Genomic DNA, 108,360 nt, shown 5'->3' with positions numbered 1-108,360 from the left:
AGCTCGCCCAGTTCTTTTGTTAACAGGCAGAGATGTATAAAGTACTGGAGTAGAGGAGTGGAGTAGAAGTACAAGTACTATATAAAAAAATTGACTTGAGTAAAAGTTGAAGTGTTCTTTCAACACCATACTCAAGTGGAAGTACAGAAGTACTCAATTTTTTTGGTACTTAATTATTGCAAGTAGAAGTATTTCAAAAATTGCTACTCAAGTACCAAAAGTACAAGTACAAGTAAAAGTACAAGTACTGTGTATATTAAAGAAAGGCAGTCAAAAGTTTGATTATCATTGTTTATATTATTTCAAACATTTGAAAGGCACAATGTATTTGGCTGAAGCTGGAGTACAATGATAAAAGGCCATACAAGTGTTTACAAAAAAACAAACACAAATAAAACATCTCAAAAGGCCAGAGGGGCAGTCCACAGAGCAGCTAAAAGACAAACCTGGACAAGGTGTTCCTGAAACGTCATCCATCTCGATATCGGACAGTAAGCTGACGCGTTTTGTCCTCAATACTTGCAAGCAACAGCGCAAAAGGCGGAGACGAAGCCTGCGTTTTTTTTTTTTAGGCTTGATCGCTCAAATCGCCCAGTGATGAGCCAGCTTCATAAACCGTGACAGCGCCATCTACCGCTCTGGCATTAATACTATGACTTGGGGATGATTAATAATGTTTTCATAATAGTAACGAGTAACGATTCAGCACGTGAAAAATGTATCGGAGTAAAAGTATTAAATTAATCAAAAATATATAGTGGAGTAAAAGTGAAAGTAGGTGAAAAAATATGTACTCCAATAAAGTACAGATACTGCATTTTAGTACTTAAGTACAGTACTTAAGTAGTTCTACTTCGTTACTATACATCTCTGTTAACAGGACACAGACACACCCATGTAATCAACATATACAATGGACTGATTCCAGTGGAATGAGGGGCAAGCAGAGTCCAACTTACTTGCAGAGACAACTGTGGGCACAAGATCTCTTCAATTTAATGGATGTCGCTAATAGGCAATGAGAGAAGATTGTGGGACAGAACACTGTTTGAGATGGAAGGAGAGATATTGCTTTCAATTTGTTTTTAACTGATGCCTATTTTTAGACACTGCACCTTTGCTTGCCCAGTGAATGCTACTGGCTAAAATATATAGGTGCAGTGCACAGACACAGATTAGCCCTACCAACTAATTAGGGCTAATAATAAAATGCTAGAGTTTCACACACACAAAAAAATAATCACACAGTAGGCCATATTGAATCAAATAATTCCAGTAAAATTATTCGAAAGGCAGCAACATCTGCAGCTGAGTTGTGAAGTTCAGTGACTTGAATTAGCTGAAGTGTAGCCGAGTAGGCAGCTAACAGAGGTGGCCATGCTCCCAAGCTTAAGAACTGGCTGAGTCATTAAAAAAAAAATACGATCTGGGTGGCATTATCTACAGAGACCAAGACTGCTTTTGATGTTAGCTGTTAGCTGTTTAATGTTACTTTTAAGAAAGTAATGTGGATTGACCTGCTTTTAGAGCTAGCCTCAAGTGGCCATTAGGCAAACTGCAGCTTTTGGGATTTCTGCACTGACTTCACCTTTCAGCATCAGACACAAGCAAGGTATTTCTCTCGGAAGTTAGTGCAGACCCAAAATAAAGCTAAAAGAATCAGCAACTACAGTGAAGAGCTTTTGAAACTGTGATTCAGAGCAAACCTCAGACAGCCTTCCTGATAAAATTACAATTTACAAGTATCTCTTGAATCAATGATCTGAGTCTGAGTTAAGTAGGTTAATGACAACAATGCACCTCCTTAGTTCACCATTTCTCGAGTGCACAGGAATGCACTTACAGGAAACAAGCCAGTCAGAAAAGCTACACAACTGAAGTGTGATTCACAGTAAGATTGGACACAACAATGAGAAGGTTTGGAGACATTGCTACAATCTCCCCCTAAGTCTTCATATTTCTCTTGATACTTCAATCTTTGGGGTTTTATTTTCCCTCTCATATGCATTAGTCTTCCATCTCTTTAGCATTACAACATTAGACTGAAAAATCTGGCCAGATCAACCCAACAATCTTTCCCTCATCTATTCATGTATCCGGTGTACTTGTTTGGTGTTTTACAGTGACCCCAATCTTTTTCCACAGAGGCACTCAAAGCGCTTCTCTCGTTCACAATGAATGATCTTTGAGCAACCCAATATAGATTTTACCTAATATTACCCAAATGTAAATCTTTTCCAAGCTTTTAAGCCAGCACAAAACTGTCTTCTTTCCAACAAGAAAAACAGTAAATAATAATTCAGTGCCATATCTGTACGAGGCAGATAACTATCTGGCGAATAACTCTTGTTTTTGTGCTTTGTTACATTAAACCTTAACAGTAGAAGACCGTAGAATAACTACAGCCCCGGAGGGAAGAGGAAGAGAAGCTGTGCAAATTCGGTATTAAATCCGGAGAAACACAGACTTCACTGATTCCCCGAAGTTAAATAAACAAACACAAAAAGCCATTTGTGTTCCTGTACACATGCACAGACCTACTGACACACTCCGAGGCAATCCCGGGGAAGGGATTGGGCGAGAGACACGCACACAAACACACTGATAGAGAGAGCAGGTCTTTCCCACCCTATCAACAGCTGCTGTACTAACAGCATATTTCTGTCGGAGTTGGGTATGAAAGGAGGGTGGGAATGATGACCGGCCACTCAGACTCTTAGACCACCTCATATAGAATCAACAGTTGACAGTTCCACTTTTATCACACAAAGTCTTTATTTCCATTAACCATCTTGGGTCTTTTAATGGATTCTAAGCTCCTAATTGGACAGGGGTTCTCGACAACGGACCCGATTGCCCATGCACCCTGGAATATCACCTCCATAAGCCCGCACCAGCTCATGGAGCTATCGCCGATGGCTACATCTGTAAGTACCATACTACAACTCTTGATTTCTCTTTTTTGTGTGTGCTTAAATAACAACCCCTCGACTGAACTTGAGAGCCGCTGCGCGCTGCATCGGTGCGTAAAGGAGGCAAAATCTGAACCAGCGCATCCAGAGAGCAACTTGTCACAACTGGGAAAAATAGGCGAAGCGACTTTTAGATTTTTCATCATCCGTCAGATCATTCATAAAAATTGAGAAATGTGGCTTAAGGCAGGTGAGAGTGCGCGAGGTGTTAACGCTCTGTGAATGAATGAACCACATCCTCCCATGCGTACGTATGTGCGCTCCGTTCATTCAGCGCGGGACCTGAATGAAGGCAGGAGCGCAGCGCAAAACCCGTCATCACTGGTGGCTCTTTGGCGTGTGCTGCTGTGGTTGTAAAGAGATGCTGTGGGTGTAGTTATGTGTAACGTCTGTGATTTAAGTGTGCAGTTTGTGCAGAGTGAAATTTAGCCTTCTTCTTATGTAGTTTTCTTATGTTAGTCCTTATATATTAGTTTGTAGGGACACCATCTCCTCTGTAATAACAGCTCTTTAATATTCCAGCCCTTTAACAGCCTCAGATAAGCACAGTTTCTCTCAGTGTGTCACAGTCAGTTCAGCTCGTTATTGTACATCAAAAGGAAATTCTGCACAAGAAAGGCACAAGAAAACAAACTGTCAACTGATTTTAATTGTTCCTTGCAATTATTTTAAAGCAAAATTAAAATCGTGTAAGCCTCACAAGTGTTTTACACCTAGAAAGTTTTTGTTACCTAGTTTGGAGGGTGTATCAGATTCCATCCCTCTTTGTTTCCTCTCTGCTTGAGAGTGGGATTAGTTTAGCCACTGCCTTCAAGAAATCCTTTTAAACAGATGTGTAGCACTGTGATCATCTCTGTTTATATGGTATGCAGAGCACACAATACCCTTTAACTTTGCCACACATACGTCTATTTGGACCTTGAATAAGAATTGGGTTTCTAAGAGAAGATTCAAAGATATACTGAGAAACATATGGGTGAAGCGATACAGTAGATGTAGTTCAACAAGTGGGAATGGTACAGTTTGGATTCTGACTTTGAAGCTCAGACTTGCAGGCTTTAACCACTGTATTCTTGTGGTCTGATGTTCATGGGAGAGCTGGAAAAAGCTGATAACAGAGCTGTGCCTGGGGGTAGCTTCTGGAGAAACAGATGGGATCTTCTACTCAGGAAAAAAAAAATGTGGTTTTCATTTTGATGTTCCTCTTTAGGGCTTTCTTTTCTTCTTGCCACTGTTTGTTGCTTTTTCTTTCTTTTTTAAATTTTATTAATTATCTATCTAATCTGCAATCTCTGCACAGACATGAGTCGGTTTAAAATGCTGAGTGCTGATATGACATGTGCATGTGGCTTTGTGTCTTTAAAAGGAGACTGATAGAGTGCGCATCAGTGGGTGGCCTTTTGTAATTGTGCTCTGATGGCTAGTAAACACAAGAGTTTGCCTCTGAAGATGCAGACAACCTTTTCTCTGACAACATCCTGATAGGCTGATTAAGGACAGGCTCTCAAGGTGTGGCAGATTCAGTGAGCAGATCATCAGTTGTGCAGTTACTGCAACATTCATCAATGCTGTTAAGCCTCTCAACAACTGAAGAAAAAAAAAAGGCAATTACTACTTAAAGGAGACAGAATAGGCTACTGCATAGCAATTACTAATGGGTGGGCTCCATTAGCATGTAGTAGATATGAGAGTGACAGAATATAGTTAGGTCAACTAAGCTCTAAAATAAATCAAGAATATGCTTTAATTGTGAAAATCATATCATCCAATAATTAACTTTGTTAGATTATATTTTATTAATTCCTGACAAGCAGATTTCATCTTTTACCACAACATGAATATGTTGTTTTACTGAAAAAAGAAACCTTTAATGGATTACATCAATAATCATTCTGTGAACTGTTAAATGAAAACATCCGCACTGTCTGCTTAAAGATCACATTATATACAAAATAATCTCTGTGATCCTTAAGAGAAGTTCCCCATTTTCTGCTAAGTGCACGAGTTTACAGCTCTCTGACATCTGAGTGGCTACAGAATTGTTTCTAATGAAAAAAATGCACTGATTCAAATGAATAACTGTAATTATTATATTAACACTTTTACAAGATGTTCATTTTGCATGTAATTCCCTGCAGTATGTTTATCACATATCTCAACATCCAGAAATTCATCAGTGCCCAAATCACTGTACAAATTTAAATTAAACACTGACAAATTTTCAAATAATTAGGGCAGCATATATAAGTAATCCATATGATACAAAATCTCTGGTTTCAGGGCTCAGTTTGTCCTAGTCTTGGCTCCGTGTCAAAGAGAGGGGATATCCTTAATATGGTCAGCTCAGCCACACAGCTCTGTGAGCACAGAAGCCCCGCCCAGCAGCTGTTCAAATCTTTTGTTTGCAAGGAACAACCAATCAGAAAAAACTGACTTAAAGAGAGAGTGGTCTTAAAGGGAGATGAGCTAAAATGGCTTGATTCAGACAGGGATGAACTAAGGGGCTGCACCAAGGCTGTGACTATGGTATCATTATTATTATTATAGAATTGGACATGAGCATAATAGATCACATTTAGAGATAGATTTGTGTGCATTTCATTCAGATTCAGCTACTTCTACCATGATTGTGTTCTCTTGGGTTCCTTCTCTTCACGCTGTCTCTCACAATCTCATCTATCCTTTATCTTAATTTTATGCCTCACTCCATTTATTTTTCTTTGTCTGTGTTATCTCTCTGTCGATTAAGCGGCCTCTAGACCACTACATTTGTATTAGCTGCTTTCCACTGATGAGGAAAAACTCAGTGATGCTGGCAAATCTGGCTTTAGTGTGTGTTAACAGTCCTGGCATATAAAGAGTATAAAGAAATTATTTTAATCTTTAACTCATGCAACAAAAAAAAAAACAACAACAAAAAAAAAAAACACAGAGGTAACTTCCATGCTATGCAGCTCACTGTGCCTTCCTTTTTCCTCACCATGTGATCAGCAGTAATCTGGTCCTAAGCTGCTCAAACTGGGGTAGCAGTGACATCAGAGGGAAAGAAAGGAGTGATTGAGAGATTTTAGAGGAACACTTAAGGTGGGAAATTGTGGCGCTTGGGAATCATCAGTGACTGTGGAAGAAAAGCAGATCCAGCAGGGAAAGTGTCAGGGATGTGAGAGGAGGAGAACTGAACTGTGATCTACCACATCCCTCATGACAGCATCAGACTGGATCTGTGTTTACATTCCACACACACCTCATCTGCATAAGAGCCTGTCTTTTTTCACCAATACATCCCCACAGCTTTTTCAATCATTAGCTCACATAACCCCGCCATCGTTTTTCACTCTACTGTTCCTCCATTTAAAAATAAGAGCTTGTGGTTCTGCAAAAAAGAAAAAAAAAAAAAAAACTAGGACTGCTGAAACAGATGTCAACCAAACAGGAAAAAAAAAAAACTGCACACTTAAATGTGGCATCCAGGATTAATGAAAAAGATATGCGTGCTCCAGTAGATCGGTGGGGCAGCTGAGGAAGGTTTAGTTCAGCAGAGGTAGTTCTGGGCTGTGTGTGCATCTGTTTGAGAGACACACAAAAGGGGAGTCTGTAAGGATGTCTGATATGAATTCTGAAGTGGAGCTGTGTCCTCTCAGGTGAAACAGTTTCTTGGAAAAAAAAAATATATATATGGTACTGTCAAATGGAAACTTCTCATTAACACACAGCACCTTCTTTTAAGGTAAAAAGAAAAAAAAATAGAATAACCTTGGTTTATTTCACTTCAGTTTAAATGGCAAGTGCAGTGGTAGAATATAACGAAGTACATCTTTTGTAGTACCTTTCTTTGAATTGTTTCTTTTCATTCCATTTTATTTCTTAAAACTCAGTGTAATGTATTTCAATACAGCTTCACTTAAAGTGCTTCTTACACACGACTACACAAATTTTGCGCCTCTGTAGAGCACTAAAGTTTAGCAAGTCTAAAAAGCCTGACAGCAAGCTGCATCCAAAAAACTTTATGGGTGCACTGACACACATGTGCCTGCTAGTTAGTACAAATGCAATGCTGTCAGCCAGTGCTGACCAAATCATGACCCACTCAGGCACTAACTTAATCATGGATTTGGCTTACAAATATAATACTTTATGTGCAGTACTGTGCAAAAGTTTTTAGTCACCTTTCATTTCTTCATATCTTCCTTCCAAGGAGGCAGAATTTCTTGTAGTTTTTTAGAATGGTCTTGCACAACAGTTCTCCAGACTTTCTGAGTTTCTTGGTTTACTTCCTTCCTTCCTGCTTTACTTTGCTAGTTAGTTATATTTTGTGATTTTTGTGGATACTTTATTTTATATCTTGTGTAAAGGTGTGTGTTTTGTTTATTCCACCTGCCTCCTGAGTCTGCATTTGGGTCCTTAACCTGCAAATTGTGATGGTTCAACAGGCATAAAATTGTATTTTTGCACCAAGAAGATGATTCCCAAAGGGCTATTAACAGAAGACTTGGCATATCTCAGCATGGTGTGCAGTGTTCTTAAAAAATTTGAGGCAACTGGACAAGCAGACAAAAGGACAAAAGAAGGAGAGGCAGGCCTAAAAAAAAAACAAACCTGTCTACAGCAGATGAAGTCATGCCCTTAAGTAACAAGAGAAAATCCAGCAAAGACCTGACACGCGACCTGATTGATGCATCTGACCCTTCCGTTGATCCAGCTACTGTTTGCTGAAGCTTCATCAGAAAAAAAAAGGGTGACTGTCAGCAATCCATTCTTAAAAGCTGGAAACAGGGAGAAAAGGCTGAGGTATGCCAAATTACACAAGAACTGGACTGAAAATCAGTGGCAACGGCTCTGATGGAGTGATGAATCCAGATATCAAATCTTTGGTTCAAATTGTTGTAAAACTTACAGTCTGTAAGGAGGAGGTAACGCGAGAGGTGCAACAACGAGTGTCTGCAACCATCGGTAAAACACGGCGATCCTAGCAAAATATAAAGAAATGTGCGGTGACTCAGGACCTTTTCACAGTACTGTACAAATCATGCTTAAAATTGTTTCATTGTTAAACTGTCTTAAAGACATAAACTAATTGTAGCAATACTGGCCATAGCATTTTTATTATTATTACTTCTATTAGTTATAATGAATAAAGGGATGAATATATAATCAGCCTCTGCTCCATGGTTTGACCTTTCTCCTGATTGTCTACTGTACTCTTTCTGCTGGGTCAATGTGACATTTCAATACCAGCAAATGACTAATTCTGTGACCTACCGTACCAGAGGCCTTGAAGAGTTTCTATGCAGATATTATTTTTCACATTATTGCTTTATCTTATGCTGTCACATGCATATATTGCATTTGAATGAGCAAATGGAACAGTAACCATGTCTCCCACTACACTACATTACAGTGGAATATTAAGTTTCCTCCCCATTAAACATTTAATGATTCTTGAATAATCCTAATTACTAGTATAATGATTTAGTTTCCTTTTCTTTTTCAATTATTCTTCACTTCTCTGTGAAATTATCTGTATTCTCTAAGGACATTTAAATCAGCATAGATGGTGAACACTTAAATGACTTAAATTGTGCTTCTAATAACACAGATTAATTGCTTCCTGTTGTCTTATTACAGGGTTCCATGGTCAGAGACTACCCATTTCCAACTGTAGATGTCCCAGACCATGCTCACTACACTATTGGTGTAGTCATCCTTGCTGTAGGCATCACAGGCTTGCTGGGAAACTTCCTGGTCATATATGCTTTTTGCAGGTATTTTGTTTTTGTTTTTTTTTTAACTTGTGTGACTGGTTGAAATAAATGTCCTGCAGTCATTTTTTTTGTATATAGTTCTGGTAATAGTATATGTTATGACTGGTTTATTCATAGTTCAGCATTTCAACAGCTGTGTGTTTGTGTTTATATGCAGGAGCCGAAGCCTGCGGACACCATCCAACATTTTCATTATTAATCTGGCAGTCACAGATTTCCTCATGTGTCTCACGCAGACACCCATCTTCTTCATTACCAGCATGCACAAACATTGGATCTTTGGAAAGAAAGGTAAAAATGCTGTGCACGTACAAAGTGTAACATTTTAACTCAATTATATAACATTTTGCACTTACAAACTTTGAATACTATAAACAATCTTTTATTTGTGCAGGCACGCACACTTTGAATTCCACCTGTAAGCTTACCCTTTTCAGTGTGACATACAGTTTAATACATATTCACACACACACACACACAAACACACGCATGCGCACACACGTCACCCTCTATGATCGCTTTTCTGTCACAGTGAAAAACGTTGTGCCACAGGCTTATGCTGCAGTATTCAGATATGTATGATAATAGCATGGTTTACATGAATGCATTCAGAGGGAGGTATCATTCATCAGCAGACAACCTATTGGGAAGAGAGACAGAGAGGTTGTTAAAGAGGTGGCACACTCCACTGATCAAACACTGATAGTTGAAGCTCTGTGTTTTCCTTCAGGAGGTGTCCTGACCTTGACAAAGACAGCCAATGACTGTCAGAGCTGGAGATCAAGTCTCAGCGGTGGTTACTGCAGGAGGGTGTTTGCTTCCACTTTTATTATATATATATCGTGAACCAGACAAGCCTTGCATTTTATCTGTGATGATCCTTTGGAAAATCCCAATGTACTAATTAATGATGGAGCTTTTCACTAACAGTGTTGCTCCTGGGGCTCAAAGAGTGGCAGTTTTAGAAGGTAAGTTGAAAGAGCTGTCTGTTGCAGCAACATTGATTGCCCCCAAAGAATAAATTTTAGCAACCCTCTGGTTTCATCTACAGCGCCAGTAGCAATTATATACGCTGAAATGGTGGCCATCTATCCATTAATTTTCTTAACTGCTTGTCTAATTCAGGGTAGCAATGTGGCTGTGATGTTATAGGATGAGGGGCAGTCATCTGCTGCGAGTGGCTGGGGGGTGAGGGGAGGGAGACAGCAAAAGACATGCTGTGGAAGTGAGCCAGAGATTATTAATAATAACTAATGATTAAATGCAGAGTGAAGTATAAACAGAGCGAAAAGATGTGAATGAAAAAGAAATACTCAGTGCATCATGGGAACTCCTCAACAGCCCTGAACCCTCCCTTAGCAGCATAACTAAGGGAGGGTTCAGGGTCACCTAATCCAGCCCTAACTATAAGCTTGATCATAAAGGAAGGTTTTAAGCCTAATCTTAAATATAGAGACAGTGTCTGTCTCCTGAATCCAAACTGGGAGCTGGTTCCACAGAAGAGGGGCCTGAAAGCTGAAGGCTCTGCCTTTTGAGGACATTTTAACCAGCTATTTTTGTGCAACTGAAGCTTATGCTATATTAATGTAATAATAAAACAATATTAATACATGAGAATACAAACTTTATTTCAATCTAAATTCTAATTCAAATGAATGCACTCAGCTTGAACACTGTTATGTAGAACATGAGCAGAGAAAAAGAGAGAGAATCTTTAAAAAGCTCTATCTATATGGTGGTGGGGGGTCCTAAGATTGGTTGTAGTGGATCAGCATGGGGTAAAGAATCACAACTCACAATAATTTCTATTATGAGCTCCAGTAGATTTTCTTTGTATCAGGCTGTGATACTACTGCTCTGTGTGAATTTACACAACTGAATTCAATAAGATGTAACCCAGTATTTCACAAGCTATCTTAGCTGATTTCCACCCCTACACTGACATTATACTGTTTATACTGTCTTTATACTGACCGTATGCAACTGGTATAAAGGTTGAATTCAGTGAATGAATCTCAACATCATCAACTTAAATTCAAACTCATCTCTGCTACTCTTGATCTAACCTGTAACTCTGACCATGAACACCACAGCTGCTCTGCACCAGTCCAAAACAGAGCTTTACTGTAAATTCACCACAGTACAGCAAACTAACCTGTTTATCCTGCACTAAACTGCAGTATTATGAATAACACAAAGTTAGTGTACCTCAGTTTGTTTTGCAGGACATTTCACAATATGAAAAAAAACATCAACTTCACATCATGTCCAGATCCAAGATCTGATTTTAAAATGTAAGCTTTAATTTTCCAGTTTATCAGATGTCCCTGAGCAGTCCTTACCTTTAAATCCAACTTCTCTTCTTCCTCTCCTGTCCTCCATCTTCCATCTTTCTCCATCTCTGAGTGAACTTCTCTCTCTTTCTTTTCTCTCTCTGGAAATACAACAGCTGTTCTTTTAGCTAGCAGATACACTGTGTGACCAGCTGCAGACACTTTGTGTGTTTGCTGCTAATTGTTGAGCATTTAGAAATGTTGCGTATACCTGCAATAGTTACTTCCTTTATTTTCGCTCCTCTCCAGTAGAGCTAGCTAGAAGATGAAGTACCGCAACCACAACTCACTCAGTCCCGCCAACTGTAATCCCTGAGCACAGCGCTATAAATGATACAAAAATTATCTGGGGATGGATACGCCAGTATGATTGTCCCTTAATGTGTTATTGTTCCTCCATTTCGGCTCAGATCAGTTTGATGTTTGAAGGAGCCAGTCGAATGCGGTGAAAACTACAGTCATGAAAAAAAGAAAGTTTTCACGGAACTCAAAACTAAGTGCTTCCTTACGGCTTCCATGGGGATTGTGAGGGTTAATTAATTTGATTAACTAATCAACAGGAAGTGTGACTAACTCTATAAAACCAGGAGTTTTGGTAATTTGCAGGTCTTGAGCATTCAGGCGTGTGTCAACATAATGCGACAATCTTCTCAGTAGTGGATGTGCCAATCAAAGTCCAGACTTCAACCTACTGAAATGTTGTGGAAGACCCTTAAGAGAGCTGTGCATTAATGAATGCCTGTAAACCTTAATAAACTGAAGCATTGTAAAGAAGAGTGGACCAAAATTTCTCCACAGCAATGTGAGAGACTGATAAAGTCAAACCGTTACTTCAGATTATTGCTTTTAAAGATGGTTCTGTAAGCTACTGAATCATGTGGTGTACTTAGTTTTTCACACGACTGCATAGAGCCCTGTGAAAATAGTCTTTTTCACATGACTGGACCTACTGAGCCTGGTTGAAAGCAGAGGAGACCACCTACTTGTGCCAGTCAATCGATTGATAACATTCAAACTGGGTGGTGTTTTTTAACACACTTACCCACAGCTGGGGCTGTACAGTGCCTGTAGTTTAGGGCTGTGTAGCATATTACCCGAAGGTTACAAAATGCTTCTCAAAGAACAAACCCATTTTGTACAGCTATCAAGGTTTTTCTATTTCTTTTTATCCATCGAATAGCTTTGACTAGTCTGCAGCGTAGTCATGTAGGTCATCAGGAAATTCATAAAGGACTCCATTTTTTAAACTTTTGCTCAAACTGTGGCCATGATCTAAGAGTCATACTTTCAGTCACTTTTGCCCTACAAATATAAAAATATTTGCAACAAGAATAATTGCAGTGCAATGTTCACTGTTTGACTGACTGTTGGTGTTCATGTGAGCGTAAACGGGCGTGCCTCTCTGTGTAAGCCCTGTGATTGACTGATGACCCGTCCAGGGTCGTATCCTTGGCTATCACCCAGTGTCAGCTGGGATTGGCTGCCGCACCCCTGCAACATTATTTGGATAAGAGGTAAAGAAAAATGGATGAGTGTGCCAAGACACCTTAATTAAATGAGCTCCAGCCACATTTCGAACACTGGAAAACTGTTTTAAAAACATGGATCATGATCATCAACATTTGCAGCAGTTTCATAGATTTATTTGACCAGTGTTGTTCTCACAAATCTGATGTTTTCACATGCTCGACTTTTTCTTCTTTGGTGTGGAAGTGGTAGATCAACCTTACTTTATGTGCCTTATGCACATCATGATTTGTAAGTATTTTAGATTTAAAGGACTGTTTTTATTGCATGTTTTCACATTTTACATAAAAACAACCTCATTATTTTTTTCCACTTCTGGGATGTTTAACGCTTATAAAGCATTTGGACTTCACTATGTTCTGAGCGCTATTGCCACAGCAAATGCCAGAGGACTTTAAAATATTGTTCTTCTTCAGAAAACATCTGCTGTTTATTGAGAGCTTGTCTGGAATTTATTAGCTTCGGTAACTTTGCAATGACTTTTGAACACACAAACGCAGACACACACACAGACACACACACAGACACACACAAAGCCAGCACAGCACAGAGTTCGTCTTGTGCTTGGATGCAGTTACTCGGTGCTGGCAATTACATGATGTGTGACAAGTCAGTGGTAATTACACAACCAGACCCTGGAGGAATAACAGCTGACAAAGCGATAACTGAATGTTTGACTTTTGTTATGCATGTGTATCTGCATGAATATATATATATATATATATATATATGAACAAGTGCATCTTTCAGATTTCCTTATATATTATAGATACATTAAAAATAATGGAAACATGCCAACAATGTGGCTGGCTCTAAAAGAACACATACAAGCATGCTGGCACATTATGACTGCATGTTCTTAATTATATAAACACTAATACTGTATCCTGTTTGTAGATTTCACTCTTCCTACATTCTCTAATTTCTAATCCATCACAGACACTCCAAATGATGTTAATTTTTCCAACATTTCATATCTCATTTATATCACTGCGCTTTGAAACGTAGCATGAAATTGAGTGCCAAACAAATCATTAAAATTTTTGGCCTTTTTTTAGCCAGTTAATTGGAAAAGGTTAAAAATATGCCAAGGAAGTTCATGTTAATGCTGCATGTAGCAATAAACTGGTTTGTGAAGCTCCCTTACTGCCTACAGCTGCCTGCTTGTTGGTCATTGTGGTCAAAATTTCCTTGTGGCTGGGTTGATAACACAATTTAAACTGATGACTTATAAAAACATTCACATGGAATAGAATAATTGTTAGGATTCTCTCTCTAATATTGTAGGGTTTTCACTTTACAATACAAAGAACTGAGGCAACGTCTGTATACATGACATGGGATTGAACACTTTACATGTTAGCTCTTTTAGCTTTATTAACCATTGTATGAGCCTGAAAACATATTTTTTAATGCTGTATAGTTGGCCATTTTAACAAGGGAGCCAATAGGAATTGAGCTTTTTTTTAGATCCAACATCAAGTGGTCATCAGAGGAACTGCAGTTTTTGGCACTTGACGTCAACAAATGTATGCCTACAGTCCAACTGAATGGACTATGAAGCATCAATCTGACATGCCATGCCAAATCAGGAGTTGCCTTTATAAAAGTGAACTACATTGCTCAATAAAATTAAAGGAACACTTTTAAAGCACATCAAATCTCAATGTGAAAAAAAAAACAAACATGCTGGATAACTATGCTGATATGGACTGGGTAATGTGTTAGGAATGAAATTAAAATTATCAACCTACAGGAGGCTGAAGTCAAAAACACGCTGAAAATCAAACTGAAAAATGATGCAGCAGTCATGTCCGGTTTGCTGAAATTTCACTGCAGCAACCAAAAATGATACTGATAATGAGCTCCTGGACGGTTTGAGGTTCAACTTGGCAGCATCGCATGACATAAAACATGATGTCCCAGAGGTGTTCTGTTGGATTTAGGCCAAGTGGGCATGGGGCCCAGTCAATGATATCGATTCCTTCATCCTCCAGGAACTGCCTGCGTACTCTTGCCAAGTATCGTTATGCACCAGGAGGAACCCAGGACCCACTGCAACAGCGTAGGGCGGGGCTATTCAAATCCAGGCCTTGAGGGCCGGTGTCCTTCAGGTTTTAGATGTGTCCCTGATCCAACACACCTGAATCAGATGGCTGAATTACCTCCTCAGTATGTAGTCAAGTTCTCCAGAGTCCTGCTAATGACTTCTATATTTGACTCGGGTGTGTTGAAGCAGAGACACATCTAAAACCTGCAGGACACCGGCCCTCGAGGCCTGGATTTGAATAGCCCTGGCGTAGGATCAGAATCTTTATTGTCATTGTACACAGAAGTTGCACAACGAAATTTAAAATGCATTCCTTTTAGGTGCCTCAGACAATAAATAATAAAATAATAAAAATATGAGTGATAAAAATGATTACTAAAATACAGTGCACAATAGTAAATTAAGACGAATCTAGCCCCAATACACACACCAACGCACGCACACAGTCAGCACTACCACCCCAGGGTCTGACAGTGGATCCAAGGATCTCATTCCAATACCTAATGGCAGTCAGGGTGCTGTTGCCTAGCATGTAGAGGTATGTGCGTCCCTCCATGCCTCCCCAGACCATCACTGACCCACCACCAACCAGTGGCGGCTCCAGAAATATTTTTCTGTAGGTGCTGAGGAGGGGCAAAGCATTTCACTGAGGGTGCTATGAAGGATCATTTGTTATTTCAGTTCTCAACACACACAGACAAAAGCTATTTTCTTGGGGGTGCTACAGGGATGCTATGACCTTTCCAGGGGAAGCTATAGCACCCCCTAGCGCCCCCCGTGGCGCCGCCCCTGCCACCAACCCAGTCGTGCTTAACGATGTTACATGCAGCATAATGTTCTTCATGGCTTTTCCAGACCCTTTCATGTCTGTCACATGTGCTCAGGGTGAACCTGCTGTCATCTATGAAAAGCACAGGATGCCAGCCTGGGACCTGCCGAATATAGTATTCTATAACAAATGCCAATCAGGCTCCATGGTGCTGGGGAGTGAACACAAGACCCACTAGAGGATGTCAGGCCCTCAGGCCACCCTCATGAAGTCAGTTTCTGATTGTTTGGTCAGAGACATTTACAGCAGTGGCTTACTGGAGGTCATTTTGTAGGGTTCAGGCAGTGTTCATCTTGTTCCTCCTTTCACAGAGGAGCAGATACCAGTCCTGCTGATGGGTTAAGGACCTTCTATGGCCCTGTCGAGCTCTCCTACAGTAACTACTTGTCTCCTGGAGTCTCTTCCATTCTCTTGAGACTGTGCTGGGAGACACAGCAAATGACAATGACACATGTCAACGTGCCATCCTGGAGGAATTGGACTACCCGATCAACCTCTGTAGGGTCCAGGTATCGCCTCATGCTACGAGTAGGGACACTGACTGTAGCCAAATGCAAAACTGGTGAAAAAACAGTCAGAAAAGATGAGGGGAAAAATGTCAGTGGCCTCCACCTGTAAAACCATTCCTGTATTGAGGGTTTTCTCATTGTTGTTGATTTTCCTGGTAAAATAAAAATTAAATAAAATAAATTTAAAAAAATTGTTGCTCCTCTAGTACACCTCTTGTTAATTTCATTAACACCAAAGCAGCTGAAACTGATTAACAGTCCCCTCTGCTACTTAACTGACCAGATTAACATCCTAGAAGTTTATCTAACTTGATGCTATACTCTGATTAAAAGAGTTCCTTTAATTTTTTGAGCAGTATATTTCTAACACAGTAGAGTTACACTGTTAACAACTTTTGTTGCAGTGCTGCAGGGGTTTACTGCAAGTATTTGCATTTATTCAGCCAGCTGAGGTCAGTATCAGTATGAACATTTATTCGCTCTCGTCCTAATTTCATCTCCTTCCCAGGTTGTGAGCTGTATGCCTTCTGTGGAGCGCTGTTTGGTATCTGCAGTATGATGACACTGATGGTGATTGCAGTGGACCGGTACGTGGTGATCACCAGGCCTCTGGCTTCCCTGGGAGTGATGTCTCGTAAGAAAGCATTTACCACCGTGGCTGCTGCCTGGGTCTACTCGATGGGCTGGAGTCTGCCGCCCTTCTTTGGCTGGAGTGAGTACAACTGTATTCAGTGACCAGGAAGCTGAGTCTTTAATTATCAGTGCGACTCCTGAGAAGCACATAGTTTGTTGATCTCTGCCTAGGTACTTATCTCTGATTATTTTAATGTATAAGCATTTCAATTCCCTGGTGGAAAGGGTACGATTGTGTCAGAAAGATCTTCCTTTGTCTTTTTTTCAATGTGAAAAGAACATTTAATGTAACACTTTATTATCGTCCAACAATGTTTATTGAGGCTTTGGAGTCTTATGCTTGTTTTATTTTATTGTGTTTGCATAGGTATTTGCCTATGCAGAGCAGACCCAAAGGGGTAAATGTGCTTGCGTGCAGTCTGGCGAGAACCTGACAGCTCAACGTGGATGATGCTATGCATAGGCTGGTTGAAACATGGGCTGTAACAGGGAAGAGAGTGACAGCGGAGTTCACTACCAACGGGAGAAGAGTGAAAAAAAAAAAATCTCAAAAAATACAGCATGAGAAACAAAGATGATGGCACTCTTTTTCACTCCAGCTCTTTGCTGGCTCGGCCCAACAACAGCACAAGCAAGATGTTGTTTGTCACACTCCCCCCTCCCGGTGGGAGTAAACAGAACCACTGCAGAGCCATGTTTCAACCATTTCTCTCATTCTAGCTTTTGGCTTTTTTCTTTACTGTGTTTGATTTAGAGTTGGCATTTTTGTCGCAACTCGGGACGAACAAGTCCGCATTATTAAAATCTTAGGCACTCAAGCTTAAGCCTGTCCAGAAAGTATGGGAGGACTGATTAAAACAACAAAATACAGCCAGAAATTGTGATTAACAGAGATGTAGGCTGAGAAAGAGACAAACAAATGAATGAAATAGGATAATTTAGACACTCTCATAAGCTGTCAAAGATTTAGATTTAAATCTCCACTATGATTTCTTACTAAACCTGACCGTGACCAAGCCAGAGCTGCAAATGAAAGTAAAATCTACTGAGTCTCTAACATGACTGAAAATAAAGGTGATTTCGGGCCATGTGCAAAAATCAGTGGAAGCACAGGGGAGTGGTCTTTGATCTGAATGCACAGTAATTAATGTTTTTGTCCAGTGTCACCACCAGGAAGTGGGTCCATCACAGCAAGGCTCTTAACTGACTTTCCATTGTTATGTAATGCATTTTTAAGAGGCTGTGGTCTTTGGGTGTGACAACAGCAAACAACCCTGGTCAGAATTTCAAAATATATTTCAAAATATATCTCAGTGAAACTTAAAAAAAAATCTCAGTAGACTCCAGTAAAAATATAAACAAGTAATGGAGTCACATTTTGTACATGTATTCCTTACCTATACTTTGTTGCCATTATTTTCAAAATGTGCAGATTCTTTTTATTTTCTTTCAGGTTTAACTGTTTCGTAGGCTGTAGGGTTGCTAATACACTGCTCAGTTCTTCAACCAGTTTAGCAGTTACAGGGTTGATTTCCATTTATACATCTTCCATAAAAGAGTGTTTTCATATCATTTCTGTGTCCACTGAACAGACAGATTAAATCACTGTGTTAAAAGATTGGCCACATCATAAATTTATTCATAGACTGTACTGTTAGCCCCCTATTGAAGTAGTAGGTACAAACATTTTCAAACTGTAGAAATATGAAGTTAAAGGCTTTTTAGGAGTAAAGAGGCAGGAGAAAAATGTCTGACTTAATGGTGTGAAAAATGACCAATCGAGTTTATGTCCTCCCACAGGTGCCTACGTCCCAGAGGGTCTGATGACGTCTTGTTCCTGGGACTACATGACGTTCACCCCTTCCGTCCGCTCCTACACCATGCTGCTCTTTATCTTTGTCTTCTTCATCCCTCTCTTTGTCATCATCTTCTGCTACTGCTGCATCTTCAGAGCCATCCGACACACAACGCGGTTGGTACTGTTCACGCACACGCACACTGTCTGTGGTTAGTTTTTCTCCCACAGTCTTCCACAGTCCTTTGACAAATTGCCACAGCTGTGCGAATGTCAACAAGCCAGCCGTAAAAATGAATTACAGAAAAATTGTTCGTCTGTTACTGACATTACAGTAAAAATTACAAATTATATTATAGACAAAGGCTTTCAACAACCCCTTTTCACCAGTGGCGGGTGTGTCTGTGCGTCACAGAGCGATAACAAAGATCAACTGCGAGGGGACCAGAGACTCTGCAAAGAGGTTCCATAAAATGAAGAGCGAATGGAGGATGGCCAAAATTGCACTCATCGTCATCCTGCTGTTTGTCATCTCCTGGGCCCCTTACTCCTGCGCAGCCCTCACTGCATTTGCTGGGTAAGTGTGTGCGTGTGTTACAGTCTGCTGAAGAGACATCCTTTTTACAGTCTCATGATGTCGAAAACTGTCCATGAGGACTACAAATCAACAAAGCTCTACATTTTTAGGGTGTTTGATTCATAATTAAAAAGTGTTGAGCTTAGGTTTGAAGATGTTATTAAAACTGCTTCAGCCAAAAGCTATTTATCCATCTCTCCATTATAAGCTGGCTATAGGGTTGTAGTCTTAACAAGGCTATCAATATTCCTATAGGGAATACAGTCTTTGATTAAATGCATATAAAGCCCTGTTTTGTGGCTTCAGTATCTTTAATGTTGTAAGCACCACAGTTAAGTATTGTTTCCACATTCATTCTAATAATGCGCAGAGATAAAACTCAGGCAATTAAAACCAAAGCTGTCTGCATAATAAGAAGCCACTAAAGATACGTTTAAAAAATGCACGGGAGTTTTGGGGTGAAATAAACATTTTTGTGTTTCAAATGATAGAAAAATGATTTAATGGCGTATTAATATATCATCTTGTTGGGTAGATCAATTGTAAGTGATTATTTATTGGTTAGCACTGCCGTCTCACAGGAAAGAGGTTCGGTTTAAACCTGCTGGGGCCTTTCTCTTCTGTGGAGCATGCATTTTCTTCAGGACCTTGAGCTTCATGATGCAGCTGAAAGATTCATGCATGTCAGGTTAACTGGGGATTTGGCTACAAGCGTGGATGTGAGTGTGAATGACTGTCTGTTCCTCTGCACTGGACTGGGCGGCCTGTATAAGAAGTATCCCCATCATCCGCCCAGTACCAGCTGAAGTAGCCTCCAGCCCACCATGACCCTGGCTGGATGAGTAGTTAAAAAAAATCAGCAGGTGAAATGAAGGATGAATCCAACACTGAATGCAAGTGCAGTGTCCCACTCCTGTGTCTCTACACTAATCTTACACAAGAACATACACACCCACTTGTCGAATGCCCTTGTCACACAAATGTGTTTCATTTCCTTCTCTCATTTTTCCTCCTGCCATCATCTGTGTCTTATCTCTCTCTCTCTCTCTCTCTCTCTCTCCCTCTCTCTCCCCTTCTCAGGTACGCAGACTTGTTAACGCCCTATATGAACTCTGTTCCTGCTGTGATTGCCAAAGCATCTGCTATCCACAACCCCATCATATATGCCATAACACATCCTAAATACAGGTAGAGTGTTCACTCAGCTGTTAAGCTGTAGTAACAGTTGCTTAATGGCGTTCTTTCCCAAGTCAAAGGCTTTCACACAGCTTCAGTATATTCACAAAGCTACACCACAGTAAGCATGTAATGAATGAAAGAATACACTTGATGTTTCAAAAATGAATGATAAAGTGGTTTAACTGAGAACTACAATGGTGAGAGCAAAGAAGGGAAAAAGAATGATTTTGAAGTTTCATGTTGTTCCTCTGGGCTCGGACATGTTCAGGAACAAATTTAGCTGCTTCCATGACAATGTTAGTTATGCTGTCCAAGTACATATTTCATTTTATTTGGTTTGAGACTGTGTCAAATTTCTCTACTTATGTGCGCAGTTGATGTTGGTTTGCCAGGTTTGCCACTGTCACCCATAAAAATGTCTGGGATGTGGTTACTCAGCCTGTGCTCAGTTCTATCTGATCAGCATTAATTAGTACAGGAGATTATTTTTGGAGTTTGGAGAGAAGAAGTTGCTCAGTATTCAGTACTTCTCTTTTCCTGATGCTGATTAGGCTGTGCTGAAGTTAGCTGTTGAGACCCACAGCATCCATAGGTCTCAATTTATTATTTCACTGAGTGGCTTCATCCACTGATGGCACCGCCATAGAATAATTAAAATGTATTGTATCATTCACAATAAGGCTTTCTTATTCTTTAATTATATTACAAGTGGGGTGTGAGATGTCCACGGTCTGAAACACTGGATCAGCCACCAAACATTTTATGGTCCGTGAATTCAAATCTTTGGGGAACCCAGCGTATATGTTTTTGAAGTTCAAAGAATTTTTAATAATACAAAAACGAATACAGTACTCGATACCATGAACATGCCTGTGCACTACTGAGTACTATAAACAAGCTCACTTTGAGCATTTTTACCCTGTTCACCTGCAGTGTTTCTCTTCAAAGTATTCACCATGCACATTCCCTGATAACTTTGTTATTCTTATCAAATAATTGGTTTAAAATTATTGCTAACATGGGCGTTTATTTTGCAGCTGGTGAGATTTTAAAAATGTTACATAGTGCTCAGTGGTTTGCAAATTTACTGGAAAATTTGAACTGGAGTCAATAAAGTTTTGGCTCAATCTACTGTATAGTTTATTATAATTTATTTTATTACAGTTTATTATTTTATTCTGTTTTAGTCTAGTGGTTTACACTATTTGGCAAGCAAAAGGCTGCTGGTTCAATTCCAGCCAGGCACACAAATCCCTTTTGTGGTTTTGTCAGGAAGGGCATCGTGGGTAAAAACTCTGCCAAATCAAACACGTGGAGCTTCCCGCTGTGATGACACCTTGTGAATAAGGAAGCAGCTGAAAGTGACTTATTTTATTTTATTTTGTGTTGTGATGTGATGTGAATCAGCAAAGCAACTACAAAATGAAATGTTGTAAATACAGCAGTAAAGCAATAATAAATAATAGTGCTTCCCACCAGTGTCTTATACTGTGGGGCAGTTATACCACAACCCCTTAAATGCACAATATTAATCAAACTTTAAGAAGCCAAGCCATGTGGGAATCTTTTCTTTTTTCTCATCTTGGTTAGTTTGTGCATCCTAATTAAAAGCTGGCAATGGTCTAATTCAGCTCAGGCATGTAGGGACGTCATGTAGCTCCACACTTTACAATCATGTGATTTAAAAAAAAAAATGGAATTATGGATTGGAAAATTTCTCTGTTTCTCAGGTCAGCAATCAGCAGGTACATTCCTTACCTCGGGGTACTTCTGTGCATTACCGGCAGAGATCGTTTCAGCAGCAGCAGCTTCCAGTCCACCCGTCGATCAACCCTTACCAGCCAGTCAGAATGCAAAGGCCCCAACAGGACTCAAAATTCCTCCCAGTCTGAGAGTGAATCAGTGAGTGTGCCTCATATTTAATGTATTTTATTTCATTCTTTGAAAGCTTTGAAATATTGCTGATTTCAGTCCTTTCCCATCTCAGGCCCAGTTCTCAGACACGGAGGAAGACTACCCTTCTCGAACTCCTGCTAGCCGTCACTTGTCCAGTGATGTCAAACAGGTGCGTCACGCCAGCCAGAGGTCAAAGGTGAGAGGCTATAACACAGAGTACGAGAGAACTGCTCCTCACAGCCCCGCTGATTCGGCCATATGTCACCTTTCACCAGTCACTGTGAGTACAGAAGTCTGACTTGTGTAAACGTACTGCTGCTTAGATATTGCAAACAAGGTGCAAGCAACAAGTTTCATGATTCCACCTGACTTGGTTTAAATGTGCTTTAGCGCCCCTTCCTGATCATCTCCTTGTGCACCTCAACAGTACTCAGCGCTCATTCAGTGGAAGTCTCTTTCTGATCACCTGCACCTGCACAGTGTCTGACTGGACATACCCATTACTAGTTCATACAGACTCTTACACTTTTTTGTCGTTTTTACCATCAAAGCTGATCTAAATCCTCCTAAATCTGAGCTGCGAGGCCATGCTGTTTTGGAGCTCTGTTAAAGTCAAGGCATCATTGATATGATCAATATTTAATGACACATAACTTAATAAGGTCATGTTGGTTGGAGCCCACTTAAAATCCAGGCTCTTCACTGTTGTGACCAGGGACTGTGTAATTTAATGACTTTGTGTTGCTGTGGTGCCCGTAAATGACACTGATTGTGCTGTGTGTGTTTGACTTTGTGTTTCACTATAACGCACATATTCTGGTTATTAATATGAAAAGATCATTTGATTTTTTTTTTTAATTCAGGTCACAGACAGAATTTCATAAAGAACAAGTACTACATGGCACATGAACTAGTGTTACTTTTAAATGAGTCTGTAGCTGACATTTTCAAACCATCCCAGCTTGAAACCTTTATGTCTGGAACTTTAATGTGAACATAGCTACTTTAAAGTCACCTTGCATATAAAATCTGCCATCATAAATTGAGTAAAATGAGGAAAAGAGTGGCAGTGAATGCTGGGGATAGAGAACAGGGGAAGGCGCACAATAGGTGACCTTGGGCCGGATTCAAACTCGGGTCTCTGCATTAGCCTCACAGCACATGGGTCGCCCACTCAAGACAGCTAAACTGGCACTCCATTAAACGTTACTTTTAATTGCAAAACTCTGTAAATGAACAGCTGTAAAAGTTCACAGTCCATGCAAACTTCCAATTGATAGCCTGTTTAATGGACTGTAAAATCCCACAGTTTAGGGAAAGAAGTGTTAAGTCTAATGAAACTCAAAGTTTAGTCCAAAAGTTTCCTTGAGTTTAACCTCTGTTGATGTGTTTACACTTTTTAAAGGCCAGGAGTCACCTGTGTTTTAATCCAATTTGTGTCATAAATTATCAGGGAGGTGGTGTACAAAATAGAAAAGAGTGCTTTACTCAGGTCACAGCTCCGTCATTTACCTTTGTACCAGCATGGTTTGAAAGAGTGGGACATCTCTGTCATCTTCTTCTTCCTCTTCTTCTTTTAGCTGCTCCCATTAGTGGTTACCACAGAGGATCATCTGCTTCCATCTCGCCCTATCACTGGCAACCCTCTGCACATCTTTTCTTAGGTCTTTCTCTTTTCCTCCTGCCTGGCAGCTCCATCTTTAACATCCTTTGTCCAGTATATTTACTATCCTTCCTCTGCACATGTCCACGACCCTCACAAAACCATTCAGACATCCTTTGATAGGCAGCTCTAAACCCACAGTTTATGAGTTGTTTGTGCCCTCAAATACTAAATGCCTGAGCCTCCCCATCAGACAATCAGAGTTGTGTAGGCCTTTCTCATCCATCTCTCTCTCTCTCTGTTATTAGTAGAGAACAGTGTGCAATAGCAGTTCCTCACTTTAGCTGGCAGTGACCCACACTAAGAATGACAAACGCTGCTGTCAGCAAGTGAAATCAGCTGCTGAGTATCTCAATAATAAACCTGACGTGGGTTCTCTCTAGTTAAAAAAGCTGACCTGTAACATCAGTTTTCATTCATATCACGTCTATAATTCAAACTTTATCAGCCTAGACATTTTAATCAGGACCTTCAGGTGCCAGCCGCGCATTTAATCTATGTTCGTGTACAAAGATATCACACAGAAAATGCTCATGATGTTTGATTTATGTGCCCAGTAAACCTTGTGACAAGCAAATAATCTTGCTTTATGTTCTTCATCACTGAGAAACCAAGGACACAAAGAAGTTACCAGGTGTGCAGGAGTTTTTGGTTCTGCAGGGCAGAGCTAAGTCGAGGTTGAATCAGATTTCAGTCATTGTCAGCTTCTGACAGTTTAAAGGTGAAACATTGCAGTCACATGCACATGACCTCATTTAACTGACAGCTGCCGCCATTATGTGGCAACTGGCATCACTGTACAATCTCATCATCTTACAAATCTGACGTCTGTTTTATTATATCACTTAATAACCCCCCCCCCCCCCCCCCACACACACACACACACACACATGCAAAAATACAAAACAGTAACAAATGATTAGGTATTTAGAAATTAATGGCTTGTTGCTAATATCTGATGCTCACTGGCTGGTGTTAACAAGAAACAGAAGAAATCTCTCAATATCTGACATGCAGCAGCTAATTAATTAATAATTTGTTAATTAACAGATTGTTCTGATTCATTCCTCAGTATCAACTCACATTCTTGTGTATTGTTACGTGTCACCCAGACATATTTTATTTGTTTCACATAAAAAACATAGAAAAGCATCGTGTTGTCAGGCCAGCGGAAAGTGGCAGGTCTTTTTATGTGGAGCATGCTGTTTATGGAGCATTTCCATCTCGCTCTAATCGTCAGTTCACAGGGGGAAAAAAATACAAGTAACCCGCATGTATGCATGATGCAAACACACACGTACAGGCAAACCGTCATGCAGGTCAGGTTCACTGAGGACTCTGTTACAGAGGGTACAAACACTAATCCGTTAATCTGGGACTTTCAGACTTAATCCACAATTTGCATGACGTCCATCCATGTTTAAAAGTGCTGCACTTGTCGGCGTGAAATGCAGCCCCTGACCTCCTCCCTCTGTCTCCATCTTTACTCAGCAGATGATATACATGTTTACATTACATATACACTCAGACCATGAAAGCTAATAAAGGCTAATGCAGCAGTCCCCAGTCATGACTGTTAATGTGCAACTTATGAGAGAGTTTAGGAAGGCTGGCATTTTAACTCTATGATAGTTTTTGTAGATGTAGTTTGTGGTGTTGTTGAAGTGCACTGAATTAAACACAAAGGTTCTTGTGTTATTGATTATTGATAAGCATACTGGCAACAGAGCAGCTGATTTTTCAAAGGAAGATTGAACTATACTATGGGAAACACAGTGTGTGTGAGAGGAAAAGCACTGTAGAGTAATCAAGTAAGTATCATACTAAAAGTGTGTCTGTTTAGCAATTTCAGTAAGACTGGAAAAGAGCTGCTATGTTAATAAAGTTTAGCCTATTTGAGGCCAGGCAAGAAAGCTATGACAGCTATTTAAGTGAACAGACTAATCAATATTACAACTCTATCATTAAGACACAGGAGAATCTGGATCCTCCTACTATCCGTGCACAGAAGTCCAAGGAATCTTCCAGGAATAGTGACGCTATTTTCCGGTGTATTGATTGGTCAGTAGACAGTGATTTCACACCTGTTGATCTCTAGTCAGGAACCTTACCATGGTGATATAACCCAGTAAGAAGTGATCCACAATAGAGAAAACCCACAATTAACCCTGAAGTTACCTGGTAATATAGGCCTCTGCTGTCCTTGCAAACTGTCATTTTTTAACCAGCCATATGAAAAGTAGGAATAAGAAGAAGAAGAAGAAGAAGAAGAAGAAACAGCCTTTATTGTCCCACAGAGGGGAAATTTGGGTGTAACAGCAGCCGCAGTTATTATAAATATAAATAAAGATATAATAATTCACACTATTAAGAAAAGAATATATATAAAATCAACAAACAATATTAACCTTAATACTACTAATAATAATAACACTATATACAATGTACATGAATACCTGAAAATTTAGTTTTACTGGAGCCTCATGAGCTTGAAAAAGGTCACCGGATGTCTTTAAGTTTTTGAAGACATTTCCCCTCTCATCCAGGAGCCTTCTTCAGTTCTGAAGCCTCTGGGCCTCAGTTTAGTTTTGAAGCCTCTTCTGAAGAAGCCTCTTGGATGAAAGGTGAAATGTCTTCAAAAACTTAACTCCAGTTGCCTTTTTTCAAGCTCTCAAGGCTACCATGACCTGCAGACTCAGAGCCTACACAGACATACTTTTACAGGAATATTTTCCTTAGTTTTTGTTCAGTCGGGCTTCAATTTAGCACATTTTTATGCCTTTTTTTTTTTTTTTTTATCTTTTCAATGTATTGAATTAGATTTATGTGTTTTAAGGTCAAAAACTGTCTTTCTGAGAGGTCTTAAATTTATAACATATAACTAAAACATGTTCCAAAGTTTTATAAAATGGATATTACTGTATTTGGCTAGTGTTGGGATTTTTTTGTTTTATTTTTATTTTGGAGGAGTTGCTTATTGTGTTTTGCATTCAGAAGCAGAAGAAGAAGCAGAAATGGTTTTTGACTTGCAAAATATTTCTGAAAAACTCTGAAATATGAGATGATGGGAATTAAAGCAGTGGGACCTCGTGTAAAAAAGCTCCAACATTACATTGACAAGAAACTATGGCATCAATAGCAAGATGGGCTCCATTCACATATGAAATTCATCAAGTTTGTCACTGACAGGGGGGTATATGTATTGTGAGAAGACTAACTGGACACTGGTGAGATAAATTCAACACAAGTGAACACAATCAGGGAATCAGAGGCAGGATGACAGACACAGGAAGTAGGGCAAGAGCAGATTAAATAAAACAGGAAGTGAAAACAAGGGACAACAAGGAAACTAACACTGAGCAAACAGAGGGAGATAGGGTAGAAACGCAAGGAAAGTGATCTCAGTACATAAAACTTACACCTAATACATGACACATATACATGTGGCAGAGTGTCATTGTTACAAATACTCTAATTATTATTAAATTATTATTTAGCAGAGTATGTATTATTTTTTAATAGTTTAGCTCTCAGAACAGGTCTTAAAAGCTCTTAAATTTTAAAAAGTGTTTTCTAGGAATTGTATATGAAACACATACATTTAATGGGGGGGGCTCTAATGTTTTTTCTATTTCTTTACTAGAGGGGTCTGTATTCAGTAGCAGTTACCTAAAGGGCCCAAACAGCACAACAGATGTTGTGAGTAAAACTAACACTAAATGGCTGTGTTTATGTGCACACTCTTCAGGCTCTGACAGAACCTGAAGGCATCTCCATGTCGGACATCAGTCTACAGCCAGCCAGCCATCTGCCAGCTTCTGTAAGAATCCACTGAACATCCACCCGTTTGCTTTATGCCACACACAGTCTACGGGTTTTTACTCCTACTAATAGAAAGTGTCTGTGTAGAAAAAGCCAGGTAAAGATTTGAAGGAGTTCAAGACCAATAATGCTCTACAGCATGAAGTGTGCATCTCTTAGGGCAGTGGATTGCTGCCAACATAGCAAAAAAAAAAAACAGCAAATCTTTGAGTTATTTGTAAAACATTTTCTAGATTATAGTAGAAAAAAATGTTTTTCTTCTTACAAATACTTACTCTGCTACTTTAACAAGATCCATTTCTTGTCAAATCACAGTAACTTTGCATGTTACCACATCAAGGAAAAGATCCAGTCAGGATGTTTCTACTGTATTATGGCTTTGGGCTGCTTACATACTTTTTCTGTGCTTGAAAATAATTATTGTGTGTGTATTTAGTGTCAGATTAGATCAGCGGCTGGCAATAGGAAAACGATCCAGTCAACACATCAGCTGCTTTCATGAGATTAAGTCTGTATGTTTTTATAAGCAGGAGTGTTTATGATCAGAAACTGCATAACAGTGGTGCATGTTCCCCCTGCGCCTTAATATGTTTTCTCTTTTCTCACATAGTCCAACATACATGTATGTTATTTAAGGATTATTGGCTACAGGTGTGGATGTGAATATTAATGAGAGTGTGAGTGAGGGTGAACGTGAATTAACTGCCTGTGTTGGGCCTTTCATGGTCTGGTGATCTGTCAGGCTGTCGTCTGTCGGCTGGTGTTCAGCAGTTCACTACAATGTGCAAAGGTAGTACATTTGATTATCAGCACCAGGCTGCTACTGCTAGCCTCTTTATTCCTATGGAAGAAGTAAAAGTGCACAGAGTCCTTTTTCATATGACTGTATAATGTGGGGGGTGGTTGGATTTGTTGCAATAATGAAACAGATAGCAGATGTATGTTTATGTTCAAATCAAGTTAGTTTAGTATAACCTTATTTCACCTAAACAATCTGCAAGTCTATAAACATAAACAGATAAAAGAATGAAATTCCCGGCATTACAGCGATGAAATCACTGATCCCTCATGTTTATGTGCATCTTAACGCATTTCAGTGAGTTTTCAGTGTTCACTGCTATCGAATGAGAAACCACTTATTGCTTTAAGAGTTGACTTAATTAAACCTGGTCTCTTAACTAGTAACTTTAACCATTTGAATTTGGACGACACCGCGCACAACATTTGGATAGCTTTAACACTGAAACAACCATCTAGACACTATATGATTTATTGCAGTAGATCATTTGCTGCTGTAACTAAATGCTTCACAGTGATCATAAACTTGCCACAACAAAGGTCATTAAGGGTCCTTAAAGTGAAAATCTCAGCTGCTATTAAGAGGTATCACATCACCTCAGATTTCAGCTTCAGGGCTGCCTCCTCACATTAAGAAGGTTCTGGGTAATTTCTTGGTTGGCTGGGGCTTTTCTGCACTCTGATTGGTTAATTGGTGATTCTAAATTAGCCATGTAGGTAAAGTGCACAGACCACAGTGCTTTGTGGGCAAATGTGCTTTGTACCCTAAAGACCTTTAAGTGGTCAGTAAGACTAAATGTCAGTCCATTTCCATTAACCACGCTCATGGCTCATGTTGTTACATTAAACAACAAACGTGCTATTCCAAGAATTCTGGGCAATTCAGGGATCTTTGATTCAAGTTCTGAAGAAATGCAATATTTTATATCAACTCTATACCTGTGTTTTAGTTAACAATGTATCTCATGTATTTCATGGTATTTACAGCATAGCTAAAGAAAAGTAAATAGCATATTTTGACACAGAAATTGTGAATTCCTGTTATGTTAAACTTGTGGTCATCTGATCACCAAAACAACTCTAATGGTCCATCCACTGATCACTTACCTAGCTCATGACTCATGATGAAGCTGGAGATGAGGTTGGACAAGAGGAGGGGTGTACCCTGAACACCAAGCCAGTCCATCACAGAGACACTGACAGTTTAGCTAATATGCCTGTACCACAGGTTTTTTTTTCCCCTAAATCTTACTTTTGGTGCCCATTCCAGACCAGCCAGTAAAAGTTATAGTAAAAAGCAGCTGAAAACAAAAGAAGTCACAGATTCAAGAGAGTGACTTGTTCCTCGAAAATCCTCCTTACTCTGTTTTAAAAGAGAGCCACCTCCAGGTATCTAACAGTGCCATGGCTGGCATGTCAAGGCACTGAAAGTGTGCCTCATGTGCATTTTGTGTGTAGCAATGTTGGTTTAGCTTGTTTAACAACCAGCAAATTCTAAGCCATCATTGATGATTTTGTGTGTGTGTGTGTGTGTGTGTGTGTGTGTGTGTGTGTGTGTGTGTGTGTGTGTGTGTGTGTGGTGTGTGTGTGTGTGTGTGTGTGTGTGTAAATGAAACACTTTTGATATGTGTTAGAGTCTTGGTTGATTGGCAAAACCTAGAAGAGCAATTTTCATAAACAAAAAAAATCATGTATATCAATCATATATTCTGCTAGCGCAGGTTTTCATATAGCCTGGGTTTTCTCCAGCATTTTTCCAAATTTACTGACTCTTTAACAAGGTTTCACTGTTTAACAAAAACAGCAACAAAACATTGCTACTACTATGATGAATATAAATATGCCAATAGAGTGTATAAAAGATGGATGGTCACCAGGGGGCGATACCCATGGTTGCACAAAAGTCTATGTGCAAAGTGACCTCTGTCCTGACCTCAGTAAACACAGAGCTCAGTTGCTCTTTTCTGATCATGCTGAATAAAAAATTAAGTCAACTTTATACCAATTTTGCAATAAGCACAGCACATACGCCTGTGGATCCGATGCCTGATCTACATTTTGAAACTAGAACAAATCAAAAATAAAATAAAATAAAATAGAGAGCTATAAGAATATGAGATAGTTACTTTCAGCTGTTCCCACAGTGGCTGGCTCCACATGTTTTGCTTTGGTAGATTTTTAAATCAGACGCCTTTTCTGATGCAACCCCAAAGTAGTTTGTGTCTTCTTCTGGGGTCTAACCAGGGATCTTTTGATTATGTGTAAATTACTACACCACAGAACCACTAGAAACAATGTGGGATGCATATATGAAAATAAATATCAGGTATCAGGGTATAAATATATAACACCAAACAATATATTAAAGCCTTTATACAATTAATACTGTTTATGTATAAAAATGAGGTGTACAAGGCGTACTTAGCTAAATACCAATCAGGCATAGCATCATGACCACTGATGGGTGACGTGAATAACACTGATTATCTCTTCATCATGTCACCTGTTAGTGAGTGAGATATACTAGGGGGCAAGTGAAGGGCCAAATTGCAAAAAAGGTTAATGCTGGTTCTGATAGAAAGGTGTCATAATACACAGAGCATCGCAGTTTGTTGTGTATGGGGCTGCATAGCTGCAGACCAGCCAGGGTGCCCATGCTGACCCCTGTCCAACTGTGCAAGCGCCAACAATGGGCACATGAGCATCAGAACTGGACCATGGAGCAATGAAAGAAGGGGGCCTGATCTGATGAATCATGTTTTCTTTTACATCTTGTGGCTGGCCGGGTACATGTGCATCATTTACCTGGGGAGCACCTGGGACCAGCATGCATTATGAGAAGAAGGCAAGTCAGTGGAGGCAGTATGATGCTTTGGGCAACCTCAGGTTCTGCCATATATGCCCATTAATCAATGATTTGTGATTGACAGGTCATCAGCCAATGAGTGTGTGGTTTCACAATCAGATACACCCCTCCCTTGTCAACTCAATTTTATTTATATAGTGCCAAATCACAACAACACACCCAGTTTCAAAACACCGAGGTGCTGACAGCGAAAATGTGAATGAAGTCTCAAGCCTTCCAAACAGGACTTCACAAGCTAATGAGTGCTGTCACAATGGCTATATCCATCCATGTTTACTGTATGTCCTGGTACCATACAGCTATAACTGCTTTGAAGCTCTGTTGTGTGCCTGGTTCAGCTGTTGATTGGCACAGCATTACAAAATTTTCCCATAGATTTCTATTCATGATTTAATATGTGCTTCTTATACAGAAGCAAAATTAGATTTAAATATACTCAGCTACAGTACTTTTCCCCTCCAATCCAGAACTATTGATTTCGAGATGCTGACCAAGTTAAACCATCAAACTTCATTAAGGGCTCTGTGGGAAAGCCATTCATCAATCTAGTCAATCAATTCCTTTGATCAGCTGTGTTGCTCTAGAAGGTTAAGTGGAAGAGAACTGTATTGATGTAAATCACACTAACAGTTTATAAGACTTAATTCACTGCCTTCTTAAGTAGCACCTCTGTGTAGCTTTCCTCTGTACAGATTTCCAAATGATGAGTTACAATACCTGAACACTCCTTTCTCTCTGTCTCTGTCTGCACAGCCAGATATGAAGGAGTCAGGGCCACGGACTGTATGCAAGACCACATCATCGGTCATCGTCACCTCCATATCCAGCCCGTCGATACTGCATAGTCCCCCAGGTTACCATGGCAACTTCAAACTGACCAAAAGCCACAGCCCAGTTGCCAAGGAAACCCTTGACATAGCCATACTGGAGACAACAGCTTCACCATAAACAGCAGGACAGAAGTGCAAGAGTGTGAAACTGTGTGTACGTGTGCTTCACTATTTCTCCCCTAATAGGAACTTTTTGTACTAGCATGCTGTTTGCGAGTTGTGGGGACCATAGCGTTGTTTTCATGCATGCGGTGTATAAGTATGTGAGAGCGAATGCCCAGTATTTATGCATGTGTTTGCACTCATATGGGTTTTGCCGTTTCTGACATATCATGGTGGCTGGAGATCGTTTACCTCAGAGCTGTAAGCAACAAATTAGCCTTAAAAACAACATGTGAAAGGTATGGAAGCTTGTTTCCACCGCTAAAAAAATAAAAACAATTTTGCTATCCATAACTCAAAATTTTGACTTATTAAATCAAAGTTTCAAAAGTTTTCTCAAAATTTTGAGAAAATAACTCAAAGTTCTGAGTTATTAATTTGAAATCTCAAGGTGTGGATGTCAATTTTGATTTTGATTTTTTTAGTGGCGGAAACAAGCTTCCATAGAACGGTGGTGCCGCACTTAGAGCATAACTGGTTTTTGGTTCACCTTCTGGTCATACTAGTCATCTCATCTCATCTCCAGTCTGGTCATCTCATACTTGAGATTTAAAAAATTTGATGTATTTTCTGATTATTTTCTATTTCAAAGCAAAAGATAAGTATTCTTTATCTATAGAAGTTGACTGGTTGCTGGTTCAATACTGTTACAACTGGAAGCATTAAAAAATGTTGCGATTTTATTTTTGCATAGTGTTTATGTTAATACATTCCCACTCAGAAGTGTCACAATCATACTTCTGAATTAAGAACTTATTATTGGAAATGAAAAGCATGTTTTCAAGCCAATCTTCTCTTACACTAAAATAGAATTCGATCTCTTGTTTTTCTTTGTACAGTGGTTGCAGATCTAAAGAATGTACTACAAAATAATGTTGTCAAAGATGGATCAGGCATTTTTTTAATATTCAAGCTGAAACAAATGACTGCTGATTATGTGTAAGAACTTGCCACACTACTGATCTCACTAAAATCAGCATGTTTTAGATTTAAACCATGTTGTAGTGTTCAGCTCCTGCTCCATCTGCACCTACACAGTGTCTGTTGAAAAGGTTTGTGTGTTGAAACCTGCTGAAACATCAAAATGATATTTTAAAAAAAAAATCTAGTTTGTAAAAATGCAAATGCAGTGTCCTCCAAAATTAGGAATCAGCCTATGAAAACGATGAAAAATGTTGTGACTCTGTGCAATCAGCGCAAAAACCTCACCGACACCCACCACTACCCCCCTTCAAGATCCTCCTATTGAGCACCCATGGACTGCTTTCAGCTCTGCTGCTATTTAGTTTTCAACTGCATGAATGTCTTAAAGACATAAAGACCTGGATGACCTCTAATTTTCTGCTTCTAAATTCAGATAAAACTGAAGTTCTGACAGGGACTAGAAAGAGAGAGCATATTTCTCCCATATTGGCTTCTCTTCGTTGGCTCCCTGTTAAATCCAGAATAGAATTTAAAATTCTTCTCCTCCCATAGAAGGTCTTGAATAATCAGGCTTCATCCTTTCTTAAAGACCTCACTGTAACACAATCACCCCATAAGAGCACTTCACTCTGTAAGTAAGCACTGTAGGCTTACTTGTGGTTCCTAAGATATTTTAAAGTAGAATTGGAGGCAGAGCCTTCAGGTTTCAGGCACCTCTTCTGTGCAACCAGCTCCCACTTTGGATTCAGGAGACAGACACCCTCTCTGTGTTTAAGATTAAGCTTTAAACCTTTCCTTTTTGATAAAGCTTATAGTTAGTGCTGGATCAGGTGACCCTGAACCCTCCTTTAGTTTCACTGCAGTGAGATTTAAAAAGCACTATATAAATATAATTGAGTCACCTTGAATGCTGAAGGCTACTTGACATGATAGCTGGGTTAGTTTTACACAAAACTTGGTATTTGTTCTCTGCAAAAGTGTTCAAAACTTGATTTCCAGGGAGAAAAATATGGCAGGAGCACTGGACGCAATCTGTTTGTGCACAAGGACATGGCCTTGGAAGGATTCAATTAGAAACAAATTAATTATAAGAACAAATTAAAATGCACCTGCAGGAATTGTACCACTGAGTCCTCGTTTGCCTGCCTTTTAATGTTAAAATAAAACAAACAAACAAAGCTTTAATATGAGATGTTTCTGGGCAATCAGGCGCACATATATACATGTAACAGGACAGAAGAGAAGTGTCACTTTCTCATTGATTTTTCCATTCATGGTGACGTCAAGTACTACAGATCACACTCAGCAGGACACAAACAGCAGGTCACCCAGCAACACAGTATGAGTGTATGTGTTTGCGTGTCTTCAATGAAGAACTGGATGCCCAAGTGTATTTTGCATTCCTTCAGATGCCATATTTTTACATAACATCTTAATGTACGGGTGACAGTTTACTATTTTTTTTCTTATAAATGTTTGGTTCAGGATTGTTAAAAAAAATGCAACACTGTTTCTCCACATCTGCATGTGTGCGCAGTTCCTTTTGAGAGTCCCTGATTGCTGCGTCATTGACTATGATTGTAAAAACCTTTTTCTTCATGCCTCAGCATGAAATCTGACTCTTGATGTCATTTCCATCACGATTTATTGCAGATTCTAAGCATAGATTAAAAAAAGCTTTATACATTCTTGTTATTGTTCATTTGTCTTGTAGTATCTGTTATGAATGTATAAAAAATGCATATTTAAAATATTATGACATGACAAATGTAAATATTATAAATATGTTAAATTTAAAATGTATCTGTTTTGATGAAGTGAAAGTAACTGTTTTCTTTGTACAAAATGTTTTGTGTTCTTTTTATTTATTTTTCTAAATAAAAATATTGTGAAATTCTGAAATGCTGGTTTTGTGATCAAACTAAGACATTTATTTATTATTAATTTAAACCTTATGCACTTAAAAGATTCCCATAACCAATTGGTGACATGATATTTTCAGTTTGTTTAATTGGAAAAGCTCAGATAGTTTTATCCTGTTTTAAAATCTTGCTTGCTGTTAATTATCAGCTTCAGTATCAAATCTTCTCATTTGGTCTTAACAGTTTTTAGGATATACAAGCTGTTCCACAAGCATTGATACATCCAAGTACAGTACCATAATGACTGTGGTTATGCAGCTCTTAAGCATAATCATTATGGTTACAGTTAAGATCTGTATTAATGCATCTGTCCATCAGTGTCTGGTTGACTAGTATTTTAACCCACCATTAGGCCAACCTCAGTGATAGAAGGGATCCACCTGGTGCAGCAGCCAGAAAATCCTGATAAGAGGGTTGGATCAGCACAGGTCATACAAGTCCAACATGTCCGAGAGAGGACAGTCCTACATAAGGTTTGTCCCTGCAGAACTATGGCAGGTATGAATGGGTATTGCTTTTGCATAAGGTAAGTGTTGTGTATGATATTGGATCCCATAAACACTTTTCAAGCAGACAACTGGAAGTTTCACACAGCAACCATCATTTATTGGTTTTTTGCTACAGGCGGTTCTCTACCCAAAGCGCCCTCCCGTGGCGACCCGTTATTTTCTTCCAACTACAACTTAACAATACCACCAACCTCCACCACACAGGAGCACCGTCACTACAACATTAACTCAAAACCCTCTTTACTCTATGGGTTCAATGCTTCTGTGTCTGGAACACCACAGTAAGGTCATAAGTTTTCTTCATGTCCGTCAGTGTCAGACTGACGACTTCAAATTCAAGTTTGTTATTTTTCAGTTTAATCCAATTCAGCTTTATTAATCTCATTAGGGGCAACTTGTCTGAAAGACACAGTGGTGAACATAGCAAGCTACATGTGAAATGAACATGTAAATCTTTAACACACACATATATATATATATATATATATATATATATATTATATATATATATATATATATATATATATATATATATATATATATATATATATATATATATATATATATATATGTATATGTGTATAAATAAAGTTTGAATGTGAATAGAATTAAAATTTTATCTACAATCAAAAATATAACTGCAGCTTCAAGAAAGTAGAACATTTTGCTTTTAATGAAAATAAAAAACTGTTACAGCAGTTGAAATTATTGATAACACATGGTATTAAACACTTCCTGTATCTGTCATCGATACAGGAACAGGTATTTGTGATAGACAGCTGCTCCGCTGCCTCTCCTGTGAGTGTTGCAGAGGGTGATCAGGATCATCCATGATGGATAACAGTTTGCTCCGTGACTTCCTCTCCACCACAGACTCAAAAGTGTCCAGTTTGCAGACAATTACAGAGCCAACCTTTCTAATCAGTTTATTCAGTCTGTTTGTATCACCAGCTGCGATGCTGCTCCCCCAGCAGACCACAGCAAATATGCTGCATTGGCCACAACCCAGATACTTGTACTCTCCACTACATAAACGACCTGTCCCAGGATAGACAGAGCTTGTGTAGCCGTCCTCTTCCTTCTGAAGCTGATCACCATCTCTCTGATGTTATTCACAGTCAGAAGCAAATTATTCTTCCCAGAATACACCACAAAATAATCTACCAGTGCTCTGTACTACTCCATGAACCACTGCAGATTTGTCAGTGTTTCTGTTGATGGCAGAGAGTACTGAAAGTCTGAGGTGAACAGAAATGGAGACAGCACGGTCCCCTCTGCAGCTCCTGTACTGCACATCACTGAATCAGACAGAGCACTCTCTCTCTCTCTCTTTCTGTCTCTCTCTCTCTTTCTCTCTCTCTCTCTCTTTCACACACACACACACACACACACACACACACACACACACACACACACACACACACACACACACACACACACACACACATTTTTACCTTCATTTAAAAATTGAATTTTGTTCAAGAATTGCTTTATTTTGTGTTGCATATCTCGGGTGGCTCTTGATGGCCCCATTCAAAGTGCGTGTGTGTCTGTGTTATTGTATATAAGTGTTAAGGGAAAGAACAGAACGAAGCAGCTTCACTGACATCTCTTCTATGTAATCATGCTTGTTATTCATGCATCACACCATTACAGGAAAGTAATTTCCGCCAAGTGCTCGCGCTCATGTGAGTGCGCGTTCTCATTCAGGTTTGTTGCTGAAGCATCCATTGGATTCATCACGCTGTAGACAAGCCCTAATTATACAGTGAAAAGGCGTAAATAAATTTACATCTCATGCACATCATGGCAATAACAATAAACACACGCGCACACAAACCAATCCCATTCACCCCATTACAAATACAAGAACATTCTCTAGTGATATGAAGGTAACAGTGCACAGTGAAGAACACGTCATCTCTTGGTGTTAAGCAGTCTGCATGCAATATGAATAAAAGCACATTCATCCAGTGTCTCTAACGATGCCCACTGAGGATATGAACATCAATATTTTTCCAGAGTGAGTACTCAGATGTTGATGCTGTTGCTGAAAAGATGTGGCTTCCTCTTTCAGGAGACTTTTTTATCTGTGTTTTATTAATTCCCTTCTCCCTTATGGTGTTTTTATTGTTAATACTATTGTGTCTCAGTTTGATGATCTCACTGCTGGTATAAAGAAAACAGGCTGCAAAGGTGTGATAAGGTTATTAGTGTTCAAGTAAGCCCAGCATCAGGACATTTACAGGAAAAAAAGGCATTTATTGATTTTCAAAGCATTCTTAACAGTTTAAAGTTTGAGATAATTATTGACATTAGAAGTCATCGCTGTCCAGCTAATGCAAAGATACATACAAGCATTATAAACAAATCACTGATGAGTTGGTGAAGACATTAAAAGATACTGATAGAATGAGAACTTTAAATCCCACTTCTAGTATTTATGTTAAGCTTTTCATCTCCTGAGCCTGACGTTAGAGTGACGTGATTCAAGCAGGAAATCATAATATGATTTATTCACGTGCTGTCCAAATTTGTTCCAACAGAGTTCCAACCTCGAGTCTCATCAGCGTGGATCCATAAGCACTGATAAGCAGATTGGCCGCACTGACTCGTGTTCTCGTTTTCACACCTCGTGCACATGAAATCAGGTGTTTAATATCACACCACCGCACAAAGCTGTCAGCATGAAAGTGTGCACCTCAGAACTGATTCACAAAAACATTGAGATGTGGTATACAAATGACAAGGGCAGTCTGTCACGACCTATTAAACAATGCGTAAGTCTGCTGTTTGTGTTTGGTTGTGAATTGAATTGCTCCATATCACACACAAACACACACAGACAGAGTGCTGGCAGTTTAATCAGCCGGGCGAATGTGCTGCTAGAAAATTAGCCGTCGGCAATTTGTTGTTTCCTCTCTCAAACAAAATGAAAGAGTGTGAGACTGAAAGGCGAATGACATTAGCCCACAGACTCTGATTACAGACAATAGCGTGCAAGTGGAATGCACTCATAGCACTGAGAGAGAGAGAGAGAGAGTGAAAGAGAGGCAGAGAGAGAGAATGTGTTGCAGTAAGAGGGGTCTATATTGGCGATATGAATCGGCAGTGAAGCATTCTGGGGCTTCGTGTTACTGGCCTTATACGGGCCAGGGCCCCTGTGTCTCTGGCTCTCTCAGCTATTCTTAGGCTGTCTGTCCCTCACCCTCAGAAACCCTACAGGCAAGAAACTCTTCTCCAACTTAATACTAATTTAAACATTAATTTTTGCAACTTTGAACTTGAGTGTTGTTGATGGTTTTTGATTCCGTGGTAAGAAGTTAGACTTTACTGTTTTCTGCAGTGGCTCAACCTGGCTCTACACTCTGTCTCTCTCTCTCTCTGTGTGTATCTGTGTGCACAAATGCATGCGTGTGTGCGTGTGTGTGTGTGTGTGTGTGTGTCCGTTTGTGTATCTCAGTGGTTCCACAGCACCTGACCCACCCACCCCAGGGTGTTTGTCCTGAGAGCTGGGAGCAGACGGTTGTGAAGCCAGGGCCAACGGAGGTGAGAGCAACCACCGAGGCACCGACCGGGACAAAAGGATAGCAGGGCTAGGACGGAGAACAAGGGCACGCTAAACAGCAAACAGGAGGGGAAACCACGCAGCCAGCAGGAGTTGCTTGCAGGAGGAGCATTGACATTTAGCCGAAGATGAGTACATACACAGTGACTCTGAATGGCCCCGCTCCATGGGGCTTCAGACTACAGGGAGGAAAAGACTTCAACATGCCCCTCACCATTTCCAGGGTAAGGACAGAGTGACCCTCACAGATTGTTGTGCAACATAAAGCGAAAGTTATAAGAAGTGTCATACTAACAAGACAGCCTGTAATCAACTGTGAAATGGGCACCATAATGAAAGCAAAACTTCTTCAAAGTAGTCAAACTGTGTGCACTGATTGGCTGGCTTGGGGCATAAAAACAAAATACACAATGCACAATACAATAAACAAAGAATTACTAAATGCACTTGAATAAAACATCTTTAAGCTTTCCCTGCATGAATAGCTTGGTAATCATTTTGTTTACTGGTTGTTAAAAAAAAAAAAAAACATTAATAAGTGCATCAGCATTTATTAATTATACGTTTAAGAGCTGTTTAAATGACCGTGGAAGCAGCAGGTTTATTATAATCCTCTTGCTTCTGAAAACTTTTATTATGTAGCCCAGATTTGATTTTTCTCCTGCTCTTACAATATTAGACCTCTAGCTTGTGTTTGTGTACGTGCATACTGTATATGTGTGTGAGCAGGTGTGGTTTGTGTATGTGTGAGCAGCAGCAAGGCTTTGGTTATGTAATATTGCTGTAAGTGGTGATGGTAGGCAGGCTTCGATGTAACCTCCACAGAGACTTCTAGAATAGACCAGCAGTGGAAAGTCAGGAATAGTTTTACTGGAGTCGAACCGCTGCTGCCCGGCTTAACTTTGCACACTTCAGCTAAGATTCATGAATTAAATTTCAATTTAAGATAAAAGGAGGGAGACCAGAGTTCAGCAGAGAAACAGGGTCCTCCTTTCTCCCTCTCTCATTCTTTGGCAGGCAGCACTGAGGGTGTATTTACAGCATTCCCTTTAAATAGCACCGAAGGAGAGGTGGATGGCTGGTTGGGAAGGGGACAGGAAAGAGTGGAGCATTGCGAGGACGCTAACGGCAGCTTGTGTTACCTTTAGTAAGCTTTCTCATAGTCAGTTTCAGTTTCCTCGTTTGGAGCTGCTCCTGCGGAGAAACAGATGGGCTGAGGGTTGATTCAGGAAATAACAGAGAAAGTAGCAATGAGGTCCATGCTTGCCTGAGTGCTACCGCTGCTCCCCTCCCACATCCAGCTCTTCATTCCTCAGTCCTGATTGATGCTCAGCTGGCAATCAGGCTCTGTTATATTGATCCAGACATCTGTTATTTCATTGTCTTCTGATCCCGGTCTTAGGCAGCCAGGGGAAGCTTTGATCTGTGTCCACAGTAACATTGTATCATTGGATTTGTTCATCCTGTGATTGTGATGGGTCCCGACAGGTTAACATAAAACACTGTAGCTTGTCATGTCAGCTCGGGGTGACATTACAGTTTGACGTAACACTGCAGAGGTTTGGATTTCTGACTTTTGCCAAGAACTAATAAAAGGAAAGAGGAATGAAGACAGTGGATTCCTTACATCTTGTTAGCCGAGCCAAAGCACCGGCCATTAAATGTGCTATTTATTTATTTTTTATCTACTGTTATTATTTATGTGCACTGATTTTAAAAGATTATTATTATGCTAGCCATAGCTGAAATTGTTTTAAAAACCTGACGTTCTCAATGTGCCACCCACAGCACTTCAGTTTATTTGCACGCTCTCTTGAGACTCAGATATTTCTAAAGGAATGAAAACATCTCTCTGCTCTCAAGTTAGTGCATGTGGAACTAACTTGAGACAGAAGCAACATCATCTCTAATATGAGTCTAACTAACTGATTTAATGCACTCTGGTGTGCAGTGTAAAACATGCAAGAAACATGTTTTCACATAAATTATTCATCATTCATTTTGAAGACTCTTATTTTGAAGGATTAGTGTGTTGAATGTAAGGAAAACATACTTGATAAATTGTCTGGGTAGTGTTGTGAGGCAGTAGAAGTATTCCTTAACATTGCAAACACACACACACACCCACACACACACACACACACACACACACACACACACACACACACACACACACACACACACAAAGATTGAAATTGAAGCACTAAAGCAAGAACGCAGGGGTTAAAAAAAAAAGCAGACATAAAAGGAGAAAGAAAAAAAGATGTGACAACAGTCTGAAAAGACACAGAACACAACAATGATAATGTGACAAAATCTTGGTAAATATTAGATTTGTAGTGAGTTTATAGTGGCTATAATTAATGTAAACAGAAAAAGAGAAGTTTTGCATGAATGTCAGTAGCAGGTGTGTGTGTGTGTGTGTGTGTGTGTGTGTGTGTGTGTGTGTGTGTGTGTGTGTGTGTGTGTGTGTGTGTGTGTGTGTGTGTGTGTGTGTTTGAGGGATGGAGTTGGGGCTCAGAGGGGTCACTCACAGTGAAGCCGCTGGCATCAAGAGCATCGCTTATTTTTAACTCTGTAACGAGTTGCCTGTAAGCCTAGACCCAATACTGTATATCCCAGACCGCTGAGCTCACTTAAACCTCCTCTCTGTGTAGTTTAACAGCTAAAATGAGGCTTTGTTGCAGAGCTAGAAGGAAGAATTCTGAGGTGAAGGTCATACATGAAGGGTAACTGAAAAAGGACAAAGAAATGTAAGGTTTCTTACACGTCAAGAAAAAATACTCATTGTCAGGAATAACAAAAATCTGTGGAATCTGGCTGCTTTTATGCCAGTGTTTTTCACTACAGTGTTTTTCACTACTCATTAGAGTCTCTTAGACTCTGGATAAAATTTGGTTATGCGCTGTCAGTTAACATAACTCATCATCAGAGCTGAAGGATTTGTTTAGTTTGCTTCATCAGCTACGACACACACAGCATAAATAACTGAGCGAAGTGAGTAACCACAGTGGAAGTAACATGTCAGCTGGACTGTTTAGTACAAACATTAGCAGGCAAACGAACAAACTGTTTGAATCTGATGGGTTTTTTAAATTTTCTTACCTACATATATTTGTACTACATGTAACTACACATGTTTCTTAGTTTGCTGAGGAATGTGTATCGGTAGCCCTAGTGTGACCTGCTCTGTTGACCCTTTCCTTAGATAACTCCGGGCAGCAAGGCAGCGGGAGGCAGCCTGGCCCAGGGTGACATCATCTCAGCTATTGATGGGGTCAGTACCGAGGGAATGACACACCTGGAGGCCCAGAACAAGATCAAGTCTGCCACCACCAGACTCAGCCTCTCAATGCAGAAGTAAAGAACCACCACACTCACACCTTAACGCCCACCCCCACAAACCTAAGTAGATGACGCAGAAGGAACTTTTGAGGTACTTGAGTTGGATTTGCCTTATCAGTGTGGGCATTTAAGGAGGAAGGCAAACTGATGACAGTGATACTTCAGAAAATCAAGTTTCCAGCTCACACTTGGGTAAACTAGCTGTGATGCCACCAAATCCTGCTTGTGTGTCCACACATTTAATGCAATTCAAGGTGCCTCAAGGTGCCTACATAAGTTCCATTTAGACTGAAGGTGAGCACAGAAAATGTTTCCCACTTGTAGTTACTGATATGAAAAACTGCCTGATTGTGCAGCTGAAACCTCCAAAAAAGAGAGAATAAGGGAAAGACATTTGAATGGAGAGAGATTTTTGACCCTGAGCAGAATAAATGTTTTTGCTGTATAATCTGCAGATCAAGACGTCCGGCTCCAGTTCCCACGGCAACTCCAAGGATGGACTCACCCATGCCAATCATCCCTCACCAGAAGGTATAAGCACAGCTACTCTGTCATTAAAAAATAGACATAAATAACAACACAAAACACACACAAACGTACTGCATATCATGGATGTTGTCTGTTAAGTTCTGTATGTTGGTCTTTTTTATATGTGTTTTGTATCCTTGTCTTATACATGTTTGTAAGAATGTAATTAACCATTTTACAATGGTGCCATCAGGCAGTGACCTGCTGCCCTCTAGTGTAAAATACTCACAGTGCAACTGCAGGAAGCACTACAGGGAGGTCAGAGGTCAGCAAAAAAAAAAAAAAAACATCAGGAAAACAAGCTGCTGACTTTAGTTTAATATAAAAGATTCATTTTCTATCTCTACATATCCATCTATCTTGACATTCTCCCATTTTTAAGGCATTACAAGAGGAACATTTTGCAGGAGAAGTTCAAAAGAAGGATCAAGAGTCTTGTGGAATCCTCCCGGACAAAAAACCCTGCAAAAGAAATCTCTTCCCAGATGCAAGATCTCCACCAGGCCAACAGGGGCAATACAATTCCCCAATAGGCCTTTACTCCCCCGAAACTCTCAGAGAAATGATTGATATGCAGGGCAAAATAGGCGAGGGATCATCAGCAGCCCGAAGAGTTTCATCGCTGGGGTAGGTTAGCACACTTTAACCACCAGTGAAGTGACACTGAGAGAAGATTTAATTAATTTGAGGGGAGTGAGCCAAAGCAACCTCACCCACTGAGTCACTCAAGGAATGAAGTCACACCTCCCTCCCTCATTTAACCAAAGATTAACAGAAAATGTACTCAGAACTTTCCATTGCTATCCCAGTGTGCATAACCTCACACACGTGGCACTATTTTGGGAGTGAGCATACAAATGTACCTGGCCTGCATCCAGGTAACAGAACAGGAGGACTGCAGGATCATTTGAGGATATTTGGAGCCTCTTTACTAAAGGTCAAGAGGCCTCAACAGCACATTCAAATGTCTCAGAACCAAAACTGACTTTTCAAGTTGACAGTGAGTAGAGTTATTATTTTAAATAAAAAAAAACAAAAAGCCGAGATGATGCTGTCATAAGTAACATCATCACTAAAGAAGTCTTTTTTTGCTGCTTCAGCCCCCCAATCTCAGTGTTTTTTAGCTTTTATCTTCTATCATCCCTCTTACCGCACACATGGGAATGCAAAGCCCAGAACAAAGGTTTAATTCCTGCTTGAAGCAGAGACTTGCTTGTAGTGCTGTTTTGTGTGTGTCTGTGATGCGGAGGTAAAGCACTGTATATAGCAAAAGCAAACTTTCCATGCAGGTGCTGAGGTGGTGAGGTTCTCCCAGCTGATTGTGTTTTCATCTTTAATTATTTAGTTTCATATAAAAAAAACAAAACAATGTCATTTATTTTGATTAATAGAAAACAATTATAAGGAGAAATTGCCCGAAATGTTTATTACCGGAAAATTAAAGTCAGTGGGTTTTTTTTGTCTTGTCAACAGCATTGCTCAACTGCATTTGACTAATTATTTTTGCTGTATTGTGCTGCTATCACTGAATTGAAGTGTAACAGTGGCCGTTGTTTGCAGCATTGTACTCTGCTTTCTAAATTTAGCAGTTTTGAGAATATAAATCTAGCGACTCAGTATAATAAAGCTGAGGGTTGGTATTGCTCTAATTAAGGAGTTTTAAGTATTGCATATATCAGGGACTATTTTCACCACCACAGATTTTGTGATCTATACAGAATTTCTGTCAGAAAGACCACTGACTCAAAATAAGCTATAGTGCCAATGGAAAATGTCATTACAATCATGTTTTTTCTTTATAGTTGACAACACATTATTGGACTACATAAGGGATTTATTCACAACAAAATAACATTCTTATATAAAATTCCTAAACAGATACCAGAACATGTCCATTTATTTCAAGACATATTTCAACATAACAAGGCTTAGGTTGGCTCCATGTTTTCTTTTCAACCTTAAATTAACTTCATATTTGAAGTTCCAATAGCTGGAGTTTGGTGGGAGTTAAATTATTGGGCGAACTCTTCTCAGAAACATGGCATGAGTTTGTGTGAAGTCTCAGTCATAGAATACTTGTCGAGTTTAATTAAGGGTGAAATGTGCTCAGCCTGTGGCATCCAGGTATCAGTCTCCCCTAATGTGTTTCCCCTCTGGTGCTGCCTTACAGTAATGGCCAATGGCAAGTCAGGTGTCAGAAAAACGTGCTCCATGCAGAGCACAGGACGATGACGGCAGCATCATGCCAGCAGCCCCACCTCACTGAGCACATGCAGACACACACACACGCACACGCACACACACTCGGACAGGACGAGCAGCTGTTGTATGCAGTTATGGAATGTTCCGCTCTGGTTACACACCATCATCCTGAATCCCCTGAAGGCCAAACCTGAGAAAGGACACCCCCGTCCATAGGGAGATGTCCCATACGTGATGTGTTTCACTTTGCCTACTGTACACTGAACACATCCATGTACTGTAGAGACAAACATTTATGTGTTGCACCATTGTGGAGGACTGGAATCGAACACATTTACACTCACAATGCAAAGCTGGCATTGATTCCTTGCATAAGATGAAGGTAGTCTCTCTCAAAGTGGAAGTTTTCAGTCTTAAAACATCACATGAGATTGGTTATGCTGCACTTATGGTACACTATGCCATGTGTATTTAAATAACTCATTAAAACTATCAGTGAGTCTGCTTTTCTCTTAATTTATTGCTCTGAAATATAAATGCAGAGCACATTTAAACTGTGACCCCCACAGTAGGTGAAAATTTAATAAAAATGCATAAGCTGTCATCTGGGATAGGCTCCAGTCGCCTCTGTGACCCTGAATTTCATAAGTGGTTAATAAGATGGATAGGTGGATGGATAGATCAAACTATTGCCATATTCTTGCCACATTAAAGATTAAGTAACACTGAAAACCATCACTTTTTTCAAAGTAATGTGTGTTATTGCACCCCCAGAGTAAGGCTGAAACATGAGGATTTAATGGAGAACACTTTCCATTTTTAGAAAGTCTCTGTTTTTTGTTGGAGCAGATTTTAACAGCCCAACAAATTTTTATAAATGAGACAGATTCTTGGTAAAAGCTGCTAAAAGTGAAACCAGCATACAAGTTGTCTTAGGCAGGGTTAAAAATGAGAAGCATCTCCAGCATCCTTCTCCATCTGTGTGTCAGCCTGTGGTCATCTGTAATATCCGCTGCTCTGACATAAGTTGATAAGGTGGTTTGTTTTGTGTTTTGTCTAGTTGTGTATATTTCTGTCTGTTCTGTGCTAAATGTGTCTGCATCCCTCCTGCCCTGTGTCATGTGACTGAAACACTTCTGCTCCTGTCAGTCACTCCTGAGATTCCAGAGGGAGCAGGGAAATATCCCAGTGATAGAAAAAAGGACTGCCATTCTGCCCAGTACATGGGATTACACGGGAGCACTGTAGTCGGATGGTTTCCTGCAACACACATAAGGCTATTGTTATCCACAAAAAAAATATCTCTAGTGATTCACTACATCCCCGAATTTTGTGTCTCTGTGTGTCCGTTCCTCTGATGTGTTTCAGGTTATCGCAAACACAGCTGCAAAGTCAGTACTGTACCTTCATTTTTCTCAGCATTTCATGTGCATGAAGTGAAGCTCAGCAGTATTAGCATTTCTAGATATGCTACTTGTAACTTTGGTGTGGAGTGCAGTTGTGTCCATCTTGGATTCATATGTAGTGTAGTTGAACTAAAGCTTCTTTTAAGTTGTTAGGCTGCACTGAGTAAAATCATCTGGTCCCCAGAAGTGGAAAGTGACAAAGTACATCTAATTACTACTGCATTACTTTACTGGATTTTAGCAAGAATCTTTTATCCATTTCAGAAGAAATGAGTGTGCTTTATCCTTCACTGCCATTTATTTTATAATGAAAATGTAACATACTTGTGAAGATTACATTGTAGCTGAGTCCAGATACCAAGGTTACTTACACATTAACACAATTTAAAGAAACCAAAATGAAACCAAACTTACTATATATATTAGTGCTAATACATCTTTATTTGTTCCATAAATAATTATTTTAGTGCAAAAATTATAATGTACTAAAGCATCTGCTTGTGTTTCCACTTCTGTTGGTCCTTATAATCAGTTTTACTGTATGTAAAATGCAGAAGCAATAGCATATGTGTGCCTTATACATCCATGTTTTGCAGTGCTGTGCATCATGTAACTGATATCTTTTGGGATGTGAGTGATGTGTTTCAGTGTGTCATTTTAAATAGGCTGGTAATGACCTGTCAGTTTGTGCTGCTGGTTGCCTTAAATATTAGCATGTTTGATTTTCGTTGGACTTGGAAGAAAAGGCTTTTTATTTTTCATTAGCATTTAGCAAGGTTCAAGTGATAATGTAAAAAAGACCTTGTGGTTTCTGTAGACATGCTGTGTCCCAGTTCCATAAATTGTAATATTAAAAATAATTCCTCAGTATTAAATACTTATCCAGTAGAACAGTGCATAGTATGCATAGTACGCATTTAATGCTGTGTTCCTTTTATCACAGAAGTTGGATATCGGACCTGGGAGTAATGGCAGATTTAAAAGTTTTACAGTTGTGCTATTGTTTACATTCACTACTGCCATCTTAATTTGTTACAGTAAGTCAGGGTTGGTGGGGCTTCTCCGACTTTCCAAGAGGGAAATCTAAATGGGCGTGCCAGTCAAAAATTATAATCATGAACTTGGAAATTCTGACTTCAACTGGAATGCACTATAAGATGTTAGCATGTTATGTATGTAGCATATGATGTTAATGGCGGTGTCTCCTTTCCAGACAATGGCAGTAGAATGCAAAGGGCTGTAGCAACTAGAGGGTATAAAAAAGTTATTACTTATTGATTATTTTTACATATACTTAGTGGTTTCAACATTAAATTGAGCCATTAGTTTGTCTCTATGTCTATGGGGATTCAAATTATATCGATAAAGCTTTGAGCTTTTGAGCTTTTAAAGTGATGCTTGTAGATAATCTTAAAGGTTGTCAATCTATTTGTAAATAAATGTGAAAATAATTAACATGGGAAATTAAAATTCGCAAAGATCAGCCACAAACTCAGGAGGCCTTGAGTTCCAATCCTGGACAAACCCCCATTTTGTTATTAACTGATTCAAAGGAAGGACAAAATGGGCAGACCAGGCATAACACCTACATATAAAAGAAATTTGAAAAAAAAATAAAAATAACAGCTGCTGTGCAAGCAGACAAAAAAATAAATAAATAAAGCAACCAGTGTTCAACCAAATTATGGGGAAAAAAGAGAGGCATGCATTAACTGTATGTAGAAGATCAATCACTCCCAGTGATGCACCTCCTGAGCCAAGAAACCATTTAAACAGTGCACCTGTCTTGAGACCTACTGTGGCTGTCACAATCAGTTTGCAAGCTCAGACTGTCCTTAATTTGAGCCTGTAGAGAATGCCACAGCTCTCTCACTAGTGTGGTTGAGTCAGGTGAGAAAATTGACAAATATAATACATTTTGTTTGCAAATCCAGGTCCACATATGGGCATCTTTCAGTTCATTTTTTTGATGTATTTTTCATGTAAATCCTCAACACCTGCTTAGAATCCCTTTATAGTATGAAGCTGGGGCACAGCTACAGTATAGAGCAGTGTGTATTTGCTCTGAGGGTCTGCACTGTAGGTGAAAACTCCCACAGCAGTATAACACCCCCACGCCGCCTTCTGCCAGTTGCATGACTACACCTTGACCTTGCCATTTCATTTCTTCTTTTCCTTCATATTCCTCTCTCCTATCCTCATGTTTTAATGTGTCATGTTTAAAACCTTCACCTCCTGCACCTGAAACCTCCCTATTTTACTCACTGACCTTTGACCCCTCCCACCTGTTCTGACAGTGTGGAGTACACCCCCAGCTTCAACCCCATTGCTTTGAAAGACTCAGCCCTGTCCACCCACAAGCCCATTGAGGTCAGGGGTCCAGGAGGAAAGGCCACTATCGTTCACGCTCAGTACAACACACCAATCAGCATGTACTCACAGGACGCCATTATGGACGCCATCGCAGGGCAATCACAGGCCAAGGGACATGACAGGTGAGCACATACAGCCGAACTAATCCCCCTTCAAATGTTTTAGACCTCCTCTGCACTGACATTTGATCAGGCCATGTGTTTAAAAATTAAAGGGTCAGTTACCCAGATGACAAAGAAAACATACTTATTCACTTAATCCTGGTAGTGTTTAGCCATGATGAGGTGATTTCACCATTTGGAGCTCTCAGCCACTGAGATTTCTACTTCTATACCATTCACTGCCAACAATGAGCTAAAGTCACACATTTTGGAATTGGTTAATTTAAAACTAAAACAATATTCTTATGTTTGGTTTCCAGCTGAAGTGGCTAAAGCACACATTCCTTCCTCTATAGCAACATTAGCTGCATGGCCTCACAGGTACCGCAGTATCTGTAATACCAAATCATAAGGTAATGTAAAAATGTTCGTATAATTACCAAAAGATGAACAGCTAGGATTGCTATACAATCCTAGAGACTGCCACATTTCTGCATGTTCTTATCCCAGCATCAGATGCTGCTGGCATTGCAGACAGTCCTCAATAAGCAGCATTTATGCTCACCATTATACTTAAGAAGGGAGGTGTGCATCAAAATGATCTCAATGTTGCGACCTGGTGCACGTGGCACAGTCAGCGCAGCCATGTTATCCAATGGTGCACAAAGGCCCATGCACTACTGGATATCATGATGGCATTTTTGCTGCACTACCTTCCACATTTTTGACTATTATGTAGTTACACACTTGTGCACTTCTGCAGACACAGCATGACTAGTTACAATTTGTAGAATGTGAGAAAATGTGTTTTTTGTAATTTGGGTGAACTGACCTTTTAAGATACTTTGCTGGAAAAGCTTCAGATAAGGTGAAGCTTCTGAGCATACATTAAGCCTACGCTGCTACAATTAGGGTGTCTATAGTAGTGTATGCCCGGGCTTTTCCTTGTTGCCTGTGTCCGTGCCAAATACTCCTCCGTTCCTTCACCCACTTTCCTCTGCTCATTCCATCAAACCAACCAACCACACCTGTGCTGTCCTCCACCCATCCCTTCCTATTCCTCCTTCCCGGTTGTGACATCAGTGAGGAGGCAGGCTCCCCCTTGGCGTAAGTACAGCAGCGCTGCTTTTCCGTCTCGCCTCTCCTCATCCATGCGTCTCCTCTCGTCTCGTGACTTCATAATAGCTTGTGCATTGTTCCATGTGTCTCATAAACTAATATACCACTGAAAAATGTCTGAAAAATCCTCCAGCATCCCTTTGGTTATCGTATATATGTTTTTACATGTTTTTCTGAAGTGTTAAACCAAAGTGTTTGATGGTCACTAGCCATGATGCTATCATGGTTATATGTGAAGAAGTACCTTTGGGTACTTTGGCCAAAGTGTGAGAGTGCAAATCATGTTTCGAGTCCTCTGAAAAAACAACCACTATCATCGCAGCCTTGGGAACCTACAGGGATTTCATCTGGTGCAGTTTGATGGCATGGGAATGTTCTGAGTACCACAGGTTTTCAAAAAACTACTCTCTGGACCCGCACTGACCCACTTTCTAACTGCTGTGTAAACATACTTCAGTATTTACTGTTATGTACTACAGCCACATAAAGTAAAACTATAGGACAACAGAAAAGAATGTGATGGATTAACACATGCTGTAATATAAAAAATGTAAGAATTAACCTCAATGTAATAAATGCCCATGATTTAATAAAAATCAACTTTAGAAAAGCTGTTAGCCTAAATAGCATTTAAATAGGATTTCAGTTGGTTTGTGGTGCAGATTTAAGCAGGTCCTTCCAATTTCAAGTCTGATACACAGCAAGACTACAGACTTAAAGAACTGCTGAAATGCAGAGAAGTATAGACATCAACAAATGCACATACAGTGCTATGATTTCTTCATTTCTTGCATATTTGTCACACATATTTTAGATTATCAAATAAATTTTAATACTAGACAAAGATAAGCCAGGTAACTACAAAATGCAATTTTTTAAATGATTTCATTTACTCATATTAAGGGGGGAAAGTTATCAAGAAGTAATTGCCCCTAAACCTAATAACTTGTTTTGCCACCCTTGGCAGCAAGAACTGCAATCAAGGCTTTGTGATAACTGCTGGCAATGAGTCTTTAACATTGCTGTGGAGGAATTTTGGCCCACTCTTCTATGTAGAATTGTTTAAGGTAATGCCACAGCATCTCAATTGTGGCATGGTGTGTTACTCTTTGAGATCTTTAAGCCTACTTCACTTTGCCAAACAGCTTCTATTTAAGTGATGTCTTGATTTAAACAGGTCTGGCAATAATCAGGCCTTGACGTGGCTAGTAAAATTGATTTCAGCTTTCCAAAATGCAATTCAGTGCTATTTTTTTTATATAATGCCAAATCAACCAAAACAGTCATATCAAGGCGCTTCATATTGTAAAGTAAAAACCATACAATAATTACAGAGAAAGCCCACAAAAACAGTCAGAACAACACCATGAGCAAGCACTTGGTGAAAGTGGAAAGGAAGATTCCTCAGAGTGTTAATGGAGGCCAGGGTAATCCCATCCAGAGTAAGTATCCGGTTAGACACCATGTTTCAAAGGCTTGTATGGCCGAGTACAATACCTTAATTTTTATCTGAATTTAGAAGCAGGAAATTAGAGGTCATCCAGGCCTTTAAGACATTCCTACAGTTTAACTAATTGATCTGTGTCATCTGGCTTCATGGATAGATAAAGTTGGGTATCATCTGCATAACAATGAAAATTGATGAAATGTTTTCTAATAATACTGCCTAAGGGAAGTGTGTATAGTGTAAATAAAATTGGTCCTAGCACAGAACCCTGTGGAACTCCATAATTAACCTTGGTGTGTGAAGAAGACTCCCCATTTACATGAACATATTGGAGTCTATTAGATAAATATGATTCGAACCACTCCAGCGCAGTACCTTTAATACCTATAGTATGCTCTAATCTCTGTATTAAAATGCTACAGTCAACATTATTGAATGCTGCAGTCCACTGTCCACGGTCCTGTTAGACAGGAGATGAGTCCACTGTCAGAGGCTGTAAGAAGATCATTGGTAACCTTCACTAATGCTGTTTCTGTACTGTGATGAATTCTGAAACCTGACTGAAACTCTTCAAATAAACCGTTCCTCTGCAGATGATCAGTTAGCTGTTTTACAACTACTCTTTCAAGAATCTTTGAGAGAAAAGGAAGGTTGGCCTATAATTAGCTAAGACAGCTGGGTCAAGTGATGGCTTTTAAAGTCTAAAGTTTTATTTGTAAAGAAATTCATGAAGTCATTACTAGTTAAATTGAAAGGAATACTCGGCTCTACAGAGCTCTGACTCTTTGTCAGCCTGGCTACAGTGCTGAAAACAAACCTGGGGTTGTTCTTATTTTCTTCAATTAATGAAGAATAGTAAGATGTCCTAGCTTTATGGAGGGCTTTTTTATAGAGCAACAAACTCTTTTTCCAGGCTAAATGAGCATCTTCTAATTTAGTGAGACACCATTCCCTCTCCAGCTTACAGGTTATCTGCTTTAAGCTGCATGTTTGTGAATTATACCACGGAGTCAGGCACTTCTGATTTGAAGCTTTCCTTTTCAGAGGAGCCACAGTATCCAAAGTCGTACGCAGTGAGGATGTAAAATTATTGACGAGATAATCGACCTCACTGGGAGCAGAGTTTAGGTAGCTGCTCTGTACTGTGTTGGCACATGGCACTGAAGAGCATAACAATGAAGGAATTAGATCCTTAAACTTAGTTACAGCACTTTCAGAAAGACTTCTACTGTAATAAAACTTATTCCCCACTGCTGTGTAATCCATTAAAGTAAATGTAAATGTTACTAAGAAATGATCAGACAGGAGGGGGCTTTCAGGGAATACTGTTAAGGCTTCACTTTCTATGTCATATGTCAGGACAAGATCCAGAGTGTGATTAAAGTGGTGGGTGGGCTCATTTACATTTGCGAGAAGCCAGTTAAATCTAATAAAAGATTAAATGCAGAGTTGAGGCTGTCGTTTTAGGCATCTATATAGATGTTAAAACACTATAATTATTTTATCTGAACTGAGCACTAAATCAAATAAAAGATCAAATCTGAGAAATCAGACAGAAACTCTGAGTAAGGACCAGGTGGACGATAGATAATAACAAATAAAACAGGTTTTTAAATTTCCCAGTTAAGGTGGACAAGACTAAGAAGATCTGAAACGTGTGGCAAATATGCAACAAAATAAGAAATCAGGGTACCTCAAGTGGGTACATACTTTTCACAGCACTGTTTGTAAGTTTGAGGCTTAATGCAATTTTACCTTTTTTTCCAACGTTGTTGTCTTAATCCATTTAATACTTTTAAGACAGAATAATCGTACATCAAAAAGCACTTAAACACAGCAGTACTGTAATCTCTTTAGGTGGCAGTGTATCATGGGCACTTAATACATGATCCAATTTCAGCTTTTAAAGCCTTAACATCCAGTGTGGACCCACTGAGGTCTAACTATACTCTTTGCCCTGCAGTGGGGTTCTGCCCATCAAGGAGCCTGTGGTAGACTGTGCATCTCCGGTGTACCAGGCAGTGATCAGGCCAGGAGAGCCCCAGGACATGTCTGACTGGGCTCGCCGCGCTGCCAACCTTCAGTCTAAGAGCTTCAGGATCCTGGCCCACATCACTGGCACTGAATACCGTCAGTACACTGACTCCACCTTATCTTCTTGCCCTTTCATCCTTTGTGGTTTCATACTCTCTCCCTGAATGTGCCCGATACTCCTCTGCTAATCCTCAGTTAGTTATCATCTCATTGATGAGCTCTTACTAAATCCTCTTGTTCATCTCTGTCCATGCAGTGCAAGACCCGGATGAGGAAGCCCTGCAGAAGTCGAGGTAAGGGTGTTCTTTTAAGGAGGAGTTACCAGGCTACGGACAGTTGGAGACATTAGAGTGGCATCTTTGGTTCAGGAGAAAAAAAAAAATGGAAAAATTACAGAAACAGACCTGGGTCACCATGTCTTGAAGGAAAAGGCAGAAAACTATTGAAGTGAATACTTTCAACTTTAATTCAAGCAGTTTAACAAAACAATTGCATTAACTGTTTAGGAATTATAGGCATTTTTATCCATACCCTCACATTTTCAGATGCTCTAAAGAAATTCAACAAACCAACATAATTTTTAATATAAGTATTGTTTATAATCCTTTGCACTCAATGACTGCCTGAAGTCTAGAACCCATGGACATCATGAAATGCTTTACTGCAGCCACCTTCAGTTACTTCTTTTCTGTGGGCCTCTCTGCACTTAGTTTTATATCTAATAACTGAAAAGCATGCTCTATTGGGTTGAGATTAGGTGACTGACTTAGCCACTGAAGAATATCCCATTTTTTTTATCTTGAGAAACACTTGGGTTGGTTTTGCTTTGGGTCATTGAAGCATTTGGTTGAATGTGAGCAAAGAGTACACTTCAGAATTCATCCTACTACTTCTATCAGCATTCACATCAACAATAAACACTACTGACCCAGTTCGATTGGCAGTCATACATGCCCATGCTTCAGTAAGGTGGTATGCTTTGGATCATGGGTTGTTCCTTTGCTTCTCTCCTTCTCCATACTTGTCTCCTCCCATCATTCTAGTACAAGTGAATCTTGTACTTCTTGAGAATGTCCCTGACTTGATTAGATGTTGTGAAGTTGCTTTTCAACAACTTCCAAGGAAAGAATTTATAATCATCGCTTTAGTTCAATAAGGAGAGATCATTTGGAAGAATCGAACATTATTTTTTGAGATACAGAATTCTGATGATCCTCATAGAAGAATGAAATCCCAGCAGTAATAGGAATTAGGACATCCCAGAGTCTTCACGGTGGTGGTAGGGAAGATGAGGAAGGAGCTCTGAGTGACCAGGGTGAGGCAGAGATGGAGAAGAGGTGAGTTGCACGAATGAGAGTCTGAAGGGCAGAGTGATTAAAGTATGCAGAGTGGAGGCTGAGACAAGGCGAGCAAGAAGGTGATTGGATTAGAGCAATGATATCAGCATTGAGTTTGACAGCGTGGGAAAGTGGAAGTGATGTTAAGAATAGACTAACAGCCAAACACCAAGGAAAGCAGGCAGATGAGTGATCTTCCTTATTAAATTTATGCATAAGCTTCATTTGTCTTCTTTGGTCTTTAGGGCCTTTTGGTGTTGCCAGTGCATTCATTCGTTTAAAAAAAAGTTCCAGATTGTTGATTTTTCAGCCTAATGATGCCGAGAGTTCCAAGTTCAAACCTTGGAATCAACTCCAGATCTTCTAAAAAGTGGTGTACAATGTATAAAAATGGGTGTTTCTCATAAAGTCCACTGTGGTGGTGTATAGCTGCAAAATTGTGTCACTGTCCAAATATGTGTGGCCCTAACTGTGTTCCCTTAAAACTTTTTAAAAATTTTTTGCATACATGTCATGTTCTGTCTTCCCCACCATCAGAGAGAAGTTTGAGTCAGAGGTCAAAGGGCCCCGCTTTGCCAAGCTGAAGAACTGGCACCACGGACTGTCTGCACAGATCCTCAATGTCCAGGAATAAAGTGGAGAGAACAAAGGGGGAGAGAGAGAACGTGTAAAGGACAACATGGACAAAAGGAGGAAAAAGAGATAAATTATGGAGAGAGATAAGGAGCAAGAGGAGGAGGAAACTCCTCGGGAATGTGAGATAGTATTGCAGCCCAAATTAGTATGATGAGAAATACTAAATGTTAGTGTAAGAATGCTATGTTATATGTCAAATATATCTGTCAGCTGCTAAAACCTGATCTTGCATTTGGGTTTTTCTTTGTTTTTCTTTTTGTTTGGGTTCTGTCTCTCCTATGTGACGGGGAAATTGTACAAAAATTAAGTATTCAACTGAAAATGCAGAAATTATGTTTCTTTTATGCTCCAGTACGTAAACAAACATATGAACTTTAACACTATGTGCACGTTTGTGAGGCAGCACACATAGAGATGTATTTAAATGCACCAATAACAGTATGTAAAAAAAAAAAAATGCACTCAAAAATGTACTGATATCAATGTGAATAAATGTTTTCTTAAATCAACACAGCTGGGTGAACTGTTGTAAACTACTTAAAAATCAAAACTGGAGGCATGATTTAGTGACATGATTGACAGAGACACTCCTCGACCAACAAGACACATTTCCTGTCATTTCTGTTGCTGGTGGGCAGACGGTCTTTTGACTTTACAAACCAGGATGTTATTTAGAAAGAGCATCAAACAGCTCTGGACAGGAGAGTGAGATGATTGCCTATTTGCTTGTGGCAAAACTGGCACTAACACAGCTGTGATAACAGGGCTGACAAAGCCTCAAATATGTACTCAGCATGTGGAGCTGAACATTCTCCTTCTGTAGGGGGCGATATTAAGCTTTAACTTATTTCTGACATATATCAAAAGTATCAAATAGTAAGATCAGCATGCATACAATGAGCCAAAATCTCAGACTTCTGACTGTTCTAAGTCCTCAGTTAAAATTTTTTTCTACTTTTAGATCTGTATGATGTCTATAAGAGCAGAAATCCTTAATATGGTCATCTCAGCCACACAGCTCTTTCAGTTTGCACGGGGCAGCCAATTAGAAAGTTGCTTCAACGCACTTTATTTTGTAAGGTAAAGACCTACGATATTAGAATGAAACACCAACAATCACACAATCATCTATGATCGAGCACTTGGCAACAGTGGCAAGGAAAAAATCCCTTTAAACAGGCAGAAACCTCTAACTATAAGCTTTATCACATCTTTAAAACCTAATCTTAAAAGTGGAGCGGGTGTCTGTCTCGCAGATCCAAACTGGGAGCTGGTTCCATACCTTATATGTTTAGTGTACTCACCAAAGGACAAGGACTGGTCAAAGATGACTCCAAGATTCGTCAGTGTTACTGGATGCCAAGGTAATGCCATCTAAAGTAAATACCTGATTATACATAATATTTCTAAGATTTTTAGGACCGAGTACAATAACCTCAGTTTTGTCTGAAATGAGAAATTAGAGGTTATCCAGGCCATTATATCTTTAAGAGTTTAATTAGTTTAGTTGATTTGTATCATCAGGCATCGTGGATAATTAAAGTTGGATGGCATCTGCATGAAAATGTATGCAGTGTTTTCTAATAATACTGCCTACAGGAAGCATATCTAAAGCAAAAAAATACTGGTCCCAGCACAGAACCCTGTGGAACTTTTGTGTGTGAGGAAGTCTCTTCATTTACTTGCACAAATTAGAGACTATCAGATAGATAGGATTCAAACCACTTTTAATATCAGTGGTGTGTAATAAATAAACACATGAAGCTTTAAATAACCATAATGGGGAAATTTACTTAATTGTTTAGGTTGTCTTTATTGGTGTTTTCATTATACAAAATGATCACCTTGGCATGTGCAATCTGATATTATCAGCTTTACACTCCAATACTGTACCTGCCACTCTCACCTCTGCTTGTCCAGGTTTATTCCAGTCATAAAAAAGAAATGATGAGTATAAACACAGGCACACATCGGGATGGAGGGCTGAGACTTGCTGGGTAATAAAACCTGGATACTCCAGGGAGCAGAGCGGTCACAAATGGTCAAAAGAGAGAGAGGAGGTAAAACTGAGAGACAAAGAGGAAACGATGGAGGTCACAGGAGCAGCAACAGAAGGGGAAGAGGGGGGTGTGATCAGTGATGAGTGTCGATGGCGTCACTGTATCCGCCTGCAGCGGAGTGGCTACGTCGGCATGTGGCTGTGGGTACATCAAGGTTTGCATGCCAGCTTTCACACGCACACACACACACAGGGAAATCTTGATACCTTATATTCCGTGTCATCCATCCTACAAAGCCTTTATGGACGACGATGCTGTAATGACGCCAGCAGTTCAGGGAACACAGTCGATAATAAGCTTGACGTTAACATACAAATATACAACAAAAACAAACACAAACAACAAATCAGACAACAATGAGTTAAAAATGGTCACAGACCTGGTTTGCCATCAGCCATTGTTATTGTTTGTTAAACAATGTGTGGAGCGCTCCTTTATTGCCATTGATAAGCTATTCCAATAAGTAGTTGCCTTTCATGATAGCACAGTTTGTCCAAATGTAGCGCACCTTTAACACACCTCACAGTCCCCTCTAGTGGCGTTAGTGCCAACCCCACAGTCTGTCCGTTGATTAATAAATGAATTTAAAGGGTATGGAGCAAGTCCAGGTAGAACCTTATATATAAAACAGTCACACTTGGGTTTTTTAATGATCAAAACTCAAAAATGTATGTTTTTCCAGAATGATGAATGATGTGATGAAATGAGGTTGGCTTTTTATTTAAATAAATAAATAAATTATAGCTTTGTTAGAATTAAGAACAGCTTTTGAGAATCTTTTCGAAGGTCTAAATGCAGACTGATAAAATGAATTATAATGTGGTTGTCAGTTATTATGCCAATCCAGTTTTAACTCTCTGTTTTTCACTACCAGCTAATTTATCAGAGCTTTGTGGTGAACACAGACACACCGAACAATGACGTGTCCAGTGAGACCAAAACAGAAAATTTAAAAACATAAAAACAAAATAATCAGTTGTTAAAGCTGCTGAAAATCTCTGCAGTGTCGAGGGGAACTGCAGCCGGGGGATTATCTATGCATTCGTCACTACAAGCAAGGTTAGGACATAATTTATTTCATCTATCTGCATTTAAACCCCTGAAAGACTTGGACACATCGACTTGGACTTGGCCACAACAGATTTGCAAATAGTATTTTCGACTGATGATTTTACAGCTAATAATTTAATATCTTAAATCTGAATAATCCCTCATTGGTGTCATAATGCTGTGTCATGGTGTAATGTGTGCCGTGAACACCAGAGGGCAGTGTGATCACACACCTGAAAGAGGAGACCTCTGCCTCAGTAAAGAGATACTGAACTTTCTTTTATTTAGTATTATATAGTGTCAAGTCTATAATTATTCAGCAGCACACTTTCCTCGCAGTTATTTTCCAACATTTTGATATTGAATAAATAAATTTAAATAAATTGGGTTGTTGTAAAGTGGGAATAATTTAGAGATAAGTCACATTATTTAGATATTGCTACTCTTTGTGGATTTAGCCAACTGAATTCAGCAAGATGTAAGCAGATGTTTCATCAACCCCAAGACAACATAAAACTAGTATAAAAGGTAAAATTTGGTGAGTGAATCTAGTGCGCAACATCACCTTAAATATAAATTAAATATAAAGTTCCACCCTTGATGTGACCTGCAGACTAACCAATTTAGCCTCCGCTAAACTACATTACTCTCTAGTATTTTCATGCAACCTTTGAATAACACAAAATTTGTATACTTCTCTTTATTCTTCAGGATGTTTCTCAAAAAAATATAAAAAATCCAATTTTGCTTGCTGAGCCATCTTTACCTTTGAAAATAATCTCTCATCTTCCTCTTCTGTCCTTCATCTCAGAGAATGTCCCACTTTTTTTTTCTCTCCCTGGGAAATACAGCAGGATTAACACACAGACACATTTTGTGTCAAACTGCACTGAAACAGTTTGTGTGCTTGCTGATATCTGCTGAGGCATTTGCATTTGAAATTACCTGTCCGTTATTCCGTTCGTGCCCGCTCCTCTTCTGCAGCACCGTGACCCCAACTTTGCATCTGCACCATGAACACATCACAGGAATGAGAAGAAAAGAGGATGTTCTGAGGGTGTGAACAGATTTGATCATTTTCTCATCACTGGAGGCAACGCCAGGCTGAAAAAAGAACTCAATCAATAGTAATATGCATTAACGTGCCTCAGATTTAATGACTCAAAAACTGAAGGTTCATTCCAGCCCACTTTAACCCCTGGTTGTAATATCAATGTCACACAGAATCACTGCGCTGCTGAGTCGGCATGTCTCAGTGAAACAGGAGGAGGGGAGGGAGCGGGGCTGTTGTGACTCATTCAGGTGAAAATGAGAAAGCATTTTCTCTCCTATCTCAACAGCAAAAATAGCTGTAGGTGCTCTCTTTGCCTTTCTTAATGTAATCTGACTCCGCTCAGTGAGACTACTCGAGTGGTTAAAAATAAAAGCTGATGGCAAAGCATTTATATAAAGAGCAATAATGTTTATTTAAAGAATAGATAAGATATGCAGCAAAGAAATAATAAGTATTTATGGAGAACACTCTTGCCAAAAAATTAAAAAGGAAGGTCATGAGATGTTTGGGACAAGCTCTGTGACGCAGCTACAGATTGCACGACAAAATCTAACAAGGCATATGAACTGAGAAGGGGCTCTGCTGGTTATGTAACCAGTGCGTGCAGCCTCAGCATCTACTAAGGTGTGCCCAGAGCAATGTGCCAATCAAAATATGCAAACAGAAAGCTGGAGTCTGAACTGAGCATGAGAAGAAAAGATGGACGAGAGTGGGGAGATGGTTAAAGGGGCGGGGTTGCAGCATGACCTGAAAATGCTGCAGCATCCGGCTGCCTCTCCTCCTCCTCCTCCTCCTCCTCCTCTCTCCATCTTTTTCATATTGCCTGTATCCTCCCTTCTGTTTCTCTCAGTCTGAGTGTTGTAGCCCTGCTGTGTGTTCCTCTCTACCCTCTGTTGGAGCACCGAAGGGAGGAGGAGGAGCCACCAGGAAACAGGCGCATGCACATACTCACCCAGACACACACTGACATCTCACAGCATCACTTCTGCACGCTCACTCTAAGCACCAGCCAGCCAACCAGCCAGGCCCATTTGGAGCAGGGGAGCCTAACTGTTTCATCGCCCAACATGGATGTACTGATGAAGGGGTTCTCCATGGCCAAGGAGGGGGTGGTGGCCGCTGCAGAGAAGACCAAAGCAGGCATGGAGGAGGCAGCAGCCAAGACCAAGGAAGGGGTAATGTATGTAGGTATGTAACACGTCATCCAGCAAAAAGAAAAAAACGCAGTCATTTTCTGGTGTATGTGTGGGATTATTTCATGAGTTTTTGCATCACGTGATGTGGAGTCCCATGGTCATCCATGTCTAGGACTTGTGAGAGGAACAGAGACAGGAGGAGGAGGAGGAGTGAGTGCTGGTGGGATACTGCTGCAGGAGTGGTGCAGGGCAGAGGGTGGACAGAGAGAAAGAGAAGTTGCAGCTTGGTAGCAGGACAGTAACTGGTAGATAACTTTGTATTGTGGGAAAAAAAGAAATGCAGAGGAGAGGAGAGGAGAGGAGAGGAGAGGAGAGAAAGGGGGTCACTGCAGAGTTCTGTGATGCCGCTTCCTCAGGCTTTTATCACCTGACCAGTGTTATTTATAAATCACTGGATTGTGAAGCAGTTTGGACAGGGCTGTCCAGTAACAGACTGAAGCTCCCAGAGTGTCAGTTTATCAGATTTTTAAAAAATATTTACAGAACAGAGTTGACCTACATTCATAAAATAAATAAATAAAAAAGGCATTTTTTAAAAGCATTAAAAACTGATGCAAGTGTGAGAGGAAATCTGATTTTTAAATGCCAAAAAAATGATTAAACTTTGCTTCATTTTCTTTGCGCTCCTGCTGTTGTTTCCTGCATTTTAATTATAGCTCAAGCTGACACTGCGTCACGTTTCAAGGTTACCCCAAGCACTGGGCTTTTAGACCACCTGGGATGGGCTGGAGGAGGTGCAAAAGTAAGGAGGGTGGGTGAGGAGCCATTAGAAGTCCTCACTCACCCTCAGGCCCTCATCGTTGTTTGCGGTCCACCCTATCAGTGCTCTGTCTGACCATCACGCAGCAGATTCACAATCTTAATCATAATGATGAAAAAAGGAAAAGTCAGTGGCACAACCTGGAGAGGGAGGGGTGAGTTTGACAGGGCAAGGATCATTTGAGCACTGCAGCAATTTCCTCTCTCTATAACCCCACCACCACCACCACCACCACCACCACCCACCCACACACCCTCCTTCTCCCACACACCCTACCCTCATTGAGGCAAGAACGTTTGCATGCTCGTGTGAGTTTGTGATGTTGCAGCAGCAGGATTGGCCTGCCAGTGAGCGCTGCTTCAATAACAAACCACCTTCCTCCCCCCACAGCTCACAAAACACCCATCCCAGGGAAACGTGTAAGAATGGAGGGATGCAGGAAAAAGAGACGGGGGGGGGGTTGTTATGTCACCAAACGCTTTGAGCTTCTAGTCTCATGGCTCCTGTTTGAACACATGGAGGCACAGAAGGAGAAAGACAGGTGACACATCAGGATCGAGGGCTGAGACTTGCTGGGTAATAAAACCTGGATGTTCCAGGGAGCAGAGAATGGTCACAAATGGTCAAAAGAGAGAGAGGAGGCAAAAGGGAGCTGGGAGACGGAGAGGGAACGACGCAGATCACAGGAACAGCAACAGAACAGGGAAAGGGGATGTGATCAGTGAAGAGTGTCGATGGTTTCACTGTATCCGCCTGCAGCGGAGTGGCTGTGGGTACACAGTATCAAGGTTTGCATGCCAGCTTTCACATACACACATACGCACACACATACACACGCATGCACGCACACACAAACACACACAGGCCAGATCTAAATTAAATTTAAAAACAAAGAAAAAAACTCCTGCCACAAACTTTGATTTAACTTCATGTGATTTTTATTGCTGCCTTTATTTTGTTTTTTGCCCTGTAAATTTATATCACTTATTAATAATAAGTCATTTTAATTCTTTTCACACACACACACACACACACACACACACACACACACACACACTGTAGCATGTGCATGTATACATGCATAAAATGACATGCACATTACAAAGCACATGTGTGACATCATCACATCAGGATTGCTAAAGCACAAATCGTCCTCTGGGGGAAAAAAAAGCTGTATTTCTCCATGTTTAATGAATCATTTCATTACGGGAAAATGCATTCAAACACTCTAATCCATGCAGTCTTCATGCACTCAGGCATGCCTCCAATCAGGATTATAATTTATTATAAGGATTATTTCAACAATTGCGTTTTTGTTCTTATTCTTGTCATTTGATCAGCGGTGTCCTGTGCGTCACCTTCGGTTGAAACTGCATTGCTTGTGCAGCCCAATTGCAAAAAATATTTAAGATTTACTTGATAAATCAGATCCCAAAGTTTCCTCAGAAGTCAAGCACTCTTTCAAAGCCATGGTTTGTTCTGCAAGGTGTGTGTGGGGGGGGGGCTCTCTCTGTTGACTGAGAGAAAGAAGCTGTGTCACTGCAGCCTGTCATGGGCTGTACTGCAGTACTCGGCACTCCGCACGTGGCTCATGTACCGCGGGGAGCGTGCTGAGAGATGGAGGGAAGCAGAAGGCAGCAAGGCCGAGTGGATGCAGGACGCTGGCAGCAGCTGCATCTGTGTGACTGTACAACGAGTGTACAGGCAATTTACTCATCTGCAGATGTAGTCTTCCTTTCCTTCATCAGTTCCTTTCCACCTTCCTCTCGCTGTTTCCTTTTATCTTTCAGCTAAGATACTCCTCTCGTTTTATCCCTAACTCTGGCAGATTACATAACCACAATTTAATCTGCTGGGATCACACTGTAATGAGCACAGGGCAGGAAAGCAGGAAGGCATGTGCTGTTCACAGGATGGCTTCTAATAAAAATGTTTCCAAGTGTAAAGAGCTTTTTAATGCACGTTGTTCTCATGACTGAAGATGAAGATAACAGTCAAGGTTTTAATAGGTTTTGTAAAAATAAATAAATAACCCTCTGAAAAAGCAGGAAAACGTATCAGTCAGAGTGAAAAGAGTGAAAGTAGGTCTGTGGATGTATTTTTAGAAACAGTAATGGATAATGCTGAGCTGAGACTCTCGGGAATATTATGTCAAAGTTTAAAGGGGCAACAGCAGCTGAGAAATGTCCAAAAATACGTAAGAAATATAAGCTGTCAACATTTTATGATATGTCTCTGAAATTAAGCAGCATCAATTTAATGCACTGGCATGTGGATTGCTACTATTAGGCTATTAGTAATGTAAGATTTGATTCATTTATTACCCCATTAATAATTAAAGCAAATTTGTTACATAATGTATGCGCTTCATTTGTCTGTTTCACTTGCTGCTGCAAGAAAATCACAGAAAGGATGAACAGGGAGTGTAAAACATGTCACCTTTCTTTTACTGAAAACATACACGAGCCATGTAGGTGACTGTGAGTCTGTTTTTGTCTCTTTGGTCTGCAGGGAGTAAGACAAAGGAGGGAGTGGTGTCATCAGTAAACACAGGTAAGAAAAGCTGCATGTTTTAGTACCTATTGTGACGCTCTGGCCACATAAGGAAACCTCTGAAGGGAAAATGCAGAAGTTTTCTCTTATTATCTGAGTATTCTCTGCTCACAAAACCCACATCTAAATATATTCATGTATTCATTCATGGCTACATCTTAAAGGACAGTACTGAAATACTCTAGCACTCAAAGTACTACTCTAGTATTCTGGTACTCAGAAAAAAACTGCCTTTTCTCATCTAACAAATATTCTTTTAAATTACCACCAGGAACACAGAGGGGAAACAATTATAGTTTTATTCTTGCAAATAGTCATACTGCAGGATCCCCAGTCTTTGTAAAGTCTTAAAGTCTTTAGATCTGGGAGGGTGCCAGGTTTTTGTTTTTTCAAGTATTCTAAAGCTATTTGGTGTACGTTCACATTTAAATATGAACTACTTTACTAGAATATCATGTTATAAAACCTTCGTCTTCCACTCTGGAGTTTTTACTCCATTAGGGATGGCGGTAGGTTCATATTTAACCCTTTAGATGGACTTTTTACCAGTTTGGCATAACCAACTGTGAGACCCAAATGTTAGATGCTTGAATTTAAGGGTAACATCTAGTTTCTAAAATTCTGCTTGTTTAACACGTGGCTAAAATGTTACCAAATCCTAAATAATGCATTGCAGACCTGCTGTATATGTAATATGGAACTTTGGTATAAATTAAATAAGCCAACACGTACAAATACAGATAAAACAACAGTTCATAAAATGCATGATTAGATACACCTGGATCATCTGAAAGGTGTTTCAGGACTTTAAACGTCCTCGCTCAGGTGACACAGCTGTGCCCATCGTCAGGCCACGGTGTTTCATTTTTAACATCAAACACGTCACGGCTCCAAATTCTTAAATCTACTGATTTACTACTGATCTACTGATACTTTAAGTACTTCTTTGGTATGTTGCTTTCTACTTCTACTCCACTGTATTTTAGATGCAAATATTGTACTTTTTACTGCATAATGTTGAATAAATTGAAATATAAATGTACTGCTATGTAATATTTTATTTGTAACTAATTAAAATCATCTTGAGTTGCAACCATAAAGTGACAAACACTTTAACAAATCAATAATTATTTTCCATAAAGTATATGGTTTTAAAAAGAAGCCGTTTGTAAGGCAAGTACTTTATCTGATCAAATAATGTGATTTCCCTGCCCCCTCTGCCAACCTTTTAAAAATCCTAGAAACAACCTTGCACCTTTAAACAAGCGTCAAGGTCAAAATCAGGACCAGCTGTTTGTACTTTCTCACAGTGCAGTTTAAATACTAACAGTCCCTCCGCTCTCCACGTCTCAGTGGCCAACAGGACCGTGGATCAGACCAACATTGTTGGAGAAACAGCGGTTGCAGGAGCCAACGATGTGGCGCAGGCGACTGTGGAGGGAGTCGAGAACGTGGCTGCATCAACTGGGATGGTCAACCAGGTTAGTTGCCATGGTTAGGTCTTCTTCATAGGTTGGACTGATTAGTATGTTAGCAACTCTAGAAGAGAAGCAGAGTCCCTCTTCAGCAATATCAAAAATTGTATCTTTTACAATTGCCTGAAATTGAGCTTTAACAGCAAGTTTCAGGTTGAACACTAGATGGAGCCATTTCCCTTGAACTCGTATCAGACAGCTGAAAAAATTATTTTAACTTTTTTAACTAAATATTTACTATGAGTTCAGTTATTCAGTTAATATTTATTGTTGCTTTAGATGAAAAGAAATTGTATCATAATTTATGCTCGTGAAACTGATCGCCCTCCTTCTGCTCTTACATGTTGAACTCAGATGTTAGATGTTCTCACATTTAACATTTGCGTCTTTTCTGCATGTTTTCATTGCAGTCTGTTTTCTGTTGTTATAATATTGTGCCAGTGCTTTTTTTCTTGTGCTTTGTCGTTGTGTTACTGTTCTCACATTTTGTTGTTTGTGCTGTTTGTGTCTCATTTTTGTTTCCCTGATAGGAGGAGCCTTTTTACGAGGTGCCAGTTGGACAGAACAGTGTGGGGTCATAGGTCATAAAGGGACTGGGGTGGGCTAGGGAAGGAGATGGGGGCTGGGGGGTAGTGTGCATGCTGCTAAGAGTTTGTTAGGTATACCACGTTTATATTGGACTGTGTTCATTTAATGTACATTAGTCAATATTACACAACAAACTAAGTGAGTTTCATGAGGAAAGGTAAGAAACAGAAGCTTCTGTAAGACTCTCCACATTTATTCATGCAACATTTGGGGCTTTGGATTAAATCCTGCATCAAATGCACAACTGCAGTTCAGCATCACAGCATCCGAAAATAAATCCTTTAACTTCTTTTTAGTCTAAATATTTCAAAGATTTTCCTCTCATGCTCACTAAGTTGTGTACTTTAGGCTCCAGTGATACTAAAATTCCTTATTTCTAACCATGTAGCTCCTCTATGTAACATTAAACCACATCTGCAGACATCAGACAAGGCGGTGAATATACTTACAGCATGCATCAAAAGCTGCTTCTCAGTAAGGCCTGTGCATCAGGAGCCTGTAGGCAAAAGTTTTACCCTGATATCCTGTAAAGCTATAATTAACTAACACCCCCGCCCTTCCCTGAGAAGTCTTATGCATGATAATAAGAGCTGTTTCAACAGTACTGCATGCTCTTTTTAAAATGTCATAACTGCTTTATTGTATTAGAGCTGCCATCACTTAATCCTTTGCTCCTTGCAGACATGTTGAATCCACCTTTCTCTGGTATGTAATCCATCCTGATTAACGTCTTCTCCTCCCACAGGGAGAGTACGGAGGAATGCAGCAGGGAGGAGAAGGAGGAGAGGTAAGAAAATGAGTCATCGTTTAGACTATGACTGTCACGCTTTGTTAAGCACAGTACGAGCATGAATGTTTCTCAGAAATCGAAAGTAATAATATATTAATTAAAATGATATATTTACCTAAACATTGTATTTTGTGATGTTTGCATTCTGGTATTTAAATTCTGTGAGTTATACAATTCACTATTTTTCCAAGAAAAAAATAATTGAATTACTTTAATTTTACGTGATGATTCTGTTTACTGGTTACTTTGCAAACCGTAGATTCTGGAGATGAAAATGAGAAAGTCAGCCGATATTAAAAACATGTATATCAAAATAGATCATACACATTTCTCATTAAACACTCAAAACCTGGAAAACCTTTTTGGAATGCAGTTACTGATAATGGATCTGAAAGAGGTTATAAACAGTGGAGAGCAATCACAAACTAAACTGTGTGAGATCGATGCCACACACAGTGCATCACTGTTTCTAATTTACTAAAGTTGAACTATGATCTGTTAAAAGATGGACAGAAAAGTGCCTCAAGACTACATATTTTTCAGACGGCCAGTTGAAACTTCTTTGGCTGCAAAAACAAACCTGATTTTATAAAAGTCCCTGAAATTGACCTTTCAGGCCCCTCCCTCTACGGTCTCAGAAAACACATTCCTGATGAGTCTCCATCACTAGTTTAGATTCTTCTTTATTACAAGATGAAGTTAATTTTGTCCCAGTTAGAGTCACTGCATGCTTTAGGGTGGGTCTCCACTGTGATCTGCAAGTTTCTACTGTAGCGTGGAGTGTCCTTGTGTTTCAGTGTAAATGCACTGGAGTAAGTTTCAATATCACGCTGCATATTCTATACTGGCCTAACTGGTTTCCCTCTTCAGCAGATGGCTAGTTTTTTCTGTGAGGAGTCAGGAGCTGTTTTCATCTTTAACCATAAGTTTAAAAAACAAAAATCAGAAAAGTTTATGTCAGATAAATGTAGCAAAACAAAAAAAAAAAAGTGCAGATTTCCCTCTAAAATATGATTGCATGGAAATTTTAGGTCCAAAAATGGAAATACCTCCAAACTATACTTAACTGTACTAAATTGTTTCTGTACTTAGCTGTGGGGTGCTGCTTTAGGATCTAATAATACACTGTTCGTGTGTTTCTACTTTTACAAAAGTAAAAATATCTCTTCCATCACTGATCTTTGTATTTTTTCATCTTTCCTTCCTTCCAGGGGTACTAGTCGTCTTCAGGCCCTCCCGTGCTCTCCAGCTGCCCCTCGCCCCCCTCCCCTTTGCCTCGCTGTACCAGACTCCAGATGTTCAACATATTTTTTTGTGACTTTACGGAACCAAAATCAACTAAAACAGACTCTTCCGGACGCTGCACCTCGGCCCCTCTCTCCCCACTCAGTCTCCTCACTCCCTGATGCCCCCCCCCCCCCCCCCCCTCTAATTTTACGCAGCCTGAAGCTTTTCCTCCACTGCCCGTCGTACCCCCGCCTCATCTGTGTGTTAGTGCCGTCCTGATATGATCCTGGTGTTGTTGCTCCACTACATACCGATGAACCCACAGTAAAATCTCCCACGCAAACACACACGTTCACAAAAACAAAAAGAAACACACCATCATCAGGCACACACATGAAACACTCACATACAGTACATGCCGTAATGGCACTGACTGGAATTTGGGCAAATGAGTGACAGCTTGAGGAAAATAAAATTCTGGGTGTGTGAGTACACTTAGACCTCTGCATTCCACCTGAACAATAACACACTGTGTGACTGAGGCAGGGCCTGAGAGGGTGCATGAGCTGCAGTCAGCGTGTCCGTGTGTCAGTGTTAGCTTATGTATGCGTGTGCATGTGTAGCTACTGCTGTTTAAAGCAAATCTCAGAGGCTCGTGCAGGCAAATGCGCACTGAGGACTTCAAAGTTACATGTGAAGTAGTTAGTCACAGTAGACTGCATGAACAGATGTGTAGAATGACTCGTAATGTGTTGTTAAATATAGCGTAGCAGCTGTTCTGTGTAGCTTTGTGTGGCTTAGTGAGTGTTTCTGCTCAGCGTTTAGGTTATTGCAGTGGAAGCAGTGGACTATATTCATCTGTCAGGGCAGCAACTTGACATGTGTTCATGTGATGATATTATTATTATTATTATTATTATTATTATTCAGCATTAAAAGAGCATAATGAAGGTTTGGGTTAAAACTTAGATCAGCTTTATGTGTATTTCTGTGCACAGCTTGAATTCTGGGATATGTGGTAGCTTTAAGGATACTTTCTATTTCACACTATCTGAATCTGGCTGGACTGAAGCGCCCGCCCCTCAACTGTCTCAGCCAATCAGATCATTCCATTCTCCTGTCACTCAGTGTTACGCCACCTTACACTGCTATGCCTGCCCTGCAAAATTGTGTGCGTCAATATGTACTGTATGTGAGTGTGGCCATGTGTGTGTTAACACAGAACGGATTTAGCCAGCAAAATGTGTGTGTGTGTGTGTTTGTGTCTGGACCTGGTTTGTGTGTTCTTACTTTGAAGCCAATGGAAACTGATGACTGCATGTTGCCTTATCAAGCAATTTTACATTCACACACACATACGTATGCATCACAATACACAACACGTACCAGACAACACACAATCACAAATCCCTCAGCAAATACACAAACACGATTCACACACCACGTTTAAGTTGGCATCAAAGCAGACTCGCTGATTTTATAAACAGGACCAATGAAATTAAAAAGGTTTTGTTGAAATCGAGCTACGGTGTCAAGAATTTATTTGAAGAGTTTGAAAAGTTTCATTAATTGTGATCTCACAGTCTACATTAACCCAGCCTTTGAATGCTTTTCCTTTTCTGCTTTCTTGCTCAGAATTAACCAAACATGCACAATTATAGCTAACCTGGCTGTAAAACTCTAAAAATATATATCTTTATATATATCTGCATTGTTTTCATTGGCTGGAACACAAAGGGTAAAGGTGACAGCTACTGGTTTAGTTGGAGCTGCAGCACATGTGGAAAAACTGAGGCTTTCCCAAGACAGCCGAGCGATCTTACCTCTCTAGCCCGGTCCTCCCTGGAGCCTCCTCCCAGCAGAACACCTCACATAGGAGACGTTCAGGAGGAATCCCAGTCAGATGCCCGAACCACCTCAACTAGATCCATGCTTGTATCTTTACAGACTCTGCAGCAGGATCAAGATCTCTATATCACCACAATAAATAAAATCCTTTCTCTTTGCCCATGTGTGTTATTCCACATAAATTAGCCAAATCTAAGAAATCAGATTTAGAATCAGAAATGTCCTTAATTGTTTATTTTAATTAATTTATTTTGTGCATTGATTTTAGTCATTTTAATGCAACCACACAACGATCAAACATCCACGGTACCAGTGCTTGTTTCTTCTTGTCTATGTCACAGACATAAAACTGATGCAGTTTTGCTGTTGATATATCTTAATATTGATGCTCCGAGTTTATACAATCAAAATTGTGTCGACAAAACCAGAGATTTTTGATCCAGATTGTAACAACGTGTTTTGGCATAAAATTGAGTGGTTTATAATGAAAAATTTCATGTGTATATTTCTTGTACAAGTCACTTTTAGATGTAACATTAGCCAGTCGAGCTTGAGGTTGTAAAATTATTGTAAATATTATAAATACATTTTATACATAATATATAGTTATACTAGAATACTGTGTGTGTGTGTGTGTGTGTGTGTGTGTGTGTGTGTGTGTGTGTGTGTGTGTGTGTGTGTGTGTGTGTGTGTGTGTGTGTGTGTCATTTTATTCATCTCTAATTCACAGTTTCTTTGTTTTTACTTTCTGCACCCTGGTTACTTTAAGTGTACATTGGAGTACACTAATGTTATTAATTTTAAAAAATGGGTGTAACTGTCTACCACGAATTTGTCATAACTTTTAAGTTGGTTAGATTTAATAATGAACTGTGAATGAACAAACTGCATGTGGTATGAATGATAATTGAGGTTTGTCTTTTGCCCTCAGGAAGCACTAAACTGAGTCTACAATGGCAGAACAGCAAGGAAACGCTCCTGAAAATGTAAGCACTGAATACAAACAAATGGCATAAAATAAGTGAGCTTTGAGGTTTCCTATAATATGCTGATATGATGCATGCATTGAGACTGATCTTCTCTGCATGAAGAAACTGCAGCGCAAAGTTCAGCTGTGAGATCACAAAGTTTGGACAATCAATTCAAAATGCCCCCCTTCCAAATATGCACTCATAATTATGGATGCAAACTATTAACTGGTGTAAAAACTTGAAAAACTGGTGAAAAAATGTTTTTCTTTTTTTTTTTTTACAACGATGACCAGCTGCTGGTTGATCAACAGAAAAAAAAAAGTATAGAGTCCAATCAGTGAGGTCATTCATTCTGTGAAAAAACAGGCATCAATCAGGTGGCCCTTATTTAAGGATGAAGCCAACACATGTTGTACATGCATTTCTCACTGAAAACCTGAGAAAAATGGGCTGTCCAGACATTGTTCAAAAGAAAAGCGTTCTTTAAAAGGTTGATTGAAAAAGGAAAAAACATATAAAGAAGTGCAGAAAACGATAGGCTGCTCGGCTAAAATGATCTCCAGTGTTCTAAAATTGAAAGCAAAGACAGAGAGAAATGGACGAAAACTGAAGACTACCATTCAAATGGATCGAAGAATAGCCAGAATGGCAAAGACTCAGCCAATGATCAGCTCCAGGGTGATCAGAGACAGTTTGATGTTACCTGTGAGTACTGTGACAATTAGAAGACACCTGTGTGAAGCTAATCTGTTGGCAAGAAGTTCCCATAAAGTCCCACTGTGGGAATAAAAAAGGCATGTGCTAAGAGGTTACAGTTTGCCAAAGAACACATCGACTGGCCTGTAGAGAAATGTAGAAATATTTTATAGACTGATGAAATTAAGATTATTCTTTTTTGGTCCAAGGGCCCCAGACAGTTTGTCAGATGACCCCTAAGCACTGAATTCAAGCCACAGTATGCTCTGAAGACAGTGAAGCATGGTGGTGCAAGCATCATGATATTTGAATGTTTCTCTTACTATGGTGTCGGGCTTATTTATTGCATACCAGGGATCATGGATCAGTTTGCATATATCAAAATCCTTGAAAAGGTCATGTTGCCTTATGCTGAAGAGGAAATGCCCTTGAAATGGGTGTTTCAACAAGACAACAACCCCAAACACACCAGTAAGTGAGCAGCATCTTGATTCCAGACCAACAAAATTAAAGTTATGGAGTGGTCAGCCCAATCCCCGGACCTTGATCCAACAGAAAACTTGTAGGGTGACATCAAAAATGCTGTTATTGAGGCAAAACCAAGAAATGCAGAGGAATTGTGGAAAGTTGTCAAATCATCCTGGGCTGGAAGACCTGTTCACAAGTGTCAGAAGTTGGTCGACTCCATGCAACACAGATGTGAAGCAGTTCTCAGAAACACTGGTTATACAATTAAATATTAGTTTAGTGATTCACAGGAATGCTAATTCCTAAAGATTTTTGAGTTCATAAAGTGAATATTTGAGTTTATAAAGAAAAATGCAGACACTGCTATTTTTTTTTGAACAGCTCAGCATTCATTTTTCTTCATTTCCTGTTGAGTCATTGGAAAAATTACACATTTTTCTCCATGTTTTGATTTAGAATATAATGTGCAGTGTTCCCAGTGCCTGGAAACAAAAACAATTTAAGGATTCTTTACTCGTGCTTTTAAATGCACTGCTATTATTTTGGACACAACTGTACGTACACCCACATACAAACACACACACACACACACACACACACAAACAGAAAAGGAGGAGAGAGAGAGCAGTGGAGAGAGACAAAGGGTGAGTGGGTCCAGGGAACTGTGGATCCTGACAAAGCCTCACAAAACTGCTGGACCAGCGGAGCCAATTTCTTTGTTAACTGTTTTCTCTCAGTGATTCATCAGCTTCCATAAACAAAGAAGGGAAAACTTGAGTTCACTGCTGCCTGCGTGGCATGAGGAAATCAGGCGGAAATGGATGCCGTGTGTTTCAAATAGAAACTTAAGTCCTGTGAGTATCAGAGAAAAAACAGCTGCAGGAGGGTCTGCTTCACTGAAGGGTTTCTACTTTGACGAAAAAAAGGCGTACAGGAAGCACTTGTGGTACTAAACTGAGTTTACTCTTTCGGAGCAATGGCAGAGAACGAAGGAAACACTGCTGGAGCTGTAAGTAGTGAATACAGTAATATTCAGATATGACGCATGCGTTTATAAACTGCCTAACAAAGTATTAGTGTTTTTACTGATCTTCTTTACGTAAAGATGAACTCCAAAGCGAAGTTCATCTGTGAGATCATCAGGTTTGGAAATTCAATTCAAAATGCCCTCCTTCCAAATATGGCATTATAATAATGAATGAAAACTCTTAACTGTTAGAAAACATTTAAAGATGGTTAATTTTCTGGTTCAATGTAACTGGTGAGCAAATACAAACATTTTTTCAACAATATTCAGCTCCTGGCTGGTCAACAGAAAAACAAAAGTCTCTTCACATCAGGAGCTCCATCTCTGTGCTCACGGGTCAAATAATTAAATGAAAGTGTTGTTTCCTGCTGTCATTGTGTTAGCTGAACTGTAAGATAGGCTAACAACTACTTTTACTGGAGCTACTAGCAGGTTCTCATCATCCAACAAGTTTTAATTTCACATTTGTGTCTTACATTTCATCAGCTCCAAGAAAATGAAAATCGCAGTGGGGAAGACCACGTGGGGGAAGAGGAGGCACAAGCCAACAGGTAATGAGGTGACAGAGTTAAAATGCTGTGGCAAACATGTAAGAGTTGTCCAGAAGTGTGTAACTTTTTTTTGATAATGTGGTTTCTTCACAGAGAGGGCGAGGGTGCGACAGCAGGTGCTGCAGCTGCACAGGTGAGAACATAAATGAATGGGTGAATGAAAACAAACTCTAGTAACCCCCCACTAGCCTAGGCCTATTACTGCATAACTGATCCAGGCCTAACTATAAGCTTGATGAAAAAGGTTTTAAGCTTAATCTTAAAAACAGAGAGGGTGTCTGTCTCCTGAATCCAAACTGGGAGCTGGCTCCACAGAAGGCTGAATTTCTATAAATTATGTCAGATTCAAGATGGTGAAGGGCAGTAGGCTAGGCAGAATAATAACAAAAATATAATTTGTCTTGTTGTAATTCTGCCTCTTTTGAGCTTAAATGTGCTTGTATTTTTATGATTTTAATGCAGTTGTTCAAAACTTTTTTATGAATATAAAATGGTGCAGTGGAGTGCTGTGTGTGACAATTGACAGCCAGGGTTACAGCAGTAATATTATAGAATAATAGGGATTAAGTGCAGATATATTGTGACATAACTATCAAATAGCTGAACATAAATATCCATTTTACCAATAGGCCTACTGGAACAACAAATTGATACATTAGAAACTTGAGGCTTTTATACTTAAGTGAATGATTTCATGCTGTTCAGCTGCACAAGTTGGAATGTGTAGAGCTTGTTGTTTTTGTTTTGGCTGTTTTCTCTTGCTCTTAATGTCGGGGGTGGTATTTCCAGGACCCTCCACCACTTGGTGGAGAAACCCTTGTTGGCAAGCAAACATCAAGATGTTTCTTGTAGTTGGTCACCAGGTTTGCACACATCTCAGGAGGGATTTTAGCCCACTCCTCTTTACAGAAACTCTCTCTTTAGGTTTCTTGGTTGATGCTTGGCTGAGGCTTCAGCTCCCTCTACAGATTTTCTAGAGCATATTGTGTTCTTGGTGACTGTGGTCCCAACTGCCTTCAGATCATTAACTACATCCTCCGAAATAGTTTTGGGCAGTTCCTCCACAGGAGGTATAAGGGACCACCTTCTGTCAAATGCATGTCAAGATCTTATCAGTAATAGATAAAGATCTATAGCATAGATAAGATAAGCAATTTTCATATAGATGACGTCATATTTTTAATTGAATGTAGATTATAAAAATAGATAATATTGTATAAGGGGTATATGGAAATGAATGTCAGGGTTGGTGCTTATGTGTCACTATAGGGGAGGGGGGTGAAAGTATACATACATATATATATATTTATGTATTTATTTTAATTGGGTATTTTCTTTTTATTTTGTAAACATAAATAAATAAAAAGGCACAGGACTTGTCATTTCATTTTTGTGAGACATTACAGCATGTATAGTTTGTTTTTTCTTTTCATTTTTCATTCAACTATGACCGAAACATTTTGCTGTGGACCACATTGGAAATCTTTACTTAATTTTGTTTGTATATGTTTAATTCCTTCAAAAAAAATTAATGAAATCAAGATTCGTTTTACCCGATTTTCACAAAGAAGACAGCACCAGGACACCGTTAGTGAGCCTACTGAGACCTCTGAGTGCCACCGTGAATGTGATCAGAAATAGATCAGACAGAAAGGTCAGTAAGCCTGAACTTTCGCCCCTCCTCCCTTCCTCTCTCCCCCCGCCTCTCTCTCCTCCTACCTCCTCCTCCTCCACATAGCAACTTTTAGGACAGCCAGTAGCTACTTTCCTTACTGAAGAGTTGGGAACAGTGGGTTTCTGAAGTGTTTCACTCAAACTTTAACTCTAAAGCCATAGGGGTTGCTATCTTAGATGTAAACTTACCTGCTTCAGCTGCTTGGGCTGCTGCACCTACAGCAGCATCACCGACATCACCGAACTAAAATGAATTTACAATTTCATTTTTTAATGTTTCTTTTTCTCAGAGGAATTAAACACAAAACCCTGACTGAGGCTAATCTGATGTTTAGCAGAGGAGGAGGAGGAGCAGGAGGAGGAGGTAGGAGGAGAGAGAGGCGGGGGGAGAGAGGAAGGGAGGAGGAGCGAAAGTTCAGGCTTACTGACCTTTCTGTCTGACCTATTTCTGATCACATTCATGGTGGCACTCAGAGGTCTCAGTAGGCTCACTGATTTCTCATAGAAGGAAGTGTATGTGTTTGTCCTGTGATTTTTCAATAATAATTTATCTGATCCGCTTCAAACATGGAGAGCATTCCTGTGGATCCCAAAAAAATTAAATAAAAATCTGTCCTTCTCAGCAGCTTCAGTCACTCATTCATGCTGCAAACTATGTTCCAAAAAGACATGTTTAGTATTACTAAGCATACAGGCTGCTTCAGGCTCTGATGCTTCCTTCCACTGAATATGTCTGACAGCTAGTTTGGTAAAACATAAATGCTGATTTGGTGCAAGATGGCAACAGATTTCTTTGGTGATATTAAATTGGGAACATTTGACCATTTTCTGGAGGCAATGCCTGCTACATTACACTCACACTTAGAAAGAAAAAAGATTGTTGGTGGCAGTAAGTGTGATGGGGATGGGTCCTCCCTGCTTGCCAAACTTCTACAAGAGCAGTGCAAGGAAACACTCCCTTTTACCAGGAAGTTGGTTAGAACTCAGTGTAGAACTTTCACTGTATCATATCTACTGTTGATTTTTTTTATAGTTAATCAGTGGAATATTAAATTGCATAAAACAATCATTCTTTTATGTGTTATTACAGACGCGTGCACGTCGTTTCGACTACCCTGAAGGAATGACAGAGAAGAAGAAGAAAACATTCAAACAAGAAACTCTGATGAAAAACCCAGAGGTTCTCTATGAAGACATTTATCAGACTGACATCAGATGCAACCTCATTTTCTTCACCCATTCTAGAGACAAATTCAGAGATGCAATAGAAGCAGCCTACCCTGGATCCAGACGCATTCAGATGGCCAACAAACTCAAACTTGAGCTCTCTGATGGAGGCACCGTGTCTGTGTTTCCTAGTGGAAAGATTTTGATTCAAGGTAAAAAAGAACAAATTGAGACATTTGAGGACAGGTTTGACCAACTTAGACAAGATGTAGACAAGAGAAGAGAGGAAGAGATGAGGAGAAGACTGGAACAAATGAGAATTGAAGAATCTGATTCTGAAACAGAATAACAGGGCGAACAGAAACAGTGCAGTAAGATGATGGAATAAGCAGGGAACGGCAGAGGCTCAGTTTTCTGTTGAATCGGGGGGGGGTTGAAGTAGTAACAACTGATTATGAAATTTTTTGTTCTGGTGTTTAAAAATTACTGGATATTTTATTCTAATTTGCAATACTTCTGTAATCCTTATTCTGCTATTCTTTACATGCAGTACTGTTTTAGAATGGTGTCAGTTAAAGTACAAATATAGAATAAAATGTAAAGGCGGTGTATCTTGATTCTGTCAGGACTACGGGACACTCGCTTTCAGTCTGTAGGTTTGAAGAAGTGTAGTTCTGTCCTCACTGAGCAGGTGGTAGTTTGAGTCCCTCTCATATCTGAAGATCAGTCTTTAATTGCTAATGTGGTTGAGAGGAAGACACCATCACACCACCAGCATTCAGGTACCTTTTTTTTAATCTTTGTATTATTGTAGGGTTTTCACCTTACAATATAAAGCACAATGAGGCGACTGTTTACTGTGATTTGGAGCCATATAAATAAAATTGAACTCAATCGAATTGTCATTTTTTCTGTCTGTTTGGAAAAGTCTTCATTTCTGTATAACCACTGAAAATATACTGAAAATATATCTTTGAGATTTGATTATTAATGAGTCACTTTTCTGTCAAAGACACTGTAATAAACGATGAAAGAAATCATTTTGTGAAATTTTTTGCTAAGCACACATCAAAACTGAATTTCAAAGCAAGAACTGATTGAAGATTAGGAAAACACTTCCTTAGTATATGTGTAAAAAGAGTTTATAGTAGTACGCCCCATACATGGATTTAACACACTGAACTACAAGATCCTGACTTCAATACTAGTTTTTTCCTTAAATGAGCACCCTCAAGCTCTCCTCACCAATAAAGCATAAAGTCTGATTATTATTCATACAGGCCTGAACCCATCATAACAGGTGTTTTGAAAGAAAGGTGTGACAGACAGCTTCATGGAGGCTATAATTAAATTAACTCATTCTTATCATCACATTGAATACAAACTAAATCATAATGGTTTATGAGCTGGAGTTTTTCTTAAGGGAGCAGTGATCATCCATCCATTCATTTTCTCCCACTTATCCGGGGCAGCAGCCTAAGCAGAGAAGCCCAGACCCCCTTCCCCCCAGCTACCTCCACCAGCTCGTCCAGGGGGACCCCAAGGCGTTCCCAAGCCAGCCAAGAGATATAATCTCACCAGCGTGTCCTGGGTCCCAGTAGGACATGCCCGAACCACCTCACCTGCCTCCTTTCGATGTGGAGGGCAAGCGGCTCTACTCTGAGCCCCTCCCAAATGGCTGCATGAGATTCTGAGGCCACCAAGACCAAAGCCTTCAACTCCTAGAAATTCTGTCCAAGGAAATTATGAACAAAATTGTGAATGAGCACTGACTTTTTTTTTTAAGTTGATTTTGTGACTTATACTGACTGTAGAAAGGTGTGAGATCTCCCAGCTCATCTCTGTGCAAGAGTGAAATAAAGCTATTAATTTTTGTTTGATGTTGTTTATTGGATCGGATGATTAAAGGCTGAAGAAAAAAATACATATTGGCAATTTAACAATTTATTAATTTAACAAATAGCAGCCTCAGTATTAGTAGCATGTGGGAGAACCATAAACAGCCAGAAAAGCCTGGCACCTCTTTCTCATGCTGGTCACACACTGCTGTGGGATGGTGTTGGATATTTTTATCATCTGATATTGGTATTTTACTATATCATTTATTAGTACCTATATTAATCTGAATTAATGGTCACATTATATATTATTTGTCACCTATATTGTCACTCATACACTGGAACACTGCATGCTTTAGGTGAGTGGAAAGGACTGAGGCCTCCTAAGCCAGGGCCTTGGGTTTTTTCCACTAGTAGAACTGCACTCGTTCATATTTACAGGCTTACACAGTGCACTTTTGACACAGTATTGCCAGAGTGAAGGTCTAGTAGCGAGGAGTGTGTGTCCTGAAAAGGGGAGTTGAAGTCCCACCTGAGCTACTGTAATAATGTAAGGGAGAAAATTGTGTATTGAGATAAGACCGGCCAAAAGTGTTTCTAGTAATGTGAAAATATGGTTAGAAGGGCGGGGTAGTGCTCTGGTGGGAGGTGTTTTCACGTGGAAAAGTTGTTTGTTTATGACAGCCCGGAGAACAGTCTTGGAGCCATTGCATGAGGATCAAACTCATAGTGGATTGGGAGCATCCTTCTATGCCCACTGGTCCTGATAACAGCAGGGGGAGGTGAGTTTGGGCGATAAAAGGCAGAGGCAAGGTTGGGAGAGAGCTCTTCTAGCGCTCTTTTAGCTCCTTTTTTAGCACACTTTTTGCACTTCCTCTCTCCCCTTTTGCAGCGGCTCCAAGGCACTTACTCCCGGGAGGGCTTCTTTGCTTTCTTATACTCTGTTAAACTCTGGACTTCTACTTTTTTGCTCTTCCTCTACCACCCTTGCAACGGCACCAAGGCACACACTCTCGGGAGGGCTTTTTGCTTTCTTGTGCTTTGTTTAACTTTGTGCTTCAATAAATCCTGGAAACTAAACCTGCTCATCTCCAGTGAGTTCTTGTTAAGTGTGGAATTACTATCAAGGTGCACTGGTTTTCATTGGTCTCACTTCCGCCTGGTAAGAGGGGCAGCGGGAGAGAGCCGCACCACGACCCGACAATGGCATCCCATCCTTCAGCCAGCAATCATCCGATCCAATAAACACCACCAAACAAGAGTTAATAGCAAAATAAGCTGTTTTGCACTGACAGAAGATTGGGAAGCACCACTTAAGGGGAAAAGAACAGGCTAAAAAATTTATTGTCCAGAAGCACACAGTATGACTGTAACTCAGCAGGTATTGCAGGTTGTCTACTGACTGGGCGGTTGGTATTTTGATCCCTGGCTGCTCCAGTCAACATGCCAAAGTATTCTGGGGCAAGATACTGAACCCCAAGTTGATCCTGATGTAGAAATCGGAGTGTGTATGAATGTTGGAAAGCATTTATGCTTAGTAAAAATGTGCACAAGTGTATGTGAATGAGGTTTGTAGTATAACACGCTTTGAATGCTGGAGCAGAGTAGAAAAGCGCTATATAAGAATGATTTAATTTACCAATTCTTGATACTATGAATATTTTAATAATGGCAAACATTTTAGTGTTTTTCCACTACGCATGTTTCTGTCCAATCCCCTCCTCTAGGTCTTACTGCCAACTCTCAGAAAACTACAGGAATCAGCACATCAGGAAATGAACACCAGTAATTTTTGTATCTGAACATTTTATTTTTGTTTCCAAAAAAAAAAAAAAAAAAAAAAAAAAAAAATGAATACAGTAAAAATAAAAATGTAATTTCCTCCAAAAATAACTGCAATGCTGAGGAGCTGGACAGTTAAACAGGAATACTCAGCCAGGGACTGGGTGATCACAGTGACACCATCCCAGCTCCTCTGTCTTGGCCAGCGGAGGAGTCGAGGAGAAGCTGCATTTAAGATGACGCAGCAGGAAAGGCAGAAAAACGAGCGGGACGAGGAACATAAGACCAACTATGAAGAAATAAATCCTTGTTGTGAATTCTAAAGCTTGGCAACATCATCGCTATAACTTTCACACCTTAAGAGTGAGAATACACACTCAAGTACTATTTTCTCTTACTCATATGAAGTTAAATCTACATCCCTTTGAATTAAAATTAGACTGAAGTGGCCATCTCCCTTTTAGAGCAGACCTTTTAAAATAAGGCATCTGTAGTGCTGCCGACTGAAACAGCTGCAACAGGAGGGGCACACATGCATTCAGCGATCAAACAGAGCTAAAAACGTGGCTGCCTAGCAAACATTTATATGTTCATGGGATGGAGTCTTCTGTCTGTCTATAACCTCAGGCAAAAACAAGAACAAGACAATATTTAAAAAGCACTGCAGAGATAGACTGGCAGCACAAAGATCATGAGACAACTACGAGGCAAGCCAGTGTGTCGCTGCATGCGTGTGAAAGGAGCCAAGGAGCAGCAGTAAACATTGATATGTTCTGAAGGCTGTTGTAGAGGTGGAGGAAGGCAGGAGAGGGGCATTGACAGCAGGAGGGTGGAGGAAGGGAGAGTAGTGTGGATCCTTGTCAGCCATTTATGTGAAGGTGAGCCCAGCCTCGTTGTAGACCTTGAAGACCTTCTCGATGGCGTTCACGTAAGCAGCTGTCCGCAGGTCCAGACCGAGGTTGTACTTGCTTGCTGTGCGCATGATTTGCTACAAAAGAAAAAACAAACAGGTTATATATGCAGGCTACACCCACAAGTACCACATATCTGTGGTAACCGTTTTCTGGTTAAATCTGGTTGGCCAGTCATTTGTTTGAATAGTGAACTGCTGTTTTCAAAATGCTGACATTTATCTTTGCAATTTTTGTTTTGACATTTTAGTCGGTTGAGAAATGGTTGTGATCAGAGTCACATGTCAACAACAGAGTCCACTGTATGTTGAATGGCAGAACAGCTTATTTACGCGAGCCTCTGGACAGCATAATGCAGCTCAGTGCTGCTGTCTCCAGAAGGGCCTGTGTTTGTATCTCCTGGTCCTCTGAAGAGCTTGCAGAGATGTTGAAGAGACACAAAAAGTATTTTTCTTGAAGTTTTTGACTTTTCATTTTTTATTCAAATCTCTGCTGTTCAAAAATGTCCTTAAAATTTTTTTTTTTAGATGGTTTTGCTTGGTGGGTAACAGCTGCTTGGCCTTAAAGGAAGAAGCTGTGAAAGTGCAACAAAGCCTCAGCTGACCAACTTTGTGTAATAGTTCCTTCAGGTTATGTCATCCTAGGAGTCCGAATAAGTTGGAATATGTTAATAACATGTTAATCAAGAACTGAACAGGAAATATGGAACAGGGTTTGTACCATGTTCATCAAATTAAACATTAGAGACATCTTTACAAAAAAGACTGCACAGCAAATCCGTCTTGGATTTTAATCACAGTCTAATAATGTTAGCACTGGCCTCATTAAGCAAAGGCACATTTACTGATGATGTTATAAAACAAGGGTCAGTCAATTCAAGGCTTCCTTTGAGTGCTGGAGCCTCTGGTGTTTTTGGTTAACCTTTGCAGAGCAGTTAAAAAACCAGACTCAGGTGGGACCAGCTCCTAGTTTACACTGAGGAATTAAACACCCTCGACTTCTAAGATTAGGCAGCAAACTTTCCTTTTTGATGAAGCTTATAGCTGGTGCTGGATCAGTTGTGCTGCTATAGGGTTAGGTTCCTGGAATACTTTCCATGATTCATCAGCCACTACTGCATATTAACTTGAGTCTTCTCTTTCCTGTAATTTGTGTTCTGCCCTGTTTTTTGTCCTTACTCTTTCACTCTGATGCACCTCTAAAAATTAATAGAGTGCATCGTAAAAAAAACAGAACTTGATGAGCATGGGCCTAACAAGTTGTACCTGCTTACAGGTGGAAACACTGTGCCTGAGATTTCATCTAGTTGGACTAGTTTTTCCTGGTGAAATACAGGTCATAGGAGCAAAGAGGAAATAAAGGAGAAGCACACCTCTAACATTCCTGCACGATCACTTACCCGAGCAGATCTCTCCATAGTGTAAGCCAAGCCAGAGTGAACAATGTCCTTCTCTGAGGCACCCTGTAAAGGATGACATAGTGTTAACCCTACATCAGTCTGAGGAGTAGTAAAACAGTTATTGAATTAATAATCAATAAGTAAATAAAAAGAACATTATTAATAAATACATAATCAGCTGGGTTGATTGCCTTTATAGATAAAAATCTGTTTCATGTGGAAGTTATTTCAACACTCTGGTACCTTGTGGTATGTGTACGACATTGAAACAAGAAAAATTGGTTTCATCTTTTTATGTTTCTTATTCCAAATTGGCAGATTTCATAAAGTCATGACAGCAGATTGATAAGAGACACGTGGGAGGACTTTGAAATAGATTCATTTCCAATAATGAGGTTTAAAAAAAAAAAAAAAAAAATGGAAATTTTTACTTCTGGATAATTAAAGCAGCGAAAACTTGGTTGAGCGTGGTGACGTCTCTCCATATTCATGTCTGCACCATCGTGAGAATTCAAGTGTTTTGAATTGTCAGGTATTTCAGGACAGAGGGCAGGAAACATGCAGAAACACATTCAAATCTGAACCGTGTCGAAGGTTTTGCTGAGGTTTCAGAGTTGAACGTTGTGGTTCCTTGAAACATGTTTCTGGGTCTGACATGCATTTGCCCTCATTTGACCACAAGCTTTTTTATTATACATACATACACATACACCAATGCTTGTTTCTATTATTCTGTATCCGATGTATCATGTGTCCCATGATATTGATGCTACAATTTACAGAAAAAATAAAACCAGCTGATTCTGAGGTGGTTCGGGTCAGGAAGCATTCAGTGATTTTTTCCATACGTGTTTCACCTTTGATGCTTTTTTCAGTAACAATTCGTCTAGTTTGCTTCAAACTTTGAGAGCACATTGTGTGGATACAAAGAAATGCAGTCTGAAGTTTGGATGATTGTGATCATGTTGTGCCTAAAAGTTGTTTTCTGTCAAGTTTCATAACAGCTTAGATCAATCATTCATGCTGTGAACAACCAGTCCATATTAACAATGCTTTCTTTACTGAGCAGGTCTGACAGGGTAAAAAGATTAGGCGTAGCTGTGAGAGCTTTCTTCAGTGACATTAAATTACTTACAGCGACTCTGGCCTGGAAGTCAGCAGTAGGTACGATGGGGATGGGTCCTCCCTGCTTGCCAAACTTCCTCTCTAAACTTTCCTGAACAGACACTAAAGAAAAACAAAATGAAATCAAAAGCACAACAATTACCAGCGATGACAAATCTGACTTATCAAGTTTAACTTGTTTTACAAGTACACACTCCTCATTCCTTTTCTGCCATGATATGAGTGGCTGTGTGAACAAGAAAAAGAGAAAGTAAAAAGAGGAAACAAAAGAAGCTGCTGAGATCAGAATTTATACCGCAACACCAGAAGACAGACGAGCTCAGATTTAGTTTGTTTTTTAAAGAAAAGAAAAAAGAAAAAAAAACAAAGAAATCTATGCATTTGGCCTCTAAACTCTTGTTCTTGGCAACACTGTTTTACTCCTTTTCTGTTTTTTGTTGTTTAAAACACACACACACACACACACACACACACACACACACACACACACACACACACACACACACACACACACACACACACACACACACACACACACACGCACTGATGTGGCGTAAGGTAATATGTACTGCTGGTCAAATATTTAATTAAGCTTGTTTATGAGAGTGGGTTGAACTAAGCTGTTTACTGTAAGGACATAAAAAATAAAATGAAATAATTAATCTTTTAAATATTTTATTACAGATGCCTGCACGTTCTTTTGACTACCCTCCAGGACTGACTAAAAAAAGAAAAAAAAAACTCAAACATCAAATCCTGACAGCAAACCAAGATGTTCTCTATTATGACACTTATAGAACTGGTACACCCTGTGACTTCATTTTCTACACTAAATTTAAACAACAATGGACAGATGCAATAGAAGCAGCCTACCCTGGAACCACAAGACATCCAATGGATGACAAACTACAGCTTAACCTCGATGGTAAAGGTGTTGTGAGTGTATTTCCTAGTGGAAAGATTTTGATTCAAGCTAAAAATTTAAATCGTGGAGAATTTGAAAAAATCTTTGACAACCTAAAAGAAGAGGTCCTAATCCAGGGAGGAATACAGAATATGCAGCTCGGCTCTTCTGACGCAGTCCCTCCACCTGAATGAAAGCTTTGTTTTCCTATCCACTTATCCTATCACACTTGTATCCTATCCTATCCACGTTATATGTTTACATATAATGACAATAAAGTCTTCCATCTAACTGACTCTTAGAAGTTTTTTGTGTGTTCTCTTTTTTCTGATTTCCAATACTTGTGCAATGAATGTCGTCAGACAAAATGAATAGAACATAATGTAAAGCAAATGTATCTTGACTATGTCGAGACCACCGCAAGAATAGCAGGTTTGTACTCACTGAGCAGGTGGTAGTTTGAGTCCCTCTCATATTTGAAGGTTAGCCTTCCATAGCTGACATGGTTGAGATTCTTCAGCCACTCGAAATAAGAAACCGTCACACCACCAGCATTCAAGTACATGTCCTGCAAGTGAAAAGCCCACAGTCAGCTATCTGTTTGGAACAGTTTTCACTTCTCTGCATGTATAACTGCCGGGATAAAAAGGTCGTCTGTACTGAAAACGTGTCTTAAATTTGATTATCAATGAGTCACTTTGGTGTAAAATTCATATTTTATAGAAGAAATTACTTCATAGCCATAACCATCTGGATTTTATAGCAAATACTGGAGAAATGCAACACTTTTATAATAACTGATTCAGTTTTCGTGATATTTCTCCTTTAAGTTTTTATATTTACAAAGGGCACATACAACATAATGTTCCATCAAGACTGTATGAGTGTGATTTGACTGATCATATTTGGGGGGGAAACAAGCAAACAGCCTCGACAAACTTCTCAGATTCTCAGTCATTTGTTGACTGGTGCTCAAAAAGCTGCAACATCATTGTGTTTTTGTTCTGTGAACAAAAGTATGTTTACAATACTGCTTAATAAAGCCTAAACAAGTCGTGCCCATTTACTGTCTTTCAGAAAGGTGGTTATTCATTTTAACCTTTGAGATGAACAAAAATAGCAAAACAAAGAAAGTAAAATAATTCGCTTTACACAAAAAAAGTAGCCTGAATTTCTCTGTTTGCTGTGCGTACTTACAGGAATAACCATGACATTGTTCTCCAGGAAGATCTTATCAGCATCTGGGGTGGTAGGACCATTGGCACCCTCAGCAATAATCTGACAACACACACATGCACACATAAATGTTACCTTGTTTATAGTCCTTAATCATTTAAAATCAAAGTGACAACTTAAAATCACAGCAGCTTTTATACGCAAAGGGTAGAGTTTACTTTGGCCTTGATCTTGGGGGCATTTTGACGTGTGAGCTGCTTTTCTCCAGCTGCAGGAATCAGGATGTGGCAGTCGGCTTCCAAAATTTTCCCTTCATACGGTTTAGCTCCCGGGAAGCCCACAATGGTGCCGTGTTGCTGCAGAGATACACACAGCAGACATGCTGTTTCAATGGGAGCAATGGCAGTTATATTGTTAAGTGAGCATGAGTCAGTATGATTTAAAAACAGTTAAAAGAAAGACTGAAAGGATAAAAGAAAGGAGAGAGGAGTGAGGAGAAGACAGCAATGCTGGTACCAATTTGTAGTCCTCCAGCTGTTTGGGGTCGATGCCATCTGGGTTGTAGATGGCTCCATCAATCTCACCGATGCCCACACACTTGGCCCCAAACCTGTGCAGGTACCTCATGGAGTGGAGACCCACATTTCCAAAGCCCTGAGAAAAATCAGAGCAAGGTAATAATCCACAGCCCAACAACATATAATTTCTTTGAGATGGTTAAATATGAAAAGTAAACAGCTTTGAATTATACCTCAAAACCCCAAACAAAAAACTGTTTACGATCATTAACTACACTCTGCTGCCACCATGTGGCCAGATGAGGTTCTAACATCATAAGCCACAGAACTGAGACCTGCAGAGAAACCTTTTAGACCACGTGTTTTATTCTATTTATTACATAATGTGAATTTGACTGAACAAATCAACACAATAGGCATGTTTTCAGTACACAAATCTCTGTTCAGTGTTGCTGATGAATTCAGCTGGGACTATGGATGGGCGATGGCAATCTGATATTTCTACATCCATCCAGATCTCTGTCTGTACATACACATTTTGCTCTATTTACTCTATTTAAACAAAAGAAAAAAAAACAAAAAACAAAAAACTTTAATACACCGAGGCCAGGTTTTTGTACTGTATATGCAATATAGCCATAAAATTAGACATAACATTTCAATTGTCATCCACAATAATCTAAACCTAAAGAGATCTAGAAAGAGTTTGTGTATAAATTATAAAACAACTTTTAAGCAATTTCACAGTTTTAAAGCAAAGAGAGTTATTGTTACATGCCCCTAGCCTGGATTCTAACACAACTGCAGGATAATGAGGAGGAAGGAGAGACAACTTTACAGCTGATTAAAAAAAAAAAAAGAAGAATATACACCCCTGCTTTTATCTTAATACCACATTAAAGATCTGCCCTCTCCTTTCTCACTAATAAATCTCTAGGAAAATCTCATCTCATGTCAGCCCAGAGTAACACACACACACACACACACACACACACACACACACACACACACACACAGATTAGCTTTTTGAACATCCACATCATGAATCAGCTGTCGTCACAGCTCCTTCACCCCTCACTAACACCAGCTTAGCAACCACCATCCTTCAAAATCTGTTTCTTTACTGTTGCTGAAAACAATCCGTCTCTTGAAATCTCAGTGAAGACAGGACATCACAGTTTGAGTTCACATTCTGTATGGAAACAAATAAAAGCAGACCCTTAAGTTTGAAAGCTGCACAGCTTGCAGCTACCCTGACAGTTATTTTACTGCATCTAAACACACAGAGCTGTTGATCAAGAGTCTCAGATTGTGCTGTTGTAATGAAAAGAAGTAAAAAAAAAAAAAAAAAAAATTCTAGGAAAACAGCAGACACCACTGCTGAGGGCTTTCCTGCCCAGTTTGTGTCAGTGACACGTGAGGAGCTACCATGTGACAACTGGAAATGAAACTCCAAAGCAAAATGCTGCTCTTTGACTTTTTGTCTCCACAGACGCACTTCTCCTTTCACAGAATTACACTGAAAATCTGCACACATTTAGAGGAGGGGAAAAAAAAGAAAAAAAAGAATTTTCCTTTTAATTAACATTGCAGGGTTCATTTTCACTATATTTTCCCCTAACACATAGTTCATTTCTTAGATTTCATCCTCAATTCTAAAACATGACATTCCCTTAAACTCAAACTGTGTCTCACAAAACTGCTGGAACATGACCAGCAGAGAAAGCCATTTTCTTTAAGCGGTTCCTCTCGATGACTCATCTTTCATAAACAAAGAAGGGAAAACTTGAGTTCACTGCTGCCTGCACGGTATGAGGAGATCAGGCTGAAACAGATGGCATGGGTCTGATTGAGACCCAGCTCTAAAACCCTTCATCGTGATTTCAAATGAAAACTTAAGTCCTGTGAGTATCAGTGAGAAAACAGCTGCAGCAGGGTCTGCTTCACTGAAGGGTTTTTTACTTTGACCAAAGAAAAAATACATGTCTGTGTACCTGGATGATGAAGGTCTTGTCCTGGAAACCAGGAGTCAAGCCCAGCATGCTCATGTAAGACGCCTCATTAATGAAGTTCTCAATGCCGTGGAAAACTCCACGACCGGTGGCTGAGATACGACCGTGGATTCCTCCCTGGCTGATAGGCTTTCCTGTCACACATGCATGGGCGTTGATGTCCTGCAAGGAGAGGGGAGAATTTTTTTTTTTTTTTTTTCCTAATCAGACCACAGCTTAAAACACTACTATGCACACAGCAAAATTATTTAAGGCTCAGTTGAACACAGCATTGGAAGAGAAACCGCCACAAATAAGGGTAACAACCTAATGAATCTAAAAGTGTCTTCAAGATGACCTATAACAACCACAAGTTCCTTTAAAAAAAAAAAAAAGATTATAAATAAAAATCAGGTACCTTTTGAATTCATCTCACTTTTTATAGGACAGGGTCATTTTAGTTAATGGGCCACATACAGCCCAATGTAACCTGAAATTGACCAGACCAGTGAAAGCACTGGTAATCATTTATATTTAACAAAATCTTTAAGCTGAAAACATAAACTCAAATAAAAGACTGTCAAATTTTGAAAAGGAACAGGGTGAACAAAAATCACATTTCATGAATAATCCATCTATGAGGCAAATGAACAGCCTGAGATAAATTTGTGAGTTTACTAATATATCTCAGTTTTTCATTAAGTCAACTGTCATGTAAATTATAATTTATGGATAGAATTGTACATTTTTTATGATTTATAAACTTATCTAGATCTTGTAATTCTTTTATAATTTCAGACATTTAGACAAACTCTTTAGTAAAGCTGCCCCCCACCAAAAAGGAACAACAACAAAAATTAATGGCTTCATTGTGAATTTCACTCTTTGCAAAGCCATCCAGTAGACAAGTCTGGCACCCCTGAACTGTGTGGAACCACAGGTATCAAACATGTGAGACCAGAAATAAGCCTCTAGTGTCCATCAGTGGCACTACAGTTTCCGTTTACCTGCACCAGCTTCAGTTCCAGCCATGCTTAATATACATTCAGAAAAATGTAGTGCTGCCCTGGTACCTTGCAATGTATCAGCTGACTGAACATGTACTACTCATAATCCTCTTCCCTCAGATACCCCAAGCAGGAATGTGCCATCCACTCCACAGGAGTATCTGGAGCAGTGGGCACATGACTGCGTAAGGTGAGAGGAGACCAGAGAGAAGAGCAGAATAGAAACTACACTGGATTACAGGTTTTAGAATCATTCACAGATGAATGCCCTCCAGATGTGGTGACTGATTACAAGAGGCGGGAAGTAATGAAGTACAAATACTTTGTTACAGTTAATAGTCTTGAGTAGAGTTTTCAGATTTTTTAATACTTATTTTTCTGACTACTTTTTACTTTTACTCCTTACATTTTTACAGAAATATCTGTAGTTTCTACTCCTTACATTTTCAAAACAGACTTGTTACTTTAGGTTTAAAATGTCAGAGAGAGGTTTTCATTTCTGGTCACTGCGCCGTCAAACATCAAACGGTCTGAGCCTAAATTAAGGAACAATAACAGACAAGAGACAATCCTACTGGTGTATCCTCCATCAGTGGGGCTTATAAGTTATGTTCGCGGTACTTCAGTATCTTAGCTAGCACTACTGAAAAGGAGCAAAAATAAAGGGAGTAACGTGCTGTAGCCTGTAATTTTAAATGCAGTGTTTCTAAATGCTCAACAAACATCAGCAAGTACACAAAAAGTGTCTGCATTTTGTCACACAGTGTGTCTGCTAGCTAAATGTCCAGCTGCTGTGTTTCCAGGGAGAGAAAGGTTCACTCAGAGATGTAAGAAACAGGACAGGAGAGGAAGAAGAGAGGTTAGATTTAAAGGTAAGGACTGCAAAACAACCTGAGGTATGTTAACTTTGTGTAATTCAAAGATTGTATGAAAATACTGCAGTTTAGTGCATGATAAACAGGTCAGCTTGCTGTACTGTATTTACAGTAAGGTTTTGTCTTGACTGGTGCACAGAGGCTGTGTTCATGGTCAGAGTTCCAGGTTGCATGAAGTGTAGCAGAGATGAGTTTGAATCAGAGCTGTTGATGCTGAGATTTATTCACTGAATTCAACATTTATACAACCTGCTACTTTTACTTGTTAATTTGAGTACATTTCAGAGCCTGCACTTTTTTACCTTTACTTAAGAAGTTGAATCAGTACTTCAACTTTTACCAAAGTATTTTTAACACAAGTACTTGTACTTAAGCGCAGAATGTCTGTAATTATCCCACCTCTTGTGAATAATGACTACCTGGAACAAAGCACCCGTCATATGGACGTGAGCTAATAAAATAACTGCAACACAATGAGAAGGCCTGCAGCAACCTGCTTAAAACTGTTTTAACCAATAACCCTCTTGGTTGTCTGATCAACAAGGTTCTCAAGCCATTACAGGGATAGTGCAGAAAACTTGCCAAATTGTGAATTGTGACGCATTTCATTCAGTTGGTACCAACCGAATGCACCAAACAGCCACTTGCTAATGCTAAAGGCCTGCTAACTGCTGAAAGTCTAAATCAAGGTGCAGTGCTGAGCAATCAACCACTGGCTAGAACCCTGGCATACACGATGAGTGTTTGTATTATGTGTGTCCGCACTGTTGTATGTTTTTTGTTTCATTTTAATAAAAATAAAAAAATAAAAAATCCATTTTGATCCATTATACACTTTATATCCTCAAAGTCCTCAGCACAGAAGCACACTCATTGCACTTCCGTTCTCTCCAACAGGGGCTTTGGGTTTTTTAAGCCAGCTAACACAAAGTGAGCCTGGCTGCAGTATACCCTTCAGGACTTCAATACCATAAACAATTGCAGAAGAGAAAACTTCAAAAATGGTGGTAAAATGCTCTCTTTTTAAAAAAAAAAAAAAACCTAAAAACAGTAAGGCCTTCAAAGTATTGACAGTATAAAAGATGAAAGAAGCTTCTGAGTCAGCTGTGAGCAACACACGAGCACGTGAAAAAACATGTGGGTAAATATTTTCCATGTTTAGTCAAATAGCACTGTTTGACAGATTTTGATAGAACGATTAGCTGATAACACAAACAAAAAGACCTTAGTCTGAAGCGCTCCATTTAAGAGATGAGGAATGTTTCTGTGGTCTGCTGGGAGGGGAGAGGCAGGAAACCGCTGCTCATGCTTTCTGTATGACTCATTCCATGTTTTTAATTTGGTCCATTTTAAAATTTGTACCAAACTGCAGCCAAGGCAGCCAGATCGGCTACGCTGTCTACAGTATAACATTTACAGCAGGTCAGAGAACTCACAGTATGTGCAATAGTGTTTGCATATGTGTCGGCGATCCAGGACATTTCCCTCTCTCCTGTGCTCATGTCCGGAGCAGGGACATCGATGCCAGGGCCTGGTGAACAAAGACAGGCACGGAAGGAAAGGAAGGGAGGGAGAAGTGGAAGAGTTTTAACAAAGTTTGGCAGTCACATGAGATGCAGTGAGTAGAATATCACAAACTCTGAGCACCAGGCTTTGTGTCCTAGTGTGACATAAAAATGTGCCCTCAAGGGCCTCAAGATGTGAAAACAGCAGCAGACATGCAGAGAGAAAATAACCGAATCAGACCAGTGACGTGGGCAGACAGTGGGGACGGCTTTACCTCCAAGGCAGATATTAAAGGCCCCTCTATCAAGCTTAACAAACGGCAACGACTGTTGACTGCTGGTATATAACAGACAGCATCACATCCCTCTGTGGTGTTTGAAGTAAACACATTATGAGCATTTTAAAATGCATCCACATAAGGGTGAATAAACAGGTGGTATAGGGGCCCATTCACCTGCAGAACCAGTGGAGTATATACAGTACTGTAACCTTTTATGTCAATTTGTACTTCCACAACAATTTAGTTACTCTGCAGATTCAGATTAATAATACACAATAAACAAATTTAAGTTATGATTTACTGTTAAAGTTTGGACTTCACAATATACCCAGCAATACATGAAGATTATGATCCTGAAGATCAGCCTCAACTTTACCACCTACAACAAAACAATATATTTAAACTATAAAAGATTAAATAAAATAGAACTGGGGCAGCACGGTGGTGAGGTGGTTAGCACTGCTGCCTCACAGTTTGAATACTATCTAGAAGGTCTGGGTTCAATTCCACCTTGGCCCAGGCCTCTCTCTCACTGTGTGGAGTTTGCATGTTCTCCCTGTGTCTGTGTGGGTTTACTCCGGTTTCCTCCCACAGTCCAAAGACATGCACTTACTGGGGTTAGATTATTTGGCTACTCTAAATTGCCCATAGGTATGAATGTGAGTGTGGATGGTTGTCTGTCTTTCCATGTTGGCCCTGCGACAAGCTGACGACCTGTACAGGGTGTACCCTGCTTCTCGGCCTATGTCAGCTGGGATAGGCGCCAGCCCCCCCCAACCCTGAGCAGGATGTGCAGAAGTGAATGGATGGATGGAGAAAGTACTTTTATTTTTGTTACTTTTGACACTTGAGTACTTAGGTTCTAATTTTTAAAATGCCAGCTTTTCCTCTGTATATTGTTCCTATAGTGTGGTATTACTTTCACTTCAGGAAAATATCAGAGTACCTGTGTCTTGACTGTATACTGCAAAAACCTAACAGGTTATGACTTTTTGGTTTCTCCTCCTGTAAATTTCAGAAGCCAGTTCCCTTCCCTACTGTTAATTCTCTACCCTTTTACTTGACACAGACACACCCAGGGGTACCCCAACCTGAATAAACACCATTAGATGACTGGAAATGTTTACCTTTATGGGTGGAAGTATTAACCTCTCACCACTACAGCCATTTAACAGTTCAAACAACAAAAAATCTGCTCAAACAACCTCACAGACCAAAACTCACCAATGAAGCCCTTCTTGGCCAGTTCAATAGTGAATCTCCTGGTAATTTTCTCCAGCTCATTATCCTGCAACAAAGTGCAGATTTTAGGAAAAATAAGATCTGAGCAATCTGGTTACATTACTGGCAGCAAAATTAAACAGTTTATTCTTTATATAAACCAAAATTAATCTCTATCAGATATGTAGAAAGATGCTTAGGTATCTGACAAAACTAAAAGTTTTGTGAGGGTTTTCTTTCCAGTCAACTCTAAGCTTAGAAGAGCAGCCAGTGGCCTTCAAATAAAAAGGACAGTTCAAGCACCATTTGGTAATTGAAACTTGCACTGAAGTTTGCCCTTTAAATAAGTAATCAGAGTAATTAAAGTACACAAAAAAAAAAATAAAATACCTTTGATTGTCTGCTTCACCACCCAAATGTGACACTGCTCTCTTACTGTACTTCAAGGTTATGTTAACTAAAGCTAAAATTAACTGTGACAAAACATTTCAGTTAACTAAAATAATAAAAACTATACTTTTAAATAAACAAAAAGTAACATTCAATAAGACAGAAGTACCCATTCTGACCTTCTTGAACGAAAAAAAAAAAATTGCAATAACTTAAAAAACTAAGACTTAAATTAACAAAACAAAGATTTCAAAATAATACAAACCCAAGCGAAATGAACAAAAACTAAACTTGGAGAAAAAAAAAAAAAAAGGTTAATGAAATGTACACATCAACTGAAAGACAAAACTATTACATCTCTAGTTCTTACTTAAGTTCTCATCAACTGAACAAATAAAAATTAAAATCATGCTGTTATTGTCTGTGTCTGAGTATGTGAGGAGGATTGCAATCAGAAGGCTTACAGAGTAATTCCTAGGGTTGATCTTGACTCCAGCTTTGGCTCCCCCAAATGGCACATCTGGAAGATAATAATACAGCTTTGTAATCACACATATCTGTGCAAAAACGCATAAAACATAGAACAAGTATTTTTAATGTGTAGTCAGTACAGAAAGAAGCAGAAAAAAAAAAAATTCTCTGGCATTACCACATAACCTACCATACAGTATTAATATGTATGCAGAGAAATGGGGATGACCTTCTGTAGGCTTTGTGGAAGGCTAAGACTTTAATACTTACCAACAACGGCACATTTGTAGGTCATCAGAGAGGCCAGGGCTTTCACCTCATCCACAGACACATCTGTACTGTAACGGATACCTGAGGGAAACACAGACAGCAATCTGTATCAGGGCCTGCATACTGAGAAAAATGTGCAAAAGGTCTAGATGTTTTGCCATGCGCAAAAATGTAACTCCTCATATCTTCTATGCTTTTATTAGCTTGTTAATCAGTTCAAGTGTGTTATATATTGACAGCCGATTACATATTCAGTCTGTATCCTAGGGAAGTCTTTGGATCCGGTCAAATAGTCAGCGTTGCTTACAAAGGTTTTTAACTGAAGTGACCTTCAACTGCTGCCACAACCATAATAAGAACTTGTTGAATTCTCTAAATACTAAGGAAGGGTGCTGCAGGGGCGCCCCACAGTATTTTGCATGTCACAGAGGGGACAATCAGAAAAAAGTAACTTCTATATCACTTATAGTAATAACAGTTAATAGTCTGTGACTATAAGAGACAAAAGCCCCAACAACTATACGTACAAGAACTTTCAGGTCAGTATCAAATATGTTAGAATGTATTCAGGTTTGAGTGGTGTGTCACGGAGGGGACCAAGAAAATCAGAAATCCTGATGAAATAACTTTGTCCTGTTAGAAAGCAGAAGGAGAACCTGTTGAAGAAAGAATCCATGTTGCTCTCCATTTTCTTTTCACCTCCTCAAATATTTTTTTGATTTCTCTCAACTTGTTTCTGCATTTTCTTGTTCTATCATTACGCATCTTTGAATTCATGATTAATGTACTTCTCTCAACAAATTTGTAAATGTCAGTAAACTCACAGGATAGTAGTACTGCCATATATTATGGAGGTCAAGAAGCCCATGGTGAACCTTACCATGTACCACAATGCATTGCTTTAGATGAGCATGCTCAGTAGTTACATGTCCATATACAGCCTTACGCATACAATTGAGACAATCTGTGGATCAGATTTATTTATCAAGTCTGGTTGAAGTATGACCCTAAAGTCAAAAGTTGACAAGAGGTTATGAAATTTAAATTTAAAAAATAAATAAATAAAAAAATGATGTTAATGTTAAAATGCTAATGTCGCTCTTCCATTTCATCTCCTGACCTGCTGTTTTGAACAGTTAGCGGTAGTCTGTTAAACACAGGTGAAATGACACTGCTGCAATAAAATATGCTTCTTATCAAGTTGCTGCCATGTGTGAAGAGCTCTAATTAAAGATTAAGGACCTCTATTAAAATGAAATGTGAATTTAAGGGTTACCATTTTGCATTAGTCATAGCCATTGTCAAACTGTCAGCCTTTAGGACTAAATTAATCTGTCTTGGGTGACAGAAAGCCTTAAAAACAGGTGTCACCTCTCAAGCAGGAAGTGAAAATGATTCAACGGGACTGACAACTAATCTCTGTGCGATATGCATTTTATTTCACTTCATAGGCATCTATTCCCCTCTCTTTAAAATTACAACCTTGGTCATGAAGTTTTATTGTTTGCTTTTTTTAAAAAATGGCCTCCAAGAAACAAAATGATAAGAATAAGTTGAGCAAAGTATTTAAAATGCACTTTTTGTATTCCATTTTCAGGACGTTGTACTTTCACCACAGCAGATTCATCTTCCCAAGTCTTCATAAATTCTCCTTCGCACCTTTCCTTGACCTCATGGCATTTTCCATCAGGGTAAAGGTTACCAGAAAAAGGAGGTAGGAGGTCATTTTTTTGGACTATTTTTGGTCTTGTGCTTAAAGTGTCGCCCCTGCCTGTAAAGCTTAGCAACAGCAAAATGGAACTGAATAACAGAGAGTGCGCACCGTGAAAAACCCGACCAATAACGACTGCACAAGAATGGGTCAAAGATCACCAAGTGTGTCCGGCAGTGAGGTAAAGCGCAATGGGTGGGTGGAGACCGAACGAACCAATCACAGCCCTCCAATCTGGCCCCAGCCCTTCAGCTGCAGTCATACCTTCCTGTTGTCTGGCGTTTACTAACGTCACCACAGCAACATGTGCAGCGTTACATGAGCTCATACAGCCAGATCACGGACCATGTCACGCTACCCCCAGTCTCATTGGCACAGTGTGTGTGGGCGCGAGTTAGACAGCAATACCAAAAATAGTGCATCCAGGGTAAGCTTACACACAGAAACTCAAGGGCGAAGAGCACAAAGAGGAGACTGCAGCATGTTTTATGCGTGCTTATCTATTTATGCTTGTTCAACTGCATGACAAAAAAAACACACACACACACACACACACACACATAAAAGCCCTCCCACTATCGAGTTCTCTCACAGAGGTCCTCCTGCATAGAGAAAAACCACCAAAGAGGTTTTAACCAGAGCAAAAAGGGAAATCACCAGCACCAACATTTCTTTTAACTAGGTTTTTGCTTAAATGCTCCAAAATGACAGGACAATGCATACATTTCTGCCATGCTGTATAAGGTATCACATGCTTGTTTCCTTTACTGTACACAGACTGTGTTTACATGTGTAAGAAATCCCAAAGAATCAGGCAGGAAAAACTCTGCACTCGATTACGTAATCTTGTCCCCACATACACATCTGCATTACTGCAGTTAGAGTCACCGGCTCGTCATTCTTGCAATACTGAATTAGACGGTGCTCGTGTGCAAGCAGCAGGTGCCAAAAACATCTGAAAACAAAACTCCATGTTTCAGAGTGCTGCTCCTCCTTAATTTCCATTCATCTAAAGATCAGCTGAGTTACCACGGGCCGGCATAGGACAATTTTGTGTTCACTGATCAAATTAAAGGCCACAGAGGAGGAAACAAAGGCCTGCCTTCCAAACCATCCCCCCATCAACCATCTATTATCCACCCAACCAGCAGCCCACCACAGCAACAAAAACCAAAAACAGATTGTAAACACATTCCTCTAAAATGGGAGGGCAGATTTTTGGGAAATAAATCAAGTTCTCTCAGAAAGACAAACAAAAGGCTCAAGAGGCTTTCACATCTAAAGCAACGGCCAATTATCTAACATGGAACATTTTTAAAACAAACACATCTTGGTCTTTTCCTTGACTAATAATATGTTTGGTGTGTTTGATTAAGAATTGAGACTGACACTGTTGTGTGGTATCAAATCTGCATTTTAGTGAAATCACTTCTACTTAATGGCTTTAAAATTTTACTCAGTATCAGGTGTCCTCAGTATATGGGCATCTTTACATACATTTCACTGTGCATTGTACTGTGCATAACTACGTATGTGACAAATAAACACTTTTTTTTTTTTTTTTTTTGCATTTTTGGCCACAGCGGCTTTTATCGGCAGTGGAGAGAGACAGGAAATGGGGGAAAGATACGCGGGCAAATTGGTGAAGGGCCGGGACTTGAACCCACACCCCAACATGGCATGGCATATGTATGTGGTCGTCGGCTTAACCACTAAGCCACCCAGGCGCCATATGGGCATCTTTTTCACATAATACTGCACAGTTCACATGTGACATGAAATAACCCATAGATTTATTTCACTTCTGCACCAAAAAAAACCCCCCAAAAAAACACAACACTTCTTCCATTCACATATTTAGTTAAAGGCAGTGTGGTTCAGCCCAGCAACAGTCTGTGTGGCTCTCAAATGGGGAAGATGAGCACAACATACACACTCAAAACAGCTTTTGCACTTTGTAGTTTGATCTGAATACAGCAAAAGGTTCATGCACTAAATCAATGATTAAACCCACTGAAAGATAACAACACCTATTCAGACTCTACTATCCAGGGGACTGGCATGAAAGTCCAATCATAGTTTCAGCTTTCTCAAAAAACTGTACCGACTACCGATCTTAATGACAATCCTGGTGGAAGGCCAAAACCTCTTTGATGGGCACCAGATTTTTTTTCTAGGATCTAGTGCATTTTTGGCCCCATTTTCAAGATGTTGGTTGTAGAAATGTCTCATCTTGAAAGTAAAACTAAGTGATGCCTGCTTTGTGGTCAACAAAGTGCTAAAAAACACTTTTTTAAAAACTCAGCAGCAATCCGGTCTTTAAGTCCGACGTCAATTCTGGGTCCAGATGCCCATAAATGGACAGCAATAGCAGCCCAGTCACTGTTCACTATTACATTCGGATCGGTCAAAACAACGAGTGACACAGCATTGCTAAGTATTGAAAACAGGAGAGTTTGGACCCGGAAATGGAATTCTACATCATCACTTAAAGACCAGATGGCACTTCCAAGACCCAGTTATTCAAAAAACCTTTTTTTTGGTGTGGTGCTTTAGTACAAAAGACAAATGCCCTTTAGTCCAACTGAAAAAAAGAAAGAAAAAAAAAGCAGCCATTTTTACATATTTTAATATCTCCAAAACTGGGTAACTCACACCAAAACAGCTGTGTGGTTCCTAAATGGCGTGTGGTGAGGCAAATCCAGGTGTGACTAGGGTTTTGTGTCATGTATTAATAATAATTTATTATAACTGCCCATGAAGTGATGAATGGGATTTAGGTTCTGGTCCTGCAAACTTTATATCAAAAGTGCTTTCGTGCAGAGAACTGATGATATTTCAGATAACTGAATAAAGGCTGTTTTACACAAATATGAAAACATGTGTTCCTTGGCCACAAAATGTTTGATCTATATAGGTGGATAAGTATGTATTTACACACATGCACTCTGGGGTGAACTACGCTCTATTATTGTAACTATTAGCAGTGACTCCAGCATGGATATGGTTTTGGATATTCAGTAATAACAGCATGGTAAATGAGTTCTGATTTGACTTTGGATTGAGGAGATGCTCATCTCATCTCAGGCTTTTATGTGATAGTGGACAGCGGAAACTAGCTTATTGATTTTTACCTATATTGCTTCTGAGTGCCAATAACTGCCTAGACAGACAGTGATGCTATAAATTCATAAATGGGTTATATTACCGTGAAGTGGTTTACAAGCGGGAAAAATTGTAATGGATACTTCATCTGGGTGCCACACTGCCTCATCTAGTCAAATAGATTTACTAGATTTAGATTTACTAACCTATATTTTTCAGCCAGTCCTTTTGTTTGGGGCTCAGTGGCAACATGCAATGTGCATGTCTTGAGCTGAAATAGGCTTCCCTTAGGATTGGCCTACATTCACTACATTAAGCAGCTGCAGTGGATGGGTTTCACAATGTCACTACCAGGCCAATGTCTCTTCACACCACTGAAACTTGCCCTTTGTCTGGTCAGCAAACCAAACGCACGTCTTCCTTCTTCTGAGAATCCCTCTTCTCCATAAAGCCCTCCCCCCACCTGTCACACTGACAAATAGGAGTGCCTGGAAAAACAACCACCCCCTCCTCAACTTTAATCTTTTTATCTGTACATTACAACCTTGTGTTCACAGTTTACCCAGGGCACCTAGCAGCAGTAGCCCATTGATGCCTCTGGTTATGAACCTTGAACTATAAGGTTTAGAGCAAATCCCACAGTATACCCTATTTTGCAGAAGGGTGACAGAAGAGGACCGAAACGTGAGCGTATGCATTTGCCCTGCTTGCCTGAGAGTATGAGTGTCCTGACAAGACTGTGTCATAGATGTGTTTTATGCTGTACAAGTGGAGACGCCAACCTGAAAAGATGACATGACACCTGATGCCTTTAGGGCTGTTTTCTCCATAACATTCAGAATGACAGTAGGCTTTTACTCTTTTAAATAAAGATAAAATCAATCCACTGGCTGACAAAATTACTGTGCATGGATAACTGCCTTACAAACACTGAAGCTCCAAAGAGTGGACAAAGTCTGGGTGCTGCTTGGGGGTAGTTCAACTGTTAGCTTGCAAGCTAATAAACTAGAGTACCGCAGGTGAGCAAGAAGGTCACTGCTATTGTGATATACAATAAACAAAGAGAACAAGCATGATCCTAATTTAAAAATAAAACGTCTAACGTTCAGTTGCTGTAGGTATATGGTGTGTTTTTAACAAGCTAACACTGCTGCTAAATAGGGCTAAAAAGCTGGCTACAGCTAGCTATCAAAGGGGCGATTGTAGGAGGTTCGGCTCAGTTCTTACCCCCTTTGCACGGTGTCCTGTGCTGGCTGTGTTGGGCGCGGTAGCCCTCCACCACCTCCCACTCTCCGTTATCCCTCTTGATAGGGAAAGACACGCTCAGGACGTGATTGCAGGGCTTGATGATGCGCAGGATGCCCCGCACACGGTTCCGCTTCTGCTCTGGGCTCTCCCTGGTCTTCAGGTCCTCCACCAGCTTGTCCTCTACGATGGCGGCACCGCGGTCGAAAAAGCCCTCAACCATCCTAAAGAAGTTGGGGTCATCGGGCTGGTCCGCTGCGTCGGCATAGCGACGGACCCGCATCAGGGAAGAGGACGCCGGGAGAGCGGATTCCACGCACCCCGAGGCCAGGGCACTACCCGCAGAGCGGCTCAACAGTTCCCCAAAATACCGATACATGACTTAAACTATGTAACCGTGCAAACAAACTACAGAAAAGGCAACTAAACAACAAGGACAATGGGGGTGACGACAGGAAAAGGGGGTAGAATGAGAGACGCCGCAGCTCCTCACCGTGTCCCGTCCTCTGGCCGAGTGGGAAATGGCATGCAGTGTCAGTTGGCTTTAAAAGGCAGCGCGAGCCGACCACAGCAACTGTAGCGCTCACAGACGCACGCGGAAGAGGAGGACCTACACGGGTACGCGCCAGTTGACAGTGCGCGCTCCCGGCTTTGAACTGTTGCTTTAGAAAGTCAGTGAAAAGAAAAACTGCGGGCACAGCTGTTTAACTGGCCCTAACCACATAGGACTAGTAATTAGGCATATATACACAGTTCACCATGGAGAGACATATCCTTCGATATATCTGATATCAAATAGAAAATAAAGAAGCCAGAGCTTTTTATGAGGAGGATACCATGTATAATGGAAGTATCTTCACACACTCTTTCTTTTACTCCTGTTCTCCTCCTCTTCTCTTCTCTTTGTCATGGGAAAGTCTAAGGAACTCAGTGCAAATCCAAGAAGGAGAATGACAGATTTACACAACTTGGAAAGGTCTATCAGATCAGTACAAGTCATTTGGATGTGTCACCACTTTGCCACTTTGGTTAGGGTGTTCAGGAACAACCCAGGAACCACCAAGGCTCAAGCTTGCCATGAACTGGAAACTGCTTGAACACCAGCGTCACTGTCTACAGTGAAGTGAGTTTTATATCCCCATTTCAAACCCAAGAACACAATACCAACTGTCAAGGTCTGAAAGTAGACCCAACATATTCAGCAGAATCTACAAAGCATGTGACTTTTTGGTGACTTGTAACTTTTCCTAATGAGTATGTCGTTATCCTGCTGCATTTTTCACCTCTTTGTTTATTTGTTTGTTTGTTCTTTTTTTTCAGTCTCAGAGTGATAAATCCCTTTTTTTTTTTTTGAGACACACTTGTCAAGATCTACTTGAAAACACTTAAGCTTGTTTTATGGTACCGGGGTTGTGTCCTTTTGTGTAGGTATTTGCTTACAGAGAGCCTATGAAGACAGGTTTTCAACCTATAACCTAACTCTGTGTAGGTCGAAAGCTGATTGGTTGCCAAGTGGAATGGGGAAGGGAGCAGCAGCGGAGTTCAATGGGAATGGGAGAAGAGCGGGGGGAAAAAAACCCATCAAAGATCAAAAAATGCAGCAGAACATGCACAAACAGTGCCTGCAGGGGATGTGTTTCATTATTTTTAACACTGGACTGTACTTCAACTCTGGATGCTATAACTTTGTGCTTCCCTGCAGCTGTCTGATGGACCAACAGCAGCACGAGGAAGAGTAGCCCACAAACCAGTTGCACCACATAGCTTTAGATTTAGCATGAACAGAGACTCCAGCTCTGACGATTAAAGCCACAGCTCAAAGTCGTCAGTCTGTTAATGTATTTATTAAAATATTTCACTTTCTCTTGTGTGATTACTATTGCTATATCACGTGCACAATGCTTAATTGTAGAATGGGCTTTGTATGATTTAATGTGACTGGGCAACTGAAGACAAGCACATTCAGCATTTTCTAAGATGTTTTGCTTTCGTGCTGGGAGATAAGTGAGAGAATCAATACCACTTCCTCATGTCTGCATGTTAAATATGAAACTACAGACAGCAACCAGTTAGCATAGCTTAGAATAAATAACATTAGAATAAATACCTGAAAAAACAAACATGTTTTGATCCAGAGGCAGGACATTATACTGCACCTGAACAAAGAATCCAGGACACAACACCCGGCAAATGTACAACCCATCATTTTTATACATCAGTATTTACACAGATTAATGTTATTATTCCACTAGGGCAATATATATGGTCTACAGTTTGGATATTTCCTGCCAAGCTGTTCCCCAAATATTCTGACATCAGAGTTTTCCAGTATTTTCCAGGAGATACAAAGGAAACATTTCTTTCGGGCCAAAGGTCAACTTAAGGAGCAGATAAAATGTAAATATTTAGACTTATTGCCTTACAAATATGTTGAGGAGAAACTCATAACTTCAACTTCAAGTGAATGATATATTCTAGACAGGTATATTTATTTTTAATAGTTCTATTTGTGCTTATCATACTTATTCTGTTTACTTTATCCAGGACAGATTTGTTTGTTTTGTTTTGTTTTTAATGCATAAAGAAGTTTTACTACCACAGATCTTTATGCCGTGGCCCATCTTCACTCTTTGTGTAACTGGGCTACAAACATTTCCCAAATATAACTGAAAGCCAAGAGATTGTTATATTATTGCAGTATGATAACAGCACATGCAAGTATATGACTGGGGTCATAAATGACCCACCACACCACTTCAAAGTTAAGATGAATGCAGTATTAAATATTTCCCTCAGGGGTGTAACGATTCAGATACAGAGACTGTAAACAGTGATGTAAATTTACTCAATCTCGCATTGCAGCTTCATTTTTTGTTTTGTTTTGGGGTTTTTTTTTTTGGTTAATCGTGTTAGTCTGGTGAAAGCTGCATTTTTTTTAAAGCCCATTCAGGTAACAGGTGAACTGGAAACGCATCACAGTAATGGAATTTTTTTCTTGTTCATGGTCCAATCATGAATGACTGGTAACACCTGTGGTAAAAAAAATATCTGCATCTCTTTTGTTTATTGTTTGTTTGTTTTCATCCCTTCTAAGTAGATCATGAGACATTAATCTTTACAGCCCTGGTATCAACGCAAGCTTGCAGCTTGATGGTGAGCGCCAGCCTGGTCATTCATTAGCTTTTGTTCAGGGACCACAGTGATATAGTTTTGTACTTTGTGGTTTGAGCAAAGGGTCTCCCTGCCGTGTCTGCTGTCATCAGCAGTTCCCCGACCTGCTGGGTGAGGATCACGCAGCCGTAAGAGAAGAGGGAGGGTGAGTCAGATGGGAGATATTCAAAAGGCCCATTGTGCCCGCATCACTCATTAACCTCCCTCACAGGCAGCAATAATTAATGAAGGAAGTGAGCTGGTGGCTTCCAGTTTGTGACTATCAGCACAAAAAATGAATTATTGTCAGCTTCAGATGAAAAATTTGAATAAGAAACTAAAGCCAATTTAGCAACTCTGTGTCCACATTTAGCATGCTATCATTTCCTAATAAGAAAGGCTACAAAACAGGGAGCCTATATAGTTCACTAGGTTGTGCAGGTGGCCCATATGCTTTAACGCTATAGCAGAGGCCCAGGTTTGAATCTGCCCTGCAGCCCTTTACTGTGTGTGTTTCCCTTGTTCTCCCTCTCCAGCTTTCCTTTCTTCTCTCCAAACAAATCTGTCAAGTACATGTTGAGATCTGTTACTGAAAGGTTTGATCTGTTGTTTCAGCATCTGCAAATATGCAAACATCTGCTTGGGGCTGAACAGCATTGTTTTTGCCACCAGACATTGAACATGAGGTGTCCACAGACAGCACAGACTACACAACAATGCACCAACTACCTCAAGTGCTGCTCCAAGTAGCCTTGAAAAATCTATACTAGGACTGTGGGTCTGTGTTGTCCTCTTGTTCCTTTGGAAGTGAGCATAATCTCTGCCTTAGTGGCACTAAAATGCCAGAAGATCACCCAAGTTAGTAAGATGCAGTCTCTGGGGAATATTAATATTCTAATACCAATGCCAATGTTTGTTGAGATGTTTCAGTCGTGACCAAAGGGGTAGATCAACACTGCAAACAGAGACACCACCAGTGTGAGCAGCAATAAATGCATGAAATTTGCAGTTTTTATAACAAATGACTGACTTTGACAGTTTCAGGACTGGCTTTCCAGAGCTGATGTTGCAGGAACCCAAACTTAAACTTGACATCAGTAATCAGAGTCTAATCATGAAGTACCTGAGGCCTAACAATTTTCTTGATACACTATCATCACAATGACTGACTATAACTCAAATATTCACATCGTGTCCAAGATCCAGATTTTTTTTCCATCAGTGTGACCTTTTAGGACACAACAAATGATTGATCATTGATCAGCGTCTAAAGCTTTATACAGATCAGTGTGATTTAAATAGCAATGCAACAAACTAACATCTATGTGGGATTTCAGTGCTTGCAAAAAGCTCAGAGTTTGTTGAGTAAATGCTGCAGGCGAGGTAACTGATCAGACTGGAAGTTAACCCTCTGAAACTGTAAACCCGAGTTTCCCTCAGTTTAGGGTTAACAAACCCAGAGTTGTAGTTAAACCTGCTTCCTGAAATAGGGCCATGGACTCAAAGGGTGTTTAGTGAAGCAAAACAAAAGCAAACTAGTGCAGGGCTATGACACTTCAATCACATTATCTACTTCACATCTATGGACAGTTTAGAATTCTAAGCATGTCTTTAGAGTGTGACAGGAATACTCAGAGGAAACCCACGCAGGCACAGGGAGATCATGCAAACTCTGCATTTTCTCCCGGCACTTTCTAAAGCAAAGAAAGAAATGTCTGATTTTTCCAAAATGATTTTTCTAATCTAAAATTTTCAGTGGTTCAAGTATTTATGGGAACATGAACAAAGATGACCTGTTGCACAGTGTGTGTGTGTGTTCGTGCGTGTGTGTGTGTGTGTGTAGGTGAGGCACGGCTGGTGTCCTCCACAGAGTTTGATGTCACCACCAGGTTGCTCAAGCTGCCTCTTGCTCAAGCAGAGGGGCAGAGGGGTATCTTGGGGACAACCTGCTGATCTCCCAATCAGCAGAGCTCACTTTTTGTGTTGCACATAATGCATGACTAGAAGTGTTGTCCAGCAGGGTGTGATTTCTCAGATACTCACACATATCTGCTGTTACTCTCTGCCTCAGCCCGAAGCAGTAGCCAATATGTCAATATTATTTTTAATTTTAAAGTGCTAATGCACCAGACTTTTATTTGTTAAACATGACACTCTATCCACTCCCATTGTTAACGAACAGCTAGATAGTGAGATAGTGAGAAGATAGTGAGACACTCATCTAACATGCTGACCTAATTGCACACATACACATAAACGCCTGTGTGTGTGTGTGGATTGTCTACTGCACAGAGACAGTGTTGGGCCTCTCTGAGTGAGGTTCTGACCTGTGCTTACACCTGTGGACTCTGCACATGAGATAAGATTAGATGGGACACAGGTGCTAATATTCATTAATATGTTTAAAAAGAGGAACAAATACATGATTACAGAATGTGAAAAGCAAGTTGAATAATAGGTCAGCTGGGTGTGATTTGACAAAATATGACAAATATATAAGCTGTCAAAGTTTTGCAGATTTGGTTGATCAGGCTCCTCCAGTACTGTCACTCTGATGCCATTTACAAAAAGGAATCAATAGTAACCATGTTGCCCATCACAATAGGCCCAAAACCAAGGCAATATTTCACGATCATTCATCCAGTAATGTTCTCTCTCCATTGTTCTGTTTTTGTGCTACAGCTTTATCGACTCTTACAGATGATACAGACCTACAGCTGGGAGGGGCTGCACAATTTTAGTCTCTTACAACAGGCAGGAACAGAGAAGCTATGCTGTAGGCAGAACACTCATGTTTGTGCTCTGTGTCCTTTTTTGTTAGATAAGAAAACAGCAATAAAGATAATCTGAAGCTGTACATGCAACTGTAGCTAAAAGATTGTGGGTGCATAAAAGAATGGCAAAGACAAGAGAAAGGTGTTCCACATTCTTGAACTTAAAGATGCAAAATATGTGGATGCAACATTACTTCCTGCAAAATATTCATCAGGCAAACATCAATATGTATTGACTTTATTAGACAGATTGGTTAAATGGTTAAAATGCATCACTGATATCACGGCTCAGAGGAGAATGGTTGGACTGCTTAGAGCTGATGGGAAGGCACCAGTAGCTCAAACAACCATTCGTTACAACCAAGGTGTGCAGAAGAGAATCTCTAAATGCACAACAAAGCAGAGGGCTGCAGCAGCAGAAGGCCACACCAGGCACCACTCCGGTCAGCTAAGAGCAGGAAACTGAGGCTACAATTTGCATGAGCTCACCAAATAGAACAAAGGACAATAGAAGATGGAAAATAATGTTGCCTGGTCTGAAGAGTTTTGATTTCTGCTGCAACTTTTGGATGTTAGGATCAAAATTTGGCATGAACAAGGCTCCACCCTGCCTTGTACACTGGTTGAAGCTGGTGGTAGTGTAATGGTGTAGGGGATATTTTTTTTGGCACTCTTTTGACCTGTTAGTACCAAAAATCCCTTAAAGGTTCCAGCCTAGCTCACTGTTGTTGCTGACCATGTCCATACTTGATTTTATTTTATTTTACTATGATTTTATGTGCCCATCTTCCGACGGCTGCTTCTGGCAGGATGGCTTACCTATGCATGGATACAGAACAGAAGACAAATGAAACGCCATCTAAACTTTGATTATCACGTGATTATATAATTCTAATTTTGATGCATTTGTGCTTTTTGATGCACTGAGCAACAAACCTGTTCTTTGCCTGACACGTAACACCAAAATCAGTCTGAGAACGGACCACCAGAGGTCACTTTCATTCAGTTCTGTTTTTACACACTTTTCTATTCAGACATATGTTTATAATTCCACAATAAAATGATTACATGAAACTGTAGGTCTTCACTTCTTTGGAACATTAGTGCAAAGTCCTTTCTCTTTCATCACCACAGCAGTGTTTTCCTGCTTGTGTGCTCCAGTTTATCTTTAATCATATCCTTCCCCCTGTCTGTTTTTCCTCCCTGCACTGACACTCACTGATTTATCGTGGTTTGTTCAAAGGGTGTTTGCTGTCATGTCATTGGCCAGGAGCCTGACAACACCCCCCCTCCATCTATAGGAGTGTGTCAGGGGAGGAGAGGAGGGTACAAAAAATTAATGGGGGCTTGAAATAAACAAGGCTGGACTAAGAGGAGTCACGTGTTGCTCTCCCAGGAAATACACAAGAGTTTGGACTCTGTCTTCCTGTCTTCAAGCACGAAAACGTTGTGAAACTAAAATGTAAAATGGGATGTGATGAAACTGGACTCTGCCTCCTCCACCTCTTATCTCCAGTCTGTGTGCCTGCAGACCTGGTTGTACCAGAGTGATCAGGGCTCTGAAGCAACATGCAAGCCAACAAAGGTCACCTTGAAAACCAGCATGGTTACAGTACACCTAATAACTGTGTGTTTGGTGAACTAAGACAGCAAGTTGAAAAAGATTACAAAGAAACATTTCCCCATGTTTTCTATGGCACACTTTATGTAATGAAAAATATAATTCCTTCAGTAAAGAATCAAAATGTATAAATATGGTCACAATTTTTTAAAGTGGACTTATTATATTTTCCTTATTTACTGTTAAAAGGTGGTCATTCATATTAAATATGGCCAAATTATAATAATCAGGTAAGCATGTTTCCAAGTAATCCCTGTGAGCCTAAAGTTTCAGACTGCACC

The 108,360-nt window shown here is 39.9% G+C and overlaps 4 protein-coding genes across 6 annotated transcripts; 3 read left to right on the top strand and 1 right to left on the bottom strand.

Moving 5' to 3' along the window:
- Positions 1 to 2,621: 2,621 nt before the first annotated feature.
- LOC115798711 (melanopsin-like) lies at positions 2,622 to 33,901 on the top strand. Its single transcript, XM_030755658.1, has 11 exons — positions 2,622 to 2,927; positions 8,598 to 8,734; positions 8,892 to 9,025; positions 16,491 to 16,694; positions 18,416 to 18,587; positions 18,826 to 18,987; positions 20,068 to 20,175; positions 21,897 to 22,068; positions 22,154 to 22,342; positions 27,474 to 27,545; positions 31,965 to 33,901. Exons 1-11 carry the CDS (start codon positions 2,805 to 2,807, stop codon positions 32,157 to 32,159), a joined length of 1,668 nt encoding a protein of 555 aa, XP_030611518.1. The 5' UTR covers positions 2,622 to 2,804; the 3' UTR covers positions 32,160 to 33,901.
- A 5,123-nt stretch (positions 33,902 to 39,024) lies between these two features.
- ldb3b (LIM domain binding 3b) lies at positions 39,025 to 55,730 on the top strand. 2 transcript variants are annotated; one of them, XM_030755250.1, is made up of 9 exons: positions 39,025 to 39,350; positions 42,335 to 42,486; positions 42,927 to 43,002; positions 46,570 to 46,592; positions 48,905 to 49,102; positions 50,165 to 50,188; positions 53,611 to 53,777; positions 53,938 to 53,974; positions 55,556 to 55,730. In XM_030755250.1, exons 1-9 carry the CDS (start codon positions 39,255 to 39,257, stop codon positions 55,650 to 55,652), a joined length of 870 nt encoding a protein of 289 aa, XP_030611110.1. In that variant the 5' UTR covers positions 39,025 to 39,254; the 3' UTR covers positions 55,653 to 55,730. The 2 variants fall into 2 exon arrangements, with proteins under 2 accessions (XP_030611110.1, XP_030611111.1); XM_030755251.1 differs by lacking the exon at positions 50,165 to 50,188.
- Positions 55,731 to 60,633: 4,903 nt separating this feature from the next.
- sncgb (synuclein, gamma b (breast cancer-specific protein 1)) lies at positions 60,634 to 69,929 on the top strand. Of its 2 annotated transcripts, XM_030754715.1 has the most exons (6): positions 60,634 to 61,006; positions 64,286 to 64,327; positions 65,681 to 65,808; positions 66,333 to 66,350; positions 67,136 to 67,177; positions 68,392 to 69,929. In XM_030754715.1, exons 1-6 carry the CDS (start codon positions 60,757 to 60,759, stop codon positions 68,398 to 68,400), a joined length of 489 nt encoding a protein of 162 aa, XP_030610575.1. In that variant the 5' UTR covers positions 60,634 to 60,756; the 3' UTR covers positions 68,401 to 69,929. The 2 variants fall into 2 exon arrangements, with proteins under 2 accessions (XP_030610575.1, XP_030610576.1); XM_030754716.1 differs by lacking the exon at positions 66,333 to 66,350 and having other exon boundaries at positions 60,635 to 61,006.
- Positions 69,930 to 80,493: 10,564 nt separating this feature from the next.
- Positions 80,494 to 101,070, bottom strand: glud1b (glutamate dehydrogenase 1b). The gene is made up of 13 exons (XM_030754416.1): positions 100,517 to 101,070; positions 94,474 to 94,554; positions 94,197 to 94,252; positions 93,346 to 93,409; positions 91,772 to 91,866; positions 88,457 to 88,636; positions 86,461 to 86,598; positions 86,163 to 86,300; positions 85,966 to 86,046; positions 85,213 to 85,336; positions 83,875 to 83,966; positions 82,740 to 82,802; positions 80,494 to 81,417 (listed from the first exon to the last, which is right to left on the bottom strand). Exons 1-13 carry the CDS (start codon positions 100,911 to 100,913, stop codon positions 81,298 to 81,300), a joined length of 1,629 nt encoding a protein of 542 aa, XP_030610276.1. The 5' UTR covers positions 100,914 to 101,070; the 3' UTR covers positions 80,494 to 81,297.
- Positions 101,071 to 108,360: the final 7,290 nt, after the last annotated feature.

The sequence above is a fragment of the Archocentrus centrarchus genome, chromosome 19 (assembly GCF_007364275.1).
Source record: "Archocentrus centrarchus isolate MPI-CPG fArcCen1 chromosome 19, fArcCen1, whole genome shotgun sequence".
NCBI lineage: Eukaryota > Metazoa > Chordata > Actinopteri > Cichliformes > Cichlidae > Archocentrus > Archocentrus centrarchus.
The sequence above is the reverse complement of the archived record's forward strand: the minus strand, read 5'-3'. Positions and strand labels throughout refer to the sequence as shown.

Bases quoted from the DNA above. Each gene is read 5' to 3' on its own strand.
- glud1b (XM_030754416.1), bottom strand. From the start codon at position 100,913: ATGTATCGGTATTTTGGGGAACTGTTGAGCCGCTCTGCGGGTAGTGCC. The intron at 86,047-86,162 runs GTAAACTCTACC...GTGTGTTGTCAG, and splicing joins CCCCCAAGATCAAGGCCAAA to ATTATTGCTGAGGGTGCCAA. The intron at 82,803-83,874 runs GTAAGTAATTTA...CATCCTTTACAG, and splicing joins ACTTCCAGGCCAGAGTCGCT to GGTGCCTCAGAGAAGGACAT.
- ldb3b (XM_030755250.1), top strand. From the start codon at position 39,255: ATGAGTACATACACAGTGACTCTGAATGGCCCCGCTCCATGGGGCTTC. The intron at 39,351-42,334 runs GTAAGGACAGAG...CCCTTTCCTTAG, and splicing joins TGCCCCTCACCATTTCCAGG to ATAACTCCGGGCAGCAAGGC. The intron at 50,189-53,610 runs GTAAGTACAGCA...TTTGCCCTGCAG, and splicing joins GAGGCAGGCTCCCCCTTGGC to TGGGGTTCTGCCCATCAAGG.
- sncgb (XM_030754715.1), top strand. From the start codon at position 60,757: ATGCACATACTCACCCAGACACACACTGACATCTCACAGCATCACTTC. The intron at 61,007-64,285 runs GTATGTAACACG...TTTGGTCTGCAG, and splicing joins GGAAGGGGTAATGTATGTAG to GGAGTAAGACAAAGGAGGGA. The intron at 64,328-65,680 runs GTAAGAAAAGCT...TCCACGTCTCAG, and splicing joins GGTGTCATCAGTAAACACAG to TGGCCAACAGGACCGTGGAT.
- LOC115798711 (XM_030755658.1), top strand. From the start codon at position 2,805: ATGGATTCTAAGCTCCTAATTGGACAGGGGTTCTCGACAACGGACCCG. The intron at 16,695-18,415 runs GTGAGTACAACT...GTCCTCCCACAG, and splicing joins GCCGCCCTTCTTTGGCTGGA to GTGCCTACGTCCCAGAGGGT. The intron at 22,069-22,153 runs GTGAGTGTGCCT...TTCCCATCTCAG, and splicing joins CCCAGTCTGAGAGTGAATCA to GCCCAGTTCTCAGACACGGA.